This window comes from Coffea arabica, chromosome 4e, assembly GCF_036785885.1.
Source record: "Coffea arabica cultivar ET-39 chromosome 4e, Coffea Arabica ET-39 HiFi, whole genome shotgun sequence".
NCBI classification, from domain to species: Eukaryota; Viridiplantae; Streptophyta; class Magnoliopsida; order Gentianales; family Rubiaceae; genus Coffea; species Coffea arabica.
Genome location: NC_092317.1, coordinates 9,457,412 through 9,589,920, shown reverse-complemented (window position 1 = coordinate 9,589,920; position 132,509 = coordinate 9,457,412). Strand labels below are relative to the sequence as shown.

The 132,509-nt window shown below is 38.9% G+C and overlaps 10 protein-coding genes, 4 long non-coding RNA genes, 2 other non-coding genes and 1 pseudogene across 18 annotated transcripts; 11 read left to right on the top strand and 6 right to left on the bottom strand.

Moving 5' to 3' along the window:
- Positions 1–6,563: 6,563 nt before the first annotated feature.
- LOC140005450 (uncharacterized) lies at positions 6,564–11,174 on the bottom strand. The gene is made up of 2 exons (XM_072046442.1): positions 9,038–11,174; positions 6,564–8,563 (listed from the first exon to the last, which is right to left on the bottom strand). The coding sequence occupies exons 1-2, from the start codon at positions 11,172–11,174 to the stop codon at positions 6,564–6,566; spliced, it is 4,137 nt and encodes a 1,378-aa protein (XP_071902543.1).
- A 2,788-nt stretch (positions 11,175–13,962) lies between these two features.
- On the top strand, positions 13,963–15,305 carry LOC113741701 (non-specific lipid-transfer protein 1-like). Its single transcript, XM_027269296.2, has 2 exons — positions 13,963–14,376; positions 15,200–15,305. The coding sequence occupies exons 1-2, from the start codon at positions 14,018–14,020 to the stop codon at positions 15,207–15,209; spliced, it is 369 nt and encodes a 122-aa protein (XP_027125097.1). The 5' UTR covers positions 13,963–14,017; the 3' UTR covers positions 15,210–15,305.
- A 31,095-nt stretch (positions 15,306–46,400) lies between these two features.
- On the bottom strand, positions 46,401–49,043 carry LOC113740705 (putative disease resistance protein At1g50180). The gene has a single exon (XM_027268237.1). The coding sequence runs from the start codon at positions 49,041–49,043 to the stop codon at positions 46,401–46,403; it is 2,643 nt and encodes an 880-aa protein (XP_027124038.1).
- A 2,634-nt stretch (positions 49,044–51,677) lies between these two features.
- On the top strand, positions 51,678–52,760 carry LOC140005711 (uncharacterized). Its single transcript, XR_011813279.1, has 2 exons — positions 51,678–52,131; positions 52,308–52,760. It is a non-coding gene; the product is annotated as an uncharacterized lncRNA (long non-coding RNA).
- A 1,316-nt stretch (positions 52,761–54,076) lies between these two features.
- Positions 54,077–55,132, bottom strand: LOC140005710 (uncharacterized). Of its 2 annotated transcripts, none has more exons than XR_011813277.1 (3): positions 54,912–55,132; positions 54,575–54,735; positions 54,077–54,179 (listed from the first exon to the last, which is right to left on the bottom strand). It is a non-coding gene; the product is annotated as an uncharacterized lncRNA (long non-coding RNA). The 2 variants fall into 2 exon arrangements; XR_011813278.1 differs by having other exon boundaries at positions 54,644–54,735; positions 54,912–55,130.
- Positions 55,133–55,634: 502 nt separating this feature from the next.
- LOC113740704 (non-specific lipid-transfer protein 1-like) lies at positions 55,635–55,997 on the bottom strand. Its single transcript, XM_027268236.1, has one exon. The coding sequence runs from the start codon at positions 55,995–55,997 to the stop codon at positions 55,635–55,637; it is 363 nt and encodes a 120-aa protein (XP_027124037.1).
- A 13,717-nt stretch (positions 55,998–69,714) lies between these two features.
- On the top strand, positions 69,715–72,955 carry LOC113741804 (uncharacterized). The gene is made up of 2 exons (XR_011813607.1): positions 69,715–70,011; positions 72,261–72,955. It is a non-coding gene; the product is annotated as an uncharacterized lncRNA (long non-coding RNA).
- On the top strand, positions 70,258–70,346 carry LOC113743088 (small nucleolar RNA snoR14). The gene has a single exon (XR_003460975.2). It is a non-coding gene; the product is annotated as a small nucleolar RNA snoR14 (small nucleolar RNA).
- LOC113743079 (small nucleolar RNA Z101) lies at positions 70,435–70,531 on the top strand. Its single transcript, XR_003460969.1, has one exon. It is a non-coding gene; the product is annotated as a small nucleolar RNA Z101 (small nucleolar RNA).
- Positions 72,956–73,692: 737 nt separating the features above from the next.
- LOC113741803 (protein FAR1-RELATED SEQUENCE 5-like) lies at positions 73,693–78,934 on the top strand. The gene is made up of 2 exons (XM_027269439.2): positions 73,693–77,760; positions 78,026–78,934. The coding sequence occupies exons 1-2, from the start codon at positions 75,527–75,529 to the stop codon at positions 78,258–78,260; spliced, it is 2,469 nt and encodes an 822-aa protein (XP_027125240.2). The 5' UTR covers positions 73,693–75,526; the 3' UTR covers positions 78,261–78,934.
- Positions 78,935–92,211: 13,277 nt separating this feature from the next.
- LOC113740701 (putative F-box protein At1g67623) lies at positions 92,212–93,276 on the top strand. Its single transcript, XM_027268233.2, has 3 exons — positions 92,212–92,336; positions 92,437–92,599; positions 92,866–93,276. Exons 1-3 carry the CDS (start codon positions 92,212–92,214, stop codon positions 93,274–93,276), a joined length of 699 nt encoding a protein of 232 aa, XP_027124034.2.
- A 14,528-nt stretch (positions 93,277–107,804) lies between these two features.
- On the top strand, positions 107,805–110,518 carry LOC113740700 (disease resistance protein RPM1-like). The gene is made up of 2 exons (XM_072046441.1): positions 107,805–110,226; positions 110,313–110,518. Exons 1-2 carry the CDS (start codon positions 107,805–107,807, stop codon positions 110,516–110,518), a joined length of 2,628 nt encoding a protein of 875 aa, XP_071902542.1.
- A 391-nt stretch (positions 110,519–110,909) lies between these two features.
- Positions 110,910–115,753, bottom strand: LOC113740698 (uncharacterized). Its single transcript, XM_072047561.1, has 6 exons — positions 115,578–115,753; positions 113,382–113,851; positions 111,765–111,969; positions 111,522–111,682; positions 111,303–111,393; positions 110,910–111,155 (listed from the first exon to the last, which is right to left on the bottom strand). Exons 2-6 carry the CDS (start codon positions 113,845–113,847, stop codon positions 111,146–111,148), a joined length of 933 nt encoding a protein of 310 aa, XP_071903662.1. The 5' UTR covers positions 113,848–113,851; positions 115,578–115,753; the 3' UTR covers positions 110,910–111,145.
- A 2,092-nt stretch (positions 115,754–117,845) lies between these two features.
- On the top strand, positions 117,846–118,238 carry LOC140005449 (receptor kinase-like protein Xa21). The gene has a single exon (XM_072046440.1). The coding sequence runs from the start codon at positions 117,846–117,848 to the stop codon at positions 118,236–118,238; it is 393 nt and encodes a 130-aa protein (XP_071902541.1).
- A 1,456-nt stretch (positions 118,239–119,694) lies between these two features.
- On the bottom strand, positions 119,695–121,051 carry LOC140005448 (S-norcoclaurine synthase 1-like; annotated as a pseudogene).
- Positions 121,052–122,303: 1,252 nt separating this feature from the next.
- On the top strand, positions 122,304–128,466 carry LOC113740696 (uncharacterized). The gene is made up of 6 exons (XM_027268229.2): positions 122,304–122,478; positions 125,525–127,326; positions 127,407–127,611; positions 127,694–127,854; positions 127,983–128,073; positions 128,221–128,466. Exons 2-3 carry the CDS (start codon positions 125,529–125,531, stop codon positions 127,520–127,522), a joined length of 1,914 nt encoding a protein of 637 aa, XP_027124030.2. The 5' UTR covers positions 122,304–122,478; positions 125,525–125,528; the 3' UTR covers positions 127,523–127,611; positions 127,694–127,854; positions 127,983–128,073; positions 128,221–128,466.
- An 832-nt stretch (positions 128,467–129,298) lies between these two features.
- On the top strand, positions 129,299–130,565 carry LOC140005709 (uncharacterized). Of its 2 annotated transcripts, none has more exons than XR_011813275.1 (3): positions 129,299–129,517; positions 129,694–129,854; positions 130,250–130,565. It is a non-coding gene; the product is annotated as an uncharacterized lncRNA (long non-coding RNA). The 2 variants fall into 2 exon arrangements; XR_011813276.1 differs by having other exon boundaries at positions 129,303–129,517; positions 129,694–129,785.
- The last annotated feature ends 1,944 nt before the right edge of the window (positions 130,566–132,509 follow it).

The following is a 132,509-nucleotide window of genomic DNA, read 5'->3' as shown; positions in this document are numbered from 1 at the left end:
ACACTGCCCAACTCATTTTATGTAGTCCTGCATCTGTTTTTGCTAGGCTAAAAGTATAAAGATTCCATATACGAACAATTTAAGATGCATCACACATAGTATCTATTCAAACTTAAAATTTTCATTCTATTCATGTCATGTCATGTCATGCATCTAGATCCACCCATGTAAAGAAGACTCTTGCACTGTCAGAGTTAGTTAATCCTAGGTTTTAGGCTGCCTTGTTTCATTTTTTAGCTTCTTAGCTAATTTTCTTAAATTGGGTCCGTGTATTAGCATACAATTACATCTTCCATGGGACAGTACTTGTGTTCTAATTCCAGGATTTGATAATTTGACAATTTTCTCTTTTTTTTTTTTTAACTTTGGCTACATTACAGAAAAGTGGTAAACAAATATTAATTTAAAACAAAAAAAAAAGCAACAAATGCCAAAGTTGGTGATTGTTTGGACATGGGTTCTAACGTTCTTGTCTAACGGCTGCATCAGTTAGTAGAACGAAGTTTTAGTTTATGTGATCTAGCAAGGCAACTTTGCTGTTTAACAACAGCCAAGAGGTGATACATCCTAAGTAGAACGAAGTTTCATTTTATGCGATCTCGCAAGGCAACTTTGCCGTTTAACAACAGCCAAGAGGGGATACAACCTTTTCACTTGATAGCTAAGTACTGTTGATCTTTTTCTGTATCTGGTGTCTTTTGTACTTTGGGAACTTATTTATTGGCTGATTAATTAAATCAGCTTCCTTGATGCTGCTCAAAAATGCAAAGATTAAGATGGTTGGACTCTGTAAACTATTTTGAAATGGTGTCTTACTAACATAATAATATAAAAAAAAAAAGCCCACTTGGATTGCATATATTAGGGGATGTTTTCGGAAAAAATTACGCTAGTAGGATGTGATAAATGTAAGGTTAAAAGGTGATTGAAAAATGTGTAAAAAGAATATTTAGAAGATTTTTTTTTTCTGCCTAACGATCGAATGGTCTATTTGGAATGTTACAAAATGTTATAATAGCATTCTCTACCCAATTTCGTGATGCCACAGTTGCTACATGACAGGTGCCGAACCTGTGTAATAATAATAATAAAATCCTAACTACCACTAAAAGCAGTCGATAATTAATCCTAGGTACTGGAGCAGGGACTCTAGGTGTGCAATGGGTTACTTGATTCACCCTGTTCCCGAAGAGTTTGCTTAACCCGATATACCAGAATTAATTAGGTGACAAAGATTACTGAATAGTAGACAGTGGCAAGTAGGGTCGTCTCCTCAGGGACTGGGGATATTTGTTTCTTTTCAAATGCCAATTGGTAAGGGGGATTTCACCAGAATGAAACTAAAATCAATTGAATAATTCAACAAAAATAAATAAATAACTAACTAGCACAACTAAAGCAGGAGTTAAATCAAGAATGAATAAATTCTAGCCAAGGATGCAACTACTCAGGCACAATCCATTTATCCGATCATTGATGCAGGAGAGGTTCACTTAATTTATTAATAGGCTAGTTATAGTCTGACGACCAATTTTTCCTTAAATTATTGATAACCAAGGTACGACCATTGATCACCCCTAACCAGAAAATACTCCTAGGTACGACCGTAGGAATTAATTTCCCAATTGCATTAGTATTAGAAAAACCTAGCCCTAACCAATAACGCGCTACGAGGGTTATTTAAATTAGATCGCACGTTCCCCTAATGTGTAAACACACCAGTTGCCACTAATATTAATCAATCAAACAATTACGGATTTAATTAACTAAATTGGCACGAGATTAATAAATCACATTGAACATCGGGCCCTTGACATCCAATTAATAAAATAATCCCATGAAAATTCAAGTAGACAACGTGCAAATATTAATAAATAAAGGAACACGTGAAAACTAATTAGATCTCACAGATTTCCGGGACTGCGCCGTCGAGTTGACCCTTGACTAGACGGAAGACTTAGCCACGCCGCATAATTAAATCACCACATGCATTAATAGATTGCAAAGGCATTGCGTTTTCTATTAAGAAGCAAGGAATAAAAGATGTTTTTCCCGTTGGGGAATATTGTCGAACACCTGACGTGTGTCAGAGGCCAGTCAGGAGGAAAGAAGAACTAAAACTAAAACAAAAGACTAAAACTAGAGGTCCAAAATAAAAGCCAGCCGTCTTCTGTACGTTTGTTCCCTATTTAAAACCAAAAGAAAGATATCCAGTGGTCCCCACCAGTTGGCCACAAGCTGCCGAATTCATCTCCTTGTTTTGAGCCTCTGCGCGGTCCCCACCAATTAGCCACAAGCCTGCTGAATTACTTCTTGTTCCTAAGGCTTTGTACGTTGCCTTTACTAGCTCTTGTAGCTCTTGTGGTCCCCGCCAATTGAGGCTTTCTGCTGGAGTCTCCCAAATTTGCATCCAGAAGTCCCTCTTGTTGTAGTTATCTGCTCCACTCCTGGAATTGGATCCAGATACCAAATATGAGTAAATATCAGCAATTAACACAATATTTGTCCGGAATAGAAGGGGAAATTAATAATAAAATTACTAACAAATTATACCCTATCAATTCCCCCCACACCTAAATCATGCTTGCCCTCAAGCATGGGGACAATTCAACTCAACACAGGCTAGCTTTCACACTTTCAGTGCCAGCTGTGCTTATACCCAAAATCAAGATCTAGTGACTAAGTGTCATGACATGTCTCTCCCGGTTAGCTCCTAAGTTCATAGACCTGCCCAATTCATGGCTAATTCGCTTAGGGAATCCAAATACAAACTAGCAACAGTCAATAATTAAGTCAACTGGCACCCAAAATCTCAACCATACGAACCAAGGATCGGCAGGCTAACATGATCATAAACTCACATATTTGCCACATCTGATTTTTTCCTTTTTGTTTTCTCTTTTTGTTTTCTTTTTTTTTCTTTTTTTTTTTCTTTACATTGCACGAATAATGCTTAGTCCCGAGCTATTCAAGTCTTTTGACGTGAACTCTGACATTTTTAGATGAAAGAGCCCAGTTACTCAACTTTTCACAGCTCCAGGACCACTTACTCATAGGTATCGTCACTTTTTGACGCGAGAGCCGACATGTGTGGTGAAGACCCCCGGTTACTGGGTGGCGACACTAGCGGAGTATAGCCATACGTTATTCACCATAAAACACCAAGATACCAAATAATTATAGATCATAGCCTGCGTCATGTCCTAAATATGGAGACTAAAGTAAACAGGAGACCAAACTACACAACAGTGCCAGCAAAATATTTATATTGCCTAAACAAGTTAGCCATAAATTGCACCACATCGTTAAACTCAAAGTATTCACCAAGAAAGCATGCTTTTACTTGCCACTGTAACTTAACTCATAGTACAAGCCACAACTAACAAGAAAAAGTCAGCTGCCAAAAATCTTCATCAAGATAGAAGCAAGGGAAAGACACTAAAAAGGGAATAAAGGGACAACACCTACACAGAAAACACTTACTAAAAGCATAGCAAGAACACCTAAACTGGAAAATAGCGAAAAAATTCAGCACCCAAACTGACCCCCCCCACACCTAATTCACACATTGCCCTCAATGTGATAATGTAACAGCAAAAAGTAAGGAGAGGGGCAACGGTACTTCCCTGTAATCGTCAAAACAGGGGTGGATCAGGCGCGAACTGAGGTGGAACGCCGGCCTGCTGCATAAACGCAGCCAGGTTTTGAGCCATGTTATGCAAGTTGATGCCAATGTGAGTTACGCGAGTCTCCAGTCGATCAACGGTGTTCCGGAGTTGGGTCCAATCGTCGGCCGATGGGGCGGTAGGTGGCGGAGCGGAGGAAGACGGGCCAGGGTCGCCGCCCTCAGTGGAAGCTCGGGCAAAAGATGACCGAGGGGGAGGGCGTAGCGGCCCCGGTGGAACTACCTCCCAGCCATTGTCGCCCTCCCGAACTAAGCCCATTTTCTCTAAGCATGGGATATCCAAAGGCTCCATTTGACAGGCTATATGCAAGTTATGGTTAGAAATATCAAGGACATGCAAATTCATAGCCAAGTGAGTAATATAAGACCCAAGAATCAAGGGGCGCTTCTTTTTAGGCAAAATGGACTTGAACTGAGACGCGAGCCAGCACCCCAGATTAACCTTAATCTTGTTATGCATGCACCATATAAAGAAAAATTCGGGCTTAGATAGAATGCCCGAACTATCTCGCCTACCCGAGAAACTATAGGCCAAAAAAACGGTGGATATAGCGAGAGGCCGGGTCCTTCAGATAAGAACCCTTAGAAAGACGGGGGTCATAGTTATCCCTGTCTACGGACATCTCATCCCAAATAAAGCGATAACGGGAGAAAAATGGTTGGACAAAGTCACATGCACTCTCGGCATACTCCCTAGACTCAGCATAGGCAGGATCAATGAAACCAAAGGCCAGGTTGAAGTCGGTTATGGAATGGTGGAATTCCTGACCCATTAAACGGAAGCGGATGACATCAGGGGTGGAAACTGTGTAACCAGTGGGAAGGTCGAATTCAAATGTGGCATAGAATTCCCTAACTAACTCCACAAAGGCTGGGAGGTCAGTGATACGAGAATAGGGTCGCCACCCGATGGCCTCAATCAAATCGTGGAAGGGGACGCTAATATTCAGAAGGCCCAAGGTGGCGGCGTCCCTATAACGACAAGGAATAATCCGTCGCTCACACGCCGCCTCATAGCGCCTCTTGTCGGCTGCCCTGGTGAAGTCCAAATGACCCCCAAAATGTGCAGGGTCAGAGATTTGGACGCCTCTCTGTCGTCCAAGACGAGCCCGCCTCCCAGAGGAGGACGGATCGTGCGAGGGATCAGAGGCGGGAATGGAGTGCTGGGGTGGAGGGGGCTGAGGAGTCCTAGGGGTCCTAGACTTGGAAGAAGATCGAGGCTTCACCATGGTGACCAACAGGCAACCCAAAACAACCAAGTAGCAATGAAAGCGTCACGGGCGCCCCCAAAAAGCAAATATAAGCGTCACGGCGCCCCCAATAAGCAAACAATCGCAGCAATTCACCCACAAATGCCTAGTAGTCGATTAGGCAACCACGAACACAGGAGTAACAAATACTATAGAAACTACCCGCACCAGTACCACTGGTACATACACAAGGAAAATTCAAATCCAGTGGCCAGCCCAAGACATGTGATGAAGCCAAACACACCAATCAGACACGTCTCTCCCAGATTGGCCCCAACAAATTCCAAACGTATAAACTGGCACAAAAGTCAGCAAAGTTTATCCCCCAGATGCAATAGAAATCTCATGTAGTCAAAACCCAATTAAAATTCAACAATATAAGCAAGACCAGAGAGCACCCTCAAATGGGACAGCAATTAAATCGAATTCCACCCATAATTAACCCCAGAAAATAATTAAGCAAATAAACAGAGCAAAAACCCCCCCCCAAAAACTAAATAAACAGTCAAATCGAGTAAAGATTCTCCCCAAATACCACAGCACCCAAATAAGCACAAAATTCCCGTTCTCAACTAGTAAATCAAAAATCTGTCATCAGCTAATGAAAAATTATTGCTCTGGCCTCAGCTACTTAACGATTAAAAAAAAACAGGAAAAAGAAAAACAGAGGACGAAGTCACCAGAAGTAGCTTCTGGTCTACCCGCGCGAGGAGGAAACGCGACTGTGAAGTCGCGCCTGGGCTCGACTGTGAGCGAGCTGCTGCCCTGGTGAACGCGCGCTGTGCTGGTCGAGGCGCTGTTCTGGTCGCGCGCGGTGGAATCTGCTGGAGCTTGGAGGGAGAGGGGGGAAAAGACGACGGCGCAGGCGGCGTCCTGGCGTGAACTCGCGCAGCTGCAGAGGTAGAGAAGATCTGGCAGCGGCTCTGGTTGCGGACGAAGCTGGAGGACAGCTGGTGTCGCTGGTGGATGCGCGCGCTGGCAGCCGGCGATGGTGGCTTGGAGGAGCAGCTGGTGACAGCGGCGGCGCGCGAAAGCTGGTGGCGGTGGTCGCGGAGCTCGGTCAGGCGGCGCGCGATGGAGCTTGGGGGCGGCGGCGGCTTTGGTTGAAGAAACAAGAGAAAGGGAAAAGCAGCGGGGAAGAAGAAAAAGAAAAGAAAGAAAGAAGAAAAAGAAAGAAAGAAGAAAAAGAAAAGAGAAGAGAGAAATTTTTTTTTTTTTAAAAAAAAATATTACGCTAATGTAATCGTTTCAGCTGGAAATTGCTGAAAAATTTCTTCCTTTTTTTTTTAAATTATTATTAATTATTAATTTTTCTTATTTTTTTTTTTTTTTTTGAATTACAAAAACATGGTTTGGGTGGTCCAACACCGCGTGGGCACGCCAAGATTAGTCTTCGTCCTCTGGTCTCAGAAAACACAAACACCGCGCGGGCACGCCAAGATTTCACTTCCTGATTGCAGTGAAGGAAATATTAATGCAGATACTACCCAACGAGTAAATGACCCAACGCAAAAGAAGAACAACTAGAAATAACAAAATAACTAGAAATAACAAGACTAATATTCGGGTTGCCTCCCAAATTAGCGCCTTTCTTTAGTGTCTTTGGCTAGACATAACCCATAATTTGCTTAAACCAAGCAAATTGGGTCCTCCAAATGCGTCATCTCTACTTGCTCAACTGGAGCCCCATCATAATATGGCTTGAGGCGATGACCATTCACCACAAATTTCTTCTCCGTCTTTAGACTCTGAATTTCCACTGCACCATAATCAAACACATTAGTCACCATAAAGGGACCGATCCAACGGGAACGTAACTTACCTGGAAATAACTTCAACTTTGAGTGGTACAGTAAAACTTTTTGCCCACATTCAAACGTCTTCCTAGAGATCTGCTGGTCATGAAAAATCTTGTTTTTCTCCTTATAAATCACAGCATTCTCGTAGGCTTCATTTCGAATCTCCTCCAATTCTTGTAACTGTAGCTTCCTTTGAATTCCGCCCTCTTCGATATCCATGTTGCATTGCTTGACCGCCCAAAATGCTCTATGTTCGAACTCGACAGGGAGGTGACATGGCTTTCCAAATACTAAACGATAGGGGGACATGCCGATTGGCGTCTTGTACGCCGTTCTATATGCCCACAATGCATCTTCAAGTCTCATGCTCCAATCCTTCCTATCGGGTCGAACCATCTTTTCCAAAATTGATTTGATCTCCCGGTTCGACGTTTCCGCCTGGCCGTTTGTCTGAGGATGGTAAGAAGTGGACACTTTGTGCAAGACACCGTACCTCCTGAAAAGCGCAGCAATCGTCTTGTTGCAGAAATGGGTACCCCGATCACTTACAATTGCTCGCGGCATCCCAAAGCGGACAAAAATGTTAGATTTGACAAATTCTGCAACCACTTTGGAATTATTAGTACGAGTGGGCTTTGCTTCCACCCATTTCGAAACATAGTCTACAGCAAGCAATATATATAGAAAACCATAAGACGAAGGAAAAGGGCCCATAAAGTCAATACCCCAAACGTCAAAAATCTCAACAAAAATCATTGGGGTTTGGGTCATTTGATCCCTACGAGAAATATTACCTACTCTTTGACACTTATCACATGACTTACAAAATAAGTAGGCATCCTTAAAGAGGGTTGGCCAATAGAATCCACTCTCTAGAACCTTACGAGCAGTTCTCTTTGATCCAAAGTGACCTCCACATGCAAAAGAGTGACAATAAGCTAAAATAGACTGGAATTCATTGTCACCTACACATCTGCGAATGATTTGGTCGGCACCACGCTTCCAGAGGTAAGGGTCATCCCAGATGTAAGATTTTGTGTCACTCCTTAACTTATCCCTTTTTGCCTTAGGCCATCCTGCAGGAAACTTGTCAGTAACTAGAAAATTAACAATATCAGCATACCAGGGCAAAGTTAAATTAATAGAAAGTAAATGCTCTTCAGGGAAAGACTCCCTTAATGGTAATTCCTCCTCTGCTACCAGTATTCGACTTAGGTGGTCAGCTACTAGATTCTCTGCTCCTTTTTTATCTCTGATTTCCAAGTCAAATTCCTGCAGGAGCAATATCCATCTTATCAAGCGGGGTTTAGCGTCCTTCTTGGTCAGTAGGTACCTCAAAGCTGCATGGTCAGAATACACAATTACTTTAGCACCTAACAAATAAGGTCTAAACTTTTCCAAAGCAAAAATAACAGCTAAGAGTTCTTTCTCCGTAGTAGAGTAATTGAGTTGGGCGCCATTTAAAGCTCTAGAGGCATAATATATTGCGTGCGCCGCTTTCTCCACCCTTTGTCCCAAAACTGCTCCCACGGAGTAGTCGCTGGCATCACACATAATTTCGAATGGCCGATTCCAATCAGGAGGTTGGATGATCGGTGGAGAAGTGAGTAATTTCTTCAACTTCTCGAACGCTTCTTTGCACTCCTCGTTGAATTCAAAACTGACATCCTTTTGCAAAAGCCTAAAAAGTGGTGCCCCGATCTTTGAGAAATTTCTGATAAATCTGCGATAGAAACCTGCATGTCCTAGAAAAGAACGAACTTCCCGTACAGTTACGGGGTAAGGTAAAGCAGATATCACATCTATTTTAGCTTTATCAACTTCAATTCCTCTAGATGACACTACATGTCCTAGAACTATCCCGTGCTCAACCATGAAGTGACATTTTTCCCAGTTGAGCACTAGGTTAGTTTCAATGCATCTTTTTAAAATCAATGTCAAGTTATCTAAACAATCGTCAAAACTATCACCATAGACACTGAAGTCATCCATGAATACCTCAATTATTCTCTCTACATATTCAGAAAAAATGCTAATCATGCACCTCTGGAATGTTGCAGGGGCATTACACAATCCAAAAGGCATCCTTCGATAGGCAAAAGTGCCAAAGGGGCAAGTGAAAGTTGTTTTCTCTTGATCCTCTGGCGCAATTGCTATCTGAAAATAACCAGAGAAACCATCCAAAAAACAATAATAGGCACGACAAGCTAACCTTTCAACCATTTGATCGATGAATGGAAGGGGAAAATGATCCTTCTTGGTCACTGCGTTCAATTTGCGGTAATCGATGCACTGGCGCCAACCCGTAGGCTTTCGAATTGGAACGAGGTCCCCTTCACGATTTTCCTCCGCAGTTACCCCTGCTTTCTTTGGCACCACTTGGACCGGACTCACCCATGGGCTATCTGAGATAGAAAAAATAATTCCTACGTCCAGAAGCTTGATTACCTCTTTCTTGACCACTTCCATCATGTTGGGGTTCAATCTTCTTTGTGGTTGTCTTATCGGTCTAGCATCCTCTTCCAAGCGAATTCGATGCATACATACGGACGGGCTTATACCCTTGATGTCCGCAATTGTCCACCCTATAGCTTCCTTATGCTCCCTTAAAACCCGTAGCAGCTTATCCTCCTCCGTGGGTGATAATTTGGATGAGATTATCACTGGTAACGTCTCTTTTTCACCCAGATAGGCATACTTTAAATGGTTGGGCAGGGGTTTCAACTCCACTTCAGGTGCCTGCACGATAGAAGGTAATAACTTTAGGTGCGGTTCAGGCACAAATATAGGAGCAACATCATACCTTAGAGGACTTTGGCCTAGTGAATGCAAGGCTCCAACCATTCTTTGCAAACTGATGTCTAACTCCATTTCGCAGGCTGCTTCCAGATCCAAATGTTTGGTGATTGCTATCTCTAATTCATCCCTGCCATTAATCTCAAATACTTCTTGCACCAAAGGGTCAATTACACTCACAGCAAAAACAGCATTAGAATGACATGGATATTTCATGGCCTCAAATATACTGAAATGAACTATTTCTCCATCAAATTCCATCGTTAGGGTGCCCTCACTAACATCAATTTTTGTACGAGCTGTGCTCAAGAAGGGCCTCCCCAACAAAATTGGTGATGGATTTGGAGAACGTTCGTCACCCATATCAAGAATATAAAAATCAGCAGGGAACACTAAATTGTTCACTTGCACTAACACATCTTCTATCACCCCATCGGGATAAGCATTAGTCCTATCAGCCAATTGAATTATAATGCCAGTTTCCTTTAAGGGACCCAAATTTAGAGAAGCATAAATAGCCTTGGGCATCACATTTATAGAGGCTCCTAAATCTAACATGGCATTCCTAATGCTAGTGTTCCCTATTTTACAAGGGATAGTGAACATACCTGGGTCTCCGCACTTGGGTGGAAGTTTTCTTTGAAGCACTGCAGATACGTTCTCCCCCACAATTATCCTTTCATCTCCCCTCAGTTTCCTTCTATTGATGCATAGGTCCTTCAAAAATTTGGCATACCGGGGTACTTGCTTAATTGCGTCAAGTAAGGGGATATTTATCTCCACCTTCCTAAACATCTCCAAAATTTCCTTTTCCTTGTCTTGCTTTTTAGGCCTTTCCAACCTGCTAGGAAAAGGTGGTGGGTTAGGTTTAATTGGAACCACTGGGTCACGTATTACCTCTTTATTTGTGCCGGGCGTTCCTTCTTGCTCGAGCTCTTTCTCAATGCGGTCCTCATTCTTGTCCTTCGGAGCCACTGGCGCTGGTCCTTCAACCTCTTTCCCACTCCTGAGGGTCATTGCACTCACATTCTTGGGATTCACCTCAGGTTGAGATGGAAGTTTTCCCTTTCCCTGGGAGTCCAGTCGGTTGACAATTGAGGCTAATTGACTCATCTGATTTTCCAAGTTTTGCATACGTGCTTTCATCTCTTGATTGCTGGCCTCAGTGTCCTGTTGAAATTTCATAGTATTAGAGGCTATGGTTTTAACCATGTCTTCTAGGGACATACCTGAGGCAGAGGATGGTTGATTCCTTGTTTGATATTGTTGCTGGAAGCCCTGCTGTCTATTGGGGATGAAATTTTGTTGCTTATTTCCCCCATAGCTCAGATTTGGATGATCCCTCCAACCCGGATTGTATGAGTTGGAATAGGGGTCATACTGTCTACGTGGCATGGGCATGTTACCAGCCATGTTTGCTTGCTCAACTCCCTCCTCTTGTAACTGTGGGCATGAGTCAGCGGTATGACCAATATTCGTACAAATCCCACACACTTTGGCCTGCTGTGCATTTCCTACAGCTATCTGTCGAACAAATGAGGTTAATTCAGATAACTGCTGTTGAATGGAAGATGAACTTATCTCGTTGACCTTTCTCGTAGGAACATCTGCTCTCGTACCAAACTGCTGGCAATTCTCTGCCATTCGTTCAATTAAGTCTCATGCCTCCTGGGTAGTCTTATTCACCAGTGCACCACCACTTGCTGCATCAATGATATTTCTATCGTTCATCAGTAGCCCCTCATAGAAGTACTGAATCAGCAGTTGATCACTTATTTGGTGATGAGGGCATCGGGTACGCAGCCTGGTGAACCTCTCCCAATATTCATATAAGGACTCCCCCTGAAATTGCTTGATGCCACATATTTCCTTTCGCAAACTAGCAGCTCTAGATGCAGGGAAATATTTTTCAAAAAATTTTTTCTGCATCTCTGGCCACGTGGTGATAATGCCTGCAGGTAGACAGTATAACCAGTCCTTTGCCGAATCCTTGAGAGAAAAAGGGAAGGCTCTTAATTTAATTTGTTCATCAGTTACTCCCGAGGGCTTCATACTTGAACACACTACATCAAATTCCTGCATGTGTTTGTGGGGTTCCTCTCCTGGCAGACCATGAAAAACAGGCAACAAATGTATTAAACCAGGTTTTAATTCAAAAGCTGCATTCTCACTAAGGCGAGGGAAAGTTATGCAAAGAGGTTGTTGGGTCAAGTTAGGAGCAGCCAACTCCCTTAATGTTTGTGTGTTTGCCATGGCGACGTTCTCTTGGTACGAATCACTTGAAGTGTCACCAAACGAATCTGATGGTTCAACTTCGGGCTCAGATCTCTGAGATGCAGCACCGGAGTGCTCTTCTCTGAGCTGTCTGGTTTCCTTTCTCGTTCTACGCGCGGTCTTCTCTACTTCAGGGTAAAAAATCAATTCACCTGTACGAGAAGACCTAGGCATACACTAGAAAAATACCAGAAAATTAGAGCAAAAATGAACTTAATAAAGAAACAAATAATAACGCCAGTCCCCGGCAACGGCGCCAAAAATTGACAGGTGCCGAACCTGTGCAATAATAATAATAAAATCCTAACTACCACTAAAAGCAGTCGATAATTAATCCTAGGTACTGGAGCAGGGACTCTAGGTGTGCAATGGGTTACTTGATTCACCCTGTTCCCGAAGAGTTTGCTTAACCCGATATACCAGAATTAATTAGGTGACAAAGATTACTGAATAGTAGACAGTGGCAAGTAGGGTCGTCTCCTCAGGGACTGGGGATATTTGTTTCTTTTCAAATGCCAATTGGTAAGGGGGGATTTCACCAGAATGAAACTAAAATCAATTGAATAATTCAACAAAAATAAATAAATAACTAACTAGCACAACTAAAGCAGGAGTTAAATCAAGAATGAATAAATTCTAGCCAAGGATGCAACTACTCAGGCACAGTCCATTTATCCGATCATTGATGCATGAGAGGTTCACTTAATTTATTAATAGGCTAGTTATAGTCTGACGACCAATTTTTCCTTAAATTATTGATAACCAAGGTACGACCATTGATCACCTCTAACCAGAAAATACTCCTAGGTACGACCGTAGGAATTAATTTCCCAATTGCATTAGTATTAGAAAAACCTAGCCCTAACCAATAACGCGCTACGAGGGTTATTTAAATTAGATCGCACATTCCCCTAATGTGTAAACACACCAGTTGCCACTAATATTAATCAATCAAACAATTACGGATTTAATTAACTAAATTGGCACGAGATTAATAAATCACATTGAACATCGGGCCCTTGACATCCAATTAATAAAATAATCCCATGAAAATTCAAGTAGACAACGTGCAAATATTAATAAATAAAGGAACACGTGAAAACTAATTAGATCTCACAGATTTCCGGGACTGCGCCGTCGAGTTGACCCTTGACTAGACGGAAGACTTAGCCACGCCGCATAATTAAATCACCACATGCATTAATAGATTGCAAAGGCATTGCGTTTTCTATTAAGAAGCAAGGAATAAAAGATGTTTTTCCCGTTGGGGAATATTGTCGAACACCTGACGTGTGTCAGAGGCCAGTCAGGAGGAAAGAAGAACTAAAACTAAAACAAAAGACTAAAACTAGAGGTCCAAAATAAAAGCCAGCCGTCTTCTGTACGTTTGTTCCCTATTTAAAACCAAAAGAAAGATATCCAGTGGTCCCCACCAGTTGGCCACAAGCTGCCGAATTCATCTCCTTGTTTTGAGCCTCTGCGCGGTCCCCACCAATTAGCCACAAGCCTGCTGAATTACTTCTTGTTCCTAAGGCTTTGTACGTTGCCTTTACTAGCTCTTGTAGCTTTTGTGGTCCCCGCCAATTGAGGCTTTCTACTGGAGTCTCCCAAATTTGCATCCAGAAGTCCCTCTTGTTGTAGTTATCTGCTCCACTCCTGGAATTGAATTCAGATATCAAATATGAGTAAATATCAGCAATTAACACAATATTTGTCCGGAATAGAAGGGAAAATTAATAATAAAATTACTAACAAATTATACCCTATCACTACATTAGCCCCTCATCCAGGGAAGTATAACTGCCTTAAAAATTAAGCCAAACTTTCTTCTTTATCTTCCACGACTAGTCCTTTATATCCCAGCAAAGTTTTAGTTTCAAAACTACGGCTATGACTAATATCTTAACAACCAATCCAGATTTTCTCTCATATAATTTGATTCCTTTACTTGAAAGAAGAAGAAGAACTTTCTATGAAATGCTACCAGACAGATGGTCCAAATAATTGTTCATTGTTTAAGGTACACACCACACATCACTATCAAAAAGGAAACAATTTTTACCCCAACGCATCACATTCTATTGGCTAGTCACCTCTATAAATTGTATTCAAACTGCTATAGTCTGTATAACAACCCAACTGTAAAAATCCAGGTCCAGAAGAAAAGATCAGTTTCTTTCTTCACCATTCTTACTTTGAAGGCAAACTCAACAATGGCTAATTCATCAGGACTCCTCAAACTAGGGACTCTTGTAATCTTCGTATCCATGCTTATCATGAGTTTCTCCCATGGAGGGCAAGCACAAATCTCCTGTGACACTGTTGACAACGACCTGTTTCCATGCCTTAGCTTCGTCCTGAATGGAGGAAAAGTTGCACCTGCTTGCTGTAGTGGGATTAAGACTCTACTCAGCCTGGCTAAGACTCAAACTGATCGCCAGAGTGTTTGTTCTTGCTTGAAATCTGTTGCTCAGAGTGCTACTAATGGTCAGCTCAAGAATGCTGCTCAAATCCCTCATCTGTGTGGTGTTAATCTCCCATTCCAGATTTCTCGCAACATCGACTGCTCAAAGTAATGCTCTATCCTGCACACTCTTTATTTAATCTCTATAATTGTACTTTTAATTGTACAAGATGACGAAAAAAACATGAAGAAGAAATTACAAAAAGTGTGGAAGGTTTTTTAGAACATGGGTACTTATCGAAGGATGAAATTTTCCACGATGGCAATTATTTTTAGATACAAATGGTATTCATTGAATAAGTTTAGGCAGTGCATACCAATTTTCCAGTTCTAAAGTGTTTCAGAAAGTGTTAGAAACATAGAACTGGATATGTACTAGGGATAAATCGTCTTCCTCTTGGAAGTGTGTTTTTCTTTTGATAAATGGGGAGCAATTCAACTTTTTCTTAGTAAGTTTAAGGGTATAAATGGATGTTTAAAAGATGACAAATTAAATTGTGTTGATGCCATGTAGAGCTCCTCTTGCTTTATATATTGTACAGATTTCGACATCAGAGTTTACAGGTTTGAGCGTATGAAAATAGAAAAGCCAAGAAAGAAAAAAAGAAAATGGTTATAGTCTTCATAAATGAATGCAGAGCTTCTAATATCAGGGCCAAAAATTATCACGTATAAATCATTCCATAATCAATACAATTAAAACATCTTTACAATTTGGTGGGCGAAACTGACGAACTTTCAAGTGGTACTTATTTAAAAACTTTCTAAAGTCTGAGGGGGACGACTGCAGCCCTTCCTAGTTATCTCGTTGAATGCTCATGCACCTCCTTTCGTGTTGTGACCTTCTTGAGGAGGATTGATTTGTATATTGAGTTTTGCAATGTTTTCTAATTAAATACTTAATGTGCCTAACTGCAAAATTGTATTGCAGGGTGAAGTGAGCTTGATGGACAATTGAGATGCGTTGCATCACTTTGCAATCTTGAATGGATTGTAAAAATTTATCATTATTAATACCAGTGAAAGAATATGCCAAATGTTATGTATTATGTTATCTCAAGCATATATGTATGAATTCGTGTATATATATATATATATATATATATACACACACACTCATCACTTCACATAATATTGTTCACAGATTGATTATGGGAAATATTCACATTTATGATATGTCTATACATGCCATATTTTCTGGAGACACTTGGCTTGTTCATGGGGATGATATCGCCAAGAAAGGATAAAAAGACAATTTACAGCTTAGATTAGCCAATAAATTGTTCACACATTTGAGTAATTGGAATCCCAAATTAAGACTTTTTTAACGGACAAGCCATGTAATAAATACTATCCCTTCTCATCCAATCTATCGCCTATCTGCCTATACAAATACTAGGCAAAATTGCTATATGCCATGTAATAACTCAAGCGAAAAACTTCCACGAGCCCCAAGAAGTTTTGTTTCCTCAAAATCACTGATCCCATGGAAATCTCAACTATGGCTAACTCATCAGGACTAATCAAAAGAGTAGCACTAGTAGTTCTCATGTCCATGTTGATTATGAGTTTCTACAGTAGAGGGCAAGTACAAATGTCTTGTGTTATGGTGGCCATGGACCTCTTTCCCTGCCTTAGCTTTGTTAGGAGTGGGGGACAAGTTGATCCTGCTTGCTGCAATGGAGTCCGGTATATCGATCGTCAGCTTGGCAAGAACCAAAGCTGATCGTCAGCGTGTTTGTTTTTGCTTCAAACCCTTGCTTGGATTGGCTACTGACGATCAAATCAAGAATGCTAATAGCATCCCTAGATTTTGTAATGTTAAAATTCCAAAAATTAACATTACCTGTGACACCAACTGTTCAAAGTAATCTCTCTCTCTCTCTCTCTCTTATGCAAGTTCTCTTTACCAACGGATGTTGGTGCAAGCAGAAGGGCTTGTATAATTTTTTTTTTTTAGATTTTTTTTTTATTTATTCATGGAAAATATAACAAAATATTCCTCTTACATAATCCTCATTTTTCTAATTGAAGGTATCCCTATTCTGTCCAAACGGATTGCCCCACGAGCCAACCTTGGGAATGTACTGAAGGTGTCATAAATCTCAATTTGTTTATCTGGATGAGATATACCCACATTAGATAAAGCATCAGCAACTGTGTTAGCCTCCCGATAGCAGTGCGTGAATCTAGGTGGATCATCTAATAACTGCCAAATCTGGTTGACGTATCTTCGAATTTTCCACGGACATTGAGTACGACGTTGAATGATCCCAATTAAAACCAATGAATCTGATTGTACACATATGTTTCCAAAACCGTTATGTATACAGATCTGAAGACCAATAAGAAGGGCACAAGCCTCTGCACGGAGACATGTAGTTTCTCCCAGATATGCCGAAAAACCAATCATTGGTAATCCAGTGGAATCCCGGAGTATGTCCCCACCTCCACCTATTCCTGGATTACCCTTAGCACATCCATCCGTGTTAAGAGTATACCTCCCTGTCTCTTTGGTTTCCCAGCGGATACCTTGATATACAACTGTACCCCCAGGTGCGTTTGACCAATCATACAATTGACAAAAAGATTGTAGTCTTATCAGTTGTTTAAAATGTATTCCTACCATGGATTGGACTTCTGAGAAGATGGCTTGGCGAATGGCCGATGATTGCATCTGGACACCCTCAAACATTGCTTTGTTCCTTGCCTTCCAAATCTGCCAGCAAATTACACTAGGAAGAATACGACAAATAAGCCTTCGTAACTCAGAATCCTGTGAATACAACCACCAATCTACTATGCGTGCTCGTAGAAAAGATCCTGAGAATTTTATTCCACATAACCCTCCAAAATAATTCCAAAGTAATGACGCAATGTGTCCATTGGAGAATAAATGCTCAATAGACTCCTCAGAAGCCTCAGTGCAGCAAAAGCACTTTGACGGCAAATGGAAACCAAATTTACGAAACTTATCCGGTGTCGGTATTCTCCTCAGAAGAAGTCTCATCATGAAAAATGAAACTTTCAAAGGTATCCGAGTGTGCCAAATGGAAGCAAATACCATAGACGTGGGTCGGGCCTACCTAATGTCCCCAAAAGCCGATTGTAGAGAAAAATTTCCAGTTGTTGTGGGCATCCAAATGACTTCAGCTATACTTCCTTCTTCTGGGGCCATTTGTTCTGAAATGGAATAAGCAATTTCCTTTGGCAATGTATGGTATAGAAGGTTCAAATCCCAATGGCCGTTGCTTACGAAGTTTCGGAACGTCAAATTTGGGATAACCGGAACCTTTAGAAACAATGCACCACTCCCCAACCAGTTATCGTACCAAAAATGACACGCCCCATATTTGGCCACCCATAATATTGAGAGTTCCACTTGTCAGCTCACATTGATCATCCTTCGCCAAATTGCCGAATCCGTTGGCCTGAGTTCTACCTGACAAGGATGCAAACATTTACAATACTTTGCTTTCATGAAGGTTGACCACAGTGATGATTCTGTTCGGAATTTCCACCATAACTTGGAGGAAAAGGCTATGTAGACGTCACATAATCTCCGAAATCCAATTCCCCCTTCCTCAACTGGATAGCACAATTGAGGCCAACTTATCCAATGAAGCTTCGACTCCTCGGGTGAGGATCCCCACAGGAATGCCGAGCATGCCTTTTCTATAGTTTTAAACACCGAATTGGGAATCACTGCAGCTGACATTAGGTGAACTGGTATTGATGATAATACATGCTTGATTAGAATAATTTTTCCTCCAAAGAAAAGTAACCTTGATTTCCAAGACAGAATCCTTGCTAGTATTGCGTGACAAACTTCTCCAAAATAAGATGATTTGCATCTTCCAATGTAGAACGGAAACCCTAAATAGCGTATTGGAAATGACTTGCGGGCAAACCTAGAAATGCGATCAAGCAGCCGTCGTCTTGCCATTGATACAGATGGATGAACTAGATAACAGCTTTTTTGTACATTTATTAATTGGCCCGAACATCTTTGATAATCATCTAACACTTTCATGATAGCCTTCAGGGAAAATGAGGATCCATTTGCAAAAATAAGAATATCATCCGCAAATGCCAAGTGAGTAATAGACGGGCATCCATATGGAACTTTGAAACCCACAAATCTTGGTTGCATGACAAGATTATTCAGTGCTCTAGATAACACCTCTGCCCCTATAATAAATAATGCTGGTGATAATGGGTCACCCTGACGGAGTCCTCTCGAAGATTTGAAAAAACCGTATAAGGATCCATTTATAATGACGGAAAACCAGACATTAGAAATCAGTCGCCAAACCATATCAATGAATCTCTCACCAAAATCGAACCTTCTCAGAACATTGATAATATGACCCCATGCCACTCTGTCATATGCCTTAGACATGTCTAGTTTCATAACCACATTACCACCTCTATTCTTTTTCGCCATACCCGATATCACCTCCTGTGCAAGTAGGAAGTTTTCGGTTATATTACGACCCTTCACAAATCCTGTCTGCTGGGGAGAAATAATTTTTGGCAATATTTCTGCCACTCTGTCTGCCAAGATCCTTGATAATAGCTTGTTGAAGAAGTTACATAGGCTGATGGGTCTAAATTGAGAAAAATCTTGAGGATTTGGCACCTTTGGAATTAGAACAATTGAAGTAGAGGTGATGAAACGAGGAAGTTCTACTCCACAGAAAAAACTGAGTACCGCCTTGTAGACATCTTGGGCGATGACTTGCCATGCAAAAGTAAAAAATTTTCCCGTGAATCCATCTGGGCCAGCAGCACTTTCTTCATCCATTGCCTTCAGGACTCTAAAGACCTCTTCGATTGAAGGGATTTCTTCCAACTTCACATTATCCTCTCCCGAAATCATAGGTGGAATTAGGTGTAGCATATCTGCAGATGATCCCAAAGAATCCGAGAAAAGTTTAGAGAAATAGGTGGTTGCTTCACTTGCTATATCAGCTTCATTGTCCACCCAAACACCATTGGCTTTTTTGATATGATAAATCATAGCTTGAGCCCGTCTTTGTCTTACTATCGCATGAAAATACTTTGAATTGGTATCTCCCTGTCGAAGCCATTTCACCCTGGCCTTTTGCCTCCAAAATTGTTCTTCAATTGATAATGCATGTCTCAGCTCCGCCTGAGCCTTTTTGAGTTCAATCTGGCACTCCTCCGAATCATCTTGATCTACCACTTCTTCTGCCCGTTGCACCGCCATTTCCGCAGATCGCATATTATCGATCACGTTTCCAAAGTGTTCTTTGTTCCATGTCTGAATAGCTTTTCTTGTTGCTAATAATTTAGAACATAGAGCACGCATCGGAGATCCATTGACATCTTGATTCCAAGCCTGGCTTATCACCTCCAAGAGTTGTGGTTTAGTCGTCCACACATTCAAAAATCGAAATGGACGCGGCTTAGCATCTGATTGAGCAACAAATGAGAGCTTTAACGGTGAATGGTCAGATGGATGTCTAGCCAAGTGAAGGACAGAAATGTTATAAGAAAGATCCAGACATGCCCCGTTGACTAAGAACCTGTCTAATCTCTTTGAAATCCGAGCTCTACTTCGTCGATTGTTTGACCATGTAAAATTGGGTCCTGAGAAGCCAACATCAAATACTCCAGCCTCCTCCATGAAAGACAGAAATTCCACTCCTTCTGTTATAGCAAATGGACGACCTCCCCTTTTTTCATGAGGTGCCACAATAACATTAAAATCACCCCCAATACACCAAGGAAGAAAACTAGGCTTATCAGCTAACAATGAGGACCATAACTCACGCCGCTCGTCAACTGAGCATTTAGCATGGACAAAGGACATAATTATTGGAGAAGGAATTAGGGGACTTTGTACATGTAGAGAAATATGCTGATCAGAATTACCAACAATCAAGCAAAGAAAAGGATTATTGTAGAACACCCAAATATCACTTGAACAATTAACAAGCACGTAATCAAATAATAGATGTAGACGAATGGTCTGTATTTTAGATACGTCTAACTTTGGCTCACAAATCACAACAAATTGGAAATGATGTGTCCGTACTAAATTGATTAATCTTCGTAGATTAGGTGCTTTAGCTACTCCTCTAATATTCCAAAAAATGCCATTAATCATGAGAAAGAACCTGGAATGAGTTGTTGGAAGATGTCTCTGACCGTGAGCGCAAAATTTTGTCGGTTTGCAAATTAGCCCTCAAACCTTTTGTCCTTTTTTGTTTGGGATTACGGTCAGCCACCCTTGATTGATGAATAGTTAAAGAAGAACCTGATGATTCCGGCAAATTTTCTTGTGGGACACCCGGTCTGGGAGACAAATTTCCTGCAACAGTTGGTGAATTAACCTCCACTATCCCATGCTCTGTAGGACCGTAATTCTCCACTCCTCGCAACTCAACATAGAGATGCTCCAAAGAGTTATTGTCGGCCATGGACTGAAGTTTCACTTTTGATGCTTCAGACGATGTAGCTTGGGTCCCTTCATCATTTCCGTGGACCTGTTCTAACTGCTTTTGCATAGTCAATTGTTCCCCAACAAGTGTTTGCTCCCTCATATGAGTCGTATTAAAATTCCCTTGCACATCAGATGTTGTCGGCTTGGATGCAGCAACTATCACCACTTGGTGATCAGTATTTAGATGATGAAGAGAATTTCTGTCAGCCTTACAAAGAAGTTTGTCTGTGGGATTTATATTAGTTTCAGAACGGGTCCCTTGGTATTCATTCCCGTGGGCCTTGTCCAGCTGGTTTTCCATTTCCCTTCGTTCCTCACGTACCGGCAGCTCCAATGCAAGATCATTGTGTGGTTGTTCAAATTCAGCATTGGACGACAACTTAGATACTCCAAGCTTAATAAGGTGATCATCAGGCTGACTAACTTCCTGAACCTTTGTGGCAGTACAGACTTCCTCCACCACTGCACCTTTGAGTTTTTCAGCATAATTGCCCATCTCAGGATGCTGCACTTCGTCGGAATCAGTCACGGCATCTGTTGTTTTGTTCAAGTTAGCATCTGGGTTGTTTACAAGGTCTAAATTTGACACTTGAATATTATTAACTTCTAATGGTAGATCCCTCTGCAGCTTCATGTTTTGCTTATATAGATACCGAGACCCAACCTCAGTTACATTCTTCTTGCATTGCTCTTGGGAATGACCCAAACGTGAACAAGATGAACAATATAATGGCATATTCTCTGGCACAATACGTTGCCAGAATCCAGACTCACCTTCAACAGCCACCCAAACTCTTTGTGTAAAAGATTTCGCTACATCGAGTTCCACACATACCCTGGCCAAACTTGGTCGAGTCCCAGCTGCCGTTGCCGAATCTAGAAAGAGTGGTCTTCCTACTGGAGAAAGTATGGAGAATAATGAATGTTTGTCGAAATAATGAATAGGCAGAGCTGGAAGAACTACCCAAACCGGAGCCAGAGATGATTCCCTAAGCACATGAAACTCCCTTGTCCATCTAAACACACGCATCGGATATTTACCCAGTTGCCAAATCCCTCTCATCCAAATTCTGTTGAAGTCAGCTTCAGCCATGCACTTAATGAGAACATGCCTATAATCCATCAATCCAATAGAAACATGATCCTTCAGGTTTAAAGAAGCAAAAAACTTTCGAATATCTTCCAAAGAAGGTCGGCCGTGTGAAAATTTTCCCACCAAAGCCCATTGAAACGGCGCTGCAAGTTTGTCTGCATCTGCTTTAGAAAAAACTACCGCAGCTTCTCCCTTGTAGACAGAAGTCTGCTGAATGTGGATAGGAGATGTTGCCGGCTGAGAAAAAAGTTGAGAAAAAGATTTTTTTTTTGGTAGGTGATAATCCTTGCCCCTCAGCCGACGGCTGAAGGGCAGCCATGAACTAGTTAAGAAATTAGAGAGAATAAGAATAGAGAGAAGGAAGAGAGTTTTTTCCTAGAGAGAGAAAGAGCTTCCCTAATTAATTTTAACACTTATTGTTCACTTGTATCATTTAACTATGAGGTTTCGGGTTCGATAACAACAGAAAACAACAATTACCAAAGTGGATGACAGATTCAATATTGAGCAAATTATCCGAATGGCCACTGAACTTTTGAAATCGTTGAGTTTTGTTCACTGAATTATTAAAGTCAGATTTTAGCCACTGGACTATCTAAAGTTTAGATTTCGGGTCATTCCGTCAGATTTAATCGATAACTATGCCCTTTACTTTTATCTCGTGAATCGTGCGACCAGTCAAATCTGTTATGTTTAACGGTGAAATCTAACGGAATGATCCGAAATCCAAACTTTAAATAGTTCAATAGCCAAAACCAAATTTTTAATAGGTCAATAGTTAAAATTCAACGATTTCAAAAGTGTGCTGGCCATCCAGATAAATTGCCCTTCAACATTTCAAGTTATAGTCAAAAAGCTGCGTCAAATTTCAGCTTTCGAACGTTTTCAAAAGCGAAAAGAAAGTTCGCACGATCAGCACGTTAACGATGCCGTTTTGTTTATAAAAATCCAGAGGTCATTTAAAACAACGTTATTGTTGGATTATGAAAGCTAACGTGCTTTTCTAGCTCCAAATGGATAACTGAAATCTAATTAATACTATTCTATGGCAAAGGGTGATCATTTCCTTGGATTCTTAAGAAAAATATAATCAAATTTAGAGGTTTTTTTTTTTTTTGCATCAAATAGGAGGTGTATTTTGAAATCCGTTTGGATTCCCATTACTTGGAAAAATTTTTGAAAATCTTTTTTGTGAAATACGTGATTTTCTGATTTTCTTTTTATCTCAGATATATTAAATAATAATAAGTGTTACAATATATATATATATATATATATATATTGATAAATGACTTTGCCTGTCCCTCAACTTCAGCTCATGTACTTATTTTGTCCCTTATCTTTATAAAAATCCTGATTATGTCCCTGACCTTAATAAGGGGCAATATAAGATCAAGAGCTAAAGTTGGGAGACAAATGAAGTTACAGACCCTTTTATTTTTTTTCTAAAATATAAAGAAGGTATAGCACAAACGAACTAACAGTATGTGAAACTATGCAGTTGACCGTGATTTGCATCTGAAGCGTTGAAGAGTTATGGTTGATCATGAGGGTGTTCACCTCGGCCATTGTGGGAATGCCGAGGTGATCTCACTTCCTCCCTCACGCGAGCACGCCTCGTGCTGGATATGGCCCCTGATCTTGGGCAAGCCCCTGGTCAACTGCCTAGATGACCCCTGCACCTCAGACTTCCACCTCAGCTGCACGCTGATGATGTCAAGCCACCTGACATCATCAGGGACCAGTGCTTTATCTGAAAAGCACTGATACTCTTAATGGCTACTGCGCAGGATTCCCCATCACCCTGCCCAGGCGGCTACAGTGTCAGAGTCTGACCTCCTGGCAAGGAACAGAGCCGTAATGGCAGAACATGGGTCCCACTAGCATGAGCCCTCTGTCCTGCCATCCACACCCGCTCTATAAATACCTCTCATGTACACCCAACAAGTAAGCATACTGTTCATTTGACAATACTAATGCTTTTCTCTCGTTCTCATACTAACTTGATCGTCGGAGTGATCCCAGGGGAGAAGCCCCGCCATTCACTTCGGACAAGAGGATACACCTCACCTCAGAAGAGACAGATTCCGGTCGGTTCAATTGCCCACCAAAAATCACTTCCTCAGATCACTTACACCAAATTCCATTTTCTTATTCCGAAAAACAACAACTAAAATATTTGGACTCCTAAACAAACCAAAAGAAACCAAAATATATCTACAAACTGATGTTACACGTGGGAGTTTTCATTCATTCATTCTTTTTTTTTTTTTTAAGGTGTGGGAAGTTAGAATATTCTGTACCCAAATTCGGGATGCGCCTGTTAAGAAATTAGTCGTCCTCCTCCAGGCAACGTAAGGGAGACTGCGACCTTTTTGCTTAACGTTTGCCATGAGTCCGTGACGTTGTGGAAGTTGGAACTACGTACCTGCAGGGGTAAGTTAGCTAGTTAGGCTTGACTAAATTGTTCATCCCTTTTCGTTTTCAGAATTAAATTGTTCAAATATTTGAAATAGTACAATCCACAAGCAAATAAATTAACCACACATCATTATCCAGAAAGGAAGCAATTTTAGCCCATCTGATCCCATTTTGTTGTCTAATCACCCCCATCGAAAATGGACTTCCTTTTTTTTCGGGTCCTTAGATTTTTTTTTTTAATGCATATGGGTTATCAAGTTTTATATAAAGACGAAATATTGATGGATGCTAAATATTGATGCTAAGAAGAAATAGAGCTTCTCCCGATGCTCCACTAGTGACTTCAACCAAGGAGGATGGATTCAAAATGTTTAGACTTTGACTAGTATAAGTTAGTTAGTAATTGAAGACAAGGATCACAGATTTGAACCAGGTTAAAATAGCTACACGTGTGCGTGATTATGGAATACGAGAAAAAGCAAGATGACAAAATCATCAACCTAATCCACTCGGAAAAAAAAAAAATTTACCCAGTCATTGTTTGAATGCTTTTTTTCAAAAATTCTCCCGTTCGGATGTCCTTTTCTTGGGCACTTTATAATCTATACGAGGGTATTTAACAGGTCAAAATGAATAGGCTAGGAAACCATTTTTAACCGAAATACATCAAAAGGCCTAACTATTTAATTGGTCATGAAAAGTGTAATTAAGGATTTCATTTCACCTAACCAATAAGTAAAGCCATTGGTCTTCTATAGGACATAGTGTCTTTAAAACGCACATCGGCCACATGGCGATGTTCCTTGTATGAGTTAAAGAAATATCTTTGCACAAGTGAACTAACTTTGAATAAACTTTGATTAAAATTTTGTCAAAGCATAATGACAGAATATATCCAAAAATATGATAACCAGATCTTGCAAGGGCTAGCATAAAATGATTAAGTTAAGGGATAATTTCATAAACCTCCCCTGAGGTTTTTAACAAATTCACTAAGTTCCACTGAGATTTGAAAAATTACACCTATCTCTTTTGATTTTATAGTTTTAGTAACAAAACCTTAAAATAATGTTGACTTGGTCAAAGTTTTAAATGAATATCCAAAAATGCCCTCATATACTGAGTTTTAATTTATTTCCGTACATAATTATAAAATTATCTAGTATAATTATAAGAAAAAAGGTGCTAAATCTTTCATGTCCATACCTACTATTTGATATACAACTATAATAATAATTTTATCACTATGATAAGATACTTTTGATGGTATTTTATTATGGATTTAGATTTATATGATAGAAAAGAAAATGTTGAAATAATTTATTTAGAATTTATGAATTTTTTGAATAGTAGAATTATTATAATTTAGTAGTTGGTTTGGGCAATTTCTTTTTTATTTATTGTTAATTTTAATATAAAAAAATAGAAAATAAAGATCAGCAAAAACACTGGATTACATATAAGTTAACTCACAAAAAAAAAATCACTAGTTCGACATTTGGTTACAATATAAACTAGAGGTAATTGTGGTAGTTTTACAGTTTTATTGGCAGAAAATTTAAAAAAAAAAAAAAGGAATAAGAAGGAAAAATAATGAAAAAAATAATTTTAAATGTCATTCTAAGTATAAGCACACTAAACAAGGGCATTTCATTAAATTATTTAAGGGCAGTATTGTTATTTTAACTGACAAGGAAGGTATGTGTAATTTTTAAAATCTTGAGGGAGCTAAATGAAATTATTAAAAACCTCAAGGGAGGATTATGAAATTATCCCTTAAGTTAATTTGAGGCTATAATGCATCTCTGTGGCAATAATTTTGCTTTAATGTTCGTTATTTACGCAATTGTCAACCTAAACCTGTACAAAATTAGAACTGTAGAACATGTTGCAATAATTTGTTTAATGAGCAACAAGCAACACTTAACCTATTCTTATCTAACTACTGTTGGGGATATCCATTTGGATTAAGGGAGGCTGGAAGGAAAACACAACTCCAACCCAGAGTACAAGCACTAAGCGGTGCTATCCGGGGTTTATGCTTCTTAGTAAATTTTGGGACCGCAGCAAGTCGGATACTTTCAAAAATTCCTTTTACCAAATTCTACCCTGCATATTTAAATTTTTTTTACCAAACTCTATCAAGTAATCCTATGCGTTTTAACCCTCAATACCAAAACCTCTTACTACTGAGTTCAAATTATCAATCAAATACCCTCTACTCACCAATCTGAATAGTTCAGAAAAAGGGAATTAACTATCATCAACCTAAAATTAATACATACATCATGCTAAATTAAAATACTAAATTAAATTTTAAATTTCGATAGTCATAGATCTAGAATGAAAGGAACTTAACATTTTAACCCCTCATCAATATCAGATGCTAACGTATTGCCCATCGATCATCTAATCAGATTATCCATTGTATCGAGTATCCACAAGTATCGAGTTTTATCTTACCCACTGCCATCTCTGGGCAAATTCACCTTAAATGTGTTGGTTATGTAGACACCAAATTTTGGTGTAATTTCATTTGCTGTTTATTTTTAATTTTTTCATTTTAGTTTTATTCGATTTTTAGTTTTAGTTTCTAGTTTTATTTTTATTTTTAAGTTGTTAGCATAGAATCTCTTGGAAAATGAATGAAAATGAGAAAGTGAAAAGAAAAGAGGAGAGAAAAGAAAGAAAAAAGAAAATTGCCCACAAAATATGTTTTATGTCTTCTAAATTCAATCTTTTGGCATTTTGTTTATTTTTGTTAAGTTATTTTGAAAAAAGAAAAAGAAAGAAAAAAAAAAGAGAAAAACGATGAAAATAGGAAATGGAAAAGAAATGGAAATTGCACTTTATTGTTCTAGTTTATTTTTCATCAAATGTTAATTATTTTGTTTTTATTATTATCAATTTTGTTTGTTTCAAAAAAAAAATCAAAAAATCAAAAAATCAAAAAATCAAAAAATCAAAATTCTATTTCTGCCGAATCCATTTCCATTTTACATTCCAGCACCTTCCATCTCTATGCCGACTTATAACCTCTAAAACACTCTACCTCCCTCATCCGCCACTCATTCCATTCCACTACCTCAGAACACAACAAGATTTCTCTCCACTATCACAACTTGGCATTACCACTCCACCTCACATCGGAATCATCGACCAGAGAGACAAAGAGGGAGCCGCACCTTGCATCTGGAAAAAAAAAAAGAAAAAAACTCGGGAGCTGCAATCTTTCTTGTTTCTGTCCGTGAGCTCGAAGGAAGAGAGGGAGAAGTTGTGCGTGAGTCCCCTTCGTTTCTCTTCAACCTCCACTAGCTGCAATCATCTTCCAACCAACACCATCACCGCAGCAACCACCAGCTCCACCATCTGCCACAGCCAAGCGAACCAAACCTGTGCGTGCGAGCCGAGAGGAAGGAAGATTTTCTCAGCTTTCTTGCGCATGAGTTGAGCTCCCAGCTGAGCTCACAACAACATTTCTCTGCCTTGGTATCATTGACGAGAGAAGCCAGAAAGAGAGCGGTGCGAGCTTCGGTACTTGAACTGTCCGAGAGAGGGTGAGAGCAGGAGACAATTGCGTGAGCTTCATTACTTTCTCCATCATCTGAGAGCTGCCATTATTCTTCACCTCAACCAGCCGTGCTCAATTCAACCACAATCACTACAACTGCAACCACTGAACTCAGACCAACCAACCCTGCGTGCGTGAGCAAAGCCGAGAGGAGGAAAATTTTGCAGCTGCTTGGCGTGTGAGCTAAGTCTTAAGCTGAGGTAAATTTCTGGACTTAAACTAGTTGTTTATGGGTTGATGAAGTTGTTTAAGGACATGCATGTGAGGATTGTGTGGTTAGATGATAACTTAAGTTATAGAAAAATCTGTTTGTGAAGAAAATGGTTGCCGAGAGTTTAAGCTGGAAATTTGCAGCTTCGGTTGACCAAGTTTTGATGATCTGAGCTATATGTATGTTTAACTAACCAAAGCCTGGATGATCTAGCTCTGCATGAAGCTAATTAACTTGGATTAAACAAGAAAATTGAAGGAATACCAAAAATCCGGTTGCATGCATGTCAATCGAGAGAATTGGGTTGAATTTCTGGTTAAATGGTGATTTTGATGACATTTGAACTTGATTTTGGATCCAATCTGATAGATAGTTTGTTATTTGGTGTTGCATGTGATCTTTATGGCTGAGGAATTTGGTTGCATGGCTGGAAATTTTATTGGAAGTTGCTGGATTGCTAAACCAATTTTTCTAGTTTAGCCGTTGAAGTTTGTTTTGGAAATTGCATGGGTATTTTAGCATGAAATTTGCTGGAAAGTGGTTGATTTTCACTTGGTTAGATGTTTAATTAAAATTAGATGTTCAAGCTAAGGAAGTTTATTGGTCCGGCTAAGCAAGAAAAAAAATGAAATAATGAACAACTCCAATTGCCGAATGCTGGCTGGACTTTTCTCTAAGCACTGGTGTGTTTTTCTGTTTAGGTTTTGGCTTATTAGGATGTTGAATTTGGTAATTTTATTGTTAAGATCAAAGTTATGATGTTTGTTTAAGATTCTAGTTTTTGTTTGGATGGAAAAGTTGCATTAGAATGACCACAAGAATGGCAAGAAACATTGCTGGAAAATGTACATAGCTGGCCGAATCTTCATGTCTTACGGTTTTAGTTTTTTTTTGTTTACTCTTTCATTTCGGTTCCAAGCTGGTATCTTGTCTAGATGACAGTTCAATCAAGCCTTTTATTGGTTGTTTGCATGAATATGTCTAAGTGTAAGAAGAAATTGCATGAGAATGGTTGTGGAAGGAAAGATTTTTCCTGAAGCTGCGAAATGGTTATAGCAGAAATTTTCTTCATGGCATTTGCATGATTTTTCTTTTATGTTTTGGTTTGATTGAATGTTGAAGTTGTTTGCGGAAATGAAGTTGGTTTGATTTGAAAGAATTTTGATTAAGTTTGTGTCGAGGTTGACATTTGTTTTGCGGAAATGAAAGTAGCAATGTTGTTTTGGGCTGCAGAAAGCTTTCAGCAAAAATGATTGTTGCAGAAACAAGTTTCTTACGCTTGTTGCATGAACCTGCATGGAAATTGTTTCAAAATTGCCTTTGAACCCCCCCAAGTCCCCCCTTAGCTCACTAAGGCCCAACTATGTTCTAGTAGCTTACAATTGGGTTCTAAAATAATTGCAATTTGAGTCATGACTTGGCCCCCTTCCTTGCTTTTGAGCTTGTGAATTTCCCAAAATGTGTTAATTAGACTTGAGTGGTTGTTGATGGTTGTAATTGGTTTCTAAAAGTGCAAATTGAACCATTCCTTGGCCTTTTCTTTACGCTTTGGCCCCCTAAGTCTCTCCTTATCTTACCATGGCCCAAGCAAATTGAAGAATTCAATTAATTTGATCCCTCTAAGTTTCTCTTTGTGCCACAATAGCCCAAGCATGTTTTAGTATCTTGTAATTAAGTCCTAAAATCATTGCAACTTCAATCATTGTTTGGCTCTTTTTCTTTATTTTTGGAATCTTTGAAGTGCTTAAACGATTTATTTGGACTTGAATGTTTGAGTAATGCTTGTTTTGGGTCTTTAGTAGATGCTATATTTGGAAATTGAACGGGTTATTCCGTTTTCTTGGTCTTTAAGCATTTTTTGAGCTCATTCAAGTCGCAATTAGGTGGGTTTTGGTGTTTTTGCTTATACTTTACTTTTAAATTGATGCCTTGACCTCTTTATTGTTTTGAAGCCATTTTCCTTCATTTGCTTACCATTAGGGGAAGGTATAATTTCTTTTATCTTTGTTTATCTCTCCTATATGACCCAACGTGTTAAGTGAATTGCATGCCTACTTTGCTTTCCTAGTTTTTTCTTAATTCCTTTTACTTATGTCATTTACTTTCATTTTCATGAAGTTATTCTTTTAATGGGGTATGTGTACACCTCTTGGCTTGTAATAGATAGGGCTTTGGCGAGCAATTTGGTCCATTTTCCCCTTCCCCTTTTGTTTTAATTAGTGAATGTAATAAGTTCATTAGTTTGGTTGCATGCCTATGTGTTACGTGTTACTTGCTTTATTAAGCTATTGCATCTAGTCGAGCATGCTAAGTGTTATGTGCTACGTGTTATAAGTGATTTTGCATGTCTACTTGCTTTCTATATTTATAAATGAATGTGATGGATGAATGTACGTTTCCACTAGTCCAACGCTAGTCGGAATTCATAGAATGGGCTAGTCCAACGCTAAACCCTTAGGGACTTCCCCTCGTTAGTACATGTTTGCATGTTCATTACATGTCATGCATTTTTTTTAATTTTATCATTTTGCATGCCCCTCGAACCCCTTTTCCCTCCATTTTAGGATTTTTGCATTTCATGCTAGTTATAGGGTTCATCTGCTTGAGGGTCCCCTTAAATATGGGATATAGACGAGTGTGGCTTTTTCTAAGCCTTAGCACGCTTGTATTCCCTCTATAAAAGGGCAAATTGAGTCACGATTTAGGTCTCCCCGTACCCAATATGCATGAATTCCCTAGGCTCATGCATTTTCAAATCCACTTTACCATTTTATACCCTCATCACACTTTCATTTTTCCTCCCATTTTGCACACGTGCACCTTTATGTTTCTTCACTTGCACACGAACACTTTTATCATCACTTGCACACATGCACTTCATATTATCATTTCACCTACCATACCTTGCCCGCTCACGTGCACATTTTCATTTACATATTTATTGTTTTTTATTACTTTTTCAAACTCATGTCCTCACATTGCATACATGCATTTCATTCATTTGCATCCCACTCGCATTATTCGTGACCTCTCCAAAGGGTCATTATTGGGCTTCACAATTAATGTGATTGGCACCATTCAACCTTTGAAGAGAAATTTTCCCCAATACCCCTAGGTCTAGGGTTTGCATTCATATAGTACATCCAAATGTAATAAATTCTTTGGTTAAAACAAGAAAATATTTGATTAAATCACGCAACTAGCCTTGGCTAGGTCGAAGGGGTGCCTTGGATTTTTATCCTTGCCTTCCCCTTCGTCAAATGTGACTCCCGAACCTTTTTCGTTGGTTTACGTGGACTAGGAGTCGTTTAAAAGGGGTTTCTTAATATTTTTTCCTATTTTTCTTTAAAAATTCATTTTTTTAGGTGACTTGGTACACCTTAACTCATTACCAAGTGGCGACTCCGATTTTTTATTTCAAAAACCCTTTTTAAACTATAATTTTGGGTCAAATCGTCGCATTCTCAAACCCCCATTTAGACCCATTTTTCTTTTAAATAACAATTCATTTTCCAATCACAAATTGAATCAAAAAATACATTTTTTTCAAACCATTTATTTATTTTATCAAAAAAAATGGGGCGCGACAGTTGGCGACTCCACTGGGGACATTCGAGAGTCCGAGCAAATTTGATTTAATCAATCTTTTTCTTCTTTTAAACCTTTTTATTTATCACATTGGATGTTTAGGGTTGCATTTTTCCCTTTTCTAGGATTTTTGCATTTCGCGTATCAACTCACTTCCTCACACGTTCGCCTACGATTGTTTTGATGAATGGATGTTTGTATGTGATTCCGCGCTTTGCATTGCATTTGGGAGGGGATTCTACCTTAGAGCCTTGCGTGGGTTCTCGATCCCTCCCCTCCAAACGAGCACTAGCATACGTGCATACGCTTTAACTTTTCACCCCTCATTTATTTTTATTTTAGTGGTTTGTCACGCCACTCCACCCTACTAGGATTAGGCGACCCACTTGGACGTGTGATCACGACACGATGTGTGTGTAGCATGATCCAATGGGTCACTCAATCTTCCGCTTTAAGCTATGGGTTGATAGCCTTTTTAGCTTTTAGTCGAAGGTTGAGGATTTTTTATAGATTCACTCAAACATGCAGCCGTAACACGACGTGTGCGTAGCGGTGTTTGGGGAATCGCTCGAGCCACCGACAAAGGGCCTTGGGAGTGATGACCCTTGGCCACGAGTCTGAAGGCTTGGGGGCCTGAGCTTATTGAGTATAGATGCATTAGCGAACCCCAACCTCATGCATCCATATAGTTTCACCTAGGGTAGAGTCTGCCTTACCCTATTAAGGACACCTTTCACGAGGGGAGGGATCCCACCCTTTTTCCTTATTTATGTTTCCTGCTTTTTATATCCTTTAATTGTCCAACGTGTTATGTGTTGAACTAACTTTCCTTGTCTTTTGCCTTTGCATTCACAAACGTTAGGAAATAGGAGGTCTGGCATGACTTCTTTTAGGGCCTACCCTTATAGATAGGCTATCGCATGTTTAAAATTGTGACATATTTCATCAAATAATAATGCCATGCCATTTTAGGCCTACCCTGGCAGATAAAGGGTTCCTTAGGTCACGTTTCATTTCGAGTTGCATATTTTCCTGCTTTAATAAACTGGCATCATGCATCCACCTTAGAAGGGAATGCCATTTAGGGGATCCCGTGCTAGGTATAAACCGCCCTGTGTCTCGGATATATAATCCAATGAGACTTGCACGTTTACATTTTCTGTACCATCCAAAAGGGTAGTGCACGAGGTAAGGTAGGATCCGATCTTTTCAAAGACGGCAGCAATTTTTTTGTTTGCATATAAGCGTCTAAAAATCACTTTTTGGCCATTTTTAAACCTAATTGGTAAAATTTCCTTGCGTAAAAGGACATTAATTTGAAGAAAATTCACAAATGATTCCCCATTGATGAGACGATAAATATAGAGGCCAAATCTTGATTTTAGAAGGCTCATAGACTAAGGCATTGTAATTTTTTGAAACTACCCAATGGGTAGAGAACTCAATCGATTTTTGAACAAATCATCCATTTTATCCAATCCATTTTTGTCAATTCATTCAATTTTAGTTCAATCTAATCATTTTTGAATAAATTCATTTTATCCAATTCATTTGACCAATTTACCCTTTTTAGGGTCATCCGGTCAATTTTTGAATAAATCAATTCATTTGACCAATTTACCCTTTTTAGGGTCATCCGGTCGATTTTTGAATAAATCATCAATTCATTTGACCAATTTACCCTTTTAGGGTGATTTGGCCGATTTCATTAACTCCATTTCATTCATTTGGCCAATTTATCCATTTTTAGGGCGAAATCAAGTTGATTTTGAAGAGATCATCAATTTCATTCAATTCAGTTGACCAAGTCTATCTATTCGATCAGTTTTGAATAAATCGTCAATGTTATCCGATACATTTGATCAGCTTACCTATTTTTGGGTAAATCGGTCGATTTTGAATAAATCACCAATTTTATCCATTTGACTCGCTTTTTCCCCTTTAGGGTTCATTGAATAAATTAATCGAGACATGGCAATCCCTTTCACAAATCATTTTATGTGTAGATCAAAGCAAACAATCCGTTCCGACTTCGTCCTCATGTTTTAGGGCAAATGTCTCTTCTCACTCCAAGTGGCCAAATTTTTCAAATCATTCTTCACACGATCAGTCGATCGGATCCATCAGGTATTGTATAGTGCCTGCTCTGGAGGACTGCACTTTCATGCTAGGCCTACCCTTGGCACAAAAGGGTTCCCCCATAGGACATGCATCCGAATTTTCTGAATATCTACTAACTCTTGTTTTTTCTTTTCTTTTTCTTTGTTTTTATTGGAATAACTAAGCAAGGGTTAAATCTAAAGGCAATTCCTTTCAAAATTCTCAGGTAATATTTAAATATAGCTTCTCGTCGAAGCCCCATCATAACGCGATCCCGTAGTCAAGCCCAGAGGAGTCGTGTAAACATGAGTTCACAACCGGAACAGTCAGATAGGTCTGCTACTACCGCTCAACCCGAGACTGCAAGTTTGGGGATTCAGTTGACTGAGATGCTTACCAAGTTTGGAGAGATGGCGTCTGAGATGGCCGCCCAAAAGAAGTTGAATGATGAGCTAATTAGCAGCGGAGTTCAACCCGAACCTGTACCCGCCAGACAGCCTGAGCAAGAGCCATTTGTCCTACCTTCGGCCCATGCCACTGTTACTCCATCATTTCCTATTGCACCCGAAGAAACTTTCACCTATCCCACCACAAATTTGCCATACACTTACCCTCCTCATCCTTCATTTTTTCTTACTCACATGCGAGGTCTACAACCCCAAATCACTTCAAATATACCACCTGAGCCACATACCTTTTATCACCCTGTTGCTGAGCCATTCCTACCAGATCATACTGTTCAAACCAAGGCAGAAATGGGGGAACCTTCTGCTCCCGTTGATATAAAGCTGCTCAAACGTCTTGATCGTTTTGATGAGTTTATGAGGAAGAGTCAGGGGTTGAACAAGCAAGGAGTCCTGGACTACGATGAGCTTTGTCTCTTTCCCAATGTGCAATTGCCTGAGGGGTTCAAAACCCCTAAGTTTAACAAGTACGATGGGACGGGTAATCCCAAGACACACCTCCGACTATTTGCTAACAAGTTAGGAAAGCCTGTAGACGACGAGAACCTGCCTCTAAGGTTGTTCCCGGAAAGTCTGGAGGGGGATGCCCTCGACTGGTACTCAAATTTGAAGCCCGAAGAAGTAAAAATCTGGATTGACTTGTCCAATGCTTTTGTAAAGCAATACGAGTATAACTGCGAGCTGGCTCCGACACGAACCACGTTGGAAGGAACAAAAAGAAAACCCTCCGAGGATCACAAGACTTATGCCAAGAGGTGGAGGAAAATAGCTGCCAAAGTCGAGCCACCGATGACTGAGGACGAAATCATACGCACTTTCATTAAAGCACATGATCCCCCATATTTCGAAGAAATTTTTCGCATGACTGGATGCTCGTTCGCCGCCATTGTCAATAAACTTGAGGAGCACGATGACTTCGTGAAAGTTGGGAAGATTGTTAATGTCTCTGCCCTCAAATCCCAGTTGGATGCTTTGCAAGGACAGGGGACTAGTGAGAAGAACCCGCAATTTAAAAAGAAAGAGGGGGAAACTGCCTTCACCTGGAATCAAAACCCTGTCCCAAGACCCAGACCTCGACAATACCCTACCTACTCAAACCCTTACCCCTACTACTCAAATCCTCATCCTGTTTACCACACCAATATCACTCATCCTCGACCTCGCCCAAATTATGCCAACCCGCCTACAACCCCTTCCCAAATATCTCAACCAAGCTTTCAACAAGCTCGTCCTCGGCCTCCTTACCACCAAAGATTTTTCCCACCAAATAGACCCACCTACAACTATCTCCGACCCACTGAAACCTACAATCAAAGCCGTACCCGAACCTTCGCCAACCTAGGCAGGCCTTTGGACCAATTGTATGAGCAATTGAAGGCTGCCAACAAAATAGGCGTGATTCCCCCTCCAACTTACCTTCATGGCATGCCTGCTGGGTACAATCCACATGCTATTTGTGCCTATCATTCGGGAGTACCTGGCCACTCAACCGCCGATTGCAGGGCACTTAAGCACAAAGTCCAAGACATGATCGAGGCTGAGGAAATAGTGCTAAAGGGAAAGGGTGGACAAGGACCAAGTATAAGTACAAATCCCTTTCCTAAACACAAGGACACCTTTGAGGCATCCACTTCCAATGACGAAATTTGAAAATCCTAAAGGAGCTTTGCACAAGTTGGATGGCTGACTATCTTCCCCCTCGAAGATAATTTCGATAAATCTAGGGGTTGTCATTTGCTAAAGTTCACAAAGACTTTTTCTTGCATGTGTGAATAGCTTAATGAAAGCGCCTTTTGCAAATTGAGTTTTGTCTTGTTTTCGCTTTGATTTGGAGTTTCATGAAATGCACAATTGGTTTTATTTGTTTATTTGATCATTGTCATGAAGTTTTTTTAATTCTTTTAGATGGCCAAAGATGAAATTATTTGATCCTTTGAATATCATTGTTCTGGAATCTGATGAAGCCCTTCATTGAAAAACCTCTTCTTTGAGAGAAAACCTTCATTGAGAAAACCTTCATTGAGAAAGCCTTCATTGAGAAAACCCTTCATTGAGAAATTCTTCATTGAAAAATCCCTTTCCTGCCAGGTTGGAAGCTGATGAGTTAAAGCAGCGTCATCAACGATTGATTTGATGAGAAATAGTTGAATGCTATGTGCCATGGCCAAATGTTGCCAAGACCCATGGCCTGTGTTCATAACAAAAAGGTCCGCCACCGATCCTTTGAAGGAGGGAACAAAGTGCTAAAGTGATTTTGCTAACGAAAGATGAAGCCAAAGGCAAAAATTGCTTCAAATTGGCAAAGCTCATTGGGTGTTCAAAAGGTATTACCTGGCGGGGCATTCATGGATAGACAGATATTCTCTCAACCTATCAACTCAGACATGTGTAAGAAATTCTTTATCTTGGTTATGCAAATTTCTTTTGGAAATTATGCAAGGGGCGAAACAAAAGTCAGGCCATCTTCTTTTCCAATCAAAACATTTCATCCCTAGTCATCCCTTTGAGCCATTAGAATTGACAAATTTCGTTTGATAACCCTTGAGAATTGCAAACCCCACACTGGGGCAAATTTGTTTCGAAAAAAAAAAAAAAAAAAAGAAAAAAAGAAAACCCTACACTGGGGCAAATTTAGTTTTCAAAGAAAAATGCAAAAAGTGAGGAAAATACAATGAAAAATGCAAAGAGAGAAAATCTGATCAAACTGGGGCAAATTTTCCTCAGTTTCGAAGTTGTTTTCCAAAGGGTGCAATCTCACGTTATTGCACCCCTCGTATCAAATCTGCTTTCAAGCCTCAACCTTTCTTGAAAAACACCCCACCGGACCTCATTACAAAAGCCCAAAGTCCTGATTTTCGTCACTTGCTGCATTTCTATTAGGAAATTTGTTAATCAACTGGCAGGTGATGTCTATAATGTCTTCGCCTAATCTCACAAGGGAAGTACATTCTACTGATGCCAGAAATCTTTAACTCATACTCCTGAGGCGATTATGGTTGAGCTCTTCCATTGCTTCCTTAGGTAAAAACCCGAAAGGGCACCTCAAAAGAAAAAAAGAGAAAAAAAAAAAAGAAAAAAAGAAAGAAAAGAAGAAAAAAGAAAAGAGAAAAGACAAAACGAAACAAAAAAGGGGGGGCAACCTTGGTAAAAACCCGAAAGGGCACCAAGGTAGGATTTTGCAGCAAGCGAGCACGAGGAAGAACAGCTGGTGATTTGGTTCATTTGGATTTCTTCTCATTTTGTCATACTTCTGTCAATTTTTAATTCCAGAACAAAGATATCCAGAGAATTGAATATGACATTTGTTGGCCAAAACTGTGTCATTTTGTAAAACATTCTTTTGCAAATACATTCTTAGGAAGCTCATTTTTCCAAATTACTTGCATTCATGGCATTTTTGTAGAATTTAAGCACAAATGGTTATGTGTGCATTCTTGTGCATATTTATTCTTACATGACATGTGAATTTTCTTGCATACTTCATTCTTTATCTTTGAATTTTGGTGAATAACAATCTCCGTGGTTTATTCGAAGCATACTTGGGTTCAGTCATCTCTTGAAAAGGGTTAAGGTTCAACAAAGTCAGTTACGCAGACTTCACAATATGGCAAAGCATATACCTGATCAGTTTGTAAATTGGAAAGGCCTTAGGGTGAAAAATCCAACTCAATCGACTGCCGCAGCAAAATTTGATAAAGGCCTTGAAAGACTCATGTTTACACGATTCTCAAAGGAAAACGGATCAAATGATGGTGGCAATTTCTGTGTTTTTTCTCTCTTTTGCAGAAAAATTGCATACACAGACGAAAGTAAGCACACCTCGCACTGGAATCGGTGTCGGAAAGAGTCCTCCGGTGAACAAAGGCAGATTGAAAATGTCGCAAGCAAATTTCATCAAAAATGCAACAGCATGGCGATACAGAATCAACTCTGGACTCACATTGCCAAAAATTCATCATACTGGGGCAAATTAATTTTTTGGAAAGATTTTCAAAAGTCAAAAAGAAGAGCAAAGGAAAAATCATCAATCAAAAATCAACACAAATTTTATCACGGCAGGCTCGGGTTTAATCCCACTGACCGATTGTCAAAGCATTTTCGGGTCAGTCCCACGATCAAAAGCTTTTTCGGGTCAGTCCCACGATCAAAAGCTCATTCGGGTCAGTCCCTCGATCAAAAGCATTTTCGGGTCAGTCCCTAGATCAAAAGCATTTTCGGGTCAGTCCCTCGATCAAAAGCTCATTCGGGTCAGTCCCTCGATCAAAAACATTTTCGGGTCAGTCCCTCGATCAAAAGCATTTTCGGGTCAGTCCCTCGATCAAAAGCTCATTCGGGTCAGTCCCTCGATCAAAAGCTCATTCGGGTCAGTCCCTCGATCAAAAGCTCATTCGGGTCAGTCCCTCGATCAAAAGCTCATTCGGGTCAGTCCCTCGATCAAAAGCTCATTCGGGTCAGTCCCTCGATCAAAAGCATTTTTGGGTCAGTCCCTCGATCAAAAGCTCATTCGGGTCAGTCCCTCGATCAAAAGAATTTTCGGGTCAGTCCCTCGATCAAAAGCTCATTCGGGTCAGTCCCTCGATCAAAAGCATTTTCGGGTCAGTCCCTCGATCAAAAGCTCATTCGGGTCAGTCCCACGATTCAAAAGCTCATTCGGGTCAGTCCCGCGATTAAAGCTTGTTCGGGCCAGTCCCATGATTTGAATTTCCTTCTCTAGTCAGTCCCAATTTTAAATTTCTGCTCGGGTCAGTCCCGTTTTAATTTCCTGTTTGGGTCAATTCCATTTAAAAAAAAAAAAAAAAAAAAAAAATGTTAAAGAGGTCGATCCTCATTTCAGAAGCGTCCATTGCAGCCGAATAACACAGGTAAGTATTTGGTGTCTACTTCTTTGTCTCAAGTTTTTTCAAAACTCAGACAAAGAGGGGCAAACTGTAGACACCAAATTTTGGTGTAATTTCATTTGCTGTTTATTTTTAATTTTTTCATTTTAGTTTTATTCGATTTTTAGTTTTAGTTTCTAGTTTTATTTTTATTTTTAAGTTGTTAGCATAGAATCTCTTGGAAAATGAATGAAAATGAGAAAGTGAAAAGAAAAGAGGAGAGAAAAGAAAGAAAAAAGAAAATTGCCCACAAAATATGTTTTATGTCTTCTAAATTCAATCTTTTGGCATTTTGTTTATTTTTGTTAAGTTATTTTGAAAAAAGAAAAAGAAAGAAAAAAAAAAGAGAAAAACGATGAAAATAGGAAATGGAAAAGAAATGGAAATTGCACTTTATTGTTCTAGTTTATTTTTCATCAAATGTTAATTATTTTGTTTTTATTATTATCAATTTTGTTTGTTTCAAAAAAAAAATCAAAAAATCAAAAAATCAAAAAATCAAAAAATCAAAATTCTATTTCTGCCGAATCCATTTCCATTTTACATTCCAGCACCTTCCATCTCTATGCCGACTTATAACCTCTAAAACACTCTACCTCCCTCATCCGCCACTCATTCCATTCCACTACCTCAGAACACAACAAGATTTCTCTCCACTATCACAACTTGGCATTACCACTCCACCTCACATCGGAATCATCGACCAGAGAGACAAAGAGGGAGCCGCACCTTGCATCTGGAAAAAAAAAAAGAAAAAAACTCGGGAGCTGCAATCTTTCTTGTTTCTGTCCGTGAGCTCGAAGGAAGAGAGGGAGAAGTTGTGCGTGAGTCCCCTTCGTTTCTCTTCAACCTCCACTAGCTGCAATCATCTTCCAACCAACACCATCACCGCAGCAACCACCAGCTCCACCATCTGCCACAGCCAAGCGAACCAAACCTGTGCGTGCGAGCCGAGAGGAAGGAAGATTTTCTCAGCTTTCTTGCGCATGAGTTGAGCTCCCAGCTGAGCTCACAACAACATTTCTCTGCCTTGGTATCATTGACGAGAGAAGCCAGAAAGAGAGCGGTGCGAGCTTCGGTACTTGAACTGTCCGAGAGAGGGTGAGAGCAGGAGACAATTGCGTGAGCTTCATTACTTTCTCCATCATCTGAGAGCTGCCATTATTCTTCACCTCAACCAGCCGTGCTCAATTCAACCACAATCACTACAACTGCAACCACTGAACTCAGACCAACCAACCCTGCGTGCGTGAGCAAAGCCGAGAGGAGGAAAATTTTGCAGCTGCTTGGCGTGTGAGCTAAGTCTTAAGCTGAGGTAAATTTCTGGACTTAAACTAGTTGTTTATGGGTTGATGAAGTTGTTTAAGGACATGCATGTGAGGATTGTGTGGTTAGATGATAACTTAAGTTATAGAAAAATCTGTTTGTGAAGAAAATGGTTGCCGAGAGTTTAAGCTGGAAATTTGCAGCTTCGGTTGACCAAGTTTTGATGATCTGAGCTATATGTATGTTTAACTAACCAAAGCCTGGATGATCTAGCTCTGCATGAAGCTAATTAACTTGGATTAAACAAGAAAATTGAAGGAATACCAAAAATCCGGTTGCATGCATGTCAATCGAGAGAATTGGGTTGAATTTCTGGTTAAATGGTGATTTTGATGACATTTGAACTTGATTTTGGATCCAATCTGATAGATAGTTTGTTATTTGGTGTTGCATGTGATCTTTATGGCTGAGGAATTTGGTTGCATGGCTGGAAATTTTATTGGAAGTTGCTGGATTGCTAAACCAATTTTTCTAGTTTAGCCGTTGAAGTTTGTTTTGGAAATTGCATGGGTATTTTAGCATGAAATTTGCTGGAAAGTGGTTGATTTTCACTTGGTTAGATGTTTAATTAAAATTAGATGTTCAAGCTAAGGAAGTTTATTGGTCCGGCTAAGCAAGAAAAAAAATGAAATAATGAACAACTCCAATTGCCGAATGCTGGCTGGACTTTTCTCTAAGCACTGGTGTGTTTTTCTGTTTAGGTTTTGGCTTATTAGGATGTTGAATTTGGTAATTTTATTGTTAAGATCAAAGTTATGATGTTTGTTTAAGATTCTAGTTTTTGTTTGGATGGAAAAGTTGCATTAGAATGACCACAAGAATGGCAAGAAACATTGCTGGAAAATGTACATAGCTGGCCGAATCTTCATGTCTTACGGTTTTAGTTTTTTTTTGTTTACTCTTTCATTTCGGTTCCAAGCTGGTATCTTGTCTAGATGACAGTTCAATCAAGCCTTTTATTGGTTGTTTGCATGAATATGTCTAAGTGTAAGAAGAAATTGCATGAGAATGGTTGTGGAAGGAAAGATTTTTCCTGAAGCTGCGAAATGGTTATAGCAGAAATTTTCTTCATGGCATTTGCATGATTTTTCTTTTATGTTTTGGTTTGATTGAATGTTGAAGTTGTTTGCGGAAATGAAGTTGGTTTGATTTGAAAGAATTTTGATTAAGTTTGTGTCGAGGTTGACATTTGTTTTGCGGAAATGAAAGTAGCAATGTTGTTTTGGGCTGCAGAAAGCTTTCAGCAAAAATGATTGTTGCAGAAACAAGTTTCTTACGCTTGTTGCATGAACCTGCATGGAAATTGTTTCAAAATTGCCTTTGAACCCCCCCAAGTCCCCCCTTAGCTCACTAAGGCCCAACTATGTTCTAGTAGCTTACAATTGGGTTCTAAAATAATTGCAATTTGAGTCATGACTTGGCCCCCTTCCTTGCTTTTGAGCTTGTGAATTTCCCAAAATGTGTTAATTAGACTTGAGTGGTTGTTGATGGTTGTAATTGGTTTCTAAAAGTGCAAATTGAACCATTCCTTGGCCTTTTCTTTACGCTTTGGCCCCCTAAGTCTCTCCTTATCTTACCATGGCCCAAGCAAATTGAAGAATTCAATTAATTTGATCCCTCTAAGTTTCTCTTTGTGCCACAATAGCCCAAGCATGTTTTAGTATCTTGTAATTAAGTCCTAAAATCATTGCAACTTCAATCATTGTTTGGCTCTTTTTCTTTATTTTTGGAATCTTTGAAGTGCTTAAACGATTTATTTGGACTTGAATGTTTGAGTAATGCTTGTTTTGGGTCTTTAGTAGATGCTATATTTGGAAATTGAACGGGTTATTCCGTTTTCTTGGTCTTTAAGCATTTTTTGAGCTCATTCAAGTCGCAATTAGGTGGGTTTTGGTGTTTTTGCTTATACTTTACTTTTAAATTGATGCCTTGACCTCTTTATTGTTTTGAAGCCATTTTCCTTCATTTGCTTACCATTAGGGGAAGGTATAATTTCTTTTATCTTTGTTTATCTCTCCTATATGACCCAACGTGTTAAGTGAATTGCATGCCTACTTTGCTTTCCTAGTTTTTTCTTAATTCCTTTTACTTATGTCATTTACTTTCATTTTCATGAAGTTATTCTTTTAATGGGGTATGTGTACACCTCTTGGCTTGTAATAGATAGGGCTTTGGCGAGCAATTTGGTCCATTTTCCCCTTCCCCTTTTGTTTTAATTAGTGAATGTAATAAGTTCATTAGTTTGGTTGCATGCCTATGTGTTACGTGTTACTTGCTTTATTAAGCTATTGCATCTAGTCGAGCATGCTAAGTGTTATGTGCTACGTGTTATAAGTGATTTTGCATGTCTACTTGCTTTCTATATTTATAAATGAATGTGATGGATGAATGTACGTTTCCACTAGTCCAACGCTAGTCGGAATTCATAGAATGGGCTAGTCCAACGCTAAACCCTTAGGGACTTCCCCTCGTTAGTACATGTTTGCATGTTCATTACATGTCATGCATTTTTTTTAATTTTATCATTTTGCATGCCCCTCGAACCCCTTTTCCCTCCATTTTAGGATTTTTGCATTTCATGCTAGTTATAGGGTTCATCTGCTTGAGGGTCCCCTTAAATATGGGATATAGACGAGTGTGGCTTTTTCTAAGCCTTAGCACGCTTGTATTCCCTCTATAAAAGGGCAAATTGAGTCACGATTTAGGTCTCCCCGTACCCAATATGCATGAATTCCCTAGGCTCATGCATTTTCAAATCCACTTTACCATTTTATACCCTCATCACACTTTCATTTTTCCTCCCATTTTGCACACGTGCACCTTTATGTTTCTTCACTTGCACACGAACACTTTTATCATCACTTGCACACATGCACTTCATATTATCATTTCACCTACCATACCTTGCCCGCTCACGTGCACATTTTCATTTACATATTTATTGTTTTTTATTACTTTTTCAAACTCATGTCCTCACATTGCATACATGCATTTCATTCATTTGCATCCCACTCGCATTATTCGTGACCTCTCCAAAGGGTCATTATTGGGCTTCACAATTAATGTGATTGGCACCATTCAACCTTTGAAGAGAAATTTTCCCCAATACCCCTAGGTCTAGGGTTTGCATTCATATAGTACATCCAAATGTAATAAATTCTTTGGTTAAAACAAGAAAATATTTGATTAAATCACGCAACTAGCCTTGGCTAGGTCGAAGGGGTGCCTTGGATTTTTATCCTTGCCTTCCCCTTCGTCAAATGTGACTCCCGAACCTTTTTCGTTGGTTTACGTGGACTAGGAGTCGTTTAAAAGGGGTTTCTTAATATTTTTTCCTATTTTTCTTTAAAAATTCATTTTTTTAGGTGACTTGGTACACCTTAACTCATTACCAAGTGGCGACTCCGATTTTTTATTTCAAAAACCCTTTTTAAACTATAATTTTGGGTCAAATCGTCGCATTCTCAAACCCCCATTTAGACCCATTTTTCTTTTAAATAACAATTCATTTTCCAATCACAAATTGAATCAAAAAATACATTTTTTTCAAACCATTTATTTATTTTATCAAAAAAAATGGGGCGCGACAGGTTATGTATCTACAATCGTATTTGGCAAATTGCACTTTTGGATAAATTTTAATGTAATTTTCTCTTCAGTAATTTTCTTTCCCTTTGATGTTTATCCCAAACAATTGCATTGAACAGATTGTTATTTGCTTTTTGCACGTTTAAATTTGTTATCTTTTCTATTACATCTTATATATATAGTGAGTAGTATATACTATATAGGAAGCAATCAATCCTCACTCTCAGTCTCAGATGGATCAACACTTTATATGGGATGAATTCCATGATTTGTTATTCATTTCTCTTGAATAGAGGCTTTTCTTTCCTTAATCTCTTTTTTAGTTTGGACAGCATGGGAAAAATGACGAGCAGTCACATGCCTCGAGGTATTTTCATTGAATCAGGAAGGCTAATTGCATGTCTTTGCAGAGTGGGAAATCAAACTATTCAGTACGTAAAGAGCACAATAAACTTAAAGAGTGACAAATCCCCTCCCATTACTTTAAAAGCAGAGTTAAAGAACATATGCCTCTTTTGTCTTCCTATTTCATTTTCTCCATGATTCCGCTGTTATTCATCGAGATTCCTCAGCAAATGCAGACAGCAAATACAGAATTTTAAATTAACAAAATTTTATTTCCTACAACTTGCAACCCGAAACTTTTAGTTTCTTTCTGTATGGCCTACAGTAAATTCTTGGAAGCCCTTAGAATTATCCCCTAATGCTTGAAAGAGAAAAAAAAAAAATAATAATAAGCAATTGAAAGTCATCGTTCTTTTGGCATTTCTGCTTCGTTGAGAGTAAAATAACATTTACTCAGTTTTTCCAGAAAATAATATTTGATCAGTTTTTTTCCAGAAGCGAGATTGCATTATGTTTTTTCATTCTTGTGCCCGTATTCAGAAATTTTCCCTTCACTAAATTTTTTCCCCTTGAACATTTATCCGAAATAACTTCGTTGAACAGTTTGTTATTTGCTTTTCGCATGTTTAAATTTGTTTTCTTTCTTTTACTTCTTGTGTATAGTGTGAGTAGATATAGGAAGCAATCAATCCTCAATTTCAGATGGACCAACACTTTATATGGGATGAATTCCTTGATTTATTTGTTAAATTCGTTCTTTTCTTCTCTTCTAGTACCTGAACAGAGGCTTTTGTTTCTTATTCCCTTTTTTCTGTTTGGACAGAATGGGAAAAATTATGATCAATCCCAAGAGTTTAAAAATTTCCAAATCCCAAGAGTTTACTATCAAGAATGTAAATTGATAAATCCTATAAGACATAAGTGTAAATGTCAGTTACCCAAACTTGAAAAAAAAAAATGGAGCACTTAAAAAAGCTTGTCAGTTGGTCTGAATTATATGGCGGAATAAAGATTAAAATAATGTCAAACTAAGGATGTTGAATCAGGAAGATTCCTTTTATTTATATATTTTCATAAAAACTTGAAATAATTTTATTAATCACTACACTGAAATTTAGACAATGGTACAATACAAGGTGAAGCAGGGCCGCTCAGTAGAGAGAATAAATAAATGAGAGTATAAGGTAAAAGTACATAGATTTGTATAGGAGATTATTTGAAATATTCATATGAAATAATTACTATAGTACTTTTTATAATGTGATATATGTAAAATAAAAAGGTGATTAAAAAAATGAAAAGGTGTGATAAAAATTGTATTTGTGATGCAAGTAAAAAAATTTTTTTTTTTTTTTTTTTTTCAAATCATGGTTCAAGACCAAGTTCAGTAAGGGATCCAGTTACAAACTCAAAATTGACCAATTTAGTTTTTTTTACTTTTAACATCTTACATGCATAGTGAGTAGTATTTAGGAAGCAACCAATCCTCAATTTCAAATGGGCCAACAGTTTATACGGGACGGATTCCTTGCCAACTTCATTCTTTTTTCTCTTCCAGTACACAAATATGGGCTTTTATTTCATTATTCTCCTTTTCAGTTTGGACAGCATGGGAAAAATTAGAATCAACCAAATGCCTCAAGATATTTTTTATCGATTTCGACATTTACAAATCCTAAGAGTTTACTATGAGGATTTTTTGAGGCCCACTGAAGACTTGAGCTGTTTATTTTTTTTTTTTAATTACTACTTGTATTAATATGATATATGCATTGCAAATTTATAGAAAGACAAATCCTATAAGACACTGTTAGTTGCCCAAAATATCATTAATAACAAAAGAGTCATTCCTTGTTTAATAGTGGGACAATTAAAAAAATAAGCATTGAAGTGTGAGATTTCAAATAATTTAAAAAAAAAAAGGACTTAAAAAGCTTGTGAATTGGGGAAAACAACAACGGAAACATTCTTTTTATTTATATATTTTGATAAAAACTTGAAATAATTTTATTAATCACTACACTACATACCTTCCATTCTATGTTCGAAATACAAATAAGGACTTAGATTCTAGAGTCAAAATATGCTGAAGCTAGGGACACTGGACACCATGTCCGCATCAAGCCTTCTGATAAAATCTTTTGGCATGTCCACAAGCTCAAGCTTATCAAGAGTAGATATGTGCTTCAGCTCTTCCGGCAACTTTTCTAATCTGTAGCACTCCCTGATTCTCAGGCACTGGAGCCGTCGCAATGCACCTTCCTCCACCTTTATTTCATCCACTCTTAGGTATCTGAGCTCAAGGAATTTCAATCGGTGAAACCCATTCCTAGAAATGACCATATGCTGTGATCCCTCATATGCATCTTTCATTTTGAGGAACGACAGCTGTCCCAACTTCTCTAGTACTGGCATTGGGTCAGCCCCGAGTCGTGTTTCTTTCAAAGACAAGCGAGAGAGATTTGGAGGGAAATCAGGAGGCAGCGTTCTCAAACCCCTCCCGAATAGCTTGAGCGCTGTTACATGATGGAGCTTAGAAAGTCCAGCTAGAGACTGTGGCTGCTCGAGACAATAAAGATGTAACGTCTTTAGGCTTCCAACCTCAGATAAATGCGTGCAGAGTTTGTCTATCTCTGATGTTCCATCCACCCAAATCCCCAGTTTCTGAAGACTTGTCAAAGTTGTCATGTCATTGTGCATAATGTGATCAAAGTGTATGCGCGACAGAGTTTGGAGATTCCTCAATCCTTCAATTTTAAGAGGCACATTACTCATTATATCATAAGCGTGTAGATGCCGTAAACTTTCAAGTTTCCAAATGAAATTTGAAACTATCACTCGGTTAATGTTCCGTATGTCAAGAGTTTGTAGGTTTCGCAAAAAACCGAAGGAATGAGGGAGCCTTTCAATGGATGTGCGTCTTAAACCGAGGTACCTTAGAAGCCTGAATTCACCAATTCCTTCTGGCAAATCATAACCCATCTCAACATTCTCAAGGTCCACTATCCTAAGCTTTCTGAAACTTTTGAAGCTAAGACTAATGTCTTCCCCGTAACGGCGGATATTGAAAAAAAGTAGAGACCGAAGAGGAGGGGTTGAAGACCCAAAATAATTTTTATCCCGAGAGAGAGTATGAACAGCAAGGTACCTGGATTTGGCTGATATTTTATCATCTCTGGTGTCATGGATCTGAAAAAAATTTTCATCCTCTGCCTTTCTGATTGCAACGTCTCGCAGCAAATCATGGACTCTGCAGCTTTTAATTCTCTCATCAATAGTCATTTCCGCCACTTGGACCATATTTCTGCGACAAAGTCGTTCCACATCATCATATGCTGCAGTTTCCTCCAAATTTTCTGCATCTCTTTTCTGCATTATTCCCTCTGCAACCCACATATGGATCAACTTGCGCACAGAAATCACAGAGTCTTCGGGAAACAAACCCAAATACAAAAAGCAAAATTTCAGATTGGCAGGAAGATCTGCATAACTTAATTCCAGAATTGCTGATACTCCGTTCTGGCTCCTTGATAGGTATGTGCTAAAGTTGCTGAGAACTTTCTCCCATTCACTCTTCAACTCTTTCTTGCCCAGTAGCAGGCCACCTATAACTGTGATGGCCAGTGGCAGACCAGCACATCTCCTTACAATCTCTCTACCTACTTCTTCCAAATCTGGAGGACACACAGCATTAGCTTCATGGACTAAGGCCTTTTTGAGAAACAACTGCCAGCTGTCTTCCTCCCCCAAAGTTTTCAACTCATGTGGTTTGCTAAGAGCATCTGCGTGTACGGCAACATCCAAGTTGCGACTTGTAAGTAGCAATCTACTTGATGTACTACCATCAGGAAAGGCCCTCGTGGCTAGACAATCCCACGCTGCTTCCTTCCATACATCATCAAGTACCACAAGATAACGCTTATCTTGTAGATCTTTATACAGCCTTTCTTCCAAGTCCTGCTCCTGCATCCTTTCCAACATGTCAAGTAGCTCATTAGTCATCGGATTTAATTGCTTTATGATTGTCCTCAGCGTCTCTTTGTGATTGTAGCTTGAAGAGACGCATACCCAAGCACGGCAGTTGAATCTTGTCCTGACGTCAGCATGGTTATAAACTTTTTTGGCTAGAGTTGTCTTACCAGCACCTCCCATGCCAATGATCGAAACCACACGGCGGTTTTTGCCCCCTTTCAAAAGTTCTGACACCAGCGATTTTGTTATCTCCCCGAAGCCCACTATATCCTTGTCCTCGTTGAGAGGAGAGGATCGCCTGATCCGTTGAAGCTCTTCTCCATGTGTAGTCATCCCCTCTCTAAGATTTTTGATACCATACTCTTCGCGGCTGTCAGCAATCTCCTTGAGCCTCATCCGTAAGGACTCAATCTCTTTACCGATCTTGTTGAGGCTCACAATTTTCAAGGGATAATACGTCAATTTGGTGACGAGTCCCTTGTCCTTTGTGAAGAACTCAACTTTGCTGGCAAAGATCTCAATGATATCCTCCGCATCGTAGGCCGCAGCTCTGATTTCAGAAACCCAGTTGCGGATCCTCTCATCTTCATCTTGCCTCTGATCAGCATCGTTCAGGAAACACCGCATCCGGACCAGATCATTTTGAAGTCTCTCAACTTGTCGTCGAACGCCTTTCAGGAAAACGATTTTTTGAATCAGCAGATTGCTAGTTCTCTCAATAACAACAGAGACAACAGGGTCAGCCATCCTGGTAAAGTGAGCTTTGCTTTCAACAACTAGTAAAGGAGGAGAAGCTTTTGCCTGTTAGGTGAAACTTCTAATCTTCTGTTGTTTTTAACTATCTCTGCGAAACTTCTCACGCCGTTCATTTCCTCTTCCAGTCAAAAAGAAAGCAGTTCAATTCACATGGTAGGGACGCCTGGGAGCCCTCCAAAAAAAAACAAAAGGGTGCTGCTGGTGGTGTGTTTTGGATTGTGGAATGGATGAAGATTAATTAAATATGAAGAAGAATTAAATCAAGGAAATCAAACAAAGTACACGAAGGATGAAGAATGAAATAGTAACTAGTAGTGTTTAATAGTTAAATTTCTCATGTACTAATTCACTGTTACAAGTATTTTCTTTTTTTTTTTTTCAAAACTAAAGTTTCAAAGATTTGAAAAGAAGTTTTTTTTTTTTTTGGAAGAAACATTAAAGTGGAATCATGATGAATCCAAGATAGGTTTGGAGTGGATACTTGAATGTAACACAGAAAGCGGACAACAAGTGAACGTGAAACGGTAGCATACTGAATATGTGTAATTTGCTGTATTTGTGTATATAATTAGTTTTTAAAATTCAAATTTGTCTAAATTTTTAATTCAATAACACCATACTAGCTGAATTTTAAGTGCAAAAAACTTCAAAAGAGAACAAATCGGAAGGCCCCCTGGGTGCGGGTCGGCTGGCTTTGGGAACACCCTCGTTAGGCCCAGATCATGTGGTCGATCCTGCTTCATTACCGCTCTGGGTCTCTTGGGAGGCGGGGATTCAGGTGCAGTGAAATTAGTCGGGTGATACCCAGATATCCACTGTATTGACAAAAAAAAAAAAAAAAACGGGAAGAAATTTATTGGCCGGTAATAATACGACAAGAGCCCATGGTTTTGGTCATGAACGGGAAACAAACAATTTTCCACGAGCCATGCCCAGGACGAAGACACCTTTGTAGGTCCACGGTTTTGGGTGGGATAGCAAAGTCTTGGCACGCGGTATGAACAAAAAACCCTAAATATTCCAGCCGCCATGACCAAGACACGTCCCACCTTTATAGGTCGAAAAGGAACAAAATAGTACAAGATTCCTTTCTCATCGCCATGACCAAATTAAATTCGGGGAAAAGGGTAGTATGTAACAATTGAGGAGGGGAGAACCTACCAAATATATTTTATTCTCTTCTGAATATTTTTTTTCTTTTTCAGGAATCTATTGATTCAAGTCTATCTGTCTATGTCCAATCCAGAAGTCAAGTCTTCCTCTATGAATTGTAATAAAATTAGGAAATTGATTTTTTGGAAGTGGGAAGCATCTTGGCTGTTGCCTGACCTCATTTGAGCGCCACATTATTGACGAAATATATGGCATGTAGTGTTGGCGGTCACAATTTTGCCTAGATCTCGTAAAATCCCTTTGCAATACATTTGACATAAAATTTGCCACATAACCAATACACCTTAACACACAATTTTTGTTTGGATTATATATTATTTACACCTTATTTATACACACTAAATTATTTATATCATCAACACATTTTTTAATTATTTTTTTAACTTACATATATTGTATGAAAAAAATGCTATAGTATTTTTTTTATAAAATTATCTCAAATAATCTACTATCCAAACACATATATTAGCACTGATAATTAATCCCTTACCTTGCGGTAAAAAAATATTTTTTATCTCTCACCTTTAAAATACTGCAAACTAGTTCCTTGCATTTTAAAAATGAAGCGAATTAGTCCCAGATTGATAATCTAATATAGATTTTGGATATAAAGTTGGAACATTACTATAAAAAGACATTAAGTCACTATAAAAAGGAAAAATTAAAAATAATAACATACTGCCTAGAAAAAAATTAAAGTTTTTGAGACAATTACATTGGTCAGCACAAAAAGGAAAAAATAAAAAATAAAAACTGAAAAACCCGCTAAGTTACAAAAATTTATAATTCAAAAATTGTTTAATCCTTTTTGAGTGAAGGGTTTCTTTTTGATGTTATAACTTTAATGGTTTGTTTTCTACGTTATAATTTTAATTGTTTCTTTTTATGTTAACTTTCTAGACACCAAAATTTTAATAAATTTGTTTTTTATTTTTATTTTTTGTATCTTTATTTTTATGTTTTACCCTTTAATTCTTATTTTAAGGGAAAAAAAATTTTAGGAAAATTTTAAAAAAAAAGACTATTTGTTGTTAAAAAGAAAATAAAAAAAGTTTTGAATTATCTGTTTTAATTGATTTTGAGTAAACTTGTAAACTGATTATTATCGATTTATTTGACTTTGGGTTAACAAAAGACTAGAGACACGTGGCAGCTGTACAAATAACGGGACAGAGGAGACAGAGACTACTTTGGGGACAGAGAATTTGAAGCCCCACTACAACTATAGTTGTTGTTATTCGATATGTACTTAGTCAATAAATTGGTATTAATCTCACACTTATCTTACTAACTACGGTTAATTAGTCAAATTCTTCCTTTCTTCTCCGTTAGAATTTTGTTAGTTTTCAATTATAATGTTTTTGGTTTCGGTTTTGCTTTCAAAGTACATCAAAAATAACAAATAATCCTTCTACTAGTTTGATCTTTTTATGTTCAATTTTTTCTTCAATCCAAAAGTTGCTGATGGTTGCCTCTCGTCTTAGGTTACATGCAAATCATCTCGCAACGGATCTTCTGTACCACACCCTGTTTCACATCCCGTCCCACTCCTTAGAATCTCGCCAAGTGTCCCTTAATAAATCAAACCTTCAAACAACCCAACTCGAACCATATTAAGTTAATTAATCGATTAACCAGGCAAAAAAACTTAATCTCTTTAACCAATACAACCAAAACCAAGAAAAATAAAAACTCTTTAACCAAAACCACAATTTATCAATGGAAAAAACCCTAAAACCCAAATAACCTCTGTCCCCTTCATCATCTTCACCATTCAGCTTTGACGAAATATTCACGGATATGGTCCGAGATGCCGAAAAGGGTTTGCACGAAGATGCATTGGCATTGCACATGAGAGACAACTTTTTTACGAGGATGAGATAAAGCGTTGAAGCTCTTCCCAAAGGTGACAAACAACTTATTTCTTAAAAACCTTGGTGGGTTTCTTCGAAGCTCTTTCTTATGGTAGAAATATATTTAGTTTTAGTGTAAATTTGTACTGGGTAATGGGTACTTCCGCTTCCGAAAAAAGTTTTGTCTTTGGATGAAAAGTTAATTTAGCTTTTGTTGTTTGCGTCAAAGGTCATCAGATTATGTGCTCTCAATGGGCAATTGGACGAAGCTCACCACCTGTTCGATCAAATGCCTAAGAGGAAGATGAATCAAACTGTAAGGTAAAAGATGAACCAAAACAGGCTATTTGTACGGTGAAAATATGGGTTGTTTGATTCAAAATTCATCAGATTATGTGCTCTCAATGGGCAATTGGACGAAGCTCACCACCTGTTCGATCAAATGCCTAAGTGTCATGAATCAGCTTTTCTGTGGAATTCACTGATAGCCCCCTATGCCGAAAAGGGTTTGCACGAAGATGCGTTGGGTTTGCTCCGAAAAGGGTTATGCCAAAACTCAGTTGTAGACAGCATTTGGAGAACATTCTCCTTGCTGAGTTGTGTTGATGATGAAGTTATATCAGTTCTTATGTTTCTCTTGTTTGGCAGATATCTGAAATCCCAAAGTTAACTTCTGGTTGCTTGTCTTGTTGGTATAATTGCAAGCTTTATAGTAGTCTTGTTATTACATTTTATCAACTTCTATATGACAATAGTATTTTGGATAAAGTGCAGGTCATCATCAAACTTTTCAAAAGTCTCGTTCACCCATTCAACTATTTTTTTTTTTATCAAATAGCCCATCGAACTCTTAAAATGATTCATATTACCCTTTATGCTAAGGTATGCTATGAAAACTAATAGAACTTATGCACGTAAATGGACATTTCCATCATTTGCCCGTTGCACTATTTTGTACTCCATTCTTTGTTACAGGTGGTTTTGACAGTCAATCTATACAAGACAGGATTGTTCATTTGTTAATAAAGTATGCAAAGCAGAAATGGCTCATTTGCTAACAGAGTATTCTTTGAAGAGGCAATAAAGATTGATCAAAAACCACAAATATAGTCTCCGAGTTGTGTTGATGATAAAGTTATATTAGGTCATATGTTTCTCTTGTTTGGCAAATATCTGAAATCTCAAAGTTAACTTCTGGTTGCTCTGGGTTCGTTGATTTTGCAGAACAAATATTGGAGAAGAGGAAGATGAACCAAACTCTTCTGGCAAACCATTGTACTTTGCTTGACTTGCTTGAAATTCCTCGGCTGATGGACACGTATGTCTTTGACCACGTTGTAAAATAATACAATAAATTCAATTAATGGTCTCTGTTCGGAATTAATATTTACTAACCTATGTTACAAGCAGATCAAATAAGTTCAATTAATGCAATAAATTCAATTAATTCCTTTCGCTCTCTAGTGTTTTTTTTTCTATGTGAACCGTGAAAGTGTTCAACTTGGCCACTCGACAAATAGTATACCAGAAAATGGTCATTTATTCCCAGCATGTCGCTTGATTCAAATCATCTCAAAGCTAGAGATGGAAAGTGGACATCTTGCTGAGATATACTGCGGAATTTTATTTTCTTCACTAGTGGAAGGAATAATGCATAACTAGAAATGATCTCAAAGCTAGAGATGCAAGTGCAGTTTTCTAAATTCCAGTGTTGCAGTATAACCACTACGTCCCTCAAACAATGAGAAGCAACAATCTTCCCATGCCAAAACAGAGCGGAAAACATGCAGTTTAATTGTTTTCCATCAAAGATGCACCTTCCCGGACACTGTTTGTTGCCCGACTATGCCCTGGATCCTTGCCAATTAAGTCAATGCCGCCAACTTGTTCACCAACCCATTAGATGAAAAGGATCTTCAAAAGATATGGTAAGAGTCAGAAATCGAGTAAGATGCTGAAACTTCTCTTTCACTATGTCAAATGTCTCTGCTGCAAAGCGTATTTGACAACTTCATAAAATGAAACAACAATCCCCACTGAAGGGCCTGCCCGGGCCACTCGAGGACCAACTCCTGTAAAAAGTCCCTTTATCCCTCCATCCCTGTTACAAAGTCACGATGAGTTAGAATAGGCCAAAAAGGACAAGAACCAAGGATTATATTGATCAAAAATATTTTAAGCATATACACCAAAAAATTTAGATAAGATAGCAATGCTAGTTTCTCATTCTTAAATTCGGTTGCTGAGAACAAAAATAAAGCCTGTAGAAACAAATTCTTAGACATGAGATTTTACAAATTTAGGCCTGGAGACACTTAGTTGGCATTATGGACCAGTATAACTAAGAAAACAATCAAAAAACAGAACTCATTTCCTACAAAGCTCAATCCCAGTCTGAACCTTCTTTAATCATTTTACCAAATTTTTGTGTTTAACCATTTATACATATCATCCGAATATGCAAGCCTTAGAAGAAACAGAACCTGCAAGTTATACCTCCATATCTCAAGCAATGTTTGTCTTGTGGTCATGAAATCCCACGAAAGGTAAATGTGCTGTTTTTACCTTACAGTTTGATTCATCTTCCTCTTAGGCATTTGATCGAACAGGTGGTGAGCTTCGTCCAATTGCCCATTGAGAGCACATAATCTGATGACCTTTGACGCAAACAACAAAAGCTAAATTAACTTTGCATCCAAAAACAAAACTTTTTTCGGAAGCGGAAGTACCCATTACCCAGTACAAATTTACACTTAAACTAAATATATTTCTACCATAAGAAAGAGCTTCGAAGAAACCCACCAAGGTTTTTAAGAAATAAGTTGTTTCTCACCTTTGGGAAGAGCTTCGACGCTTTATCTCATCCTCGTAAAAAAGTTGTTTCTCATGTGCAATGCCAATGCATCTTCGTGCAAACCCTTTTCGGCATCTCGGACCATATCCGTGAATATTTCGTCAAAGCTGAATGGTGAAGATGATGAAGCGGACAGAGGTTGTTTGGGTTTTAGGGTTTTCTCCGTTGATAAATGTGATTTTGGTTAAAGAATTTTTAATATTTTTGGTTTTGGTTGTATTGGTTAAAGAGATTAAGTTTCTTTGCCTGGTTAATCGATTAATTAACTTAATATGGTTCGAGTTGGGTTGTTTGAGGGTTTGGTTTATTAAGGAACACTTGGCGAGATTCTAAGGAGTGAGACAGGATATGAGACAGGATGTGGTACAGAAGATCCGTTGCGATATCCTATTCTACGTTTCTAACATTTTCTGAAACACTTTAGAACTGCAAAATTGGTATACACTGCCTAAACTTATTCAATGAATACCATTTGTATCTAAAAAAATTGCCATCGTGGAAAATTTCATCCTCCGATAAGTACCCATGTTCTAAAAAACCTTCCACACTTTTTTGTAATTTCTTCTTTGCGTTTTTTTCGTCATCTTGTACAATTAAAAGTTGTTTTTTTTCCGAAAATTTCATTACAGTAGAATTGAATGCCTAGAACGCTAGTGATTATAATGAAAAATATACAGATTAAAGAGTGTGCAAGATAGAACATTACTTTGTGCAGTCGATGTTGCGAGAAATCTTGTATGGGAGATTAACACCACACAGATGAGGGATTTGTGCAGCATTCTTGAGCTGACCATCAGTAGCACTCTGAGCAACAGATTTCAAGCAAGAACAAACACTTTGGCGATCAGTTTTAGTCTTAGCGAGGCTGAGTAGAGTCTTAATACCACTACAGCAAGCAGGTGCAACTTTTCCACCATTCAGGACGAAGCTAAGGCATGGAAACAGGTCGTTGTCAACAGTGTCACAGGAGATTTGTGCTTGCCCTCCATGGGAGAAACTCATGATAAGCATGGATACGAACATTACAAGAGTCCCTAGTTTGAGGAGTCCTGATGAATTAGCCATACTTGAGTTTGCCTTCAAAGTAAGAATGGTGAAGAAAGAAACTAATCTTTACTTCTGGACCTGGCTTTTTACACTTGGCCTGCTATGCAGACTATAGCAGTTTGAATACAATTTATAGAGGTGACCAGCCAATAGAATGTGATGCGTTGGGGTAAAAATTGCTTCCTTTTTGATAGTGATGTGTGGTGTGTACCTTAAACAATGAACAATTATCTGGACTATCTATCTGGTAGCATTTCACAGGAAGTTCTTCTTCTTCTTTCAAGTAAAGGTATCAAATTATATGAGAGAAAATCTAGATTGGTTGTTAAGATATTCGTCATAGCCGTAGTTTTGAAACTAAAACTTTGCTGGGATATAAAGGACTAGTCGTGGAAGATAAAGAAGAAAGTTTGGCTTAATTTTTAAGGCAGTTATCCTTCCCTGGATGAGGGGCTAATGTAGCAACTGTGGCATCACGAAATTGGGTAGAGAATGCTATTATAACATTTTGTAACATTCCAAATAGTGCATTTGTTGGACACAAAAAAATTTCTTTTTTCTGAATATTTTGTTTTACACATTTTTCAATTACCTTTTTACCTTATATTTATGACATCCTAAGAAGTTACTATAGTAATTTTTCCCCAAAAAATGCAATTTAATTGGGCTTTTTTCTTTTTTCTTTTTCTAATAATAATATGTTAGTAAGACACCATTTCAAAATAGTTTACAGAGTCCAACCATCTTAATCTTTGCATTTTTGAGCAGCATCAAGGAAGCTGATTTAATTAATCAGCCAATAAATAAGTCCCCAAAGTACAAAAGACACCAGATACAGAAAAAGATCAACATTACTTAGCTATCAAGTGAAAAGGTTGTATCCCCTCTTGGCTGTTGTTAAACGGCAAAGTTGCCTTGCCAGATCACATAAAATAAAACTTCGTTCTACTTAGGATGTATCACCCCTTCGCTGTTGTTAAACAGCAAAGTTGCCTTGCTAGATCACATAAACTAAAACTTCGTTCTACTAACTGATGCAGCTGTTAGACTAGAACGTTAGAAACCATGTCCAAACAATCACCAACTTTGGAATTTGTTGCTTTTTTTTTTAAATTAATATTTGTTTACTACTTTTCTGTAATGTAGCCAAAGTTTAAAAAAAAAAGAGAAAATTGTCAAATTGCCAAATCCTGGAGTTAGAACACAAGTACTGTCCCATGGAAGATGTAATTGTATGCTAATACACGGACCCAATTCAAGAAAGTTAGCTAAGAAGCTAAAAAATTTAGTTTCTTTTGTTTTAATTACTAAATGAAACAAGGCGGCCTAAAACCTAGGATTAACTTTTCTAACTCTGACAGTGCAAGAATTTCTTTAGATGAGTGGGACTAGATGCATGACATGACATGAATAGAATGAAAATTTTAAGTTTGAATAGATACTACGTGTGATGCATCTCAAATTGTTCGTATATGGAATCTTTATACTTTTAGCCTAGCAAAAACAGATGCAGGACTACATAAAATGAGTTGGGCAGTGTATTTTATTGTCAAAAAGAAACATCCAATGGCAGTAATTGGTGGTTAGATTTTATTTAAAACTTCATCGCAGAGCACTAACATTTTCCAGTAAAAATATTGGATTTGTTTTTTTATTTATTCTAACATAAAGTTATCTTTTCTCGTTTTTAATCTCGTTTTGCTATTTGAAGCATCTTTCTGATTCTATAGTACCAATTAGTTGGTCATGTAGTTTTTTTTTTCATGCCATGTAGATCTTGACAATTAACCTAGTAACTGATGGTTGGTTTCAGGGACCATTGTAAAAGGAGCAGCTCTTTTGCATGATGAAGGGGCAAGGGAAGTGTATGCATGCTGCGCTCATGCAGTCTTCAGGTGATATTTGCTTACTGTCCCTTTTTTCACACTATATCCTTGTTTGCTCATTCTCGTACAAACATGTTTTTGTTGTCTGGCAACATCGAATCCAAATAGTTTGTACTGGCCTAGTATGTTCATACTTTTATTCTAATGGATCACACGCTGCAGCACTTTTTCCCACCATTTTGTTCCCTAACTTTCTCGTTTCCTTTTTTTTTTTTTTTGGAGGGGGGGTTGTTTGGCCCAATTTGCTGTGTTATTCGGCAAATGAGATCTTAATTACATTGTCAACACCGGCTTCCAGACCATCACTTTTCTTTTTTCAAGAAAAAACCTGCTTCAGTTCTTAGAATTCTCTAATCAGTTGGAGCTTCTTTCTTCATCTTCTTTAGCTATTATACAATTAGCCTGCCTATAATACTCGACAATCCTGTGGGCCTTGAGAATACGTTTGACTGAGTTCTCAGCATATCTGTTGTTCATTGCCTACGGCCAGATCACCAATTTGTCATGTATATGTCAACTATTTGAAGTTTATGTGCATATACATTCATGTTGAGCTCTGTTTGGTTAATGTGGTTCCTGCCTGTGTCAGATTTCTTTAACCCTTAGTTCCATGTGAACTTTGTGGTAGCAGAACGCATGTTTATAGTTCCCTATTTTTTCATGTATGCATCCCATTATAGATCACCGGGTTGATGTTGTTTCTCTATGGCCCACCTACAGTTGAGAGGTTGTCAAGTGGCCTGTTTCAAGAAGTTATTGTTACTGATGCGACTGCCGAAGTGAAGGTCCGAACTGGCCTGGTGCCTGGGGAGCGAGCTGGTCAAGCATTCGGCCTGCACGTGAACGAGCTGCGGGGCTAAGTCCCCCGAAGCAACTCCGACGATCAAGTCAGAATGGATTCGTAAGTAGAAGAGTAGAGTTTGCACTATGAGTAGCGTACCTTGTGTTTTTCCTACGCGTGATATTTATAGAGTCACAGGTAGTAGTTTCCTGGTAGGACAAGGAGTCTTTGTTGGAGAGAAACGGCTCCTAGGGCTCCACTACCCAGCTCCGATAAATGCGAGCTTCGCAGCCCATCAGGCCCATCCGCCTGGGAGGCGGCGCCCATCTGGACCTGCGAACTGACTTGACACTCCGACCAGCTATTCATGTCCGAACTCGTGGGCCGGACTGATGTATTTATGGACCGGGCCGATGTGCGCATGGGCCCTACTACACTAGCCCCCCTCTAGTCTAGAGTCATCGAACATGCGCATGAATCTAGGCCGACTTCCAGGGCGTCGTGTCAACTCGGTGTGGGGCCCCCGTCGGGGAGTGGTGCAAGCAACCGTCGCGTCGGTTCGCGTCTGCCACCTCAACCGTCCGACGCGTCGACCAGTTATGACAGTTAGGAACGGTTCCCCATAAACAGTTCAAATAAATGCGTGCCCTCTCGCTTTCCCGCCCTGAGAATCGCCTATAAATAGGCCTCTTGGGCGTCATTTTCACTCCTTCTCCTTCACTCTATCAGTTCGCTCCTTCAATCCCTAGTTCGCTGCTTCATCCTTTTTCCTTCGAGAATACGTCGGGTCGCCCTGCCTTAGGAGCCCAGAGTCAGTTCGCGCATTCCTTAGATCATCCTTTCATCCGATCTCCTTCCATCAGTAAGTTCCCCTTTCCTTTTTATGTCTTCTTACAGTTCTGATAGTTCTGACGTCACTAGTTCAGCCCATAGGCATAGAACAGCTAGCCCCATACTCTTAGATAGCAGCTCTTCAGATTCCTTTAGTTCTTCTCCTTCTATTTCATTTGGGCCAAGACCCGTAGCCTCTCCCAACCTGTCTCCTGTTAGAATAATGAGCCCGGCCGAGCGACCTGCCCAGCCTCTAGTCGGAGCAGCTGAACATGCAGCTCCAGATCAGAAGGCGGTAGGGACCTCGGGGGGGCCGAGTGGCGACTTTGGGGAGGTCGACACTATTCCCCCAGCCCTGGAGCAAAAAGATGTTGACGAGCTGGCGGAAAAATATGAAATCCCAGCCCAATTCGAGCCCAGGGCCGCCCGCCCAGGGGAGGTCGCCAGCCGACCTCCCCCTGGTTTCGTGGCGATCTACAGGGACCAGCTGATGGCTGGTCTCCGCCTGCCCATCCCCAATTTCCTCTTCTTTATCCTTACCTTCTGGGGTATTCGCATAACTCAGGTCATCCCCAATGCTGTTCGCTCCATCATAGGCTTTTTCATCCTCTGCCGAGCACTCGAAATCCCTTTTTCTCTTGACCTGTTCCGAGCCTTCTTCCAGATGAAGGTCAGCGGGAAGGTGCCTGGGTGGTTCTACTTTGCCCGCCGAAGTGGAGCGAAAACCCCCACCCGCGAGCTGTTCACGGAGGCACCTTCCTCTATCAAGGACTGGAAGCCTCAGTTCTTCTTCGTGAAGAACCTAGGTTTTCCTCCCCTTACCTGGAGAGCAGAGACTCAAGTCTCAGATCCCCTTCCGTCCCCGCTCCCCGTGTCCGAGCTTAGCCGCCTACTCAGCTCGGACGCGAAGCTGGACGTGAAAGAACTCAGCAACGACCAGCTTTGGGCGGCGGGGCTGATCCGAGCTAGCTCCTCGGATCCCTCACCAGAGGATAGACCACTCTCCCCGGACGAGCTAGACACCTGTAACTATCCTGCCCTTCCGTCTTCCCTTTTTTTTTTTTTTTTTTTAGGCATTGCCCTCCTGGGCTTCTGTTTGTGCAGTGAAGCGGTTTTCCTCACTTCTGTCCATTGGCGGTGCCAGCAACCCGGGCGCTACCACTCAGAATCCCTCGGCCATCCCAGCCAGATCGGCGCCAATTCCGATACCTCAGCCAGCTCCTGCTCAATCCTCCAAGGCGGTTGAGGCTGGGAAGAAGAAGAAAAAGAAGACAACTGCCAAGAGAGCTAGGGTGGAGACGAATTCGTCCCCAACTCGGGAGGAGAGGCCAACACCTGAGCCTGCTCAAGGCGGCCACTACGGCGTGAACACCGCCGAGAAACAAGCCCGGGCTGAAGCTCCCCCTAACCTGTGGCAACGCCAGAGCTCCTTGCTTTTCGACCCCCAGACTCGGTTGACGACGCATCAACACCCCATGCACTTCTGCCCCCAGTGGAAACTATCCATAAATGATCGAGCACAGTTCCCCGAGGTGGCCCGGGAGCTCGCTCATGGGGCCGTCCTCCCACGGGACTACAACTTAGTTAAGGCCATGGACTCGTCCGACCTCCTCGACTATTACTATACGGGCACAGCTCAGGTGAACGTGGTTGGGTCCGAGCTGGCCAAGCGCTACGAGAGCCTGCTCCCCCTGATGAGCGAAACGAAGGCGACCAACGAGAAACTGCTCAGTCAGAACGAAGCAGCTGTGGCCGAAGCTGAAGGCCTGAAGAGGCAACTCGCGCAAGTCCACACAAACTTCGAGCTGGAGCTGAAGAAGAACTCCGAGCTGACCTCCCAACTGAAGGAAGAGCAACAGAAGGCAGCCGAGCTGGCTGCTCAGGCGGAGGCGGCCAGGGCCGAGGGATGCCAGGAGGGCGTGCGAGCCTTCCTCCGATCAGAGGACTTTAGGGGCGACCTGGCTATCTTGAATACTCCCGTGCTGCAGCATGGGTATTCCCAAGCCCTGAAGGAAGTGCAAGGGTTGGGTCTACCCGGGTTCGATCTGGGAAACTTTCCCAGTTACAACCCCCTGGCCGTAGAGCAGCTCGACCGCCTGGTGGAAGGCTACACGCATGGACGGAAGCTAGCCGACCTAGTTGCTGATCCCCTGCTGCCAGTCTCCACCCCCGAATCCGAGCAGGAGGAGGAGGAGGAGGGGGAGAACTAGAGTAGGGCTTTAGGATAGGAGCCGAACTGTTAGTAGACAGTTCTTTTTGTATGAGCTCTTCTCTTGTACAGTTTATCGAATGGAATGAAAAGCCTTTCTTTTGCTTCATACTTAGTCGCATTTGCAAAATTTCTTGACATAAACACATCAGTTCGGCCTTATGCCAACCTAAATGAGCTATTCTCTAAGACAAAATAACTTATTAACCAAATACATCGATATTAATAAAAGTCTTGACCTTGAGACGAGATGTCATGCGCGAGTTTAACGGAAAATCCGCAAGTTGGAATTGTGCCAGGTACGCGAGACCTCTTCCCCGCTGAGGTGGGTTAGCTTGCAGTATCCAGCTCGGTCTGCCAATTTCACCACATAGGGACCTTCCCAATTTGGATCCAGCTTGCCCGTGCCCTGAAGCCGACTCACGCTGTTCTTCCTCAAGACCAGGTCCCCTGGCTTGAAGGACAGAGACCTCACCCTAGCATTGTAGTGTCGCACAATCTGTCCTTTGTACTTAGCCATACGTATGGCCGCCTCTTCTCTCCTTCCTTCCAGCAGATCCAAGTTAAGACGTAGCTCGTCCTCGTTGTCCCGAGCTATGAAGTTCTGAACTCTGCCCGAGGGAACACCGATCTCTGCCGGAATCACGGCCTCTGCCCCGTAAGTAACGGCGAAAGGAGTTTCCTGGGTGGCAGTTCGAGGAGTGGTCCGGTACGACCATAGTATTGTGGGCAGCTCGTCGATCCATCCAGTCTGAGCAGACTCTATTCGGGTCTTCAGGCCATGCAGGATGGTCCTATTGACGTTCTCTACCTGACCATTGGCTTGAGGATGACCTACCGAGGTAAAGTGCTGCCGAATTCCGAGCTCCGAGCACCAACCTTGGAGAGAGTTGTCCACGAACTGTCGTCCGTTGTCTGAGACCAGGACCCGGGGTATACCAAATCGACAAACAATGTTTCGCCAGAGAAACTTCTGGACCGACCTGCTGCTAATGGTGATAAGGGGCTCGGCCTCCACCCACTTGGTGAAGTAATCCACAGCCACCACAATGTGTTCATAACCCCCAGGAGCTCGAGGGAACGGGCCCAGCAGGTCTACCCCCCACTGGAAGAAGGGCCAAGGGCTCTGAAGAGGCACCATCTCTTGAGTTGGGGCATGGTGGATCGGAGCATGCAGTTGGCAGGATTTGCATCGGGCTACCAGCTCGGCTGAGTCCAAGAAGATGGTGGGCCAGTAATATCCAGACAACATTCCTTTTTTGGCCAGAACCCTCGGGCCGACATGGTTCCCGCAGATACCCTCATGCAGCTCACGCAGGATATAGTCTCCTTCCTCTGTAGTCACGCACCTCAACCATGGACGTAGATATGATTTTTTGTAAAGTACCCCATTCGAGAGCTCGTATCCCCGCGACTTGAGAAGGACCCGTCGTGCTTCTACCCGACTTGAGGGGAGCTCTCCATTGGCCAGGTACCGCACTAGGGGATCCATCCAGGAGCTCACTACTTGAATAACGGCCGCATCTACCCAATCATATGCCCGATTCCTGACGACCTCTACCAAGAACTCTTTGTTCAATGTGCCCACTGAGGTGGAGGCGAGCTTGGACAGTGCGTCTGCCCTCTTATTCTGGCTTCGCGGGACCTGCTTGAGCGTGAACAGTTTGAACTGAGCTCTCAGCTCATGCACTCTGGCGACGTACCTTCTTAGTAGCTCCTCTTTAATTTCATAACTTCCCCCTACCTGATTTACTATCAGCTGCGAATCGCTGTAGACTTCTATTGATTCGGCCCCCAACTTTCGAGCTATCATCATCCCCGCGACCAGGGCCTCGTACTCGGACTCGTTGTTGGAGGCCTTGAAATCAAACCTCAGGGCGTAGGCCAATTCATCCCCCATGGGGCTGGTCAAGAGAAGCCCCGCTCCGCATCCTTCCTTGCTCGACGACCCATCCACGAACAGCGTCCAGGTCGGAATGGACTGTCCTACCTTTCCGGCGGCCTGCTCGTCCTCCACAGCATTTCTGACCTGTTCGGCCTCCGCTGCGTTTCCGTTCGGCTCGCCCGTAGCTTCCTTTGTGGCCTGTATGACCTCGGCAGGTTCCCTGGCCTGCTCGGCCTCGGTTGCGTCTATGGTCTGTTCGGTCTTGGAAGTCTTAGCGGCTTGGGTGACCTCGGTAGCTTCTCCGGCCTGCCTGGCCTCAGCTGCGTCTTGGGTCAGTTCGAACATGGCGGCCTGCGCGACCTCGGCAGCCTCTCCGGCCCGCTCGGCCTTAGCTGCGTCTCTGGCCAACTCGACCTGCGATTCCTGTTGTCCAAAGGAAATTCCTTCGGCTATGAAATCTACCAATGCTTGGGCTTTAATGGCCGTGCGGGGTTGGTAGCTGAGGTCGTACTCGGACAGCTCCACGGCCAACCTCACCATTCTTCCCGATGCATCAGGTTTCGAAAGAATTTGCTTGAGAGGCTGGTCGGTCATTACTATCACGGGGTGAGCTTGGAAATACGACCTGAGCTTCCGGGCCGCGTGAACTAATGCCAGAACATACCGCTCAATTGAGGTGTACCTTGGCTCCGCGCCCTGCAGAGCTCGGCTGACGTAGTATACGTGCTTCTGGATTTTGCCTTCTTCCCGAACTAGCACCGCACTGATTGCCTCCTCCCCCACTGCTAGATAGATAAATAAGGTTTCTCCTTGTGCGGGAGAGGTCAAGGCTGGCAACTGCGCGATGTGGGCTTTTAGTTCGTCGAACGCTCGCTGGCACTCGGGGGTCCACTCAAACTGAGGACCTCGTCGCAAGGCTTTGAAAAAGGGGGAACCCCGAACTGCAGACTTCGACAAGAACCTGTTTAGGGCCGCCATCCTGCCAGCTAGCCGCTGGACCTCTTTTATGTTTCGGGGAGGAGCCATGTCCGTGATAGCTTTTACCTTGTCGGGATTAGCCCTTACTCCGTCCTTGGATATCATGTACCCCAGGAACTTGCCCGACCTAACCCCGAAAGTGCACTTCTTGGGGTTCGATCGCATCCGCGAGCTCCGTAGGACGCCAAAGACCTCCTTGAGGTCGTCGATGAACTGCTCCTGAGTTCGGCTTTTCACCAGCATGTCATCTACGTATACCTCCATGTTTCGGCCGATTTGGCTTCTGAACAGCTTGTTGACCAGCCGCTGATAGCTCGCGCCAGCATTTTTTAACCCAAATGGCATGGTGGTATAACAGTACGTGCCGTACTCGGTGATGAAGGCGGTCTTCTCCTGATCCTCCTCATCCAGGGCTATCTGATGATACCCTTTGAAGGCATCCTGAAAGCAAAAAACCTCGCATCCGGTAGTCGAGTCTACCAGCTGGTCGATGCGAGGGAGGGGGTAACAATCCTTCGGACAAGCTTTATTCATGTCGGTGAAGTCCACGCACATCCGCCAAGCCCTGTCCTCCTTTTTGACCAGCACAGGGTTGGCTAGCCAGGTCGGATAGTAGATCTCTTTCACAATCTTGGCCTCCAACAGCTTGCCTACCTCCTCTTTAACGACCTCGTTGCGCTCAGGCGCGAAGTTTCTCTTCTTTTGTTTTACTGGCTGGATGCTTGGGTCCACGTGCAACTTGTGAACTGCCAGTTCGGGAGGAACTCCGGGCATGTCGTTGGCACTCTAAGCAAAAATCTCGGCGTATTCCTCCAGGAGAGACTGCAGGGCTCTCCGCGTTAGCTCGCTTAGGCCAGATCCAGCCCTAACCACACGGTCGGGTCGTTCAGGGTAGATAGGCAATTCAACCAGACTCTCGTCCGTCTCCAACCTCTCCTCTTTTTCAGCAGGTTCCCAGGGTTCCAGATAGGCTGCCTGGGCTACTAGCTTCTCCTTACCCTTGAGGGTTGCGATATAGCAGGCCCGAGCTACCTCCGGGTCTCCCAGCACCTCGGCCACTCCATCGGGCGTTGGAAACTTCATGCTAAGGTGTAAGGTTGAACAGACAGCTCGGAGTGCGTTTAGGGTTGGCCGTCCTAGTATCATGTTGTAGGAGGACGGTTCCTTCACCACCGCGAAATTCACCGGAACAGTTCGGCACTTCGGTGATTCCCCTACAGTGACCATGAGGGTTATCATTCCTTCTGGCCTCACTGGCGGACCTGCAAAACCTATCAAAGGAGTACGAACTGGGATGAGCAGTTTGTCTTCCAGCTGCAGTTCTCTGAAGGCCTTGTAGTACAACACATCGATGCGCTCCCATTGTCGATGTATACCTTCTTTACTTTGTAGTTGAACGTGATGACTTCTATCACAATTGCCTCATGATTATTGGAGGCTAAGGGTACCGCGTCCTCTGGCCCATAGATGATCTCCTCGTACATCTTTAAGCGCTTGTTCGAGCTCTTCCCACTGGGGGGAGGTCGGTTATTTCGCCGAGCCGTATGGCTATCTCCCCCAGCAGGTCCCCCTGCAATAGTGTTGATCACTCCCGCTAGGTTTTGAACTCCTTGCTCTGGAGTTCGATCCCGAGGACCCCGAGGTCGGTCGTGCGAGCTGGTACCCCGATCTCGTTTGAAACCCCCTTGCTTTTGATCAGTTCGCCCCTCACGGACAAACTGGCCAAGATGACCTCTTCGTATCAGCTTTTCGATTTCCTTCTTAAGGTGGCGGCAGTCCTCAGTATCGTGCCCCACATCTCGGTGGTATGCACAGTAGAGATCGGGAGAGCCCTTCCTGCTCCATCACCGCAAGAACCCGAGCTCTGGGGGCCGTGAGAGAAGTCCAAGGCTTATCTCCCCCCAGGGGCCGGCTTCTGGGCGGATAGCCATAGTTATTCTTTCGTCCCTGGTCACGTCGCACGTCTCCCTGGTCGGTGATCCTTCGGCGTTTGTCATCCCTCTGCCTCTCTTGCGCGCTTTTCAAGTGATTGGCCTCCTCAGCGTTGGCCTTCTCGTGAGCTCGGTCCAGCGTCTCCCGGACTGACTTGGGTGGTCTCTCCACGAGCTCCGTGTATAACTTCTGCTTCCGCAGCCCATTAATGAAGGCAGCCATGACCACCTTGTCGTCTCGGTCGCGGATCTGGAGGGATTCGTTATTGAATCGCACCATGTATTCGCGCAGTGATTCCTCGGCCCTTTGTTGGATGGTCATGAGGTGAGCGGTGCTTTTAGAGAAGGCTCGCGAAAAGACGAACTGCGCTGAGAACAGTCGTGCGAGTTGGGTAAAAGACCTGATCGATCTGGGGGGAAGTCCCTGGAACCACTGCCGGACCCTTCCTTCTAGGAACATCGGGAAGGTCTTGCACCTGACCGCATCCGCGGCCGTTTGTAAACGCATCTGCGTCATGAACACGAACAGGTGGTCTTCCGGATCCGTGGTTGCGTCGTAAGATTTCGTGTTTGAAATTTTAAACTTCGCGGGCAGTTGGTATTCCTCGATATCGAGCACAAAGGGGGAAGCAATGTACCTGTCCGCCTCCGGGTCCAGCAGTAGGTCCAGTTCGTCCTGTACCTGTTGTCGTTCCCTCAGGGGGGAGGGCCTCCGGACGGGCTCCGGATGTTCGGTTCGGGAGTTCTTGTGAGAGGGCTCCACGACCTCGATCTACTCACGCGTGAGTTCCCGATGCGCCCGCTTGGCCCCGTGCTTGGGACTCCCAGTTCGGGACTCTGACAGGTCTGCTCCCTGGACCTTAGGCTCCTTGTCCGGTTGACCTCCCGACTGCCCTTTGAGGTAGTTCATGATCGCCTCAAAGGTGGGCAGGTTTTCCGCCACCTTCTGAACCAGCTGTTCGGGCGAGATTCGTGAGGGCCCTGCCCCTCCTTCTCCAGGTGTTGGATCCCGAGGGGAGTTTTGGGGGCCGCTTCGCTCCGTCCCCTTGGATCCGCCAGCGTTTCTCTGCGACCTAGTTTTCGGCATAATTCGCGAAGAAGAGTAACGTGTTTCCCACAGACGGCGCCAATTGATGCGACTGCCGAAGTGAAGGTCCAAACTGGCCTGGTGCCTGGGGAGCGAGCTGGTCAAGTGTTCGACCTGCACGTGAACGAGCTGCGGGGCTAAGTCCCCTGAAGCAACTCCGACGATCAAGTCAGAATGGATTCGTAAGTAGAAGAGTAGAGTTTGCACTATGAGTAGCGTACCTTGTGTTTTTCCTACGCGTGATATTTATAGAGTCACAGGTAGTAGTTTCCTGGTAGGACAAGGAGTCTTTGTTGGAGAGAAACGGCTCCTAGGGCTCCACTACCCAGCTCCGATAAATACGAGCTTCGCAGCCCATCAGGCCCATCCGCCTGGGAGGCGGCGCCCATCTGGACCTGCGAACTGACCTGACACTCCGACCAGCTATTCATGTCCGAACTCGTGGGCCGGACTGATGTGTTTATGGACCGGGCCGATGTGCGCATGGGCCCTACTACAGTTACAAACACAATTCCAGCAATTGAGAAGAATTATTTGCCCCAGTTAACTGTACTTTCAGTTGCAAACCTGTTGGGTGAAACCATTTGGCGCGTTCATGATGACTGTTCTGTGAGTAGCATATTTCAGTGAACTAGAAGACAATAAGAAGATAGTTAATTCTTGATAAGAGCTTACTGAACTGAGGGTAGTTGAAAATTTAGCATTTTCTCTCTATTTTACTCAGACATCATTGCATATTCTTCACCATGAACCTCTCCTCCCATTCTTTGGGGTCATCTTTATCCGGCCATGCAAAACCCCACCAACCCTTGCCATACTTTAAACTAAAATTCCCCGCCGACAACTCTTTGGTGGACATTGGTTGATAGCGACATCAGTTTTAAGTTTGATATAGCTAATTTCCTTCTTTATTGCCCCCTGCTTCTTTTTCATTTTCATTTTGTTAGTCTGCCCTCCTGGAGAAAATTGATGCTGATGTTGATGATAAATATGTAGCCTGAGCAGATTGGCAAACATAGCCTACTCAAATCTGCCTTATCTAGAAAATTGAGACAATGCATTTGGACTCTGCAGCAAATGCTTAAGAGTAGAACTAGCATTTCATCTGGATGCTTTTTATAGACTTTGAAACTTGTTTAAGCTCATCAGTTTACTTGTAATTTCCTTTGCCTGACATCCACTGTCCCCATGGAGGTGGAGGCCTAGCTGCTATAGTGCTATGTTAGGCTGCTGTGCTATGATCCTATGATGTCTCTGGGTCTCTTTACAGTTATAAAATTTAGAACCCATTGGTGTATCTTTCATGAAGCTCTATTAGGATTTCATCTTGCTTTTAGATGATCAAAAGGCAGTGGGAATCCTTGCAAAGATTTTTCTCTGTACCGTTTTTGGAGGTCTGATGCTGAGGAAGAATACATCCACATGCTATCACATTAAGAAATTATCATAAATTTCCCTGTGTGAGTTCAATTGTCAATTTTGAAATCCAAACCCTCAAATGGCTCCAATGAGTCTCAAGTGGTAGTGTAATTTATCAAAATAATTTCAATAACAAATGAGTTTTTAACTTAGTAATACTAAAGTCGTTCTCAAAGAATTTGGATTGCATTTTTCTGGATTGTTTTGTAGAAAAATTATTTTAACGATTTGATGTATGTGAGATAAAAAGATAATAGGAAAATGTGTTCACGAGTAATTTTTCTGTAAAAAATGACTGTTCAAACACCCCAGAGTCATTTCGTTAAAAAAAAAAAAAAAAGGTAGTATGACTGACAAAAGAATGATCTTGTCGTGTTTTGCATCCCAACTACAGAGCCGGAGCTACAATCTCCCATTAAAAAGGAACTAATGCATTCCAAATTATTTAAGGAACTCCTCCAAATCTTTGGTAAAAATAACTTAATTACACAATAAAGGAACTAAGGATGCATTTGATAAAATTGAAGTTGAAAACTGAAATTTGAATCCATTGAGTAAAATTTGATAATTTTGAATATATATCACATTAAGTGATGATAATTAAATATTGTTACATAATAAAATCTGATAAATATGAATTGGATTATCAACCTTAAATGTTGAATTGAATTATCAAATAAATACTGAACTAGATTATCAAACCAAGCGAAAGAGACAATTATCCCAAATTATCTAAGGAATCCATTCAAATATTCGATACAAGAAAAATTGTATGCCCATTTTTTCCATTTAAATTACATATATTATAAGTATAAATAAAAACAAAAGGTCCCAAAAGAAATATATATAATTTTTTTTAAGTCTTTCAAAAGTACGGTTTAGGTTTAGGCGGCGTGAAGAAGAAGATGCTAGCGTTTCGCCGCCTCCTAAAGTCACAAGCAGCCATCGATTCAACTCAACTCAGCTCAGCTCGGCTCAGATGCGTAGGGTTTTAGATAGTTTTCACCTTTCAATCGCAAACTCGAGTAAGTGTTCTTTCCTCTTTTGATTACTCGCCGCAATTTTCAGTAGATTGCAGTGACGAGCTCATAATTCGGGCCGGAGATGACGACGACGACGACGTCGTTTGTCTATGACGGCAACCTAATTCCTCTAAGAAGTTCTGAGCACTTCCTGAGTATTAAGCGGTTGTGTACATATAAAAGTTTCGATTTTTATCATCAAACCTTTTTTTTTTGTTTCTAATTAAAATTTGGGGATTTAAAGAAAGAGCGAGGGGATGATAGAATTCATAAGTCTGTCAATCCACTGAATAATAATCCTCTGATGTTAACTATGAATCCCGACAGGTTCTGATCGCCTTTCTTTATTTCCTTCGAAGTTTTTTTCTTTATTTTTTTCTTATCGTGAATTCGGGTTTTTAAATTTATTTAGGTTTCAGATTAATTTTGGGGCAAAGGATGAATCTCATGTATACAAATGGGTAATTTGCGTCTGAATAGCTCTACATTGATGCTAAATCACCTTGGAGACCTGACGCCCTTTTCTATAATATGTTTTTTTTTATCCTTTTTTCTTTTGGATAATTTGTTTGATTTCACGTTTGATTGCATTTTCTCTGGTCGCCAAAAAAAAATTGCATTCCGTCAAAACAAATATTTTTTTTGGGCTGGGTTGGGGGGGGGGGGGGTACTTCTGTGGTACTTCTCTTTTTTTTTTTTTTTTTTTTTGACTTAAATGATACCAATTTTTGTTCTGTTGATTTTATCAAATTTGGAGAATGCCAGCATCTAAATGTTTATCTGTCTGTGGTTTTTAATTTTTTATTAGGTGGAATTGATACACTGAGTGGGAAAAAGAACATTGATGTGTAACTTCAATTCAATTCTCTTTTATCAGTTGTCTAGTAGGCCAGTATATTTGATTCAACAATATATAATAATATCTACAAAATGTGTCAGAAACACAATACTATGCTTTTGCAATTTGCACTTTGGGGGGTGTAAAAGGTGAGAATTGAGTCTTAATTCACAAGACTACGCATCCACCTGAGCAATAAAAGTACAATGCTAACTCAAGGGATAAAGTACAATGCTAATTTAAGTGTACATTTCTCATTATCAGATATCACTTAATGTTATATTAAAAATATCCTCTAAAGTTAGTATTTCCACTCGACCATGATTATAGATATAATAATTTCCTAAATAAAAACGCGTAGTATTAATAGATTTCTTAAAAAAAAAAAAAATATACACGCACTATACCTGCTACATACAATAACTTATTGTAAAAAAACTAATTATATATATATTTTGAAGTAAGCATACATGTAGAGCGTGCCAAAAGCATTAGTGATTATAGAGCACTAGTGATTCTAGCATCTATGGAGAGTTAAATTATGCTCACAAATGGTAGGATCAAAGGAAGATTGTGGGTAAAGACACTTATCAAAGAGTTACATTATGCTCACAACTGGTAGGATGGATGCAAATCGAATGAAACTGAAGGGCATTTCAACTAAAAAATTGTAGGCTCAATACAAATTGAATACATCCCAACTAATACGAACTAGTAGAAAGGTTTAAAGAGATCTGAATTTAGAATTCTAGTTCCTGGAACTTTAACTTTAGTTAGCTGGGAAGTATGGATAGGCATTCGTGCTCTTTCTTTTCTTGGTTTCAAACGTGAACAGATTCGATAGGACCCCAAATGCTGATCTTACTTGACATTTGAGACGCAGTTAAGCCATACTCATTTTTTGTTCGTCCATAAAAGAAGTGTGAAAGTCGGCAGTCAAGCTTCACATCCTGTTGCCAAAAAAAAAAAGAGAGAGAGATTGCATTCCGTCAAAACAGATATTTTTTTTGGGGGTTTTTTTTTGGGGGGGGGGGGGGGGGTTGGGGAGCTTCTTTTTTTTTTTCAAAAATAAATTACATTTTCAAGAATTCTTCAGTATTACTTTCCTCTTGCAGTTCTGTTCCTGCATTTTTCGATGGCTTGCTTAGCCAACATAGAAACCAATATTGTCACTGATCAATCTGCTCTTGTTGCTTTGAAAGAGCACGCATTATCAGAACCCTACCTAGTCCTGGAAGACGACTGGACTGCTAATACTTCTGTTTGTGATTGAATTGGAGTCACTTGTGGCATCCAACATCATAGAGTAACTGCTTTAAACATACCATTCATGGGTTTGACAGGCAGCATTCCTCCCCATCTGGGGAACTTGTCTTTTCTTGTTTCTTTGGACCTGAGTGGTAACAATTACCAGGGCAATCAACCTGGAGATCTGTCCCGTTTGCGATGCCTGTGGTTTATGAACTTTAAGCTCAACAACTTCACTGGAGATAATCCGTCATGGTTTGGTTCCTTTCCTGAACTTAAATTTTTGTCAATTAGAAATAACAGCTTTACTGGATTTATCCCTCATTCTCGAAGCCTGAAACATTGGAACTATCATACAATCCTTTACAAGGTAAAGATTAGATTCCTGAAGTGATGGGAGCTCTACCAAACCTGAGGGTACTAAATTTGCAGTATAACCAACTTACAGGGTCTATACCATCCTCCATTTTCAACATTTCAACGTTGGAAATTATTGCTCTCTCAGGAAATAACTTATCTGGTAATCTTCCTCCAGACGTGTGCAATGATCTTCCAAGTCTCAGAGGGCTTTATTTAACTTCAGATAAATTAAATGGCCAGTTGCCATCAAATTTAACTGCTTGTTCAGTAATCCAACTATTGTCATTGTCATCAAATGAATTTAGCGGACAGACACCATGGGAATATGGAACCTTGAAGAAGCTGGAGGGGCTGTATCTTGCCCGGAACAGTTTAATAGGTATGGTAAAGAATTGTTGTAAATCTACAGAGCCAAGTCTGGTTAATTTATCAACTTTGATCAACTTCAATGTATCAACTTTAGTGATGGAGCTAGGATTTTTTTCCTTTGGGAGACCAAAATTTTTCCTAACAAAATTATCTTAATAAGTTATTTTTAAAATAATTTTTATCTATTTAAATATATGACATCTAAAAATAGCAAATATTAACTTTAATTATAAATGTTTGTCTATTTCATAAATATGTAGTATAGTCATAACGAAATTTAAGATAAGAAATAACATTTGATTAAATATCTGATAACATTACAAACTATTCAACTTGCACATTATGAAAAGATGCTCCAATATGTCACCAGTGTAAATATATACTCCCTCCGTCCCACTTTGATAGTCATGTTTTTCCTTTTCGTCTGTCTCAAATTATAGTTCACTTTTCAATTGAAGAATGTAGTTGTATTTTAATTTTTCTAAAATGCCCTTATTCAATGTAAGTTGTTGTTACTATAAACCTACCCCATTTAATGAGAGTTGATTCTTTTTTTGCCATCAATTTAAGTTTCCATAAAGTTGTACTCTATTTAATGTAAGGGTATTTTAGAAAAATAGCAATCTAAATTTACTTTTCCAACAAAGTTAACTATTTTTTCTTAAATTGTGTGAAAAAAGAAATAGAACTATTAAAGTGAGACGGGGGGAGTATATATATTTATATATATATATATATATATATATATATATATATATATATATATTACTCGTGAATCAAAGAAGCATCTCTTAGGTCATTCCTAGTGTATCTTTTATGAAAACACAAAATCCGTATCACAATAACTCTCACAACATATGATGTGAGGTAATTTCTGTAGTGCATTCACAAAGGGAGAAAATACGTGTGGAAAGCAGATAATATGGCAAAGAAGCCTCCACGTTGCAGGCTGACAAGTACGGACCCGAAAGGGAATAATTCCAGAAAAGGAAGTGATGACCTATAACCGCGGTTTGGACATTGGAAATGTAGCGTACTGCACAAGCTGGAAATGCATTGGGGTGAAACGGAATTAACATAAATATAATGGGCTAAGGAGTAAAAATAAACCCGTAACTTTATTAAAACAACCCCAATTTTCAACTCTTTCGTCCATAATAACAACGGAATAACTCATTTTCGTTGAATACAAATGTTAGCGATTGCATTTTAAATGCATTTTAACAACGGAATATCATATTTAAATGCATTTTTGAATAAACAGCCAACTCTTTACGGCTTTCCTGGACTACAACTAAAGATTAAATCCATTTTGAGGACCATTATTATATTCAAACGTGTGTCTCAGTTCAAAAGTTTCATCTCCCCTTGGCTTTTTTCCATTACAACAACATAATACCCAAGGTGCCATAAAGACAGACTGATTTATCGGATGAAATGCAATTAAACCCGTTGGTGAGTAAAAGACCAGCTCTTTGTGCCTTTCAACCATTACAATGACAGAGTACCCAACGTGCCTTAAATACAAATGTTGGGTTATGGGATAAAATGTAGTTAAAACGGTTGTCTTATAAACGACCAGCTCTTTACGGCTTTCGTCCATCACACAGTTAGGAGAACCCAATTTCCTTGAAAAAAAAATAATTTATCGGAAAGCATAAAAATTGCGGTGTCGGTTCTGTTGTATGAAACACCGAAGACGAAGCGTAAGCGGTACTAAACAAAGCCATGGTGGGGCCACCGAAGAGGAAGCGTATTAGGTACTAAACACAGAGCCATGTTGGGGCCCGCGGTGATGCGTGTGTTTGAAGACAGGTGGCGAGGTCGGAATGGTAGGCAAAAATTTGGTAAAGAGGTGGTGTCTACTGGCGTAAATTCAGGCGCAGGCGGTGACGGTAGATACATCTGAGGAAGGCCCTTCCGAAGCTGTGGTGACAGACTGCAGCGGCGTGGAACAGAAGCAGAGAAATCAAAGGTGAGTACTTTTGTCCACAACTTTGAAAAATGGATTAGAATAACGAGTAAAGTACGTCTAGTAGGGTGATTTCTACAGTTGTTGTAAGAGGAAATGATAGAGGAATAAGGAATACGAAATACGGGGTGTAAGACCCTGCGTCTTCGAACAAAGATGAAACGAAACCGGGATATTATCGTAGTTTGTTTGTGCACCGAGCTTTGTGTACGTACGTAAGAAATGTTGGTCCTCTAATTTGTATTAAATTGTGTAAAGGAAATTAAGCAGAAATGAGTGAAGACGTGAAGAAGACGTTGTAACAGGACTAAAGTCTTAAAACAGAGTGATTTGGATGGCCGTGTGGACATGGATAATGGCCCCCATACTGCATTGCGAATGCTTATGTGAAAAGAATTAAAGAAACACACAGTAGAGGTTGAGTTTGTGGGTGTTAATGAAAATGCATGTCGATAGTGGTATTTTATGCTAAAGGTTGATATAATTGCATCAGCCACACTTATAAAAACTGTGTATATGAATGTGAGAGTAATGTTTATCGGGTGCATTTTGTGAAAGTTGTGAGGTAAAGTATGGTTTGTTAACTGAAATGATCGTGTATATATGTTTTGTTCCATTAGTAGACGAGCAGTATTTATGTTACAAACGAAAGCATATGGGGAGGCTGAAAAGAAAATGTTAAGCGACCATGGTTAGAAAAAACATTGAACAACCACACAGGGGTTGTAACTATGGGGCAGGATGGGGCGCTTAAAACTCAACTCATGACATGGTGCAGGAAACAGAGAATTAATCAAATGGCGTTGGATGTTTGCGGCAGGTTAAGGTCATTTGACCTTAACCAAGAACCTGAGTGTGACCGAGACACATTCATTGAAGAAAGCGGTGGTTCAATAGGAGGACACGAAGATGAGGAGGCAGATGAATTGGTGGGCGCAATAGGCGTGGATGACGTAATGAAATTAACATTTGACACGGAAGAAGAAGCTGGGGAATTCTATAATTTGTATGCGAAACTAAGCGGATTTGGGATTCGTAAAAGTAATGCCAAACGAGATGCAGATGGCATTTCAAGATTTAGAAAATGGGTATGTTGCTGTGAAGGTTACAGGAATGAAAAGTGGTTTAATTATGAAGACCGGAAAAGAGAAGCAAAACCAATCACAAGAACCGGGTGTGGGGCTTGCTTTCGCGTGAAATATGACATAGAATCGGTAAAGTATGTGGTGACACGTTTCATTATGGAGCACAATCACCCGCTGGCATCAGAGGCAAGTGTGCAACACATTAGGTCGCATAGAAAAGTGAGCGATGCAGAATATGCGCAGGCAAAAAGTCTAAAGTTGGTTGGGGCCAGAATATGCCAGATAATGAAACATTTTGTTATCAAAGCCGGAGGGTATAGTAACGTGGGATTTTGCATTAAGGATTTGTATAACCGAATGGACGAGGAACGTAGAAAAGATATTTTTAATGGCGATGCAGAAGGGGCACTTGGGTTCTTGGCAGCGAAGAAGGATGCCGATGACATGTTCTTTTATAAATATCATGTAGATAACGAAGGAAGATTGGCAATGTTGTTTTGGGCAGATTCTAAATCTCGTGCGGACTTCAGTGTATTTGGAGATGTATTGGTGTTTGATACAACATACAAAACAAATAAATACCGCAAGCCACTAGTTGTACTTGCAGGGGTAAACAACCATTTGAACAGTACTGTTTTTGGCTGTGCACTGCTATCAGATGAGAGGATTGAAACATATGAATGGGTGCTAAGTACATTTGTAGAGGCTATGAAAGGTAGAAAGCCAGTAGCAGTGATGACAGATGGGGACAGTGCAATGAGAAGAGCTATAAAGAATCTTCTCCCGGATGCTTGTCACAGGCTATGTTCGTGGCACTTGCATAGAAATGCACGGAGTAATATTCGCTGCGAGGAGTTTAATAACAGGTTCTATAACCTGATGGCGAGAAAGTGTAGCACTCTTGAGTTTGAGGATCGGTGGGCTAGGTTGGTTAATGAATGTGGGGTGGTAGAGAATGAGTGGGTGAAGAAATTGTACCGTAGGAGAAGGTTATGGGCAGAGGCCTATTTACGCGGTCATTTTTTTGCAGGTATGAGAAGTACTCAAAGGTGTGAGAAAATGAATGCTTTTTTGAACGAGTACTTGAATGAAAAAATGCGACTATATGAATTCGTTAGAAGTTTTGATTTGGCAATAGCATGGCTTCGACATACCGAGAGCAAAGCAGTTCACACAAGCGAAAACACAAAACCAGTCTTAACCACAATCCTGCCCGAATTAGAGGGGAGCGCAGCGGAGGTGTTTACAAGGAATGTGTTCTTCATGGTGAGGAAGCATTTGAACAGGCAAGGACTTCTAATTTCTGAGGGCTGGAGCGAGGATGGAGGGAATCGTACATATTATTACTCGAAATATGGTGGACACGAAATAAGTTGGAGGGTGGATTATGATAGGTCAATGGAGAAGCTAATCTGCTCTTGCATGAAATTCGAGTCAAAGGGGATTCCTTGTGCTCACATGTTTCGCGTGATGGTGGTAGAAGGAATGAACAGGATCCCAGAAGCATGCATTTCGAAGCGGTGGACAAAGGGAGTTCACTGTAGTAATAATGGAATGAAAGAATTTGTTGCAGACGAACAGCTGACACAAATGGCCAGATATGGCACTTTAAAGTCCAGCTGTAATACTATGTGTTACTATGCCTCCTACATGGATGATGCGTTTAATGACCTGCAACAGATGTTTGACAAGCATTCTGTGGACCTAAAGGAGAAGTGGATTGATAGGGGATATGGGGGAGATGGATTTGCAATGGATTCAAGAGTGAGGAACGATAGAAGTAGAAGAACATTCGGGCTGTTAGATCCTAGGGTGTCCCGGTGTAAAGGTGATCACAAGCATGCAGAAGCAAAGAAGAAAAGAAAGTGTGGTCATTGCAGGTACTATCGGAATTGCATACGTAGTTATACAGTAGTTAATTGATAAAATACATGAAGTGGACAGCGAAGGTAATAATGAAGAAGTGGGTATTTTTCGTTCTTATTAACAACAGTAGTAAATAAACACATAATTAAAAGTGCATACAAAGTATACAAAGTTATTGGCAATGCAAGAAAGTTGAAGTGGTGTAATGTTAGCACTGTGCTCGGTTAACGTGATTACTTGCAGTCACAAATGATTTGACATGTGATATATGGGTTGAAGATTGCAGGCAGGCCACAACCAACGAACATGCCCATACAAAAAGAATTCGCACAACACAGCAGTTGATGATGATTATATGGAAAACTGTTTGGATGACTCGCTGGAAAAATCATTTGAAATTGGTACGGGCTGCAGCGACTCAGGCGAATGGAGAGGACAAGCATTTGTACCACAACCATTCGGTAGCGGTGGAAGGGACACAGGTGGCCAACAAAGAAGTCCAGGAGAAAGATGAGGCACTACTGTTGTGATGCTTCGGTTTGCAGTTACGCAATAAATAAGGCAGGTTTTGGTGAGTCGAGGTGCAAGAGTAGTCTTTCCATGAAACAAGTACGAAATTGTAGAAGGGGAAGGGTTTGTATCTTTCCTTCGCATTAATTTGTCTTGAGCATGAGAAGGCTACAAGGTATTCGTGAATGCGGGGAAAGCTGGGTATATTGTTTAAAAAAATTTGATTCCGTTACCATTGAAGTGTAAATAATGTAAGTTTGAATGTGTCATGGGCCATTGTAAGCTGTTATCACCACAGCCACTGAAAGGTTGTAAACAGTCATTGTACTGATGCAGTACCTGTTGGTAAATGGCTTTGTTGTTCTTATTTCACTGCCGTTGCGTGTGTAAATCCTATTATATATTCTTCTAGGTGTGAAATGCAGAGGTTGAAAGAGATGGTATGGTTGTGCATGGAAGTAGCAGCCGTGACGACAGACAGGTTATAGAGCAACACCGGCTTTAGGGATTGTGTTTTGTTATGTATCGGTGGGGTGAAGATTATTCAAGGTTGCTAGGTGTAGATGGGTAAGTCATTGTAGTTCCACCGAAGGGGTCATGCACAGAAGGATCACAAGATGCATGACTGTCAAGGTTGCGTCGTAAGCACTGCTGTAGCAAATACCGCTACTGCACTTGGTTAATAGGAGAGTAAGTAGTTGACAAATTGTTTATTAGACGAGCCAAACTTGTTCCTTTTTTTGTAAATACGAAATTAAGTGGAATCGTATGTTGCGCAAAATCTCTTCGTGGGATAGACGTTTTCCGAAGTGGCTACCTGGGAATCAGCTTCAGTTGCCCAGCTTTTGTAAACTGGTGCCGTACGCTGCTGCTATAAACTGCTTTTACGATTGGGCTGTTTGTTCCTCGGCTTGCTATCCTAACCAATGACCATAAGGCCCAACGCCTTTTCTTTTGCCCATCGTTCCATTCATGTGTAGGAACAGTAACTTCTGTTTCTCCCCATCTATTTTCATTGCTCACAATGCTTATGCGTCTCTTCAGTGCACCAATAACAATGGTATTATTAGTTATATGTATTATATATGTACATTAATTTATGTAATATAATTAATATTATGAATTATACTACTAATTATACATATTTACTAATAGAAATTATTAATTAGTTCGAGTAACTTTAGTAATACATTTGTACCAACATATTTAATTAGCCAATAACTATCAATTACAATGTGGTTTGTAATATATTTATTAGGGATAATTTAAGAAACCTCCCCTGAGATTTGTGACACTTTCACTGGCACCCCCTGAAGTTGTCAAAATTTGACTGACCTCCCTTGCCTTTGAGTTATTGGGTCCCTTAGCTGACATCATGAAGGCCAAAATTACAAATATATGGTATGAACTTGGGATTTATTACTGATGTTGGGGTTTATTATTACCGTTTAGTCGGAGAAAAAGGAATGTACAGTGATTAATGAAGCCTAACAACAATAACACAAACTGTGAGAGTAATACATGAAGTAAAGCTGGATTAGGGAGTAAGGCACCTTTTTTGTGCCATTATTGTGGGTGCTGTTTCAGTTAGAAATGTTTTTGAAATGCCATTCAAAAAATGGTACAGTAATTTGTTATGTAAAAAAAAATGGTAGGTTATCTACGTAATATATGTTCAGAATAGTTTAAAAAGGAAATATCCCATAAAGTACCAACTCTTTATGCCTTCTCTGTATTACATGAATGAAGTACCACGTTTTGTATGAACCTTTTATTATAAATCATTTAATTTTCATAAAAATTTGCAAATAAAATTCAAAAGCCGTTACAGAAACATCTTTACGAAAGGAAAACTAGCATTTTTTGAATTATTTAATGTAAATGAAATATTTTAAAGTAAACAACAAAAATTGTTTGCTATAATATACCAGTTCTTTACGGGTTTGTTCCATTATATGAATTAAGCAGTAGCTGTTTAAGAGTAGTTGACTTCGAAATAGAAGCGCAACTTTGAAACACGCTATTTTAATTTTAGTAAAAGCTGTTTAAGAGTAGTTGACTTTGAAATAGAAGCGCAACTTTGAAACACGCTATTTTAATTTTAGTAAATTTGTTTATATATGAAAAATTGGTTAACTAGCGCAGTGAATTTTTGACCCTGCTTATGTATCGGGTAAAAAAAGTACTCCAGGTCTGCACTAAAACACCAGCTCTTTATGCCTTTTCTCCATAAATCATCCGTTTTCCCATTTTTCCACAAGCTAATTCAGGGGATGTTTCTGAAATTAGCCCTTACAATATATATGTGTATGTAAGATTAATAATTCATATAATAATAAATATGTTTATTATTATGCATATAAGGTTGCAAAATGATTTAATTTAATCTTATATACGTTATAACTGTGTAAAATATTAGTTAATTAGTAATTATATATATTATGTAATTATAGATAGGGATGTTGCTGCAGTAGGAGCTTAGTCTCGGAAATTTGCAGAGGAAGTTGTTGAAGTGAAAGAAAAAGGGAAATGTGTCTTGTGCACAAAGTAACGAAACAGAGCTGAAAACGATTAATTTTTTTTACACCATTTGTACATTTCGAATGGAGTACAATATTTCAAGTAACTAGTTTGCACAAACTTGAACTCATATTCTTGTGTTGGAGTTGCATTCATACAAAAGGCTTTTCCGTCATTTCATATAAATAAGTTCGAAAATTGTAATGCATTAAATGTGATAGATTTATAATAACAACAACTTCCATTTAAATTGTTTTGTTGTAAATATTTAATTTCACTGCAAACTTGAATTGTAGGTGAAGAACAATCTGGGACAGACGAAATATAAGAACAGGGCTATAAATTAGTTGTGGGAATTATCTGTCAACTGTTAACATTTTCCGTGTTCAAGTTTAAAATTGTATCAGAATTACGCAACACACGTGGCGATTGCTCACAGCTTAGCTTTGTTGGTGGGCAGTACCAAGAAGTTTGCATACTCATTCCTCCGGCTACACAACCTTGTTTGCGGTTTGGGGCCATGGGTGCTCAGTCTTTGGCATTATGAATTCCCTGACTTTCGTGAGCTTTGGCTCTACCAAGCTCATCCGTAAATGTCTGCGTCCCGGCACTTGTGTTGGGACGCTTACAAACACAGGATTTCCGGCCACCAAGTTCACCGCGAAGGCAGCGTTTCCCTGTCCCCTTTTGGAGCTTCAATGCACTTTCCAAAATTACCTGTATTTGATGTAGCCTTTGGTCCACCACTTGTGTGTTGTCCGACACATTGGATGCCAAACGAAATATTTCTGCACTTTTTTCTAAGACTTTCTTTCTCAGGCCCATGCACTGAACAAGCAGGTCCTCGTACCAGTGTCTAGGCACCTAAGCGGAAACAACACAGATGGCTGTATTAATTGTACACAAATTGCGCAAATTAAATGGCGGGTTAAGTACAGGGCGAAGAATGCCATACCACATCACCAACAGCACATGGAAGAGGCAACCCTATTACATCGCCACCAACTCTGTGAATGCCCTCTTGCTCCAGTGATCCATCAGTTTGTATGCACAACACAGACCAGGGAGGGTAATTAATTGGATGTTTCAGTGACGGTGTTGTGGCCTCACTTAGTGGCAACTGGTCACATATATGAATTACGCACTCCTTCCCACTGGGTGCCAACGTGGAGGAAGTCATTGGTCTCATTAGCCTGCTGCACACAAACTCCTCATACGTAGCATATGGAGGGGGATCTGGGTATAGGCTTGCAATGGGCAGTCCACGAAGCACATCATGTAGCATGTTTCCCGAAATTGTATCAGTGCTGTACATATCTGATGGCCGATGGGGAGGTTGCTTTGCACATACACCTGCATACACCTGCCTAATAACCCTCTCGCCCAGGTAGTAAAATCTTCCCATGGGGCCATCCAAAAGCAATCTCGTTGCAGTTAGTTCCTTGGATTTGAGATACCGACTGGGCAATGCCATTGCAGGGAAGGGCAGCCAGTTCACCTATGACACACAATTAACAAGCGATGTAACATTGGTTTGTTCCACAGGCGGAACAAATTCATAACAACTGTTAACACTTAGGCGGTAGAAGCTATTGGATGTTCTAAGTAGGGGAACTAACGTTTTCCGGGTCAATGGTGTCAATTGCGCGGCGAAAATTTTCGACCGTAGACGGTGCTAGTCGATTGGCTCTATTACACGAGCGCCATCGCCACATTCTGGGCAATACGTCCCTCTCGTCCCGTTTCAGTTTATACGGACTTAACTGAAGAATTTCGTAAGCCCACACCTACACGTGGTCGTACAAATTATGTCCACCGTTCGAGATGAACACTAACTGCTAGAAAAGTTTATGTAACGGAACATGGAAATGTCGAATTGACACAAAGTGAAGGCAAATCTGGACTTACCTCCCAAACGAAGCTGTAGCCGCCTAGGCTTTTCGTCAGGCGTCGGGAGACGGCGGACATAAATCTGTACAAGGTTGCCATCCCCGCCCCTCCCCAGTTATAATCCCCTATACGATCTACGTCCTCCAGCGCTGGCAGACAGCACAGGTGAATTGTTTCGGCCGTGTTGCTAAGTAAAGTGCGGCCAAGCATGTATAGAAAGAAAGCTCTAGTCAGATGTGCCAGCTGGACGTCGTCGTTCTCGTCAATCGCCTTGTCTTTGTAGAATGACAATATATCGGTAACTCTGATGGCACCGGCAGAAGCAAAAGCTGGCACCCAACCCAATTGCTCCTTGATGTAATTGGCATTTTCCCTAACATTGTAATCCCACGTAATGGGCAAGCCGCCCACTGCAACACCGGTTATACAGGTGAAGTCCAAGGGTGTCAGTGTCATCTCTCCGAAAGGCAAATGGAAGGAGTTTGTTGAGTCCCACCATCGCTCCGCAAGTGCGACAGGCAACTTCCTATCTCTATCGGCCACGGGCAAGTGGCTCAGAAAATCCCCAAACCCAGCACTAACAACTTTCGCGGCCACCTTACGAGGCAGCCTCTTCCACCACTCCATAATTTCGACTGACGACCCTCTAGGATAAATTGAATAGACTTCCTGTGCATTAATGTAGAACCAATTCAGCCATTTTTATATATGTATAAACCAAATGAGGACTTAGGGCAAAATAAGCACAAGTAATTGTCGACATTGATTCTGCAACATTTACCCCCTGTGCAAGGAAAATGTGTGATATGTGGCTTTTCCGATCAACCAGCAGTTGTTGCGAGTGTTCTTCATCACGCGGAGGCCGGTAGCGATGGAGCCTGCCCATCGCACGGCTGTTGGAGTTGGATTTTGGACGAATATTGTGACGGCGCAGGCTATCACAAAATCCCTGTCGCCCCACCCGCGATTATGAACAGCTTTGCCGTTAAGTGTTGCGGCCTTGTATGTGCGTAGGCATCTTTCTTCGCTCAGAAATTTGAAGTGCAAGACATTTTGGACGGCTGTGGCCAGGTTGGGCGTGCAATGCCCTTGTACCTTCTAAGTAGGGTTGCAAATTGGGAAATTTGTGTTACAGTGACGGTCGGCGCGTGTAAAATGTCGTGTTTTCATTGGCCTTTACATACATACCCTTTTCAGTTTTACTTGGACGACTACGGAAACAGTATTGTGGCCAACCTCCGCGTCCTAAGCAATGAAATGTCTCCGAACGTTTCATTATAGCAAGGGGGGAATGGGATTAGAAAAGATGCAAAATTTTGAATTTAAAAACACAAACCGCAATTTCGGGACATTAACAGCTCAAATTGAAAAGCAACTTGGCATGGATGGTCCGGACGATAAACGAATACGGGTTGCCACAACTCCAATGACAGTACTATGTTGACACGGGTTAATATTTCAAAAAAAAAAGTAACATTCCGCATATATTCATACTAGAGGCCAAAACCACCAGCTCTTGGGCTGGTGGCCAGCACCGAGGCCTTGAGGCTTTGGTGGGGTGGGAGGTTTGCTTCCCACAAAAAATGTGTGTTAGTGGCTCTGCTTCAAAGGGATAATTTCAGAAACTAACCTCTCCTGTGATTTGACCAATTACACTGATCTCATTCCATTTGTTACTAATCCTTTACAAATTCAGTCCAAACGATTAAAACATTGTTTTAGAGAGTGAAATTAGGATTTTGTACCTGATTTGTCCTTTCTGCTACAGGTCCAAAGAATGACAAAGTATTTCAAAATAATTAACAATTAATAAACTTTAAAAAGCGTAGTTTATAGGCAAATATGTATTATTTATTTAAAGTACCAACTCTTTACAGGTATTTTACTTTCAAACATTTACTTTATTACAAATATTTATTCTCAAATACAGATTTGTATTTACCCTCAAATATTTAATTTTTGTTAAATACAAAATCTACCAGTTTTTCTTCCATAGAAATATGAATATAACACTTTTTCAATTTGCTGTGAAAAGAAACTTCTGGCTTATAAAAAGTTAACCCCAATTTATTGTACAATGGAAAAAGAATTTTTAACCACTATTATCGAAAAGGAATGATACCAAAAAAGAAAAGAAAGCACATCCATTATGAGTGCATTATCGGTTTAATAGCAGCATAGTTTTAGTTGTAATTAAATAATGAGTAGTGATAATGTTTCTAAAATTTTAATAATTAGAAAAAATATAGAAACCCACAAAAACTTAACTGTCACTATCTGCAACATCAATAAAAAAAATACAGACTTGCATATTTTTCTTTCTTTTTTGAGAGAAATAGCAAGTTAAGCTATCCATTTAAATCATGTCTAATAGCATTACAAATAGATGAAAACATTTCTGGCTGAACTTGTTATAGAATATGTATTGCAAGTTTAAATAAAAACATGAATTGCCATATTTGTAAATCTACATATGCAAATTAAAATCCACCAATTTGTAATATTGCAAAAATGTCTTCTTAAGCAAAATAGAATTTTGTAATAATATTTTGTAGAGTGACACTCTAAGCTAAAAGCCTGAATAATAACTTCCACCACCAAATGCATTGCTTCGAAAACTGCAATTGTTTTAGCTAGTCAAATGAACAAATTATTATTAACTTCTTTAGCCAAATAGTAATGACATGTCCATTTCTATGCCTAACAATCAGCTGAAACTCTAATTACATTATCTATCATTATGGACAATATAAAAGGATAAGAGTAAGTCATGTACAACCAGTTTCAGTAAAAGATGACATTATCTAATTTTGCATTTCTTTTATTTCCAAGCTATCATTTCCTAAAATTAAAACCATGAAAATTTTGCTACCTATCATGGATACAAGCTAGTCATCTACACATTCTAAATTGCTAGCCCCAACATTTATTTTACACGTCATCCACCTTATCCATTTTCTGAGCATTTTTAACAATTAATAAACTTTATATAAATTAAAATATAATTACCTATCCATAAATGAAGAGATTCTGATTATTTTTTAATTTAATAAGCATCATATTTTTGTGACTGATCATCGTTTACCTTCGATTTTCATTTATTAGATTTTTTTGTCCTCTATTGTAGTACTATCACCTCTAGTGCAAGTTTAGATTTTTAATACTGCCATGTTTGTTGATCTTTTAAATGCATGACATTATTTCCCTTTTATTTGCTAGTTAAACTCGCACTCTTATAAAGGTATGTCTATTTCATAAATATGTAGCATAGTTATAACTAAAATTAAGATAAGAAATAACATTTGATTAAATATCTTATAACATCACAAACCACTTAAGTTGCACATAATGAGAAGATGCTCCAATATGTTACCTGTGCAAAAACAAAAAGACGGAGCTGTAATATAAACATAATTATTTTCAATTAAAAAAAGATAAAAGTTATGTTAATATACCTTGAAATTTCATCCTCTTTTATTAAAAATAAATTGAGTTTTACGTTCTTTCATAGAACTAAATTCATCTCTAATTGAATCAATGCTAAATTTCAAGGAAACTTCCTTTTTTTATGTACATTGTTAGGCAATCATTCAAGAAATGATCTTTTATCTTGTTTTGGGGCTTTATTTTGATTGTTTTGATAAGTGAAAATGTCCATTCCATAACTATAACAGGATATATCACTCAATTTCTTGTCTTCACCAAGCCTTCAAGTAATTATTTGTATATTTGTATATGAGTCAACAAGAGGATAGATCACTAAGTTTAAATTTTTGGTTCAATTAGGCTAAGGTGTATATTTGTATATGGACCAATAAAGTAATTATTTTTATTGTAGCCCATTGATAATTATGAATTAAGTCTTTTATTATAATACATCAAATTTGGTAAATATGATACGATGGATCATCAAATTATATAATTTTTTGAATGTTAAATAATTAGTACAATTAAAAATAAATAACTTTTTTTTGAACAAAAAATTATATCAAAAGGTGGTAATTCACACACACAGACACACAGATATATATAATATGTATATTAACTGTCATAATATAAACTAAATTTCTAAAAAATTAGGGGGGGCCAACTTTGACTTATACATATATTTACATATTATGAATTAAATTTTTCAAAACTTAGAGGGGGGCCATGGCCCCCCTCTGCCCCCTTGGCTCCATCATTGCAAATAAATAAAATGAACAACCCATTTGCTGAACCCAACTCTTTAATTCTTTTGCTAATCTTCACAAGCCGCGAATTGTGAATTAGTAACACTTAAGTTTATCAAATGTAAAGAAAACTGTGAATTTTGCTGATTTGTCATGATTCTCATGAATGATATCGGCTGCCATTGTTCCGCCCATGGCCTGCAAAGATAACCACAAATTTTTTGGGCGGGAACATGGTCTTGTATCCTTCGCCATACGGGATAGGGAGCCGCCAGTGTTTCCCCCCAGTTTCGCATATGTGAAGGGCCATGGTTCAGTAGTCAATCAAAAGCTTCACACTGATCTTTTCACAACAAGCAAAGGTGGGCTCCCCTCCACGCACGACCGTTCATTATCTGACGAAATTGTACAACTCTTGCATCTTCTCCTGTAAGAAAGACTGGCGCCAGTCTTGTCCGCACCAGATTTACACTCCAACCGAGCAAATAAATTTTTTTATACGTTAAATTTTTCTTTTTTTTTTACGTTAATTGACCAGCTCTTTATGGTTTTCCGCCACTATAAGTACAGAGTACCCATTTAAGGAGCATAAATAAAGTTTGTATCGGGTAAAAAACTTCCTTATTTATCGATTTACGTTAATTGACCTGATCTTTATGGCTTTACGCCATTATAAGAACAGAGTACCCATTAAGGAGCATAAATAAAATTTTTATCGGGAACAAATTTTATAAAATCAATTTTCCCATTAATTGACCAGCTCTTTACGGCTTTCCTCCATTATAGAAACAGAGTACCCATTTTTCCATTAATAAAATTTTTGGTCGGGTGTCAAAAAAATTACAATCCATTTACGTCAATTGACCAGCTCTTTATGGCTTTCCTCCATTATAAGAACAGAGTACCAATTTTTCCATAAAAAAATTTTTTTATATCGGGTACAAATAAAATTAAAATCGATTTACGTCAATTGACCAGCTCTTTATGGCAATTTTTCCATTATAAGAACATAGTATCCATCGTACCCTTATGTCCTCCTATAAAAGCTTCACACAACTAAACTTCTTCCTTGCATGCCCATTCACCCCGGCGTTGGTTTCGCACAACAGAGAACCCTATTGCATGCCGCTTGAGCTTCATACAACCCCGTTGTATCAGTTTCGCATCTTCCTTTTACCACCCGTAACATGTAAGTACTGGTATATTCTCATAGGGTTCTGTATGTTTATTTCCTGAACCGACCCTTCATTCCTCGTAACATAATCGATTTTCAGACTGACTCATGGCAGGGTATGGACGACTTCCTGAAATGCATGTCCTCAACAACGGAGGCATGGTCGCCTACTTTCAACACGAGCTCTTACCACTTCACCACATTGGCGTGAAGTGGATAGTTGAGGAGGCGCTGGTGCGGTTAGATAGGTTTCCGGGACCGGACTTTCCGCAGTCGATGCTGGTGTCATGCATACCGGTTCGCAACCCCATTGCGAACGAGGAAGTATTCCGTTCGCTGGTCAAGTGGCGCCGTCGTCCACTCCCCCTTATGCAGAACCTGAAGGCGTTTTACATCATGACCTACAATGCCTGGTTTGTGGGCAAGGAGGAATTTGTTGCACATTTCCTCGGTCAAAAACCACTGCTCCATACCGACGTGTGGATCCTCTTCGGCGCCAACTTTGAAGACTGGTCTGTAACACGGTTTCTTGCTGAAGAGGGGTATGCCGCCAGCTTGACACGTAACGTTGCCATTGCGGACAACCTTCACACCGCAACCATTTGCTGGAATCCATCAGCTGTAGAGATCACGTTTGAAGACAGAGATGCTATTGACAGCCTTCTCCTCACTGTGCGGCGCAAGAAATACCGCAGCTTTCTCAGGGTAGCTACCACCGTTGCCTCCTTAAACCCTATGTTTGGTCTTATTGTGGAGCGTTTCGAGTGAACGTTCGCAGTTACAGCGGTGTGCTTTTAATTTTTTTTGTTGAACATCATATTTGGAGGTTGGGCGGTTTTTTGTTCTTGGCCCTTGGTGTTGTTGGGCGTACCATGCATGGTTTTGATTGTAAGCGTACGAAGGGTAGGGGTTAGGGGATGATATTATGCAAGGCCTGAAAATGTAAGCCGTGCACCGTATTGTCGGATATGTAAGCAGTAAGCGGATGTACTTAAATCCAAATATATAAGTAAGAACTTGTTTAGGTCGTTCAACTCCACAAATTTCGCATCCGTAAACCTAACAATGCTGTGCCACATCCCAATTGGTAAGCTTCAACTTGTTCAGTTGGCTGGCTAAGCTGAAGTTCATATTTAACAACGCAGCGGTTGCCATCGCAGTGACTAATGACGTTCATCGATCCATCTACGATCCGTAGTACCTCATCCGCACACACATTGCGGGGGACAAAGGGAACAGGCGTTTCGGAAAAACACATCATGCACAATGTAAACAAAAACCAAATACGGAAACCTAGTATGTTATATAAGGGAAAATCTTAAATTACACAGTATCACTCCGCCGGTTTGGCCAACTCAGTCGCATATGCGGCAACCACCGGTTGACAACGGATGGACAAAAGGCAATGCCACAGCAGTAGCAACCACAAAAATACAAGAGGCTGTAAACGAGCCTAAATGCCCATTCTATCCTTATTGGGACCATACAAACAGTACTGCAACGGGGGGGGCATCGAGGGGATGCAATCAACGGGAACACATTCATTCACGGTTTCAGAACTAGAACAAGGACTACCGCCACCACAGCTACCACAGCAATGTTAAGGATCGTCACGTTTCTTTGCATGCTTCTCAGTTCAGCATTGATGGCAGACACCTCCGCCGCGGGTCTAATGCTGACGGGGGCGGTACTTGACGGGGCGGGATCGGGAACTTCAAACCCCGTTGCTCGAGCAAACTCATCACACCAGCCAATGAACGTTCGACAGGGCCTCTGCAATAGAACCACGTTAGCAATCTGAAATATTTGTTCGGAACAGTTGTACCGTGGAACTTACCAGGGCGTTAGCGCAGCGATAGTAGTGGCGCCCCCTGTTTGCTTCAGACTTCCAGACAACGCGAACTGCACAGCTTCGACCACAATTGCAATATAATGTAGGCCAGACCGTGCTATTGGCCGACCCGGCTGAAGACGAAGAAGCCATTCGCAAAGGTTTATCTCCTCCGGTACACCGCCTAACTTTATCCCTGCCAAACACAAGCTGAAGCGCCGCTCCCACGGTGTCCACGGACACCGCCCTTAACAATAATTTGGGGGTTGGAAGGAAGGAATAGGTTTTACTTCACAGTAGTCAACACATTTGTTTGCTCCTTATGTTGACGTTTCGGAACGAATACAGTAAATATGAATAATGTCACAAATTTGTCCCTGAGGTTTCTGACACTTTCACTGGCAACCCCTGAGCTTGTCAAGATTTCACTGACCTCCCTTAATTTTAAGTTTTTTGTAACAATGCAGTCCAAATCTGATTACAATATTATTTTCATCTGTGAGAAGGTATTTTTATATATTTTGTATGCCCCGTTTGGTCCTTGTATTGGTAGAAGATTGAAAGAAAAATAAATTATTGGAATGATTACTGAAGTTGAGGGGTTATAAGTACAATACAAAAAAATTGTAGAGGTCCGGATGTGGCAGGAAAATTGCCGATTTTCACAAATTTAAAGTCACCTTGTAGGTTACCTATTTACCATAAAATAAGTGACTAATTAGACTAATTAAATGGAAGAAACTCGTAATAGTGGAAACCTATACAAAACGGATATATTACTGGGCAATCACCTTTTTTTTTTTTACTTTCACGTATTTAAATCATGTTAAATACAAAACCTATTACTTTTCCTTTCGTAAAAATATTAGTATATCACCTTTTAAATTTTACTTACGCTAAGTAATTGCCAAAAGTATCTGGCGGTTGGTAATTACATTTAACTAGAATTTTGCAAAATTTAATATCTACTGAAGGTGATTAAAAAATTATTACTCGTAGGCGGCAATAGAAGAAGTAATTTGGCGCCAATTTGTGAAAGTTAAATTTATGTATTTAACATACCAGCTCTTTATGGCTCTTTATTGGTTTTTTATGTGTAAAATACCGGCTTTTTATGGGAAACATACCAGGTCTTTATATCCAAATTTTGGTTACATAGCGGCCAAAGGAAAACTAGTATGTTTTGTACCAACTTTTTATGGGCAACATACTACCTCTTTATAGCAGCAAATACTGGCCAAGACAGAACTAGTATGGTTTTTATTAGGAAACATTGAACATACAACGCATACTATACCAGCGCTGAATGGGAAACTGGCATGTTTTGTAGTACGATTTGTCTCCGCTTTTTTGCTGGCAACATACCAGCTCTTTATAGGGAAAATGGGTTTAATAGCGGGCAAAAGGAAACCCGACGTCTGTTTTCTGTGTAACATAAATCAAATATGTGAAAGTTACATAAAATAAAAAATGTTATGAAACAACAATTTGTGAGTAGAGGTCCCTACGTATTCCCAAGAGGATTAATTCATGAAATATTGCTATAGTATGTATAGAAGTTACAATCCATTATAGGTACAATCCTGTACTCATTTTCTCTCATAATTGAATTGAATTATAGTATTTCATGAATTTTAGTTTATAACAAAAAAAATACATAATCATATTATAATAGAGAAAAGGCTTACAAAGGATAAACACCAGCTCTTTATTACTTTTAACCCACTTGGCGAATAAACACCGGCTCTTTATGCCTCTTCTCAATTAATGGGTGACAGACTCCACAAATACATCCGTGGCAGCATACGAGGAGTCAGGCTTGCGGGAGTATATGCATTCAACATCACCTTTTGCCCTTTCGGTTGCCATTTCACCCGCCGGACCTCTCTGCCAAATCTGTGATAGCGACCATTTCCCATACCAGCTCTGGTTGCCGACCCATTACAGCTACGAACTAAGGCTCCCTGTTTATCACTGTGGAAGCTCCTTTGCTCTGCGATGAACGTCGACCAATTTACGATGTAGGTGTACATCGTGACTGTTCATGGTCCCTTGCTACCGGTGTTTTGTTACGGTGCGTATGAAATAACCGTATTGGAATAATACGTTGGTCGGTTTGTAAAATTGTTTCGGATGACTGTTTTTTGACGACAGAATGTTGCGTCGTTTGCAGGAGAAGTTGTGCCTTTCCAAATTTCTGTTCGTTTATCGCTACGGTTACTCGGTCTCCCACAAACAGGGCTATATATTACACCTTATCAATCATTATTGGATTTGATTAGGAAGTAGGTGTTGTTTGAAGTTTACTCCATTCTTGGGCGTTCGACGGATTCACTCGACTGTGGCCAGTAAAAGAAATTAACCGGACATGGCCAACGAACAAAAAGGGCGTTCAACAACCTGCATCCTGTCCCTTCCGACCGAGGTGCTATCCGAGGTGCTTGCACGTGTCGCATCTTGTTCATCCACTGATCTTTTCCGGGCAAAACTATGGTTCGTTCTGGTATTGGTGATAGAAACAGGAAGAGGCGTTTAAAATATATGACATGTTACAATCGTTTGCGTTTAATGGATCATTTCTCTTATTTTGCAGCTGTAAGTTGTTTTACGAAGTTTCGGAAGCAGACAACATTTACCACCGGGTGTCAATGGATAAGTTTGAAATCGTGCCGTGGTCAAAAAACGACCAAGTGTCGAGGTTCTTGAAGAAGTGTAGAGAAAGCAAAAATCCAGAAGCCTTGTATCGAAAAGGAGTGGTAAGCATTGGGCCGAAGTCCCGTTTGCTCGAAATTTTCTAGACTAAGCTGAGGTCATCTATATCATTTGAACTTGATGATGATTTTGGTCTGCACACTTTACCCCAAAACGTATATATACAACAGGTTACTGCAGCTTTCTGCCCCAGTAAATAATTATTGTCCCGCCGCCTTGGATGTTCACGAAGCACTTTTTTTGATTTTTTCGTTACTATTTCCCCGATGACTTTTACGGAAGAGTGTAATATCAACCTTGCACTGTTTAGGTTGATTATTTTACGGACAAGCATGAGGACTCAGCATTGGAATGCCTGGAAGAAGCTGCCATTTCAGGCCATGCGGATGCGGCATATGCGTTGGGAATAATTTACATCTTTCTTGGTGGGGACGAGTTAAAGCGCAAAGGTATGCGACTGCTGAGCGGGTTGAAGAAATCCAGAATTCTTTATGCCAAACAATTTCATCCTCGTCACAATTTGCGAGCGCTGCTGAGGATGATATGGGTCAAGAACCCTTTGTTTCTAAAGCCAACGCCCATTTGTTGTGCCATGACACACGAGAGGAAAACATCTTCATGGCCTATGGATGCCGATGACGTGGAGGAGGAGAGTACATGTGAAGCCTGCGCTTGCGATGAAGAAATTGGAGCAATTTGTGCTGCCCTACCTTATCGTTAGTGTATAAGATTGAATGTTGACAACTCCTTTTGATGCACAAATTTGTCACCATGGTGTACAAATTAATTATGTTTTTTCAGTAAATTGACCGCTACTTCTTACTCTGTTAATATTACTGGTATGAAAAGCTAAATAGCTTATCTTCAATATGTTCTGTTCTGTAAAGTATCACTTTACGTCAATTGACCAGCTCTTTATGGCTTTCCTCCATTATAAGAACAGAGTATCCATTTTGCCATAAATAAAGTTTTTTATCGGGTAAAAAAAAAAAATCCATTTACGTTAATTGACCAGCTCTTTATGGCTCTACTTCATTATACTTCATTATAAGAACAGAGTACCCAGTTTTTCGTAAAAAAAATTTTTTGTTGGGTTTAAAAAAAAATTCTAAGCGATTTACGTCAATTGACCAGCTCTTTATTTCTTTCCTCCATTATAAGAACAGAGTACCCATTTTTCCATAAATAAAATCCAAACATCGGGTAAAAAAAAAAAAACGATTTACAATAATTGACCAGCTCTTTATGGCTTTCCTCCATTATAAGAACAGAGTACCCATTTTTAGATAAATAAAATTTTGTATCGGGTAAAAATAAAATAAAATCGATTTACATTAATTGACCAGCTCTTTATGCCTTTCCTCCATTATAACAACGGAGTACCCATTTTTCCATAAATAAATTGTTCACTCCGATGAAATAAAAATTTAATCGATTTACGTTGATGTTTCTGAACTCTTTATGGCTTTCCTCCATTATAACAACAGAGTACACTCTCGGACATAACTAAATTTATTTATCGGAAAAAATGTAAAAAATAAACTCGATTTACAATAAAAGACGGACCTTTATATGGCTTTCCTTTACAATAAAGTCGATTTACGTAAACAAATTTATTTATGGGATTAAATGAAAATAAACAAGTTCCTGAATAAAACACGAGCTCTTTTTGGCTATCGTCCATAAAGATAATGTTTCTGATTTTTCCATAAGCTAATTCAGGGGAGGTTTGTGAAAGTATCCCTTATAATATATGTGTATATAATATTAATAAATTATATAAATACATAATTACATTTGTTATTATGAATAGATTGTAATATAACCCCTTGTAATTTGCCTTCCGCATAACCCGCTTCGGAATAGACGCTGGAATACCGAATCGGGTTTATCTTGATTTGACCAAATCGGGTTTGCCTCCCCTCCACGCCCGTCCCCGCCTGATCAATTATCCCACAAAAAGCTCGTCTTTGCTGAACTTCTCATACTTTCTCCTGTTTAGCCCATTAAAAGCTCCGTTGTTGTGTAAACACACTTGAAAAGCTTCGGTTTAAACTTTCCCCCCTCCCCCCCTTCTGAAATTTGGAGCAGTTCAGGCGGCAAGGTCCAAATAAATCGGATTTTTCGCGTTCGGTTCCTCTGTTGCTCAACGTACTCAACAATTGAACCGCAGCCCGAAGCAAGCATAGGCAGTAAAATGGAGGCCTGTATGAGTCTTCCAGTGTATGCAGGCATGTGGGTCGACGTACAAGCTCTCGCTGGTGAGTGTATCGATATCACGGAATATCTTAATGCCCAAAATTTGTTAAATTTGCTGGGAAATAATGACAAGTGCTATGATGCAATGGTTAGGGAATTCTATGCTAACTGTAGGGCAAATAAGCAGAAGTCTGTTCTGCGTTCAGTGGTTAGGAATGTACACATGGAATTGTCTGCTGAGGTTTTGTGTTCAGAGTTTGGGTTGGTTGACAGTGGATACACTGTTGACTATAGACGGATTAGCGCAAAGAATGTAGATAAGGTTGCTGTGAAGGGGTACAATGACCTAGAATTTCTTGGAGAGATTCGGCTAAATGGTTACAGAGTTATGAACTTGGGCAAAAAGAATAAGTTTTATGCGCCGTATATGAAAGTGGTCCCACGGCTGTTACATCTGATAATAACGCATAGCATTGTACCTAAAGCCGGAAGTATCACTTCCGTTAGTGCATTAGAAAGAGTTATACTGTGGCATATGTTACACAAACAACCTGTAAACATAGGCAATTTGATCATTGCAACTATGCTCAACAGGATTAGGAAGATTAAGAGCAGGGAGAATAAGAGAACACATCTCCCTTTTGGTATGTTGCTGACCAGGCTGTTTAGGCGCTTTGATGTGCCATTCTTGGCTGACCATGTTGACAAAGGATTTTACGGCCACAAAATGGGAGTATCGTACATCAAAAGACTGGCAGTCAAAGGTGAAGATGGTGGTTGGATGTGGAAGAAATCCTATACCTCTGATGCTGTCATTGGTCAGAATGGGGACGCGAATAGAAAACTTGTAGAAATAAAAGAGATGGATAAGCAGGGGAAGTGTGCTGGGGTCGAGGTGCGGCCGGTTGTGGGGGAAAAAGCACACCTTGAAGAAGTTGTCATACTATATGAACAGACCAGAAAAGGGGCAACTGTATGTGACATTGTTATTTTACTCCTTGTTTCTTCTTCTCGATGGCAACCCAGGAGGATAACCCAATATTTGTATGACTAGGTTGTGGATAAAGTGAAACAAATTTTACAAGGGGTTGGTGCCATCAAAGTGAAGGACTGCGGATTTGAGACATTGCCATTTCTACGAGATGTAAGACATGCTCCTGCGCTTTCCTGTAATCCCCTTTATATATGCTAATACCTTAATTTATTGTCCAGTGTCTACCACAAACTTCCGGCGTACCACCTGATGAATTGAAAGAAGCCGTATGCTTTCATGTCAGACAACTCGTCCCGCAGATGTATGTTAAACTATCGGTACTGTCAATGGCTAACAATGGTCTCGCTTTCATCTCTTTATTGTAATCATGTCAATCATTGTTCACAGCTGTGCCAGTACACTAGATAGGCAGCATCTCTTTGATATTACTAGAGAAGAACTGGAGCAAGTGATGCTTCAGGAGACATGTCTCAGTGACAAAGTAAGTTTTTATGCGATTGCACAGGCCTACCTTGTTCACTGATCTGGCTTTGTATTTCCACTCTTATTCAATGTTTGAATTTGTTCCATTCTGTGAAGGTTGTGACCCAGTACCTTCACTTACTCCAGAAACAATATAAGCAATTTGTTTTCTTCAATCCTATGTTTTGGGTACGTAATGTTAAATTATTGTATGTGCTGTTGTGCCTTGCAAAATGTGGAACTAATACTTGCTTCTCAATCACTTCGTTGTAGCTGAAATGTGTGTTAGACTATCCATGCATATCTCCCGCAACCAAAAAGCCATTCGTTGATCAAAGCAATGACGACTCCATGACAAATCCTGAAAAGGTAAACATTACCTATCATTCTCGCCTTAACATTCTTATACAATATGAGTAGCAGCTGCATGTTAGTGGAATTGGATTCAGCCTAATATGCCTTAGCTTTTAACACATTCGACATTGCTCGTTGTATGCGATTGCAGATTTTTTTCCCAATCATTTATTCAAATCATTGGTTGCTCATGATTGCACATGTCAAGGACAAAGAAGTGTACATTGTTGATTCTATGGACAATTACAAAAGCTTCTACCAAGGTTTGATGCAATCTGTGGTGAGTAAACATCGAAATCGTACCTTAGCTTCATTTCCGAAGAAGGTAACATATTTCTAACATTCGATACCTGCTGTATTTATTTCCTTCTTAGGAATGGATTTTGATGGAAATTTTCCACCAAAATCAACCCTGGACATTTATTCTTGTAAAACACAAACTAAAACAGACAGACGCGGCGAGTTGCGGGGTTTTCACCTTGAAGTTTGCGCAATGTTGGGCAAAGGGGTGTCGGCCACAATTTGTAAGTGCACAAGTATACAACCCCTTGTGGCAAGCTCACTTTATTGCGTCTGACATCATTTCTGAATGTATGTACAGCTTGATGCTGTCATTGCTAGAAAATTTATTGCCTGGGAGATCGCTTTGGGGAAACTTGCGGACCCGTTCGCTTATGCTGCGTTCCTGATAGAAAATAAACAGGCACATGAGGCTGTAACCAGAGGAGATTTGCAAAATGATGCTACCAACGATGTGGGGCATCAGGAAACAGGGAACGGTACATTATGTCTCGCCTTTACTGTAATTGGTTCGTTGCATATGAAGGCAATATTAAATTTTAAATTCTTTAGGGCATTTGCAAATTATTGGTACGAAATTAATCTTGTATAAAGGAAACCATAAAAAGTGTACGTACCTCTGTTCCGATGCATCTCCCCGTGACCATCGCATTCACAAATTGCTTTTCTACTCCCGCTATTCCATTATTAATTGACTTCTGCTCACGACATTGTAATAAATTCTCGACCCCAGATCTTTGCTTTACACTTTCCAATTCCTCTTGTTTGATTTCGCATTATGACATTCAAATTGGATCTCACATGCAAAATCCATGTGCTGAAAAATTGTATGCCTTCATTTTTTCCCCAGTCGAAGGTACAAGGGTAACAAAAAGCCCGCCAGAACTTGCGTCCGCCAATGATTCAAAGAAGAAGCTTCTTATTGTTGATTTGAATGGAGTGGTTCTGGGCAGTGCATTTCGCCATTCGACCAGAAATCGGGAGTTCAACTTCAGGCCACATTGCTTTGAATTTTTGAAGGTGTGTCTGTCATATTTTGAGGTGGCTGTTTGGTCATCGAAGCTAAGGTATCCGCGAACCTATATTTGAATTACTTCATTAACTGGAACTTCAATACAAGTTTTTGTGTTATCATTCGAATTGAAGACATTTGTGTTTTCTGCAGCCACAATATTCAACCAGTGTTGGACAGTCTATCCAAAAAAATGAATGAACGTTTGGAGCAGAGACTGTTATTTGTTTGGGTGAGATGTAATTCACAAATTACTTCGATTGTGTGTAGTCAGTCCGTGTGCAAGACTTCTGATAAAGGAAAGTCGGGAACAATCAATATTGTGCAGGATCAGTCGCGGTGCACTATGACACAAACCAGCCTTAGGGAAAATCCAAGCAAAACGGTCATGTTTAAGGACCTAAAACATGTGTGGGGAGAATACAAGTCGTACAACAGCTCTAACACGATATTAGTCGATGATTCTCCGTATAAATCATTCCTTAATTCTGTAAGTGCACCATACCCACTGATCGTTATGATGTATATGTTCCGGTATGCACAAATATGTGTATAAGGGCTAACTGTTTCCATATTACTCATTCTTCAGCCGTACAATGCAATCTTCCCCACCTCTTATACATCTTACACTGTAGAAGACAATTATTTGGGTAAAACGCGGTTCGCGATGCTTTGAAATGTGGCTTTTGCTACGGTAAGCACAGCCTGTTCAGCTAGCCTGACACAAAACATATTTGCAGATCCTGAAGGAGATTTTGTACGACACCTGAAGAAATTGGCCAGTGCTGATAATGTACGAGATTTCATTAAGCGAAACCGTTTTGGACAATCACCTGTAACAGAAGGCAGTGTGGATTGGCACTTTTATGTTAATGTTGTCAGCAAGCTTGGACTGCATAACACAACAAAGCAAGTGACGCGCAAACGGGAAGCCCCAAACAGATATTCTCCGGAGGTATCCATTGCATTCATGTTCAGGAATATGTTCACAATAGTTCAACACCTCGTTATGATAGCTAAAATTGCGTCTGATCATATGCACAGAGCAAGAAAAAAAGGAAAATTTGAAAGCATGAGGAAGATCAGTTTATGGACCGTTCACTGTACGGAGGCTTCTCCAAACCATTGGAAGGAGAGAACCTCTCTTCTGATGGGACACACAAGCAAAACTGTTGTGCTTTAGTGAGACACTGGGCCTGTCTAATTCATATATGTTGGTACTACTTTCTTCCCCTACTTCTGTTTTTGTTTGCAAAGGATACAAGCTGAGTTTTTTTTATGCAAATTCTAACACTGCCGGCAGTTGGAAATCACCCTATTGTCTGCAGGTTATTGCATTTGGATGAGCAAAAATTATCAGATAATGGCTGTAATTGCTGTCAAATGCAGGATGCGTCAGCCATATACTCCTGCTACAAACGTTGGCATGTAGTAACTTTAGCCTGTTAGTATTGTAATTGTTTGTTGGCAACTTCTCGTCTAAACATTAAGGATCTAAATGTCACACACTAAATCTGTCCGTCTGCTTAACCTCTCGGATACGTGCAATACTAACAGTTGGTCAGGGAGCAATGGTTCACATTAATTGAGCTAGGCTCCTTGCTTTGCGTCTGTACCAAAATAAAGTCCAGCAATGGAATCTGTTAACCAACACGAAGTCTGTATGAGTTGGAGAGATGTGGAAAGACAGAATTTTATGAGAATGCAACTTTACATATTTGCCCTTTCAATTTTTAAATCAAAGTCCAAAGATTAGTTTTCTTGTTCCAATAAATAGAATATTTGAGCAAGACAAATTTCTAAAACGATTGCATATGCATTCCTACAAGGTGAATAATAATAAGTTGCGTTTCCAAATAATAAGTTGCTATTTTTTTCTTGCATCTTGACCTATTTGCCCAATTTTACTCAAAATGTTAACCTTCAGCTCATTGACATTCCACATATATACTTATAAATGTATATTATATGTGCATATATTTATAATATATATGTGTATGTGGTAATAATATATTATATAATTATACTTATATTTGTTATTATAAATATACTAAAAATTATACTACTTAATATATAATATTCTCTATAATTATAAAAAATATTAGTACAATTACATAATGTATTATATAAATAAATATTATAATTATTTAAATAAATAAATAAACTAATTCTAAATATTTTGGGATAATTTCATAACACAACAATCCCGGTCACTTTCGTAATGTATCACTTTCCCATAAAAGACCAGCTCTTTATGACCTTCCTCCATTATAAGAACAAAGCACCCCTTTTTCCATTAATAGATTTATTTATCGGATAAAATATATTAAAACTCGTTTTCCAATAAAAACCCAGCTCTTTATGGCTTTTGTCCATTATAAGAACAGAGTACCCTTTTCCATAAAAGAATTTATTTATCGAATAAAAATAAATCAGTTGTCTGATAAAACACCAGCTCTTTATGGCTTTCGTTCATAAATTATCCAGTTTCCCATTTTTCCATACGCTAATTCAGGGGAGGTTTGTGAAATTATCCCGTATAATGTATATGTGTATATAATATTAATAAATTATATAATTTTAATTATATAAAATATTAGTTATGGGTGACAGAACGGAACAAGAGAATTACGGGTGAATTATAGGTGAAGAACGTTAAAATTTTAGTTATTGGTGAATTATGGGTGACGAACGGAACAAAGCCCAGTTTTGTGATTCCTCGACTTGCTCGAATTTGAGAAAGTACATGACACAGTGACAGCGCCACCGAGAAAGCTTTGCAGTGCATTTAGAAATTTATTTTAGGATATAGTGGGAAATTTAGGAAATTTCCGAATTTATTAAAGGCGTTGTGTTATAAAAGTCAACCTCTTTATGCCTTTCTTCCTTCATACAGTCACCTAATTACCCAAGTTCCTCAGCTACAAATTCATTTATCGAAAAGCAAAAAAATAGACCCGTTGTTGATTAAAGAATAGCTCTTTAAGGCTTTCTTCCGTTAAACTGACACAGTCCCCGACGTGCATCAAATACAAATGTATTTATCGGACGAAATTGCTGTTAAACCCGTTGTTGAAAACTGTCGATCAGCTCTTTATGGCTTGCGACCCTGTTACACTGACAGAGTAGTATCCAGGTGCCTTAAACACAAATGTATTTACCGGATGAAATATAGTTAAAGCCGTTGTTGAATAAAGATCAGCTCTTTGTAAAAGAGCAGCTCTTTATGGCTTTCTCCGTACTAGGTTACCATTTTCCGTAAAAAAAAAATTCATTTATCGGCTAAATGTAAATTAAACCCCTTTTCCAATAAGCTCTTTAAACAATTTCCTCCGCTATGACAACAGAGTACCAATATCCCATACTTACAATTTTACTTATCGGATAAACTTTAATTCAACACGGTTTGCAATAAAACACCAGCTATGTATGGCCTAATTTATTTGTTCGATAAATCGGATCGATATTATACTTGACTTCCGTTTACCCGTTAGCATAGAATGCAAAGCAAGAAACTAACCTATTGCAGGTTTAAACTCCGTTTTAAGACAAATTGTTTCGGATACGTCAACACACCTAATTCATAAACTCTCGCGAAACATATATTTAAACGCGTTAATTATTAATTACCACAAATCAAATATTTCAATCTTTTTCCATTTCTTTCTAATGAGTGCATACAATGGATCACTGTGCGGTTGTCATAACCAACCACGAATCTTCTCTTAACTCTCCACCACATGAACATTGTGGTACTCGTTATCCCCATTGCAGGGTCTCCCCACACCACCGCCGGCGAGTTTGCTCGGTTGAACTTTGCTTTCCCTTCCTCTAATGAAACTCATACATACACACCAACCGCTTGCCTTACTATGCCAGCTTTTGCACTGTCTCCGTCTTCTACATTTTGGGCTACGACGACGTGCATCCGAGTATGACAACCCCTATTACATGCCCCTTTCCACAAAATGCCGCTACTTTGTCTCTCTATCTTGCCACCTTCATCCAACCTCAACTTTATTCATCTCCAACCGGGTGTGCATGTTCGCTTTCCGCATAATTTGATGACGGACAACGTTGGCATCATCCAGAACCAAAGACAGTGCTACTTTGCGCCGCTCCTGCTCCGAATTGTACTGCACCGATAAATTTGTTACTATCTCCATCGTTCGCAACCAAAGCAAGCAAACACAACTGTTACACCACAGGGCGCCATTCCTTTTTGCTTACCTCATTCCATTTCCAGCTTCCAATTCCACTTGATAACATATCCATGTACTTCAGCATGAATAACCCACAATCCCACCTGCATTACAAACCATAACCGCAAATTTAGACACAACCGTTGCTGAACCATGTCAAAAACTTCCAAACCTATGCACGTGCAACTTACGCATTCCGTTGCTGTGGACATGTGGCTGCAGCTTTTATTTTGTACAGCCAAAGGCATGACGAATACTGCCCCTCCAAACCATAAGTCAGCGCTGCTTCCAACCTTTCAATCTTAGGGCCATACAACAAAAACATATGCGATTTTAAGTATACTGCCACCAATTGTAAAGGTGATGGTCGTGTTCATGAAATGTTTGACAAACCAACTTAGTTTACCATTGTCTCCACGGAGCTGCGCCTATTAATTTCCGTTTCCTCGTGTCCTCTCATTGAATCATAAATTAATACTTCTTCGCTTGCCATGTCCACCACACACATATACCAATGCTCATTGTGCCACATTGGCACGAATATCTGAAGCATAACGGCGGTTAGTTGGTCATCGTCATGGGAATCTGTATCTATTCCATTATGCTACATAACAGGGCAGCTTCTCGTACCTTCTCACACTTTTTTATATTACCTCCTACTTTACATTCCTGTAGATATGTACAGTAGAGCTCGTCTGCTGATTTGTTGAACTCCAAAATCTCTTGCTACAACACGACAGTAAAATATGACATTTTAATATGAATGTACGTACTCACACCCCCCAACTTTGGCCGAACACTTGTACCTGAAACCAAGTTGGCATGAACCACCATCGAATAGACTGATCTACAGCACGCCTTTGCTGCCTTGCTGTTTTCATCGCACAATAGCAATTTATTATCTGCACCAAACTCAAGTCACATCACTTCGTCCTCCATGAAACAGTCCACATAACACCACCCAATTTCAATCCCTCGATTTACTCACATCGCATGCCATGGGTTTTTCAGGAAGCAAGGACCCCATTGCATCCCGGCTTGCTGTCTGCCCCTTAATTGACACCAGTACTTCCCTGTCATTACAACAGGGTACATTAATCTTTTCCCTATTTGTATTACGGTTTCATAATCTACAAACTTGATATCATCATTTTCAATGATGAGAGTTAAAACGGCCAGAGTTGGTTCGCTCTTCCTCACTAATACAGCCAGCAATCACGGTTTCAATGACTCAATCAGTCCTTAGGGTCATTGAGTTAGCCTAAGGCGGTTATGTACTCACCATAAGGGTCATTGAGTTATCATTGTAGTTCCATTCTCAAACTTCTTGAATACTCACCTTTTTTTCTATATGTTCACCTAAGTTACCTACCCTTGCTTTTTATATAAGCAGGCATGATTGACAGCACACAAAATGTAAGTTCTATGCTCACTTGTAAACCAATTTTAACTGCTTCCAACATTTTCGTTGCTATGCCCTCTCCCCTATGGGGATAATCATACTACATATTTAGTCAACCTTATAATTGCAAATACTTTTCTGTCCCTTTTGCCATTGCAATTTCAAATAAAGGATAAAACAAAATAGAACTGTTGATTTAACAAATCCAGTACATACCCTTGCGACAGCTGAGTGTCAAACAAGAACTTCAGTATTTTTGCTCGTCCCTCACTCAATTTTTCGCCGATAGATGCCAGCCTCGTTTCCTGCTACCACAAAAATATTTCATCTTTCATTGTCTATATTTTCCCATACTTTATTAATTCTGGAACGTTGGAATACTCACCTTTGCCAATAAAGCAACCATCTTCGTTTGACGCTCGTTCATCCCACTGCTATCCATCTGTACATAAAACTACAATTTATACTTTACTTTTCTAATGCTACGAAATACCTTGCCACAAACCGATGCATACCTTTATTCTTTTACCTTGCCTTCTGTTTTGTTTGTCTTCCCACACAGGCTTCTCCGTATTGTCCATCCTTAGTCTCTTTCTACTCCTCCACTTTGTAATTTTTGATGCACTCTTTTCACCCATTTCAGTACTATTCGTAGTTACTCTATCATTTTCACTCCTGCTTTTGGACCTAACATCTGGCGTTGTAGGACTAATCTTATGTAACTCACTCCCTCTTTTAACATTACCACGCCAATCGTCCTTCTGCCCACCCTCCACACCAAGTGCCCGGTTTGTTTTGCACACCCTTCCACTTTCATACATGCTCCTCAGCCTTTCGAAACGACATTCAATCATTGCTTCCATTCTACCAATACTATCCTTCACATCTTTATTACCACATTCAATTTCAATCAGTCTTCTATCGATGTCTTCTCTACAGCTTATGTTATTGTAAAACTGCACATTGCCCTGTCACTACAAGCCTTCAGTTTTGTACTACTAGTAACGTCACAAAATGCAGCTTGCAATTTCAACAACAATTCACACGAAAGGATTTTACATTACCTGTTCCCCCTCAAATATGTGATTCCTCCTCAATATTCGCACGCTTTCATTAATCTCGTACCTTCCCCAAAACCTTAGCCTCGGCCCTCTCGGCTGGAACTTGCGAAACTCGTCCTCACCCTCGATATAGAATCGTTCCAGATAGTAAATCTGCATGGACAAACACGCCTACCATCATTTACAGGTCCTTTATATCAAACTATAATTTCATTATTCCAGCAATTCCTTTCTCTAATACAAAATGGTGCGTATTTCTTATACCATCAAGAAAAGTGCACATCCCGCTATTCCGTTGCCGTCTCTATCACGGATGCTCTTCACCAAATTGTCTAATATGAATTTCGACCAGTTCAAATTTTCCATATTCTCCTCTGTAGCCACTACAGCCACCAGATCCCGGCTCACTGTGTCATCCAAACTTGGTGCTAACAACCTACCAACAACAAACAGTACGAACTTCACTTTGAATTCTAAGCCTTCGTTATGCAAACTACATATACTGTGCCTCAATTCCTCCACTACAATTTCACCGCTATTTATTCTGATATTCAATTCTCTTTCCAACTCTGTATCCATCTCTTGCCTTCGCTTTTCGCTTTCAATATCTTTCCCACGGCTGCTCAAGCCAAGTACACATTCCACATCCTCGGCTGTCACCTGTAGACAGTACCCATGAACGTTCAGTGTCCTCCGATCTACATCAAAGTTATCCACCAGCCAGTTCAACATCTCTTCGTCAACCTCTACTCCCTTCACATTCAAAATTGGACCGAATCCAAAGTCTCTGACAGCCTGCCGCTGCTCATCCGAGAGCCAATCCACCATATTCTTCACGGAATGAGTTGAGTGGCTTACCATTGTTTCCGCCGTCCGACGAATGCCCTTCCTTTCACTGCTGCAACTTTTATAATTCGAAGGTGTTCCACTCTCATGCATCAGCGATACTACATTTTCGCTTTCTCCTTCGCTATCCCACTGCATATCCGAAGCATCTATTTCGGCCGCCAGCTCCATAACAAATCCCTATCTTCTGCTATTCCTCCTGCTCCGGTTTTGGCGCTTCTTCCTTTCTAATACGCCTGCTCTTGTTAGCTTATCCAGTAAGCTTCGCGCCTTCTTTCCCTCCCGTACTTTCGCGTACAAACCCTCACTTTGCCAGTTGCTTAATTTCGCCCCCTCCACATTTCACGTGCGCACATGGAGTCCCCTTCAACGCCCAATAGCTCTTCCGGTTACAAGTCACAAAAGCCCTTTCCACGTGCCCAGCCAACACACTTCCCCTGCCGTTTGTGGCCACAAATGCTTCAATGTCTTTTCCCTTAACTTTCCACACCTCTGTTTTGACATCTAAACATACTGCAGCAACATCCGATACATTAGGAATATGTTTGGCACGAATATCACCAAAATAAATACTCCCTCCCTTTTTTATAACTGACGTTTAAGAAATTTGCTCTTAAGTACTTTTATCTGTCATTTTACTATTCCCATGCAGCATTAATTATTTTTTTCACAATTTTACCCTTTTATCTCTCTTCTCCAATACAGGGTTCTTAATTACTACTCCTAGTAATTATTGCTTCTCTTTTGTAACAACCATTTAGTATTCTAGTGAGAGAAAACATGGGTGAATTGGACAATTAATGAGGGTACAAAAGGAAAGTAGTGTATAGATTTAAACAATGAAAAACTTTTCTTAATTGGTGTGCAAAACCTTAAACGTCAGTTATAAAAAAAGGGAGGGAGTAATTGCAATGTGCAACACACGTGAATGCCAGACTTTAGATCTTTTTGTAATCATATAGTCTTCCTGAATAATAGACATGGGTTTATCAGTAATCATCCAGTCTAAATTTCATCTTTCATGCGTGCAAACTGTTGTCAAAGAACTTTTTAACCCTAAACAAAAAGTTATTGCTCATGAAAACTATTTTTCCATTCGAAAAAAAAAGTTTTGATTTGGAAGAGAGTTTCTTATTTAGGGATGACTTATCCAAATAAAACATTTAACAACAATGGAAACTAACCCCCTGCTATTTAACCATATGAACTTGCGTTCAAGGAAGTAGATAGTAGTATAAATACGGCGACTGGAAATCTAAAATAAGAGAAGGAGCAGAACTTAAAGTAAAAAAAATCATAAATCTAGTAAAATCAAGAAACAAAACAGATTATTTATTTGAAAATGCATGATCAATTTTGGATATTTCAATAGATTATCGTAATCACAAAGTCTCTTTTAATGACTAAAATGGTTTCACAATTTAATTCATGTTAATAATTTTTTTTGTTTACAGTATTCCTTTATGTACCCAAATATTAATTAATAAGACTCTGATCGATGACAATTTTAAGGAATCCACGTATTCATCACATTTAGGAAGTGGGACACCAATAACTCTTTTTTTTTTTGCGTAAATCTTAAGTTTGAATGTGTCTTTATGATATTAATTGGTAGTTGATTGAGTTAAAAAAGAAACTTAAATTCTCCCTATGCAGTTAAAAAAGATAGCTGCAAAAATGATATAAATGAGCCATTGAATTAATTGCCAAAATGAAGGGCATAGAAATAAGCCACGTCATGATTGAGAAATAAGCCAACAAATTTGTAATCCTTAATTGTAAAGAAAATTGATTCTTTTTAATGTACTCCATACCATTTTCTGCAATTCTTTTTCTTTTTTTTTTTTTTGTTAAATTGGCATGCTGTTCATAGACCTCTTAAACCAATAATATAGTTCACATTTTGGTCAGACAGCGTATTGGATTGGTTTGCCCCAAAGGATTCTTTGCTATTACAAATACTAATTGGTCAGCAGAAATTAGTTCCATAGAGGAAGGTTTTATTTCTTGAATTCTTGGTCAATGAGATCAATAATGTCCTTCCCCTCGTAAAGAACCCACAGTTGAAAGATGCTCCTTTATCTTTATCCCACCAAAGGACCCACAGTTGAAAGAAGGTCCTGAAGACATGTGCACACACGGTCTTCTTAATAGCTTCCATGATTTTATATTGTGGCAGGTAAGGCAGCTTCGTCTTTCACAATCATGTTTCTTGCTTTAGTTTCTTCTAATTGGTTCGTTCTTTCTTTTTCTGTTTGACGCGGTTTTTCTTTTTGATAAATACTGCACCGAAGAACATCAGCTTATGAATCTATAACCTACTCTTCTTTCTTCCTTTCAAGATACTACAACTGGACTGTCCTATAAACCAGAAGCCGCCTTCCCCAACATTCTTAAGTTAGAAAAAAGGACTGAAAATGGCAGAAGCGGTTCCCTCTTTTGTGCTGGATCAACTCTCAACTTTTCTGCGCGAGGAGGGACGACTATTGGGAGGGCTTCGGCAAGAATTCCAATTCATCAGGGATGAGTTGGGGCACATGACATCTTTCCTGAGAGTGGCAGAAGCAAAAGAAGAAGATGATCCCAGGCTCCAAGAATGGATCAAGCAAGTGCGAGAGGCTGCTTATGACACTGAAGACATTCTTGATGAATTTGTAGCTCGCTTTGCTCGGCATCCCGCAACAGGATTCTACGGCTCTGTTCGGAGAATTTTCAGCTCCATCAAGAATTTGAGAGCTCATCATCGAGTTGCTAGTGAAATACAAAGCATCAAGTCAAGAATCAAAAGTATTTCTGAAGGTCATCAAAGATATCAATCCGAATATGGTCTCTCTGCCCAAGCGTCCCACTCACTTTCTGCTGTGAACAACACAACATGGCGCTATATCAGAGATGACGCACTGCTTGTGGAAGAAGCTAAATTAGTTGGTATTGACCAGCCCAAGAAACGTCTTATTTCTCAGCTTCTCGAAGGGGATGATTACCAACTGAAAGTTGTTTCAGTGGTTGGTATGGGAGGACTTGGCAAAACTACCCTAGTGAAAAAAGTCCATGACGATCTTGACGTTAGAAGGCACTTCCCAGTTCGTGCTTGGGTAACTGTCTCTCAAACATATGACTTTCAGGATGTCCTGAAAGACTTGATTCGGCAGTTGCACAAGGAAGGGAAGAAACCAGTCCCACAATCGATCGAGTCCATGACTACCACCGAGCTGAAAGAATTTGTCAAAGATTTTCTTCAACAAGCTGGAAGGTATGCAATTGTTTTTGATGATGTATGGGACGTGGAATTTTGGAATACCATCAAATTTGCACTGCCAGAGAGTAGCCACGGGGGCAACCGTGTCATGCTAACAACTCGAATTGCTGATGTAGCCTCTGCCTCTTGCATTGAATCTCGGGGTTTTGTCTATAGAATGGAGCCACTATCTATTGAGGATTCGTGGACCCTGTTTTGCAACAAGATCTTTAAAGATGGTAATTGCCCTGGCCATTTGATGGATGTTGCCAAAGGTATATTGGATAAATGTGAGGGTTTGCCCCTTGCAATCGTTGCAATCAGTGGCCTTTTGGCTTTGAAAGATGTAGACAGAACAGAGGAATGGGAGGTTGTTCGACGCAGTCTTGGGGGTGAATTAGAAGGCTCTGGTCGGCTGGACAGAATTAAAGAGATACTTTTTCTTAGTTATAATGATTTGCCCTGGCATCTAAAGACATGCTTGTTGTATTTAAGCATTTATCCAGAGGATTATGAAATAGGATGCCTAAGACTTGTTAACTTATGGATTGGTGAAAGGTTTGTAGAAGGGAGAGAAGGAATGAGTATTGAAGATGTAGCCAGGGGTTATCTCAGTGAACTCGTTAATAGAAGCCTAATTCAAGTGACTAAGGTGTTTTATGAAGGAACGCCCGACACTTGTCAAATCCATGATTTAGTGAGAGAATTTATTCTTCTCAAGTCAAGGGAACAAAATATGATGACAGTTACTACTGGACAACCAACGACGTGGCCGCCTGAGAAGGTACGCCGTCTAGTACTCCGTAGTAGTAGCAGTAACAACACCCAGCACCACCAACAAAGACACAATGACTGCTTTGACCACCTTCGGTCGTTCGTTACAGTTGGATACACGAACCTGCTACTATCCAAAATGTTGTTATCTGAAGTTTTAGGGAGTAGCAAGTTGTTAAAGGTTTTGGATTTGGGTGGTCACGAGGCAGAGGAGGAAATACCAAATGAGATTTTCAACTTGTTTCATCTCAAGCATCTGGACCTATCCTGTACAAGAGTGGAGAGAGTCCCGAAAGCCATTGGGAAGCTTCAACATTTGGAGTTTCTGGATTTGGGTAACACCAGAGTTAGGGAATTACCCATGGAAATCCTAAAGTTGCAAAAGCTTCGGTTTCTCAGAGTATATCAACTAGTTGATCCTTCAGATGATGATTATGGATCTCACGGATTTAAAGCTCCAACTAATATGGGAGGGCTTCTTGCCCTAGAAGTGTTAGACAACATAGATGCAAGTAGTGGACCCACAATAATCAAGGAGATAGGAAAGCTAACCCAATTAAGAGAATTAGGTATTACAAAGTTAAGAAGAGAAGATGGAAAGGAGCTCTGCTCCTCCCTTGCCAATCTCACCAGTCTTCGGGAATTAAGCGTTGATTCAATTGGTAAAGATGATGATCATGAGATAATCGATTTAAATCATCCTTCTCTTTGTTCTTCTTCTTCGTTTCTTCAATCTCTTCGTATGCTGATTTTGCGTGGCCGGTTAGAAAAGATGCCACAATGGGTAGCTCGTCTTCATGGCTTGGTAAGAATAGATTTGAATTGGAGTGGGTTAAGGGGTGAGGAGGATCCACTTGATTCCCTCCAGCATTTGCCCAGATTGGGTGAAATGAATTTCTGTGGATCTTACCAGGGAGAAGGGTTGTGTTTCACGGCTGGAGGGTTCCTAAATCTCAAGAGGATGCACCTAAAGGGAATGGGAGGGTTGAGATGGATGAGAGTGGAGGAGGGTGCATTGCCTCATCTCCAGAAACTATATTTGGAACAACTTCCATTACTGGAGGAATTACCATTGGGTATTCAGCACTTGAGCCAGCTTCAACGACTGTCTTTGTATGAGATGAGTTCTCATTTGAGAGGGAAGCTGTTAGATAATCGAAAGGAAGAAAGTGAAGATTACGCAAGAATCGCACACATTCCCAATGTTTTTAAACTCGGACCGGCCAGCGAACCGGAGATAGGGGCGGTTCACGGTCCGACCGGTCCGACCGGTCCGACCGGCCGGTTCAACGGTTCAACGTTTTTTTTTTTTTTTTTTTTTTTTTTTTTTTTTTCTTCATAGTTCTTTACTCTGAAACTTAACGGCTAATATACAATCTAATATGATTATTAATAACTTAAAACCCTAAAATACATTTACCAATATAACTTAAAATTAAATTTAAGTTGAGATAATAATAAATTTTCTAAAAGTTATACATGAAACCTGGCATGATAAATATAACTAAAATATCATAATTCATCGCAGGTTTTCATAAATTCATTACAAACATAAATAGATATAGTCCAAATGTTCATCAATTATCACAAACAAACACACCAAAATAAATAAAATAAATGTTGACATTCTTTCACAATTCTCAAAAAGTCCATAACAGAGTTCAACTCATATTCAAAGCAAACAATTTGAATAACAAATTTCCATCATTGGCATGACAAGGCAACAGCACCTCCTTCACAATTTCATCAATTTAACCTGAAAAATTAAAAAGTTTATTACAAAAAATATAAATCTAATTGGTGGAACTAAAAAAAAGTCAAAAAATTTCTAAAAACAAAGATACAACCAAACACAAAAAGAATCAATTGCTACTAAACATTACTAATTAATATGTTATATTACCAATCATTATCTTCATCATCATCCAAAAGGCGCCTACGCTGAAATGCTTCCAAATCAATATCATTATGTTCCCCAACTTCACTTTCATCATCTATATAAATAAATAAATAAACAATTAAGAATTTATCCATATTTATAATACAATTCAAATTAAAAAATGTACTTTTAGCACCTTATATTACAAGTTAAAAATATATTTATTTTAATATTAAAACCAACCTTCAACTAGTTGAGAATCATCTTTAGGAAGTTCTTCGAGTTCTTCCTCCAATTCATCACAATTAAGCTCGCCATCTTGTTCTTCTTCTATGACCCAAAATTCCGTTTTATCAATAGATTCATAATCAATGGGATCATAAGATCTCTTTCGGTGATCAAACCTACAATAAAATACATTAGTTACAAATCTAATATTACTTTATAAAATAAAATGTAAAGAATAAAGTAAAAAATCAATTATACCTATGTTGCAAACGCAAATTGTAGTGCACATATACAAGATCATTAAGTCTTTGGTGCTCCAACCTATTCCTTTTTTTAGTGTGAATGCGTTCAAAAACGCTCCAATTACGTTCACACCCAGAAGAAGAAGCAGTTTGACTCAAAATTCTAATTGCAAGCTTTTGCAAATTCGGAGCATCACAACCATATAACTTCCACCAATTTTCTGTCACAATCATATTAAAATATTAGATCAAATAAAGAATAAAATCACAATTTTTATACATTAAAAAAAATATAAATAACCTGGCCGATCAGATTTGCTAGTAAGAATAGCAAGTTTGCGGCCAAAACTCCCTTGTCTTTCCCGATACATTCCAACCTCTTGCGATAATTTTTCAGGGTTGCACCAATCCACTTTTGTTTCAATATAATCAAGCAAGCCATTTATAACCTCTGGATGTGTACAAAATGTGGCACTCTCATATTGAAAAGCAGGATTCAAATAATAAGCGGCAGCATGTAGATTTTTTCTCAACATTCTATCCCACCTATCACTGATGATGTCAATATAAGGCTTGTACAATCTCTCTTTATTTCTAAACAGCCTTTTGATGCCATTTATTGTTCTAAACATGCCTTCATAAACATAACCCAATGAAGGCCTTTCATCAGTGTCACAAATACGCAATAAACGAATGATAGGACCCATTATTCTCACCATAATCAAACAGTTATTCCAAAACCTTTCATCCAAAACGATTTGCTTCACATCTTTTCCTTTTTCTATTCTCAGAAATTGTTTGTAATCCCCACTAGTAACCAAAGATTGCAAACTATCCTTATGATCATGCAAACTTTTTAATGCAATAAAGGTAGTTGCAAATCGAGTTTCACCTGGACGAATAATTTCTTTCCACCCTGTAGTCTTTCTTAACCAATTCAAAGTGAACTTATGATTGTAAATAAAAACAGTCACCGTTGAAGCAAGAGACACTATAGCTTTTACATCATTCATTTCACCAATGTCTTTCAAAATCAAATTGATGCAGTGTGCAGCACACGGTGACCAACAAATGTTCGGATATCTTTCACTTAACAAAGACCCAGCAGCTTTATAATTGCTAGCATTATCAGTAACTAAGTGCACCACATTATTTGAACCAACCATCTCAACAATTTCAGCAAATAAATTGCACAAATTTGCTGCACTTGTTACAATATCAGATGCATCCACAGATTTAATGAACGAAATACCCTTAGGACAATAAACCAAAAAATTAATCAGTGGTCTTTGCCTAGTGTCTTTCCATCCATCACCCATTATAGTGCAACCAGTTTCTGTCCAAGTACTTCTAAAAGAATCAACAACCAATTTCACATCTCTCTTGGCATTTCGCAACAAATTAACCCTCAAAGAATGATAGGATGGACTTTTGTAACCATGACCCATTGATGCTATTTGATCAATAGCTTTTTGAAAAAATGGAGAATTAACAGCATTTATAGGAATGCAAGCATCATAAAACCAAAGAGCAATAGCCATGTCCGTATTTTCCCATTTTTCCTTACTTTGCAAACAAGCTTTAATGGTTGGTTGAGAAGTATCACATCCACCTTTAAAAAAAGCAGGAATACCTGTTGATGCAGTGACCTTTCTCTTTCCTTTACTAGATGAACCCATCTTATTTGCTAAAGAAGAAGGAATCTCCAAAACTTCATCGCCATCAAATGAATGAGTAGTGTGGCCGAATGGATTTTCCACCCCAAAATCACCTTTTTTTTCTTTAGATTTCTGCTCCTTCTCCTTCATAGATGCTAAAATAGCATGTCTAACTGCCGGGTCAACCTTTGAACATGGAACAATGCTGCCTTGTTCTCCTGCCAAATGTTGTTTCATTCGATGAATGCCACCACCAGCAATTACTTTAAAACAATACCCACATGTCAAAGTTCTTTTTCCTTGACTATTCACACCTACTGAACAATATTTCCATGCTATATCAGACTTTTGTCTATGATTTTGACTAGCTGATTGTTCACTATTGACAGCTCCAGCAGTCGAAGATTGTGAATTACTACCCGTACCAGTACCGGTATCCATTATCCTTCACATAGTTAATTCAAACACATAATTAGTTCATTTGTAAAATATAGTGTACTAATAAGAAAATAAAATTAACAAATTTTCAGTAATATAAGAAGATCAATTAGTCACATGAATAGCTCAACTGTTAGCATTTAATTTTTTCATTTACAAAAAAAAAAAAAAGATATAGTTATCACAGTAGAGGGATTTTAATGGTTCTTAGTAGCACAAAACTCATGGCTATTAATGGTTCTTAGTAGCACAAAACTAGTTAATTTAAACACAGGAATCTTACTTTTTGTTTTCCTAAGAAACAAAGAAATAACAAGAAGGATATATACTAATAGTGAGACAATTATGTACCTAGTCAATTTATATACAGCGTGTGTTATATTGTTATTGTCTAGGTAATTTGAACAAACAATAGATAAAGGAAACAGAAAAGTTAGCAAATACGTAAATTGCTCAAACAAGTTACCATAGGCAATTTTTCTTGGGTTTGACAATTAAAATGATTTCTACTAATTCGTTAAAGAACACTGATTCGAAGAAAATGACTCCTAAAAGTAGTGAATTTTTCTATATTCAACCGAAGAAGGAAATCAATTGTAAAAAATGCTATCATTTATAAGTCATAAACAAATGCAGCTCTTACAAAAACTGAAATGTTTCTTCTTGAATAACATGTCTCTGGATACGTGGCAATAGGTAAAAAATGTCATGATTATTTCAAAGTCAGACATATCTCTGTATTTTCAAGAAAATTATTCGTTAATTAATATGAAATATTAATCCCAAATTATTAATAAATCTCTATTTTTATCCTCAAATTATAATAATTTTAATTTTAGAATCAACCCAATCAAGTAGGGGTAAGGGCTAAATTCTTGGTTGCTATCAACAATTTGTAGCAACAAAAAATTTACACCCGCAAACTATGAATAATTTGATGAAACAATTGATCAAACACAGGAATCTTACTTTTTGTTTTCCTAAGAAACAAAGAAATAACAAGAAGGATATATACTAATAGTGAGACAATTATGTACCTAGTCAATTTATATACAGCGTGTGTTATATTGTTATTGTCTAGGTAATTTGAACAAACAATAGATAAAGGAAACAGAAAAGTTAGCAAATACGTAAATTGCTCAAACAAGTTACCATAGGCAATTTTTCTTGGGTTTGACAATTAAAATGATTTCTACTAATTCGTTAAAGAACACTGATTCGAAGAAAATGACTCCTAAAAGTAGTGAATTTTTCTATATTCAACCGAAGAAGGAAATCAATTGTAAAAAATGCTATCATTTATAAGTCATAAACAAATGCAGCTCTTACAAAAACTGAAATGTTTCTTCTTGAATAACATGTCTCTGGATACGTGGCAATAGGTAAAAAATGTCATGATTATTTCAAAGTCAGACATATCTCTGTATTTTCAAGAAAATTATTCGTTAATTAATATGAAATATTAATCCCAAATTATTAATAAATCTCTATTTTTATCCTCAAATTATAATAATTTTAATTTTAGAATCAACCCAATCAAGTAGGGGTAAGGGCTAAATTCTTGGTTGCTATCAACAATTTGTAGCAACAAAAAATTTACACCCGCAAACTATGAATAATTTGATGAAACAATTGATCAATATAAGAATAGTAAGAAGAAACAATCGGCATCACAGAAATAATCCAACATACATGTTCTATGAAAAACAATAAAAGGCAAAAATTAAACTTACCAAGATGGAAAAGCTCTGGAGTTTGGTCCACAGAAAATAGCGTGATGATCTTGTCTTGAATATTTGGATGTGAAAGGATTATGAAGAAAAAATTTAAAAAAAAAATCAAGATGAGAAGTTGAGAACTGGAGGAGCCGAAATCGGCGAAAGGGAGAAATGGAGGAATTGAAATTGAAATGAAATGTGCCTGTGCCGTCTGCACTTAATGCTAGGGTTTTTTTTATTTTATTTGATTTTAGTTTTTAGTTAAGTAAAATTTCACGCAACAATAGCTTGTCCTTCGGCTGTGGTTCAGTGGTTTGCGTGCCTTATTCTGGTCTGGGAGACCTGTGTTCGAATCTCTGTAGCCGCCTCCACTCTTCCTATTATTTTGAAATTGAGGGAAAATCTGAGAACCGCCGGTTCGCGGTTTATGCGGGTTTTAACGGTTCGTATGGTTCGACCGGTTCATAGCGGTTTTCCATTACCTTCCGGGTTTGATACTAGACCGGACCGGTGGCATGGCCGGTTCGCGGTCGGACCGGTCGAACCGGCCGGTCCGGTCCGGTTCTGAAAACATTGCACATTCCTGAAATTCTCATTGGTTACTATACAGATGACCGGGAATGGAGAGAGCGCCAGCTATGGGAGGAGAAGAAGAAGAAAACATAATCATTCCTAGCAGCAGCAGCCGCCGTGGCTTCCCTTTCCCTAGTTTGTGGACAACACTGGTTCCTCTTTTTTTGTTTTTTTTTTTTTTTGTTCATCATCTTCTGTGTCTTGCCTTCTTATTTATTATTTGTATCGTGTATAATGTGTGAGGTTGTTAATGTATTGTATACTATAACTCTTTATCTTTTTGTTTCTTGATCTTTTCTATATTTGATTCAGCAAACGATCAAGAGGTGGGCATGTTAGATATCTCACAATTTGTTCTTTTCTTCCCAAATTTGCCAATGTTTCAATTCACATTGCATATGATGTGAGATCATTCATCATTAAATAGTATAATAATTACCTTGTACCAATAAACCTACAATGTGTATCATGTTTCTTGAAGACATTTTTACATTGAAATTAAAATTAAAATAAACATGCTTCCGTTTGCAAATGATGTGTTTCTTCAGGATAGCAAAACATTCCATTTCAGGAGTTCTATCTGTTTTAATTTGGCAGGTGTAATTCCCTGAGGTTGGAAACCTACAAACATTGGAGATGTTGAACCTAAGATTTAACAGTTTAAAGGTTCCATACCAACCAGGATCTTCAACATCTCTACTTTTAGAGTGCTTTCACTTGTTTCCAACAGTCTTTCAGGCAATCTTCCGTCCAATATGGGTTTAGGTCTGCCTAATTTAGAAGACCTTTACCTCAGCTCTAATAACCTCAGTAGACTGTTGTATTGTACCTGACTCAATCTCAAACTCCTCTAAACTCACTCATGCAGAGTTTGCTCGAAACAGATTCACTCGTCCAATTTATATAGTCTTTGGGAATCTACAATTTCTTGAATGCTTAGTGCTGTTTGATAACAATTTAACAAATGAATCTTCATTGGTGGAGTTAAGCTTCGTCACTGCGTTAACAGAATGCAGATACCTGAGAATAATTTCAGTGGCTAATAACCGGTTAACTGGTGTTCTTCCAGTTTCTATAGGAAAACTTTCTTCTTCTATAGAAGAGATTTATGCAGGTGGCTGTAAAATGAAGGGAAGAATTCCAAAAACTGTTGGCAATCTAAGCAATTTGAGAGTGCTAGGTCTACGAGAGAATCCCTTGCCTGATAGTTTGTGTAGCTTACAGTACTTGAATTTATTACATCTGATTGGAAATCAATTCCTGCATGTTTAGGTAATCTTACTTCGCTCATATATCTTTATCTAGCTTCCGACAGAATAACTTCTTATGTGCCTGACAGTTTGTGGAGCCTCAAAGATCTCTTGGGATTTATTCTGTCATCGAATTTCTTGACTGGCTCTCTACCTTCAGAGATTGGACTGTTGAAGGTTGCAACATGGATAAATTTGTGGATGAATCAGTTCTCAAATAACATTCCTAGCAGAATTGGAGATTTAGAAAACTTGAATCATCTTTCTTTGGCATAGAACAACTTTGAAGGTACCATTCCTGAGTCAATCAGTAACATGGTAAGTTTGGAATATTTGGACCTATCAAAACACTTCAATCTCTCAGCTACTTCAATGTCTCTTTCAATTATTTATTTACAGGGGCAAATTCCATCTAACGGCCCTTTCAAGAATTTCACTAGTGAATCTTTTATCTCCAATGATGCATTATGTTCCAGCAAGCCAAACTCCTTCAATTCACAAATCAAGGACAAAGAAAGTGCTTCAAACTAAATTGTTAGTGTTTGGAGTTTCAGCAATAATTGCTGGTGTAGACTTGGCATTTTTGTTCCTTCGATACGTACAGAAGGAGAAGGTTCCTAATGGAACTAATTTGTTCTCCTTGACAGCAAAAGGAAGGATTTCGTATTGTGAACTCCTACAAGCAACCAATGGTTATGATGAAAGCAACTTACTAAGTTTTGGATCTGTTTACAAAGGGATTCTCGCTAATGGAATTTGTGTGGCCATAAAGGTGTTCAATTTACAGTTGGAATATACATTCAAGAGACCAGAGAACGTGAAGTCTTACGCAGTCTTAGGCACAGAAATCTGACCAAGGTCATCGGTGTGTGCTCCAATGATGACTTCAAGGGATTAATACTTGATTACTTGCCCAATGGAAGCCTTGACTTGAGAAGTGGTTGTATTCTTACAACAATTGCGATTTGAAGCCAAATAATGTCCTTCTAAATGAAGATATAGTTGCCTGTGTGACTAATTTTGGTGTTCCAAAAATATTGTCTATATTGCACCAGGTAAAGCTCCAATTACTTCCAAATACCTCCATTTTGTTTCTTAGAGATTTAAACTCAAAATTTCTGTTCTAATTGTGTGAAAACATGATCCATTGAACAATTTCCACTTTAGAGTATGGATTCGAAGGACTAGTATCAACAGGATCTGACATTTATAGCTACGGAAGCATGCTGATAGAAGTTTTTGCTAGATTAAAGCCCATTGATGAAATGTTTTCAGATACATGTCTAAGGAACTGGGTAAAAAGTTGTGTGCCAACTGCCTACTGTAGTATCTCAGGTAGTAGATGCAAACTTGCTCAAGCCAGGCTATCAACACTTTGCTGAAAAGTTGGAGGGCATAACGTCTATTGTGAGAATAGCTATAGCTTGCACAGAAGATTCTCCCAGGGACAGGATGAATGCTATAGATGTTCTTGCTTCTCACGTATTGCGAGGCAACCTAGAAAATTGTTTACCCAAAATAAGGAAATTCACATCTTAGAAATCGACTTTATGTCCATTCTTAGAAATTGACTTCTTCCTCTTTGACAAATTTTCTTGTTTTCCCTGACTTCCTACATCATCATACTCCTCCTCCAGTGCATGACCAAAAAACTAGAACTAGGAAGTTATGTAAGCACGCATCTATTATTTTTCTTGATCTGCAGCCCTTCAACTTTGTTGACTTGAACCAATAGTGTAAGTCCTCCGTCAGAATGTGGAGCGATGAGACACATTACCTTGTCTCCTTGCGAGCATGGTGGACATTGATTCATTATCATCCCTTGCATGACATCCGGATACATGCTGTTTAGTATCTCTTGTCCGTCCACCCCAAGATTCGTGACCGTCACTTTAACAAGGGTTATGCAGACTTCAAGCAATTCAAGTGAGCATTCATCCAAGGTTGGTTTGATATCGTTCAGACAAGTGCAAATCTAGCGCACCACTGTAGTTACAAACTTCCTAATATTGATACTTCATCCAGGAAACACACTTGAATTTGGACAACTAATCACCACCGCCGATGTAACCTTGGGAATCTGACTTGGACTAGCCTAGTGGGCTAGTACTTACACTACTAAAGTATAAGAAAGGAAATTAACTAAGGACCAGAGTTGGACAACCGACCATAACATAAAAAAGCAAACAGATCAATAACATGCAACTAGAAACTTCCATGAAGGCATATTGGTAATTCACTAAGCTTGGCTTATGATGAAGATTAAAAAAAAAAACAGTAATACTGCAAGTGAAAATGTGCTGATTCTTTCACTTGTTTATCCTCATGTGATCCCATAAGCTTTTGCCATCAAGTTTGCAGAGTCTGAGAAGGCTCTCGGTTTCTGTTGTTTTGTATTGTTCTCCAATTTCTTTGACAAGATCTGCTACAGGGCCAACTTTTGCTGTGAAATTTGTTCCGTGAAATGCAGCAATTGGAAGTCTTTCTTTGTGGAAATCCACGACAGCTCAATGCTCAATGCTGCGATATTCCCCATTGCTCTTTATTTGCACAAATCATCAAAGCACATCAACTCAATGATATCTATAGATGCTCAGTAAGTGGAAAATTGGTCAGTTACCTCCATGATATCACCGATATTGATGATGATTTCTCCAGGAATGGGTTTAATAGGCACCCATGTGTTGCTTTTCTTGATTTGCAGGCCTTGAACATCATTGACTTGAACTAACAAGGTCAATCCTATTGCATCAGAGTGTGAACTCTGGCCAATAACTTTGTCTGCTTGCTGGCAAGGTGGATAGTAATTCATTCTTATTCCTTGCATGCCATCTTGATTGATGCTGCATAATTTTTCTGGGTCTACACCAAGATTCGCCCACATAAGTTTAAACAGGGTCATGCAAACCTTGTGCATTTGAAGTGAGTATTCATCCATGGTTGCTCTGACATCATCAGAAATTTGCGAATTAGCATTGTGATGAATTTTTTGTACACAATTTTCAGGTTTTTTTCCGCCTAAGTAAAGTAATCCATGTAGCTTTCTAATGGAAGCAAAAGATGCTTCCTTTTAAAGAATCTTTGTTTTGCAATTGCGCGAAAAATAGAGGATAAATTCCCATAACGAATAGGAAATTCCGTAAGCAGAGGAGCTTGACGAAAAAGGCTAGCCTTCTGAGAAAAGATAAGAGCAGTATAATATTACTGCAGAAGTGGGAAAAGATTGTGATACTCTGTAATATTCATTGTCTACCTGAAAGATGTTGGAGTCGTAGGCCAGAATCTCATATTTCTTTGAGAAACTGGCAATGCGCAGAGGAAGAGCATGTTCCCCCAGTCAAACTTTTGATCCTCTGATACCACAAATATTTGACCATATCCTTCAACATCATTTGGTAGTTGTGGACAGGCCATCTTCTGCTGTAACGGCAGCTTAAAGAAGTCCTCCGTCACCAACTTCATTTTCTCAATTACTGTGGCAGCCCCATGATTAACTAACTGTTCAAGATTGAGTCACGGACTGTTAGTCGTTAATTTACTACGAAAATTAAGCTGTGTATCTGATCATTACAAGTTGTACAATTTGGATTCTATATCTGATGGATTCTCTTGATTTGTTACCTGAAAGAAGCCCCAGTCTTTACAAGCCCGATGAAGTTTTGCCATTAACTCAATGACAATACAGAAACTGGCATTTGTTTACAGCTAGATGCTCAGATGGAGAAGATCAGCCGTCGCACTGAAAATTTGAAGGAATGACAAATTGCTAACTGCTAATTCAGTAGTTGGCCAGCGAATTTGAAATTTTATGAGGTGCCTTTCACATTTTCACAGATGCTTCACAACATGAAAGAGATTTCGGATTTCTGAGTAATTTGTAATCTAAACACCCTTAGAAACATGTGAGATGATTAATCCAATAAACGTAATAAAATCCTGTATCAACCTGGCCTAATTTCACTGCATGGTCATTCCTTCTGCTTGTTGAATAATTACCCCACCAAGATTAGTTGATGGAGTTCAATGTGATTAATTCATAAGTAATCATACAATTGATAAATACAAGTTGCTCAATGACGATCGTAAAAGAATTTAAGGCCAGTGGCACATCTCACAATCATTTTAGTAGTTATAGATTCGCTAGTAATGAATTTGTGTTGCTAATTACTAATTACCATGCCACCATCACCAATACTGATTGCAAAAGTGATTCAATATAATCTCTAGGATGGGAGTGTTATTCAAAAACTAGTTTTTTTAAATATAATAAAAATTTTTAAAAAGTATTTTAAAAAGCAATCTAAAATTAGTTTAAATTTTTTTTGAAATTTTAAAAAAATCTCAAAATATATTTTAGAAACTCTTCTACTCTTAAATATCCCAAAATATTTTCTAAAAATATTCCAAAATATACTCTAAAAACTCTGCTACAGCAAAATTTTTCAAAAACACCTCAAAAATAGCTAATCCAAACGGAGTAGGAACATACTAAAAACACAGAGAAGAGAAGATGATTTGCATGTAACCTAAGACCAATGTTTTCAGAACCGGACCGGACCGGCCGGTTCGACCGGTCCGACCGCGAACCGGCCATGCCACCGGTCCGGTCTAGTATCAAACCCGGAAGGTAATGGAAAACCGCTATGAACCGGTCGAACCATACGAACCGTTAAAACCCGCATAAACCGCGAACCGGCGGTTCTCAGATTTTCCCTCAATTTCAAAATAATAGGAAGAGTGGAGGCGGCTGCAGAGATTCGAACACAGGTCTCCCAGACCAGAATAAGGCACGCAAACCACTGAACCACAGCCGAAGGACAAGCTATTGTTGCGTGAAATTTTACTTAACTAAAAACTAAAATCAAATAAAATAAAAAAAACCCTAGCATTAAGTGCAGACGGCACAGGCACATTTCATTTCAATTTCAATTCCTCCATTTCTCCCTTTCGCCGATTTCGGCTCCTCCAGTTCTCAACTTCTCATCTTGATTTTTTTTTAAATTTTTTCTTCATAATCCTTTCACATCCAAATATTCAAGACAAGATCATCACGCTATTTTCTGTGGACCAAACTCCAGAGCTTTTCCATCTTGGTAAGTTTAATTTTTGCCTTTTATTGTTTTTCATAGAACATGTATGTTGGATTATTTCTGTGATGCCGATTGTTTCTTCTTACTATTCTTATATTGATCAATTGTTTCATCAAATTATTCATAGTTTGCGGGTGTAAATTTTTTGTTGCTACAAATTGTTGATAGCAACCAAGAATTTAGCCCTTACCCCTACTTGATTGGGTTGATTCTAAAATTAAAATTATTATAATTTGAGGATAAAAATAGAGATTTATTAATAATTTGGGATTAATATTTCATATTAATTAACGAATAATTTTCTTGAAAATACAGAGATATGTCTGACTTTGAAATAATCATGACATTTTTTACCTATTGCCACGTATCCAGAGACATGTTATTCAAGAAGAAACATTTCAGTTTTTGTAAGAGCTGCATTTGTTTATGACTTATAAATGATAGCATTTTTTACAATTGATTTCCTTCTTCGGTTGAATATAGAAAAATTCACTACTTTTAGGAGTCATTTTCTTCGAATCAGTGTTCTTTAACGAATTAGTAGAAATCATTTTAATTGTCAAACCCAAGAAAAATTGCCTATGGTAACTTGTTTGAGCAATTTACGTATTTGCTAACTTTTCTGTTTCCTTTATCTATTGTTTGTTCAAATTACCTAGACAATAACAATATAACACACGCTGTATATAAATTGACTAGGTACATAATTGTCTCACTATTAGTATATATCCTTCTTGTTATTTCTTTGTTTCTTAGGAAAACAAAAAGTAAGATTCCTGTGTTTGATCAATTGTTTCATCAAATTATTCATAGTTTGCGGGTGTAAATTTTTTGTTGCTACAAATTGTTGATAGCAACCAAGAATTTAGCCCTTACCCCTACTTGATTGGGTTGATTCTAAAATTAAAATTATTATAATTTGAGGATAAAAATAGAGATTTATTAATAATTTGGGATTAATATTTCATATTAATTAACGAATAATTTTCTTGAAAATACAGAGATATGTCTGACTTTGAAATAATCATGACATTTTTTACCTATTGCCACGTATCCAGAGACATGTTATTCAAGAAGAAACATTTCAGTTTTTGTAAGAGCTGCATTTGTTTATGACTTATAAATGATAGCATTTTTTACAATTGATTTCCTTCTTCGGTTGAATATAGAAAAATTCACTACTTTTAGGAGTCATTTTCTTCGAATCAGTGTTCTTTAACGAATTAGTAGAAATCATTTTAATTGTCAAACCCAAGAAAAATTGCCTATGGTAACTTGTTTGAGCAATTTACGTATTTGCTAACTTTTCTGTTTCCTTTATCTATTGTTTGTTCAAATTACCTAGACAATAACAATATAACACACGCTGTATATAAATTGACTAGGTACATAATTGTCTCACTATTAGTATATATCCTTCTTGTTATTTCTTTGTTTCTTATTCATAGTTTGCGGGTGTAAATTTTTTGTTGCTACAAATTGTTGATAGCAACCAAGAATTTAGCCCTTACCCCTACTTGATTGGGTTGATTCTAAAATTAAAATTATTATAATTTGAGGATAAAAATAGAGATTTATTAATAATTTGGGATTAATATTTCATATTAATTAACGAATAATTTTCTTGAAAATACAGAGATATGTCTGACTTTGAAATAATCATGACATTTTTTACCTATTGCCACGTATCCAGAGACATGTTATTCAAGAAGAAACATTTCAGTTTTTGTAAGAGCTGCATTTGTTTATGACTTATAAATGATAGCATTTTTTACAATTGATTTCCTTCTTCGGTTGAATATAGAAAAATTCACTACTTTTAGGAGTCATTTTCTTCGAATCAGTGTTCTTTAACGAATTAGTAGAAATCATTTTAATTGTCAAACCCAAGAAAAATTGCCTATGGTAACTTGTTTGAGCAATTTACGTATTTGCTAACTTTTCTGTTTCCTTTATCTATTGTTTGTTCAAATTACCTAGACAATAACAATATAACACACGCTGTATATAAATTGACTAGGTACATAATTGTCTCACTATTAGTATATATCCTTCTTGTTATTTCTTTGTTTCTTAGGAAAACAAAAAGTAAGATTCCTGTGTTTGATCAATTGTTTCATCAAATTATTCATAGTTTGCGGGTGTAAATTTTTTGTTGCTACAAATTGTTGATAGCAACCAAGAATTTAGCCCTTACCCCTACTTGATTGGGTTGATTCTAAAATTAAAATTATTATAATTTGAGGATAAAAATAGAGATTTATTAATAATTTGGGATTAATATTTCATATTAATTAACGAATAATTTTCTTGAAAATACAGAGATATGTCTGACTTTGAAATAATCATGACATTTTTTACCTATTGCCACGTATCCAGAGACATGTTATTCAAGAAGAAACATTTCAGTTTTTGTAAGAGCTGCATTTGTTTATGACTTATAAATGATAGCATTTTTTACAATTGATTTCCTTCTTCGGTTGAATATAGAAAAATTCACTACTTTTAGGAGTCATTTTCTTCGAATCAGTGTTCTTTAACGAATTAGTAGAAATCATTTTAATTGTCAAACCCAAGAAAAATTGCCTATGGTAACTTGTTTGAGCAATTTACGTATTTGCTAACTTTTCTGTTTCCTTTATCTATTGTTTGTTCAAATTACCTAGACAATAACAATATAACACACGCTGTATATAAATTGACTAGGTACATAATTGTCTCACTATTAGTATATATCCTTCTTGTTATTTCTTTGTTTCTTAGGAAAACAAAAAGTAAGATTCCTGTGTTTAAATTAACTAGTTTTGTGCTACTAAGAACCATTAATAGCCATGAGTTTTGTGCTACTAAGAACCATTAAAATCCCTCTACTGTGATAACTATATCTTTTTTTTTTTTTGTAAATGAAAAAATTAAATGCTAACAGTTGAGCTATTCATGTGACTAATTGATCTTCTTATATTACTGAAAATTTGTTAATTTTATTTTCTTATTAGTACACTATATTTTACAAATGAACTAATTATGTGTTTGAATTAACTATGTGAAGGATAATGGATACCGGTACTGGTACGGGTAGTAATTCACAATCTTCGACTGCTGGAGCTGTCAATAGTGAACAATCAGCTAGTCAAAATCATAGACAAAAGTCTGATATAGCATGGAAATATTGTTCAGTAGGTGTGAATAGTCAAGGAAAAAGAACTTTGACATGTGGGTATTGTTTTAAAGTAATTGCTGGTGGTGGCATTCATCGAATGAAACAACATTTGGCAGGAGAACAAGGCAGCATTGTTCCATGTTCAAAGGTTGACCCGGCAGTTAGACATGCTATTTTAGCATCTATGAAGGAGAAGGAGCAGAAATCTAAAGAAAAAAAAGGTGATTTTGGGGTGGAAAATCCATTCGGCCACACTACTCATTCATTTGATGGCGATGAAGTTTTGGAGATTCCTTCTTCTTTAGCAAATAAGATGGGTTCATCTAGTAAAGGAAAGAGAAAGGTCACTGCATCAACAGGTATTCCTGCTTTTTTTAAAGGTGGATGTGATACTTCTCAACCAACCATTAAAGCTTGTTTGCAAAGTAAGGAAAAATGGGAAAATACGGACATGGCTATTGCTCTTTGGTTTTATGATGCTTGCATTCCTATAAATGCTGTTAATTCTCCATTTTTTCAAAAAGCTATTGATCAAATAGCATCAATGGGTCATGGTTACAAAAGTCCATCCTATCATTCTTTGAGGGTTAATTTGTTGCGAAATGCCAAGAGAGATGTGAAATTGGTTGTTGATTCTTTTAGAAGTACTTGGACAGAAACTGGTTGCACTATAATGGGTGATGGATGGAAAGACACTAGGCAAAGACCACTGATTAATTTTTTGGTTTATTGTCCTAAGGGTATTTCGTTCATTAAATCTGTGGATGCATCTGATATTGTAACAAGTGCAGCAAATTTGTGCAATTTATTTGCTGAAATTGTTGAGATGGTTGGTTCAAATAATGTGGTGCACTTAGTTACTGATAATGCTAGCAATTATAAAGCTGCTGGGTCTTTGTTAAGTGAAAGATATCCGAACATTTGTTGGTCACCGTGTGCTGCACACTGCATCAATTTGATTTTGAAAGACATTGGTGAAATGAATGATGTAAAAGCTATAGTGTCTCTTGCTTCAACGGTGACTGTTTTTATTTACAATCATAAGTTCACTTTGAATTGGTTAAGAAAGACTACAGGGTGGAAAGAAATTATTCGTCCAGGTGAAACTCGATTTGCAACTACCTTTATTGCATTAAAAAGTTTGCATGATCATAAGGATAGTTTGCAATCTTTGGTTACTAGTGGGGATTACAAACAATTTCTGAGAATAGAAAAAGGAAAAGATGTGAAGCAAATCGTTTTGGATGAAAGGTTTTGGAATAACTGTTTGATTATGGTGAGAATAATGGGTCCTATCATTCGTTTATTGCGTATTTGTGACACTGATGAAAGGCCTTCATTGGGTTATGTTTATGAAGGCATGTTTAGAGCAATAAATGGCATCAAAAGGCTGTTTAGAAATAAAGAGAGATTGTACAAGCCTTATATTGACATCATCAGTGATAGGTGGGATAGAATGTTGAGAAAAAATCTACATGCTGCCGCTTATTATTTGAATCCTGCTTTTCAATATGAGAGTGCCACATTTTGTACACATCCAGAGGTTATAAATGGCTTGCTTGATTATATTGAAACAAAAGTGGATTGGTGCAACCCTGAAAAATTATCGCAAGAGGTTGGAATGTATCGGGAAAGACAAGGGAGTTTTGGCCGCAAACTTGCTATTCTTACTAGCAAATCTGATCGGCCAGGTTATTTATATTTTTTTTAATGTATAAAAATTGTGATTTTATTCTTTATTTGATCTAATATTTTAATATGATTGTGACAGAAAATTGGTGGAAGTTATATGGTTGTGATGCTCCGAATTTGCAAAAGCTTGCAATTAGAATTTTGAGTCAAACTGCTTCTTCTTCTGGGTGTGAACGTAATTGGAGCGTTTTTTAACGCATTCACACTAAAAAAAGGAATAGGTTGGAGCACCAAAGACTTAATGATCTTGTATATGTGCACTACAATTTGCGTTTGCAACATAGGTATAATTGATTTTTTACTTTATTCTTTACATTTTATTTTATAAAGTAATATTAGATTTGTAACTAATGTATTTTATTGTAGGTTTGATCACCGAAAGAGATCTTATGATCCCATTGATTATGAATCTATTGATAAAACGGAATTTTGGGTCATAGAAGAAGAACAAGATGGCGAGCTTAATTGTGATGAATTGGAGGAAGAACTCGAAGAACTTCCTAAAGATGATTCTCAACTAGTTGAAGGTTGGTTTTAATATTAAAATAAATATATTTTTAACTTGTAATATAAGGTGCTAAAAGTACATTTTTTAATTTGAATTGTATTATAAATATGGATAAATTCTTAATTGTTTATTTATTTATTTATATAGATGATGAAAGTGAAGTTGGGGAACATAATGATATTGATTTGGAAGCATTTCAGCGTAGGCGCCTTTTGGATGATGATGAAGATAATGATTGGTAATATAACATATTAATTAGTAATGTTTAGTAGCAATTGATTCTTTTTGTGTTTGGTTGTATCTTTGTTTTTAGAAATTTTTTGACTTTTTTTTAGTTCCACCAATTAGATTTATATTTTTTGTAATAAACTTTTTAATTTTTCAGGTTAAATTGATGAAATTGTGAAGGAGGTGCTGTTGCCTTGTCATGCCAATGATGGAAATTTGTTATTCAAATTGTTTGCTTTGAATATGAGTTGAACTCTGTTATGGACTTTTTGAGAATTGTGAAAGAATGTCAACATTTATTTTATTTATTTTGGTGTGTTTGTTTGTGATAATTGATGAACATTTGGACTATATCTATTTATGTTTGTAATGAATTTATGAAAACCTGCGATGAATTATGATATTTTAGTTATATTTATCATGCCAGGTTTCATGTATAACTTTTAGAAAATTTATTATTATCTCAACTTAAATTTAATTTTAAGTTATATTGGTAAATGTATTTTAGGGTTTTAAGTTATTAATAATCATATTAGATTGTATATTAGCCGTTAAGTTTCAGTTAAGTTTCAGAGTAAAGAACTATGAAGCAAAAAAAAAAAAAAAAACGTTGAACCGTTGAACCGGCCGGTCGGACCGGTCGGACCGGTCGGACCGTGAACCGCCCCTATCTCCGGTTCGCTGGCCGGTCCGAGTTTAAAAACATTGCCTAAGACGAGAGGCAACAATCAGCAACTTTTGGATTGAAGAAAAAATTGAACATAAAAAGATCAAACTAGTAGAAGGATTATTTGTTATTTTTGATGTACTTTGAAAGCAAAACCGAAACCAAAAACATTATAATTGAAAACTAACAAAATTCTAACGGAGAAGAAAGGAAGAATTTGACTAATTAACCGTAGTTAGTAAGATAAGTGTGAGATTAATACCAATTTATTGACCGTAGTTAGTACCAATTAATACCAATTTATTGACCGTAGTTAGTACCAATTAATACCAATTTAATACCAATTTATTAATACTAATTAACCGTAGTTAGTAAGATAAGTAAGATAAGTGATATCGCAACGGATCTTCTGTACCACATCCTGTCTCACTCCTTAGAATCTCGCCAAGTGTTCCTTAATAAACCAAACCCTCAAACAACCCAACTCGAACCATATTAAGTTAATTAATCGATTAACCAGGCAAAGAAACTTAATCTCTTTAACCAATACAACCAAAACCAAAAATATTAAAAATTCTTTAACCAAAATCACATTTATCAACGGAGAAAACCCTAAAACCCAAACAACCTCTGTCCGCTTCATCATCTTCACCATTCAGCTTTGACGAAATATTCACGGATATGGTCCGAGATGCCGAAAAGGGTTTGCACGAAGATGCATTGGCATTGCACATGAGAAACAACTTTTTTACGAGGATGAGATAAAGCGTCGAAGCTCTTCCCAAAGGTGAGAAATAACTTATTTCTTAAAAACCTTGGTGGGTTTCTTCGAAGCTCTTTCTTATGGTAGAAATATATTTAGTTTAAGTGTAAATTTGTACTGGGTAATGGGTACTTCCGCTTCCGAAAAAAGTTTTGTTTTTGGATGCAAAGTTAATTTAGCTTTTGTTGTTTGCGTCAAAGGTCATCAGATTATGTGCTCTCAATGGGCAATTGGACGAAGCTCACCACCTGTTCGATCAAATGCCTAAGAGGAAGATGAATCAAACTGTAAGGTAAAAACAGCACATTTACCTTTCGTGGGATTTCATGACCACAAGACAAACATTGCTTGAGATATGGAGGTATAACTTGCAGGTTCTGTTTCTTCTAAGGCTTGCATATTCGGATGATATGTATAAATGGTTAAACACAAAAATTTGGTAAAATGATTAAAGAAGGTTCAGACTGGGATTGAGCTTTGTAGGAAATGAGTTCTGTTTTTTGATTGTTTTCTTAGTTATACTGGTCCATAATGCCAACTAAGTGTCTCCAGGCCTAAATTTGTAAAATCTCATGTCTAAGAATTTGTTTCTACAGGCTTTATTTTTGTTCTCAGCAACCGAATTTAAGAATGAGAAACTAGCATTGCTATCTTATCTAAATTTTTTGGTGTATATGCTTAAAATATTTTTGATCAATATAATCCTTGGTTCTTGTCCTTTTTGGCCTATTCTAACTCATCGTGACTTTGTAACAGGGATGGAGGGATAAAGGGACTTTTTACAGGAGTTGGTCCTCGAGTGGCCCGGGCAGGCCCTTCAGTGGGGATTGTTGTTTCATTTTATGAAGTTGTCAAATACGCTTTGCAGCAGAGATATTTGACATAGTGAAAGATCCGTTGCGATTGGATATGTACTAGGGATAAATCGTCTTCCTCTTGGAAGTGTGTTTTTCTTTTGATAAATGGGAAGCAATCCACCTTTTCTTTTAGTAAGTTTAAGGGTATAAATGGATGTTTAAAAGATGACAGATTAAATTGTGCTGATGCCATGTAGAGCTCCTCTTGCTTTATATATTGTACAGATTTCGACATCAGAGTTTACAGGTTTGAGTGTATGAAAATAGAAAAGCCAAAAAAGAAAAAATGAAAATGGCCATAGTCTTCATAAATGAATGCAGAGCTTCTAATATCAGGGGCAAAAATTATCACGTATAAATCATTCAATACAATTAAAACATCTTTACAATTTGTTGGGGGAAACTGATGAACTTTCAAGTGGTACTTACTTGAAAACTTTCTAAAGTCTTGGGGGGACGACTGGAGCCCTTCCTAGTTATCTCGTTGAATGCTCATGCACCTCCTTTCGTGTTGTGACCTTCTTGAGGAGGATTGATTTGGATATTGAGTTTTTGGCTTCTTAATTAGAAAACATTATGTTTTCTAATTAAATACATAATGTGCCTAACTGCAAAATTGTATTGCAGGCTGAAGAAGTGAGCAAATAATAGTTCTTAAAAAGTATATAAACCAAAAATTTTTCAACAATATTTATATTTAATTCGTTCAAAATGGATGAAAAATAGCAATAAAACATGCGATCATAAGCCAATACATCTTTAAAAGTTGAAACTTTTTTTTATAATCTTGTGATTTAAATCCAAATATGCTTGATGATTTGTGTTTGTAAACCAAAAAGAAATCAACCAATATTATGACAACACAAAAATTTACTCAACTAAAAAGAAAAGTTAGAGATTTAGTTATGTATTACTAATATTGACTCTCAAGAAAGCTCATGGAAGAGTCTTTAAATGTTTTTTTTGTGTTTTGTAATTTATATAGATTTAGTATTTAGTAATAATATATTTGGATATATAATTATACATAATATCAAAATATAAATAATACATATATAGGTAATTAAAGGGCCGGATCTATATCGGATTTGAGCCTAATAAGTCTCAAACTCGGCTCATATTTAATTCAGGCCTAATTTTTAAGCTCAAACTCAGACCGGCTCACTAAAAGGTTGGGGTCAACGGCTTTTTGTCGGGCCGAACGAGCCAAGGTCGGGCTGACCCAACCCCATTGACAGTCCTACTCAAGACTGTAATCCAAACGGCCAAGACTAAAATTGATCGTAAGAGTGTTTGTTCATGCTTAAAATTCTTTCTTTCAACAGCCACTGATGACCGGATCAAAAATGCTGCTAGGGCTCCTGGACTTTGTGGTGTTAATCCCCCCTTTAACGTGACTCGTGACATCGACTGCTCAAAGTGATTTTTTTTTTCTCTTATAGATATACTGTTTTAATGTTACTAGCTCAAATATAACTAGGAAGTGATAAATTTGAATTCTAAGATAAGACATTTTTAATGATTGAATCCCAAACAAATTCTCAAAATTTGAATCCTAAGGTGGTTTTTTTTTTTTTTTTGGGTTTAAACCACTTTGGGCTTGTTAATCGTTTTGAAAATCAAAAGATATGAAAGAAGTGCATAGATAGTACTTTCCTAAGAATGTTATTTCCCATTTTCAGTCTTAATATCACATTCTCTACGTTTCTTGTCTCAACTTTATGTTAAAATAAGGCAAAAAAAAAAAAGGAAAAGAGACAAGAGCTTACTTATTGTTTTTTGGATCATGTCGAATTCTTAATTTAGAGAGCAATAATTTCTTCAGCTTTGACATTCAGTTTTCCATTTTCCTTTCACGCTATATTCGTAAAATGAGAGAAGGGTTGGTGAAAAAAAAAAAACAATTTCATTCTTCAATTCTCTGAATGGCTTAAAATAAATTGATATTTTCTAGTATTTTGCGTAATTAATACACTTTTTCGAAAAATTTTCACTTTGACTCATGCGTAACAAGACATTCTTCGATTTGCATAAAATATGTGGCACACAATTCATTTAACACCATGAAATCAAGATGCTGCAAATTCTTCTTGGTATATAGTGACGTATTAATTTAGGCACTTATCGGTATTCTAAGTTTGCTAATCAAATAACTATTC

What these genes read in the sequence shown, in the direction of transcription:
- LOC140005450 (XM_072046442.1), bottom strand. Translation starts at nt 11,174, where the DNA reads ATGGCAGAGAATTGCCAGCAGTTTGGTACGAGAGCAGATGTTCCTACG. An exon ending in TCCAATTCGAAAGCCTACGG is followed by an intron (nt 8,564 to 9,037) that starts GTTGGCGCCAGT and finishes TGTCATCTAGAG; the next exon opens with GAATTGAAGTTGATAAAGCT.
- LOC113741701 (XM_027269296.2), top strand. Translation starts at nt 14,018, where the DNA reads ATGGCTAATTCATCAGGACTCCTCAAACTAGGGACTCTTGTAATCTTC.
- LOC113740705 (XM_027268237.1), bottom strand. Translation starts at nt 49,043, where the DNA reads ATGGCTGACCCTGTTGTCTCTGTTGTTATTGAGAGAACTAGCAATCTG.
- LOC113740704 (XM_027268236.1), bottom strand. Translation starts at nt 55,997, where the DNA reads ATGGCTAATTCATCAGGACTCCTCAAACTAGGGACTCTTGTAATGTTC.
- LOC113741803 (XM_027269439.2), top strand. Translation starts at nt 75,527, where the DNA reads ATGGGGCAGGATGGGGCGCTTAAAACTCAACTCATGACATGGTGCAGG. An exon ending in AGAAAGTGTGGTCATTGCAG is followed by an intron (nt 77,761 to 78,025) that starts GTACTATCGGAA and finishes TATGGGTTGAAG; the next exon opens with ATTGCAGGCAGGCCACAACC.
- LOC113740701 (XM_027268233.2), top strand. Translation starts at nt 92,212, where the DNA reads ATGGCCAACGAACAAAAAGGGCGTTCAACAACCTGCATCCTGTCCCTT. An exon ending in CTTTTCCGGGCAAAACTATG is followed by an intron (nt 92,337 to 92,436) that starts GTTCGTTCTGGT and finishes CTTATTTTGCAG; the next exon opens with CTGTAAGTTGTTTTACGAAG. An exon ending in CCTTGTATCGAAAAGGAGTG is followed by an intron (nt 92,600 to 92,865) that starts GTAAGCATTGGG and finishes TGCACTGTTTAG; the next exon opens with GTTGATTATTTTACGGACAA.
- LOC113740700 (XM_072046441.1), top strand. Translation starts at nt 107,805, where the DNA reads ATGGCAGAAGCGGTTCCCTCTTTTGTGCTGGATCAACTCTCAACTTTT. An exon ending in AAGAATAGATTTGAATTGGA is followed by an intron (nt 110,227 to 110,312) that starts GTGGGTTAAGGG and finishes GGATCTTACCAG; the next exon opens with GGAGAAGGGTTGTGTTTCAC.
- LOC113740698 (XM_072047561.1), bottom strand. Translation starts at nt 113,847, where the DNA reads ATGGATACCGGTACTGGTACGGGTAGTAATTCACAATCTTCGACTGCT. An exon ending in AAAGGTCACTGCATCAACAG is followed by an intron (nt 111,970 to 113,381) that starts GTATTCCTGCTT and finishes TGATTGTGACAG; the next exon opens with AAAATTGGTGGAAGTTATAT. An exon ending in AATTTGCGTTTGCAACATAG is followed by an intron (nt 111,683 to 111,764) that starts GTATAATTGATT and finishes ATTTTATTGTAG; the next exon opens with GTTTGATCACCGAAAGAGAT.
- LOC140005449 (XM_072046440.1), top strand. Translation starts at nt 117,846, where the DNA reads ATGCATTATGTTCCAGCAAGCCAAACTCCTTCAATTCACAAATCAAGG.
- LOC113740696 (XM_027268229.2), top strand. Translation starts at nt 125,529, where the DNA reads ATGGATACCGGTACTGGTACGGGTAGTAATTCACAATCTTCGACTGCT. An exon ending in TAGCAAATCTGATCGGCCAG is followed by an intron (nt 127,327 to 127,406) that starts GTTATTTATATT and finishes TGATTGTGACAG; the next exon opens with AAAATTGGTGGAAGTTATAT.